Below are 144,179 nucleotides of genomic sequence, written 5' to 3'. Positions count from 1 at the left end.
TGCAAGGGACTCGAACGCTTAAGTTAGCAAGGGTATTAAGCAGGTATTGAGTAGAATTAGAGTATGAGTTATACCTGGGTGCTCCAGTGTATTTATAGTGGTGAAATGTGGCCTTCTGTGGATAAGATAAGTTAGTTATCTTATCTTATCTTTATCTTATCTTTAAGTGAGGTCATCTTTAAGGGAACCGCCTTTATCTCTACGGGCTTGGGCTGCCCTTGGATTTGGGACGTGTTCCTCTATTTGGGCCCTTTGTTTGGGCTTTCCTGTGACTTGTCCGAGCTCTTTTGAGGAGAGGTCGGGTTGTCCTGACCTGAAGAGGTCGGTCGCTTTGTCTGTAGAACATCCTGGATCGGACAGCTCGATCCAGGGTATGAACAATGCCCCAGCTTGAGCTTTGTCTTCATTTTTCGAGGCCGAGTCTTTTGACTTCGGTCCTTTCTTCAGTGAAGTCAAACTCAAGCATTTTGTCGATTCCTTTCTTTGTAGAGTCTTTTTTGAATGTAGAACGTTTCCTCTAAAAGTGCGCGCTTTTTGTATTAGCGCTTTTTTGGGAACGCAAGCGGTTTTAACATCCGCATTTAATTGGCATTAATTGCCCCATTCTCTCTTGGCTTTTATTTTGAATCTCTCAATCAAAAAACGGTTTCTCTTCTTCACTTCTTCTCCGTAACTCCTCCCTTTACTCTCTCATTTTCTGTTTCATGCCCAGAGTTTGTAGTTTCTTCTTTGTGACGTCTGTTCTGCTACTGCGTTTTCAGAAGAGGGCTGATTCCACATTTTCTCCTTCTGTCTTTGCATTCTTCCACTTCGAGGGGGTAGATTTGTTGCTTCTACTCTTCAGTTTTCTTCGAGGTTTTCTTCTATTCTCCAGGTTAGTCCCATTTCGTGTTTCCTCGTTTATTTCTGCTTTTGCGATGGAGTTTTCCTTTTGATCTTCCTTTTGGAGAAAGTTTGGATCTTTCTGCTTTTATCGTGCTTGACTTGTTGCATGCTATGGTTTTTTCTCTTTTTTGGTGCGAATCTTTTGTTTGCTTGAATCTTTTTCTTTTGCATGTTGCCGTTGTTTCTGTTTGTGCCTTGGATAATGATTTTGCTTGATTTTGAGAAGTTTGTGCCTTTGCTATTTTTCCATTGGCCTTTTTGGTGTTCTGATGAACTGTAGCAGTAGTGTTGGTAAAGTGTAGGAGCAATGCTTTTCCTGATAAACTGTAGAAGGGTGGATTTTTTACGTTTTTTGCTTCCTTTGCTTTCTTTTTTGGACTTTATTCTGATGAGTGCCAAGATGTAGATTGTAGGAATGATTTTGAGGACCCTTCTTGTTTACTGCCTCCAAGGGATGCTCCAAGACTTCTTCTCTTGAGTCTTAGGGTTTTTCCCTTTTTTGATTAATCCGTCCGTTTGAGATGTTTTGACCCATGTCTGAGATTTTTTTTAAGTAATCCACTCTTCTTTTCTTTTTGTAGGATTTAGTTGGCCTCATGTCTTCCCGAAATAACGTTGTAGAGATGCCTTCCCAGGTTCCTGCGGGTATGACCGATTGGGTGGACTCCATGGTTCTCCTGTGTGTCTCGCTGGCTGATTCTGAGTTTTGTGCTCAGCTTAGGCAGTTTCATAGTGTCTGTAGCAATTCTGGTGATGAGAAGAACTATGAACTTGTCCCTCCTTCTTCTGACGAGAGAGTCTGTTTTTCAACTCGGGTTGTTGATGGTCGCCCTTTCTTTTATGTTTATGACTTTTTCTTTGGTCCGCTGGGTATTACCCTTCCTTTTACTCAATTTGAAACCGACCTATTATGGTCTTGTAATATTGCCCCCTCTCAACTTCACCCTAATTCCTGGGGTTTTATAAAGATTTTTCAATTGTTGTGCAATGGTTTTGGTATCCCTGCTTCCCAATCTCTTTTTTTCTATCTGTTTGTCTTGACTAAGCCCGGAGTGGTAAAAAAGAAGGCAGCTTGGGTCTCCTTTCGCTCTACCCAGGGAAAGAAGGTCTTTTCCATGTTTGACGAGTCATTCCGTGATTTTAAAAACTACTTTTTCAAGGTCCAAGCTGTTGAAGGAGCTCGGCCCTTTTTTCTTGGACGAAAATGATGAGCCTGCCTTTCCCTTGGAATGGCAAAAAGATGTGAGGGTCTCCAGGTATTCTTGGGACATGTTGGATGAGGCTGAGCGGGCCTTTGTGATTATTTTGGAAGAGCGCTGGGGTCAGCATCCCCATCTTGATACAAAGAAATTTCTAACCAATCGTTCTCTTCTTCAAACTGAACTGGGTATCTTGTGTTTTCTTTGCTATCTGTTTATGTTTACTTGTAGTTGTATTTCCGACTTGTTCGATTTGTAGTTTGACTTTTGTTTTATTTGCAGAGGCAATGAAGAATAACGAATCCATGAAAGCTTTTAAGAGGGTGCAGAAGGCGACTGCTGCCAGGAATATTGCCGCCAAGGCGGCTGGGGAGGGGTCCTCCCAAGTGCGCGAGAAGCCATCAGTGCCGAGTTCCCCCATAGTGAAGAAAGCGATTCCGACACCTTGGGTCCGCTTGGTGGATCCTCATCCTGCTTCTGCCGTTCCATCTGCTGCCCCTCCAAGTAAGAAGCAAAAGACGGTTGAGCCCTTCGACCTTAATGCCCCTGACTTCAATGCCATCGAGTTCATAGATCAACAAATTGGGCCCTATGGTACCCTTTCGATGGACGATGTGTCCATCCTCCATCATTTGGAATTTATGGCCCGGAATCACGTGCAGATGGCATTTATGGCGGCCGCTATACACCGGACTGCTCAAAGTCTCCCTCTTCAAGCCACCAAGGCATTTATGGAGGAGGCAAAGCAAGAGTTTGACCGGATGAAGGGGCTGAAGGAGGAGCTCGAATTAAAGGTGACCAAGTTAGAGAAGGATCTAGAGAATGAGAAGGCGAGTTCTCTTTCATTGGCGGCTTCTTTGAGGTTGGCCGAGGACGCGGCCCTGATGCATAAAGATAGTTATGTTATAACTTATCGGGAGGTGATGCGTATGAGGGGGGAGTTGGACAGTGCTCGGAAGGATTATTCTGAGCTCCAAGGTCATCTTGTCGGCAGCGTGACTGCTGCTTACGAGAACTTGAAGGAGCAAGTTCGGGTCATTGCTCCCGAGGCCGATCTCACCCTTTTCAGTTTAGACAATGTTGTCAGAGATGGCAAGATTGTCTCTGATGACGAGGGTGATGATGATGCTGATCCTCCTCCTGTGTCCTCTGCCAAAGTGTCGACTACCTCTGCACCTCCGGTTGCACCTGATTCGGATTGCCAAGTTCTGAACCGGGAGGATGGAACTATAGATGCCGTGCCTATTCAGACTCGTCCTCCTTCTCCTTGTCCTGATACTACCAAGGATGCTCCTGATGTTTGCTGATCTTTTTCTGGATTCTCATGTTAGTTGGCCCGGCTTGTGGGCTCTTAAAACTTTTTATTTATTTGCTGATGTTTTCTGGTTGTTTTGTCTGGCAACCTTTTGAAAAACAAAAGTAGCTCGTTATCCTTTTTTGATGGCCTCCGAGGCTTTAAAACTTTGTAGATCATATCAAGGTTTTTTCTTCTGTTTTCTGAGAATGTTGGACCTTGCAGTTTGACCTTTTTGGATTACCTCGTGCTTATCGTTTATAGCATGGATCCTCTGTATTCGTGTGGATCCTACTTGTTTTCTCATTTTTGTAGGTATTTTTGGTGTTTCTCCAACTGATTTCTTTGCGTTGATTCCCTTTATTTCTGTAATCCTCTTTCCTAGACCTTCATTAGGTCTCTTTCAGGGATTACTTTTGTTCGTAGGAGTCCGACTTCGTTTAGGTCGGTCTCTTCTGAGTTATTTCTGTAATCCTCTTTCTTTAGATCTTTATCAGATCTCTTTCAGGGGTTACTTGTATAACTTTTCAGTAGCAGGAGTCCGACTTCGTTATGTCGGTCTCCTTTTAAGTTATTTCTGTAGTCCTCTTTTTTGGACCTTTGTCAGGTCTCTTCCAGGGATTACTTTGATAACTTTTTAATGGTAGGAGTCCGACTTAGTTATATCGGTCTCCTTTAAATTATTCCTGTAATCCTCTTTTTTTTGGACCTTTGTCAGGTCTCTTCCAGGGATTACTTTGATAACTTTTTAATGGTAGGAGTCCGACTTGGTTACGTCGGTCTCCTTTAAGTTATTTTCGTAGTCCTCTTTCTTGGATCTTTGTCAGATCTCTTTCAGGGACTATTCGTATAACTTTTTTTAGTTTTGGGCTGACTTTGTTATGTCAGTCCCTTCTAAGTTAAAGTAATCCTCTTTAATAGGGTTGGCCAGACCTCTTTTCAGGGTTTACTTATAACTTGGGTTGACTTGGTCCGGCTTCTGAACGTCGGTCAGTCTTTTAAGTTATTATATTAGCTATCCGTATGACCTCGTCAGGTTCTTTTTTTTTGGATTGCTTTCGATAACTTCTTACATTACTCTGTGTTCATCTTTGCCGATTTGTAGAAAATGGTTGGCATCTTTAGATCGTCTTTAGGGTGAATCGCGTTTTCACCTTTATCAGACGATTGTCTTTATCGTGGTCGCGTAGTGAATTTGTTTTTCACTTTCTGCCAACCTGTTGCTTTATAATCGAACGATGAATACTTCAGATTAATGTGTCTTGGAATCTTGTAGAATATCTCAATAAACTTTATTCAAAGAAAAAATGCAAATATATACAAGTGGGAATTTCCTTGTCCCTTTAAGTCGGGTATGATCTAGGTCTCGATATGGTGCCTCATTAAAAAACCTTTTCAGGAAAAAGAGCGCATCCATTTAGTGAGATCCTTTACCTTTTCTAACTGTAGTACCTTCTTAGGTTGCAGGCGTGCCATGATCGGGGAAGCTCTCGTCCATCAAGCTTGGACAGTCTGTAGTAGCCCTTCCCCAGTACTTCAATGACTCGGTAGGGTCCTTTCCAGTTTGCTGCCAGCTTTCCTTCTCCGAGTCGAGTTGTTCCAATGTCGTTTCTGATTAGGATGAGATCATTCTCTGCAAAACTTCTCAGCACTACCTTTCGATTGTATTTGGAAGCCATTCGTCGCTTTAAAGCTTCTTCCCTGATCCAAGCTCTTTCTTGGATCTCGGGTAACAAGTCGAGCTCTTCTCTCTGAAGTTTGGAGTTTACTCGTTCATTGTAGTGGACTACTCGGGGAGATCCCTCCTCGATTTCTATTGGAATCATTGCCTCCGCTCCGTATGCTAGTCAGAATGGTTATTCGTTTGTAGTAGAATGGGGAGTTGTTCGATACGCCCATAGGACTTGTGGAAGTTCCTCGGCCCAAGCTCCCTTTGCTTCTTGTAGCCTTCGTTTTAGTCCGGCCAATATGACTTTGTTGGCTGCTTCGGCTTGTCCATTGGCTTGGGAATGTTCGACGGAGGTGAACTGGTGTTTTATGTTCAAGTCGGCCACCAGTTTTCTAAAGCCTGCCTCTGTAAATTGGGTACCGTTGTCCGTGGTGATGGAGTATGGTACCCCGAACCTCGTAATAATGTTCCTATATAGGAATTTTCGACTTCTTTGAGCGGTGGCGTTGGCTAGGGATTCTGCCTCGATCCATTTTGTGAAATAGTCTACTCCTACTATGAGGAATTTTACTTGTCCCGATCCCTGTGGGAAGGGTCCGAGAAGGTTGAGTCCCCATTTCGCAAATGGCCAGGGCGAGGTCACGCTGATGAGCTTTTCTGGTGGGGCAATGTGAAAGTTGGCATGCTTCTGGCATGGTGGGCATGTCCTCACAAATTCTGTAGCCTCCTTTTGTAGAGTTGGCCAATAGAATCCCGCCCGGAGTATGTTTTTGGTGAGGGCTTGCGCTCCGAGATGATTACCACAAATGCCGCTGTGCACTTCCTCCAAGACTTCCTTTGTGTTAGAAGTCGGTACGCATTTTAGTAAAGGTGTTGATATCCCTCTTTTGTATAGTGTGTTGTTTATGATAGTGTAGTACTGTGCCTCCCTTTTTAGCCCTTTTGCCTCCTTTTCATCTGTAGGGAGTGCTTCTGTTTTGAGGTAATTTATTATGGGGGTCATCCATCCTTGATCCTGACCTATTATGGCTAGGACTTCTTCTTCTGATATTGACGAGTTCTGTAGTATCTCCTGGATGAGACTTCTGTTGTTACCCCCTGGTTTGGTGCTGGCTAATTTTGAAAGTGCATCAGCTCAGGCATTTTGCTCACGGGGAATGTGGTAGATCCTGTATTCTCCGAGTTGTCTGAGCTGTTCTTTGGTTCTATCCAAATATTTTTTCATGATCAGGTCTTTAGCTTGGTAGCTTCCTGTTATTTGTGAGGTAACGACTTGTGAGTCGCTATAGATGTTGAGTTTCTGAGCTCCCACTTCCCTAGCCAGCTTCAAACCGGCTAGTAGTGCTTCGTATTCCGCTTGATTGTTCGAGGTCGGGAATCCGAATTTAAGGGAGAGCTCAGGTTGAGTTCCTTGGTTGCTTTCGATTATCACACCCACACCGCTTCCTGTTTTATTTGAGGATCCGTCGACGTATATGTTCCACTCTATGGGGATTTCCGGGATGTCTGTGAATTCTGCGATGAAATCGGCCAGGTGTTGTGATTTGATGGTTGTCCATGCCTCATATTGGAGGTCAAACTCGGACAACTCGATTGCCCATTGTAGAATTCTTCCTGCCAGATCTGTTTTCTGTAATATCCCTTTTATGGGCTGGTGGGTCCGAACTTTGATGGTATGTGCCTGGATGTGAGTATCAGAGCGTATGCAAATTTTTCTATTTTCTGGTAGCTCAGCTCTGACCCCTGTAGTGCTTTACTAATGAAGTAGACGGGTTGTTGTCCTCTTTCGTCTTCTTGAATCAGCGCTGAGGCTATTGCCCGACTTCCTACTGCGAGGTATAGTATGAGCGATTCTCCCTCTTGTGGTCGAGATAGGATAGGTGGTTGCCCCAAGAATTCTTTGAATTCTTTGAAGGTTTGTTCACATTCCGCTGTCCATTCGAAGTTCTTTCCCTTCTTTAAGGTAGCGTAGAAAGGTAGGGATCTTATCGCTGATCCTGCTAAGAATCTGGACAAGGCTGCCAACCTTCCATTGAGCTGTTGTACCTCTTTGACACAGGTTGGGCTCTTCATGTTGAGTATGGCCTGGCATTTATCTGGATTTGCCTCGATTCCCCTTTGTGTGAGCATAAATCCTAAAAATTTACCTGCTTCTACTGTGAAGGTGCATTTAGCCGGGTTGAGTCGCATGCCGTGCTTCCTTATGGTATCGAATACTTGAATCAAATCGGTTAGCAATGTCTCTTCGCTTTGTGTCTTTATCAACATGTCATCTACGTAGACCTCCATGATTTTTTTGATGTGATCTGAGAAGACTTTATTCATTAGCCTTTGATAAGTGGCTCCTGTGTTTTTCAGGCCGAAAGGCATCACGATGTAGCAATAATTTGCCTTAGGTGTAAGAAACGAGGTCTTTTCTTGGTCTGGCGGATACATTGGTATCTGGTTGTACCCTGAGTATGCGTCCATGAATGAGAGATACTTGTATCCTGATGAAGCATCTACTAGAGCATCGATGCTTGGGAGTGGGTAAGGATCTTTTGGGCAGGCTTTGTTGAGGTCGGTGTAGTCGGTGCACATTCGCCACTTCCCATTTGATTTTTCGCCAAAACGACGTTTGCTAGCCATAGTGGGTATTTGACTTCCCTTATGAACCCTGCCTCTAGTAGTGCTTGTACTTGTTCTTCTACAGCCTGAGATCGTTCTGGCCCAAGTTTTCTTTGTCTTTGTTGTATCGGTCAGGATCCCAGGTAGACTGCCAACTTGTGGCTCATTAGTTTGGGATCTATGCCCGGCATGTCGGCAGCTTTCCATGCGAAGAGATCAACATTATCTCGTAGAAACTGTATCAATGATTCTTTTGCATCTCCTTTCAGGATCGTGCCAATATTAGTTGTTTTATTCGAGGTGTCTCCAATCTGGACTCTTTCTTCTTCTCCCTCGGGTTGTGGTCGGAGCTCTTCTCGTCTCTGAGCTCCACCGAGCTCGATTGTGTGGAACTCTCTTGCTTCGCCTCGGAGGTTTAGACTTTCGTTGTAACAGTGACGCGCCATCTTTTTATCTGCTCTTATTGTATAGCTATCCCTTCTGTAGTTGGAAATTTCATACATAGATGCGGAGTCGAAACTATTGCACCGAGCTGATTTAACGTTGTCCGACCTATCAGGGCATTGTAGGCTGAGCTTACGTCGACCACAATGTAGTCTATCTTGAGTGTTTTAGATTGGTTCCCCTTCCCGAAGGTTGTATGCAGCGACACGTATCCCAATGGTTGAACTGGGACATCTCCCAGTCCGAACAGACTGTTTGGGTATGCACTTAGCTCTTTCTCTTCTAGGCCGAGTTTGTCGAAGGCATTTTTGAATAAGATGTCGGCAGAGCTTCCCTGGTCGATTAGTGTGCGGTGGAGGTTGGCGTTTGCCAATATGATCGTGATGACCATGGGGTCGTCGTGTCCCGAGATGATTCCGGATGCATCTTCTTTGGTAAACGTGATTGCCGGGATGTCTGGCGTCTCCTTCTGTCCTTCGATATGGTATACCTCTTTGAGGTGTCGCTTGCGGGATGATTTGGAGATTCCTCCCCCAGCAAATCCGTCGTGAATCATGTGGACATGTCTTTCTGGTGTGCGAGGCGATCGTTCAGATCGTCCGACGTCCTCATCCCTTCTTCTTTTCCTTGGTTCTTCGTCCCGGTTGGCCAAGAACCGATCTAACTTTCCTTCTCGTACTAATTTTTCTATGACATTTTTCAAGTCGAAACATTCGTTGGTGGAATGCCCTCGAAGTCGGTGATATTCACAGTACTCATTCCGATTTCCCCCTCCTCTTTTGCCTTTAAGTGGCCGAGCTGGAGGAATTTTTCCGTATGGCAGACTTCTTTGTAAATGTCTACCAAGGAAACCCTAAGAGGGGTATAGTTGTGATATTTCTTGATTTTCTCTCCGAAGCGATCTTCCTTTTTCTTGGATTCTTTATCTCGGTAGGCAGAACCGGACCTTGAGGCTTCGCCAAGTCAAGAATTTTCCTCCATGTTAATGTACTTCTGCGCTCGTTCTTGTACTTCATCTAGGGATGTCGGGTATCTTTTTGATATAGATTGGCTGAATGGTCCTTCTCGCAGGCCATTTATAGGCCCATGATGGCAGCTTCTGTTGGTAGATTTTGTATGTCCATGCATGTTTTGTTGAATCTCTCCATGTAGTTGCGAAGACTTTCTCGGTCTCCTTGCTGGATCCCGAGTAAGCTGGGAGCGTGTTTGGCTTTGTCCTTTTGTATGGAGAATCGAGCCAGGAACTTTTGGCCAGGTCGCCGAAACTCGAGATGGATTTTGGAGGTAGGTTGTCGAACCATTTAATGGCTGTCTTGTGAGAGTTGTTGGAAAGGCTTTGCAACGAACTGCATCTGAGGCATCGGTGAGGTACATTCTACTTTTGAAGTTGTTGAGATGATGGTTGGGGTCGGAGGTACCGTCATATAGAGTCATATCCGGAAGCTTGAAATCTTTTGGAATTTTGGTTTTCATAATTTCTCTGGTAAATGGATCTTGATCTTTCTGAGAACTATCCTTCGTGGATGGTCGAGTAGCTTTGGTTTTGAGATCAGCTTCGAGTTTTATAAACTTCGAGTTCTTCTTTTTCACGTCGATGTTGGGCTTCTTTCTCAAGTTGCTCCAATCGATTTTGAAGTGTTTCTATTACTCCTGGATTTGATGAATTTTTGTCTCCATGGATTCTGGAGTAGCTTTGAGTATTGTGTCCGCGTTTTTATGCGGCGTTCTATCTTCCAAACCTGAATCGTGGTCGTTGTCATGGTCATCCGCCATGTTAATGGGATGACTTCCAGGTTCCCCGGCAATGGCGCCAATGTTCCGAGGGTTACTTGAAACTGTAGGTCGATCTCGGATGAGATCTTCTGTGTTGGTCGGAGTCGACGTGTCCGGAGGGTGTACGGCGGTCGGAACTGATGTGTCCGATTTGTTCGATTTGTTGGACTTGGCGGTGGTGCTGATCTTGTGTCCCCGGAGGGTGTGGGGTACCTGCAAGGGACTCCGATGCTTAAGTTAGCAACGGTATTAAGCAGGTATTGAGTAGAATCAGAGTATGAGTTATACCTGGGTGCTCTAGTGTATTTATAGTAGTGAAATGTGGCCTCCTGTGGATAAGAAAAGTTAGTTATCTTATCTTATCTTTATCTTATCTTTAAGTGAGGTCATCTTTAAGGGAACCGCCTTTATCTCTACGGGCCTGGGCTGCCCTTGGATTTGGGACGTGTTCCTCTATTTGGGCCCTTTGTTTGGGCTTTCCTGTGACTTGTCCGAGCTCTTTTGAGGAGAGGTCGGGTTGTCCTAACCTGAAGAGGTCGGTCGCTTTGTCTGTAGAACATCCCGGATCGAATAGCTCGATCCAGGGTATGAACACCAATTCTCCCTAGGAACTACCCTTCCTATCCGGAACAAGTCTAGAATCTATCCCAAATCCTGAACTTGACTTGGTCCCCTACCAAGCTTTCAACTGCTAAGTGCTAACCCAACTTGCAAGGGAATTTCCATAGAATCATGAAACACAACACAGATGTACAAAGGACCTCTAGGACATCCATGGCTTTTTCTTTTAATTTTGTACACTCTGCCTTTTTTCGCTCAATGGCTTTTTCATACAAACATCACTGTTTGCCTTTTTTCTATGAGACTTAAGACAGACAAAACCTAAAGAAAATACAAAATAAAACACATTGAAGGAGAAGAACTTTTTTTAGCTTGGGTAGCTATGAGAAATCTGTGCTTTCACTCTTTTCTCCTTGCCTCAAGCCTTGGCTGTTCACCCTTATTATAGAAGGGGAAGCCTCCAAGGTTGAAACCGGTCTAGCCGAGCCAACTTTTCTTCCTCAACAACAAACTGGTTCAGACAGAAAGAGAAGAGAGAGGGAACCGAATGCAAAAACCATTATGCAATTACCTCTTCCTCATCCCATCAGTTCAAACTTCATTAATCTGAGCCTTCTATCTTGACTTGGTCCCTAAGAAGGATTTCTGACCCTTGATGAATCCTTGATCCTTGACAGCACCATCTGCTCTATCTTCTGCTTCTTCTCCCACGTAACTACAGTAGCTACCTCCTGTGATGGATGAACAAAAGTAGAGACGAGCCTGTTCATACCCTGGGTCAAGCTGTCCGATCCGAGATGTTTAGCGACAAGCCGACCGTCCTCTTCAGATCAGACTATCTGACCTCTTCTCAAAGAGCTCAGACAAAACGCCACAAACGCCCAAGTAGGCCCAAACGAAGGAACACAGCCCAATCTAAAGACAGCTAAAGCCCAGAAAAGATAAAGGCGGTTCCCCAGAAGATAAGATGACCTCACTCAAAGATAAGATTGGATAAGATAAGATAATTAACTTATCTTATCTAAAAAGGTCACTCCACACCTTTATAAATACACTGGAGCACCCAGGTATAACTCATACTCTGATCCTACTAAAAACCTGTTTAATACCCTTGCTAACTTAAGCATCGGAGTTCCTTGCAGGTGCCACCACCCTCCGGTGACAAAGGATCAGCAGCATTGACAGCCCAACAAATCGGACGCAGCAGCTCCGGTCACCACCTACATGCCGGACACGTCATCTCCAACCAGCACAGGAGATCTCGACCGAGATCGACCTACAGTTTCAGGTAACCCTCAGAACATTGACGCCATTGCCGGGGACCTATAAGTCATCCCATCACCATGGCAAACGACCATGACAACGACCACGACTTAGATCTAGAGGATAGAACGCTGCACAAAAATGCGGACACTACACCAAAGGATACTCCTCAACTCAACAACGAAAAGAATTCTCAAAACACGAGAGCCATGGAAGCGCTTCAAGACCATTTGAAACAACATGAAAAAGAAGCCCTACATCAACGAGAGGCTGAGAAAGACCTATAAAGGGAAATAAGGCAACGCCGGGAATTGGAGGACAAACTCCTAATACTCGAAGCAGATCTCAATACCAAAGCCAATCAATCCACTCATGAGGATAGCTCCCGCAAGGACCAAGATTCATTCACCAAGGAGATCATGAAGACCAAAATCCCAAAGGACTTTAAACTCCCAGATATGACCTTATATGATGGCACGACAGATCCCAACCATCACCTCAGTAATTTTAGGAGTCGGATGTACCTCAATGACGCCTCAGACACAGTCCACTGCAAAGCCTTCCCGACTACCTTAACAAAAATGGCGATTAAGTTCTTCAACAATCTACCCTCCAGGTTCATCTCAAGCTTCGACGACCTAGCAAAAAAGTTTCTAGCCAGATTCTCTATCCAGAAGGACAAAACCAAACACGCCCCAAGTCTATTAGGAGTCAATCAACGAGATCAAGAAAGTCCCCGCAGCTACATGGAAAGATTCAACAAGGCATGTCTAGACATACAAAGTCTACCCACAGAAGCGGCCATCATGGGCCTCATCAATGGCTTACGAGAAGGACCTTTTAGCCACTCAATATCCAAGAAGTACCCAACATCTCTAAACGAAGTTCAAGAAAAAATGGAAAAATATATCAATATGGAGAAGAACTCCCGATTGGGAGACAGCTCAAAAACTGGATTCTCCTAACCCACCAAGGGACAAGGATAAAGAGTCCAAGAAAAAAGAAGATCAACCCGATGAGAAGCCTAGAAAATACCACAATTACACCCCTCTTAGGATGTCTCTTGTGGATGTCTACCGAGAGATATGCAAAGAGGTCGGACGAGTTGAAGGTCCACCTCACACCAAAGAGGTCAGACGAGTTGAAGGTCCACCTCACACCAAAGAGGTCGGATGAGTTGAAAGTCCACCTCACATCAAAGAGGTCAAACGAGTTGAAGGTCCATGATAAACCACTATTTTATGGTTTATCTTGTGCTCAATTGAGTGGATTTTATCAACTCTTTACCCACTTATTCATACTATTTGCATGGTTTTACATTTGCCTTCCTAATTATGTGCTTTGATTGAAAACATGCTTCTTTGGCCTTAAGTTCCCTATGTTTAATCCTCTCTTATTACCATTAGATGCCTTGATATGTGTGTTAAGTATTTTCAGATATTAGTCCACCTCACACCAAAGAGATCAGACGAGTTGAACGTCCACCTCACACCAAAGAGGGTGGACAAGTTGAACGTCCACCCCACACTGAAGAGGTCAGACGAGTTTCCACCTCACACCCCTGCGAGACATGTTCATATGATAAATGGAGGATTTGCAGGAGGAGGGATCTCTAAATCATCTCGCAAAGGACACCTCAAAGAGGTATATTAAGGAAGGGAGAGAGGTTTGAATAGGACAATGGGGTGCAAACAATCCTTCCGAGATTTCAAAAATTCTTGGGGCAACCACCCATTCTTACCCGACCAAGGGAAAGTGAAAAGCTCATATTATACCTCGTAGTGGGAAGTCGGGCAATAGCCTCATCACTAGTTAGAGAAGACAAAAGTGGGCAACAACCCGTCTACTTCATCATCAAGGCTCTACAAGGGTCCGAACTAAACTATCAAAAGATAGAAAAGTTCGCCTACGCCCTCATACCCTCTTCTCGACAACTCCGCCCATATTTTCAAGCTCACATTATTAGAGTTCAGACCAACCAGCCTATAAAAGGCATCCTACAGAAAATAGACTTAGCTGGAAGAATCCTACAGTGGGCAATGATGTGTGGAAAACAATCCAACACAAAACTCACCGGCAAGTATACCGGGTCGCATCAAGTAATAAAACTCACGGGAGTGAGGTCGATCCCACAGGGATTGAAGGATTGAGCAATTTTAGTTTAGTGGTTGATTTAGTCAAGCGAATCAAATATTGGTTGAGTGATTTTGTATCCAACAGTAAGTAAATAACAGGAAATGTAAAGGGAGAGGGTGATGACAAGTCATCATATACCCATTTTCTATGCTTTTTCATACAAGAAATTGATGATTTGTGTTTAAATATTAAATGCTTTTGTGCTTAAATGATATATTTTCTTGTTCTTTTAATTTTATAAATCTTGTAGAAAAAAAAAAGAAGAAAAAGAAGCAAAGAAGCACAAAAAAGGAGAAAAAAAAGAGCTTTGGGACACACTTTGAAGTTGGAGCACACTTTGGAGCCTTAGGCCACGCTTTTAAAAGCGTGGCCCATGACAAAATCAAAGAGGAAAACACCCAGCACGCACACTGCCCTGCCCTTGCCAAGGGCAGGGCAGAATCATAATGAAGCAAAGTGAGGATGAAGCAAATTTTGGCTAAGTTAAAATCTGGGCGCTCACAGCATGACCATGCCTACTTCAAAGGGCTATAACTTGAGCTACAGACGTCCGATTGATGTGCTTCTAGTTGCGTTGGAAAGCTGACATTCAGAGCTTTCCAACGATATATAGAAATCCAAAATTTGGCGTCCAATTGAGGCAGAAACGAAAGGCATCTTTAAGGGCCAAAAATAAGCAAAAATAAACCAAGGAAAAGGAGTAGCGTGTGCATCCACCATGTTTCGAACTTGGAACTTTATCTTTTGGAAACACTGCCCTACCCTCCGCGAGGGCAGGGCAGCATTTTGTGATGCACACACACGCACCAGATTGGCGCACCAAGGAAGGCTTCGGCAGCACCAGCAGCACGCACAAGCACCAAATTGGTGCACCAGATTTTTCTGCCCTGCCCTCCGCAAGGGCAGGGCAGCATCTTCACACTCCAAGCCCACACTACGCTCGCACCAAGGACGCACGCACCAAATCCTGCCCTGCCCTCCACAAGGGCAGGGCAGCCTCCTGGAAGTGTCATGGGCCAAAAAATCAACCAAAATTCAATTTAATTCAATTCCTCACCAAATTGAATCAAGGCCAACCAAACCCATTTCTCCTCAAATCCAAAGCAAGCAAAGCCCACTCAACATGACTCAAAGGCACATGGATCAATTAAATTAGGATTTTCATTTTTGTAATTTGTTTTAATTTCATTTTCATTTTTCACTTTGAAAAGCCTATATAAAGGCATCACTCTCATTTCAGAGAGGGGGGGAGCTCCATTAGAAGGAGGCGAGACCCACTAGGGAATATTAGGATTTGAGAGCTCTCTCTCTCTTAGGTTTCATTTCTGTTTTGAAATTTTGGATTGAGGTTGGAGGAATTCTGTTTCAATCTTAAATCTGAAATCCATCTTTGTTCATCTTCTGCATAATTTCTAGGAATTGAAAGTTGAATTTGCATTCTCATTTACGGCTTCCATCTTTCTTTCTTCTTCAATCTGCTTTCTACTTTGATCAAGGAAGGGATTGAGATCTAGACTTGTTTTCTAGTCTCATTGATTCCCTGAGATCTTGTCTCTTTAAATTTCACAATTGAGTTTAATTACATTCTGTGTTGCTTCTTCAAGCAATTTTTCATTTCTGTTTAAATCTGCTGCACTTCATCTTTTACTTTTCTACTTGCTGCTTGCTTTAACCTCCTTGTTCCCAATCCCCTTTACATTTAATGCAATTTACATTTCTTGTCATTTAAGATTCTTGCAATTTTACTTTCTTGCTCTTTAAGTTACTTGCAATTTTACTTTCTGCACTTTAATTTTCCTTCAATGTTAGCTTGACTAAACTAATCACCCACTAAAATTGCTTGATCCATCAATCCCTGTGGAATCGACCTCACTCTAAGTGAGTTATTACTACTTGATGCGACCCGGTATACTTGCCGGTTGGATTTGTGTGTTGGAAATTCGTTTTTCCACAAAAACACCATCAAGTTTTTGGCGCCGTTGCCGGGGATTGATTTTGATCAACAATGATTAAGTGGGTGAAAAGTCTAGATCAAGCATTTTCTTTGTTTTTGTTCTCTGTTCTAAGTTGAAACCAAGGTGTTTGTGTTTTTGCCTCACTAAGAAATTCTGTCTCTGTGACATGACTTTCAATTTTCAATGGTGTTGTGTTTTGCAAAATTCAAATGGAGTTCACCTCATCTTTTAGTCAAACAAACTTCATGGGATATTGCTGATGACAAGTCATCATATACCCATTTTCTATGCTTTTTCATACAAGAAATTGATGATTAGTGCTTAAATATTGCATTCTTGTGTACTTAATTGGAAGATTTCCTTGATCTTTTAATTTTATAAATCTTGTAGGAAATAAGAAGAAAAAGAAGCAAAGAAGCACAAAAAAAGGAGAAAAAAAGAGCTTTGGGGTACATTTTGAAGTTGGGTACACTTTGGAGCCTTAGGCCACGCTTTTAAAAGCGTGGCCCATGACCAAATCAAGAAAGGAAGCAGCCAGCACGCACACGATCCTGCCCTTGCCAAGGGCAGGGCAGAATCGTGATGCAAAGTGTGGTTGGAAGCAAGAATTTTCGCTAAGTTAAAATCTGGCCGCACACAGCATGACCATGCCTACTTCAAAGGGCTATAATTTGAGCTACAGACGTCCAATTGATGTGCTTCCAGTTGCGTTGGAAAGCTGAAATTTAGAGCTTTCCAACGATATATAGCAATCCATATTTGGCGCACAATTGAGGCAGAAACGAAAGGCATCTTTAAGGGCCATGAGAAAGCAAGAAACTAGGCCTTACTTTGGTGCCAAGAAAGCCAAGGAAATTAAGTAGCGTGTGTTTCGGCCATGGTTCGAACTTGGGACATCAAAGTGAAAACACTGCCCTGCCCTCCGCGAGGGCAGGGCAGCATTTGGGTTGGTGCACAAATCTGGCGCACCACACACAAATCTGGCGCACCAATTCTCTCCTGGCAGCACCAGCGTGCATCGCAACTCAATCCTGGCAGCACCACATTTTTCTGCCCTGCCCTCCGCGAGGGCAGGGCAGCATCCTATGCACCAAGCTCAATTCTGGCGCACCAATTTTCAATTCTGGCGCACCAATTCCTGATTCTGGCAGCACCAAGGAATTTCTGGCGCACCAACTTTTCCTGCCCTGCCTTGGCGCGGGCAGGGCAGCATCTGGCGCACCAAGGCCGCACCAGCTTGCACCACGGACGCACCACCATGCACCAATTTTCTGCCCTGCCCTCCACAAGGGCAGGGCAGCCTCCTGGGAGTGTTATGGGCCAAAAATCAACCAAAATTCAATTTAATTCAATTCCTCACCAAATTGAAACAAGGCCAACCAAACCCATTTCTCCTCAAATCCAAAGCAAGCAAAGCCCACTCAACATGACTTAAAGGCACATGAATAAATTAAATTAGGATTTTTATTTTTAATTTGTTTTAATTTCATTTTCATTTTTCACTTTGTAAAGCCTATATAAAGGCACCATTTTCATCTTTGTAGAGGAGCTCGATTACAAAAGGAAGGCAGTTCCATTAGAAAGCTCTCTTAGTTTTCATTTTCGTTTTGGATCTTGGGTGGAGAATTGAAGAATTTCTGTTTCAATTCCACCTTGAGATCTCTTGTTAATCTTTCTGCATAATTCAAAATCCATTTGCTGTTTTAAATCTTCTTCTTCTGCAACTTTAGCTTTTCTGTTTTGGATCTTGAATTGAGGTTGAAGAGCTCCATTGATTCAAATTCTGAGAATCATCTTCCACTCTTCCTCTCAATTGATCTAAGGATTGGGTTTTAATCTTCTCTGCTATTTTTAAACATCAGTTTCTTCTGCAATATATTTTCTGACTGAGCAAAGGAGAATTGAGATCCAGATTTGCTTCCTGAGTTCATTGCTCTTCTTGGATCCTCAAATCCTCTTTTAGATTTTACAATTGAGCTAAGTTTCTTTCTGTCTTGTTCTTCAAGCAATTTTCATCTCTGTTTGAATCTGCTGCACTTACTTCATCTTTTATTTCTTTGCTTGATTGCATTTTACATTTTCTTATTGAAGTTTTAATTCCCAGCACCCAATCCCTTTTACTTTTTATGCAATTTAATTATTCTGCGATTATTCTAAGTGTTGCTTATTGCTTTCCTTTAAATTTCCTGCACCCAATTCCCTTTACATTTCCTGCAATTTACATTTCTTGTCATTTAAGTTTCTGCAATTTACATTACTTGTTCTTTAAGCTTCCTGCTTATTTACATTCTGTCATTTACAATTCCTGCAAATTTACATTCTGTTGGCTACAGTTTCACACAATTCACTTCAATGTTAGCTTGACTAAACTAATCACCCACTAAAATTGCTTGATCCATCAATCCCTGTGGGATCGACCTCACTCTTGTGAGTTATTATTACTTGATGCGACCCGGTATACTTGCCGGTTGGATTTGTGTGTTGGAAATTTATTTTTCCACAAAAACACCATCAAGTTTTTGGCGCCGTTGCCGGGGATTGATTTAGATCAACAATGATTAAGTGGGTGAGAAGTCTAGATCAAGCATTTTCTTTGTTTTTGTTCTCTGTTTTAAAGTGAAACCAAGGTGTTTGAGTTTTTGCCTCACTAAGAAATTCTCATCTCTGATATGAGTAATTTAAATTTTTCTTGGTGTTGTGTTTTCCAAAATTTAAATGGAGTTCAACTCATCTTATGATCAAACAAATTTTATGGGATATTACCCACCATCACCAATCTCTAATGGTGGTTGGGAATATCACCAAGAAATCACAGATTCTGAGCACTCCAATCCATGGAGATTTGCTTCACAGACACAAGATGAGCAAGAAAATCATATGGTATACTTTCTTCCACCACAAAATGATGCTAGTCATGATTCTAATGGTGGCTGGGAAGGAAATTCTAATGCTCCATATGATATTCATCCAAAGATATCATCACTTGACCATGCTTCAATAGAAAGCCTCTATCAAAATTCACCACCCACACAAACTTCCATGAACCAAAGCCTCTCAAAGCTTGAGACCATGATTGAAAAATATGCGAGGGAGGCACAGATATCCTGGAACGTGCAAGAGAATTCATTCAAAAACATGGAAATAATGTTAGCTCAAGTGGTGAGTGCAACGAAGAAGGAGGAAAAACAAGAGGAAGAGGCTACTGCATCAAGTGAAATTGCAAAGAAGGAAGAGGTGGTGGAAACATTTGAACCTAAAACTGCACTTGAGATGACAAGAGAACCTGAACACTCACAACCTCCTCAAACTCCACTGGACCAAAGATGCTCAACACTGATCGAAAAATATGAAGAGGAGATGAAGAAAGCTTGGGAAAATCAACAAACCTCCTCCATGAAAGAGCTATTAAAGCAAATGTTGAGTGTAAAAGAGGAAGTGGAGGAACAAGCTAGTGAGGAGGATACTCAAGAGAAGTCAAACTCAAGTGAAGCAGAAAAGTACATAGAAGAAAAGCTCATGGAACCACCAATTCAAAAAGCTCTGGATGAATATGAAACTCCAAAAATCACACAGCAACCATGTCTTGACATCCAAGAAGTGAAGGCAACTAACAAAAGCACCAATTATGTCCCTAATCCAGCAAGCAAGATCAATCAAGCCATTTGCAAAAGGAAGCTTGCTGAGGAAAGGCCAAGACAAGGGACACTAGCTGAATCTTCTCCCCCTTTGAGGTCATTCCTCTTAACAAACTGGAAGAAGAGGAAGAAAGTGAAGAGCAACATGTCAAGCTAATGACACTAAAAGAGCACTTGTTGGGAGGTAACCCAACCGTAGGTATAATTTCTCTTCTCTGCTTTGTTTTCTTTCTTTACTTTGTTTAAATTCAATAAATGGGCATATGGTTACATTCTAAGTTTGGTGTTGCCTTGCAACAAATTATTTTCAATCTTTTTGGATGATTGCATCAAATCAAAAATGAAAGTGACACACCAAGATTCTAAGTTTGGTGTGCCACTTATTTTCTGTGCAAATCATTCAAGCAACATCACTTGTCTGCATAATCATATTGCCTTTTGCAGTGTTATTTTTCTTCTTCTTAGTTGGATAATTTTTGTTTTCTCTTTGTTTCATTTATTTACTTATTTTTAATGCTTTCTTTCATTAACTGTTTTTGTTAATATATCACCAAAACATCCTTATTCATGACAGACTCTTCATTTGGTGATTGTATTTAACATATAACAGTTTCTTTTGTTTAGTTTTAGTTCAAATAAATTGACATATGGTTGCATTCTAAGTTTGGTGTTGCTATGCAACAAAATTTGGTTCCAATGCTTACTAGATACTTGCATTAATTTCAAGTGAAAGTGTCACACTAAGTTTGGTGTGCCACTTAATTTTTTTTATGCAATGTATCATGCACACCTTCTTATGCTTGCAATCAAAATGTCGCTGTCTCTTGTGCCTTGATTGTTATTTTTCATTTTTGCTTGCTTGCAACACATGTAATGCTAACATTTCATTGCATAAGACATTCATGATCCATCTTAGCCCCATAGCCATTGTTCTAATTGTTGCTTGAGGATGAGCAAGCATTCTGAGTTTGGCAAGGGAAAGAGGAAGAATAGAGGAAAAAGGACAACAATAATGAAGATGAACTACAAGGTTGTAGAGTTCCTTTTCTTCTCATTTATTTCCAGCACTTTAAATTGCATGATTGTCTTTATATCTTCTGTATACATGTGTGGTATGACTAAGCATAGCTTGAATTTGATTTACAACATGGTGCTGTACCATTATGACTACCAACTTGAGTTTTGTGAGTTCAAAAGCAGTAAAGCATCATGATCATAAACAAACAAGGAATTAAAGAAGAATTTAGCATGTGCATACAAGTATTGGAAAGCTAGTATGATTGATTGTTGCTCAATTGCATTGGATTTTATTTAATTGAAGTTTTTCATCTAGTACATTTTGTGAAATCTTTTGAAATCATGAAAACCTTGAAGAAGCAAATACAATTAAAGCAAGAAAAGAAAAAGGGAAAGAATGAGAAAGCTGAAGGCTCTGAGTACCAATGGCAATTTATTTGCTAAGTGCTTGTGGTGTTTATGTATCAAGCCAAATGCTTGAAAACAAAACACTTAGAAGTCAAGGTTAGGCTCAAGTGCAAAACCACTCCCTCAAAGCTCAAGGCTCTGAGCATCAATGATTAGAGAGTCAAGAAAAGAAAAGAAAAATGAGCTTAATGAAGTCCTCTAATTAAATGCTTGTGGTGCTTATGTATCAAGTGGTAATACTTGAAAACAAAGCATTTAGAAGTCGTAGCTTTGTTATTAACTCATGGGGCAAAGCACCCAAAAGGAGAAGCTAAAAAAAAAATCAAAAGCTTGTTTCAAGGAAGAATTATAAGAAAAAGATTTCATAAAATAAGCTAGATAGAAGCATCAATCATTTACATCTCTTTTGTAATTGTAGCATGCATAGAAAACTAGCTTGCCATGAACATTAACTTGCTACTCTTCTTACCTTGGATTGTCAATTTCTATTGCATGATTCTTTTCTTGCTTGGGGACAAGCAAGGTTTAAGTTTGGTGTTGTGATGACAAGTCATCATATACCCATTTTCTATGCTTTTTCATACAAGAAATTGATGATTAGTGCTTAAATATTGCATTCTTGTGTACTTAATTGGAAGATTTCCTTGATCTTTTAATTTTATAAATCTTGTAGGAAATAAGAAGAAAAAGAAGCAAAGAAGCACAAAAAAAGGAGAAAAAAAGAGCTTTGGGGTACATTTTGAAGTTGGGTACACTTTGGAGCCTTAGGCCACGCTTTTAAAAGCGTGGCCCATGACCAAATCAAGAAAGGAAGCAGCCAGCACGCACACGATCCTGCCCTTGCCAAGGGCAGGGCAGAATCGTGATGCAAAGTGTGGTTGGAAGCAAGAATTTTCGCTAAGTTAAAATCTGGCCGCACACAGCATGACCATGCCTACTTCAAAGGGCTATAACTTGAGCTACAGACGTCCAATTGATGTGCTTCCAGTTGCGTTGGAAAGCTGACATTCAGAGCTTTCCAACGATATATAGCAATCCATATTTGGCGCACAATTGAGGCAGGAACGAAAGGCATCTTTAAGGGCCATGAGAAAGCAAGAAACTAGGCCTTACTTTGGTGCCAAGAAAGCCAAGGAAATTAAGTAGCGTGTGTTTCGGCCATGGTTCGAACTTGGGACATCAAAGTGAAAACACTGCCCTGCCCTCCGCGAGGGCAGGGCAGCATTTGGGTTGGTGCACAAATCTGGCGCACCACACACAAATCTGGCGCACCAATTCTCTCCTGGCAGCACCAGCGTGCATCGCAACTCAATCCTGGCAGCACCACATTTTTCTGCCCTGCCCTCCGCGAGGGCAGGGCAGCATCCTATGCACCAAGCTCAATTCTGGCGCACCAAATTTCAATTCTGGCGCACCAATTCCTGATTCTGGCAGCACCAAGGAATTTCTGGCGCACCAACTTTTCCTGCCCTGCCCTTGGCGCGGGCAGGGCAGCATCTGGCGCACCAAGGCCGCACCAGCTTGCACCACGGACGCACCACCATGCACCAATTTTCTGCCCTGCCCTCCACAAGGGCAGGGCAGCCTCCTGGGAGTGTTATGGGCCAAAAATCAACCAAAATTCAATTTAATTCAATTCCTCACCAAATTGAAACAAGGCCAACCAAACCCATTTCTCCTCAAATCCAAAGCAAGCAAAGCCCACTCAACATGACTTAAAGGCACATGAATAAATTAAATTAGGATTTTTATTTTTAATTTGTTTTAATTTCATTTTCATTTTTCACTTTGTAAAGCCTATATAAAGGCACCATTTTCATCTTTGTAGAGGAGCTCGATTACAAAAGGAAGGCAGTTCCATTAGAAAGCTCTCTTAGTTTTCATTTTCGTTTTGGATCTTGGGTGGAGAATTGAAGAATTTCTGTTTCAATTCCACCTTGAGATCTCTTGTTAATCTTTCTGCATAATTCAAAATCCATTTGCTGTTTTAAATCTTCTTCTTCTGCAACTTTAGCTTTTCTGTTTTGGATCTTGAATTGAGGTTGAAGAGCTCCATTGATTCAAATTCTGAGAATCATCTTCCACTCTTCCTCTCAATTGATCTAAGGATTGGGTTTTAATCTTCTCTGCTATTTTTAAACATCAATTTCTTCTGCAATATATTTTCTGACTGAGCAAAGGAGAATTGAGATCCAGATTTGCTTCCTGAGTTCATTGCTCTTCTTGGATCCTCAAATCCTCTTTTAGATTTTACAATTGAGCTAAGTTTCTTTCTGTCTTGTTCTTCAAGCAATTTTCATCTCTGTTTGAATCTGCTGCACTTACTTCATCTGTTATTTCTTTGCTTGATTGCATTTTACATTTTCTTATTGAAGTTTTAATTCCCAGCACCCAATCCCTTTTACTTTTTATGCAATTTAATTATTCTGCGATTATTCTAAGTGTTGCTTATTGCTTTCCTTTAAATTTCCTGCACCCAATTCCCTTTACATTTCCTGCAATTTACATTTCTTGTCATTTAAGTTTCTGCAATTTACATTACTTGTTCTTTAAGCTTCCTGCTTATTTACATTCTGTCATTTACAATTCCTGCAAATTTACATTCTGTTGGCTACAGTTTCACACAATTCACTTCAATGTTAGCTTGACTAAACTAATCACCCACTAAAATTGCTTGATCCATCAATCCCTGTGGGATCGACCTCACTCTTGTGAGTTATTATTACTTGATGCGACCCGGTATACTTGCCGGTTGGATTTGTGTGTTGGAAATTTATTTTTCCACAAAAACACCATCAATTGCCCGCCATCACAATATGATTCAAGTCAGTATTCTAATTATGGTTGGGAATATCACCAGGAAGACACAAATTCTGAGCACTCCAATCCATGGAGATTTGCTTCAGAACCCCAAGATGAGCAAGAGAATTATGAGGGATACCAACCACCACCACAAAATGATTCATATCATTATCCTCATGTTGGATGGGAGTATCACCAAGAAACTACAAATTCTGAGCAGTCAAATCACATGAAAAATTATCCACCCTCACTTCCCAGTTTCTCCTTTGAAAATTCTTCATCAATTAACTATGCCTCAACACAAAATCCATCCCATGACTCACAACCAACACAAACTTCCACAAGCCAAGGACTCTCAAGGATTGAGTCCATGCTCAAAAGATGTTGGGAGGAGGAAAAGAAATTCTGGAAAAGAAAAGAGAACTTCTTCACAAACATGGAAGTGCACACAGCTCAATTGTTGAGAGCAACGAAGAAAGTGGAAAGGCAAGATGAGGAAGCCTCTGTGTCAAGCAAAATTTTAATGAAAAATGAGGTGGAGGAGGCATTTGATCCTGAACTTTTACATTCACAAGAGCCACTTGAGGTGACAATGAAACATAAAGATTCCCTCCCAGAGGCATTAATGGAAAATCATGAAGAAGAAAGGGAGGAAGACACTCAAGAGAAGTCAAACTCAAGTGAAGCAGAAAATCACATGAAGGAAGGGGTCATTGAACCATCACTGCAAGGAACTCTTGATGAAGACAAAACTCCAACAATTACACAACCACCAAGACTTGGACTCAAGGAAGTGAAGGCAATTGACAAAAGCACCAAGAAGAGGATTGTGACCAAGCTACCAAGGACAACATTCAAGAGGAGGTCAACCACAAGCAATCCAACCCCTGGACCAATAGCAAGCAAGCTCAATCAAGCCATGTACAAAAGAAAGCTTACTGAGAGGAAGCCAAGACAGGGGACACTAGCTGAAACTTCTCCTTCCTTGAAGTCATTCCTCTTAACAAACTGGAAGAAGAGGAAGAAAGTGAAGAGCAACATGTCAAGCTAATGACATTAAAAGAGCACGTGTTGGGAGGTAACCCAACCGTAGGTACATTTCTTTCCTATGCTTTGTTTAAATTCAATAAATTGGCATATGGTTACATTCTAAGTTTGGCGTTGCCTTGCAACAAATTGTTTTCAATCTTTTTGGATGATTGCATCAAATCAAAAATGAAAGTGACACACCAAGATTTTAAGTTTGGTGTGCCACTTATTTTCTATGCAATTCATTCAAGCAACACTACTTGTCTGCATAATCATAATGCCTCTATAGTGTTATTTTTTTTTTCTCTTTCTTTTAATTTGACACTTTGTCATTCTACTTTCTTTAGTCATTTTTCTGTTTTTATATGCTTTCATTTTAGTTTGCTTATTTACTGTGTTTGTTAATACATTACCAAGAGAGCTTTATTCATGACAGATTATTGGCTTGGTGATTGTCTTTAACATACAACAGTTTCATTTAGTTTTGTTTTAAATGAAATTGACATATGATTGCATTCTAAGTTTGGTGTTGCTATGCAACAAAATTTGGTTCCAATATCTATTAGATACTTGCATCAATTCCAAGTGAGAGTGTCACACTAAGTTTGGTGTGCCACTTATTTTTTTTTATGCAATGTATCATGCACACCATCTTATGTTTGCAATCATAGTGTTTTTGTTTCTCCGTGCCTTGATTGTTATCTTTAATTTTGCTTGCAACACATGTAATGCTAACATTTCATTGTGTAAGACATTCATGATCCATCTTAGCCCCATAGCCATTATTCTAATTGTTGCTTGAGGATGAGCAAGCACTCTAAGTTGGCAAGGGAAAGGGAAGAATTGGAGAAAAAGGACAACAATAATGAAGATGAACTACAAGGTTGTAAAGTTCCGTTTCCTCTCCTTTGTTTCCAGCACTTTAAATTGCATGATTGTCTTATTATCTTTTCTGTTTACATGTGTGTATGAATAAAGCATAGCTTGAATCTTGATTTGTAATATGTTGCTGTGGCATTATAACTACCAACTTGAATTCTGTGAGTTCAAAAGCAATAAAGCATCATGATCATAAACAAACAAGGCATTAAAGAAGATTTTAGCATGTGCATAAAAGTTTTGGAAAGCTAGTGTGATTGATTGTTGCTCAATTGCATTGGATTTTATTTAATTGAAGCTTTTCATCTAGTATATTTTGTGAAATCTTTTGAAATCATGAAAACCTTGAAGAAGCAAATATAATTAAAGCAAGAAAAGAAAAAGGGAAGGAATGAGAAAGTTGAAGGCTCTGAGTACCAATGGCAATTTATTTGCTAACTGCTTGTGGTGTTTACGTATCAAGCCAAATGCTTGAAAACAAAACACTTAGAAGTCAAGGCTAGGCTCAAGTGCAAAAGCACTCCCTCAAAGCTCAAGGCTCTGAGCATCAATGATTAGAGAGTCAAGAAAAGAAAAGAAAAATGAGCTTAATGAAGTCCTCTAATTAAATGCTTGTGGTGCTTATGTATCAAGTGGTAATACTTGAAAACAAAGCATTTAGAAGTCGTAGCTTTGTTATTAACTCATGGGGCAAAGCACCCAAAAGGAGAAGCTAATAAAAAAAATCAAAAGCTTGTTTCAAGGAAGAATTATAAGAAAAAGATTTCATAAAATAAGCTAGATAGAAGCATCAATCATTTACATCTCTTTTGTAATTGTAGCATGCATAGAAAACTAGCTTGCCATGAACATTAACTTGCTACTCTTCTTACCTTGGATTGTCAATTTCTATTGCATGATTCTTTTCTTGCTTGGGGACAAGCAAGGTTTAAGTTTGGTGTTGTGATGACAAGTCATCATATACCCATTTTCTATGCTTTTTCATACAAGAAATTGATGATTAGTGCTTAAATATTGCATTCTTGTGTACTTAATTGGAAGATTTCCTTGATCTTTTAATTTTATAAATCTTGTAGGAAATAAGAAGAAAAAGAAGCAAAGAAGCACAAAAAAAGGAGAAAAAAAGAGCTTTGGGGTACATTTTGAAGTTGGGTACACTTTGGAGCCTTAGGCCACGCTTTTAAAAGCGTGGCCCATGACCAAATCAAGAAAGGAAGCAGCCAGCACGCACACGATCCTGCCCTTGCCAAGGGCAGGGCAGAATCGTGATGCAAAGTGTGGTTGGAAGCAAGAATTTTCGCTAAGTTAAAATCTGGCCGCACACAGCATGACCATGCCTACTTCAAAGGGCTATAACTTGAGCTACAGACGTCCAATTGATGTGCTTCCAGTTGCGTTGGAAAGCTGACATTCAGAGCTTTCCAACGATATATAGCAATCCATATTTGGCGCACAATTGAGGCAGGAACGAAAGGCATCTTTAAGAGCCATGAGAAAGCAAGAAACTAGGCCTTACTTTGGTGCCAAGAAAGCCAAGGAAATTAAGTAGCGTGTGTTTCGGCCATGGTTCGAACTTGGGACATCAAAGTGAAAACACTGCCCTGCCCTCCGCGAGGGCAGGGCAGCATTTGGGTTGGTGCACAAATCTGGCGCACCACACACAAATCTGGCGCACCAATTCTCTCCTGGCAGCACCAGCGTGCATCGCAACTCAATCCTGGCAGCACCACATTTTTCTGCCCTGCCCTCCGCGAGGGCAGGGCAGCATCCTATGCACCAAGCTCAATTCTGGCGCACCAATTTTCAATTCTGGCGCACCAATTCCTGATTCTGGCAGCACCAAGGAATTTCTGGCGCACCAACTTTTCCTGCCCTGCCCTTGGCGCGGGCAGGGCAGCATCTGGCGCACCAAGGCCGCACCAGCTTGCACCACGGACGCACCACCATGCACCAATTTTCTGCCCTGCCCTCCACAAGGGCAGGGCAGCCTCCTGGGAGTGTTATGGGCCAAAAATCAACCAAAATTCAATTTAATTCAATTCCTCACCAAATTGAAACAAGGCCAACCAAACCCATTTCTCCTCAAATCCAAAGCAAGCAAAGCCCACTCAACATGACTTAAAGGCACATGAATAAATTAAATTAGGATTTTTATTTTTAATTTGTTTTAATTTCATTTTCATTTTTCACTTTGTAAAGCCTATATAAAGGCACCATTTTCATCTTTGTAGAGGAGCTCGATTACAAAAGGAAGGCAGTTCCATTAGAAAGCTCTCTTAGTTTTCATTTTCGTTTTGGATCTTGGGTGGAGAATTGAAGAATTTCTGTTTCAATTCCACCTTGAGATCTCTTGTTAATCTTTCTGCATAATTCAAAATCCATTTGCTGTTTTAAATCTTCTTCTTCTGCAACTTTAGCTTTTCTGTTTTGGATCTTGAATTGAGGTTGAAGAGCTCCATTGATTCAAATTCTGAGAATCATCTTCCACTCTTCCTCTCAATTGATCTAAGGATTGGGTTTTAATCTTCTCTGCTATTTTTAAACATCAATTTCTTCTGCAATATATTTTCTGACTGAGCAAAGGAGAATTGAGATCCAGATTTGCTTCCTGAGTTCATTGCTCTTCTTGGATCCTCAAATCCTCTTTTAGATTTTACAATTGAGCTAAGTTTCTTTCTGTCTTGTTCTTCAAGCAATTTTCATCTCTGTTTGAATCTGCTGCACTTACTTCATCTGTTATTTCTTTGCTTGATTGCATTTTACATTTTCTTATTGAAGTTTTAATTCCCAGCACCCAATCCCTTTTACTTTTTATGCAATTTAATTATTCTGCGATTATTCTAAGTGTTGCTTATTGCTTTCCTTTAAATTTCCTGCACCCAATTCCCTTTACATTTCCTGCAATTTACATTTCTTGTCATTTAAGTTTCTGCAATTTACATTACTTGTTCTTTAAGCTTCCTGCTTATTTACATTCTGTCATTTACAATTCCTGCAAATTTACATTCTGTTGGCTACAGTTTCACACAATTCACTTCAATGTTAGCTTGACTAAACTAATCACCCACTAAAATTGCTTGATCCATCAATCCCTGTGGGATCGACCTCACTCTTGTGAGTTATTATTACTTGATGCGACCCGGTATACTTGCCGGTTGGATTTGTGTGTTGGAAATTTATTTTTCCACAAAAACACCATCAATTGCCCGCCATCACAATATGATTCAAGTCAGTATTCTAATTATGGTTGGGAATATCACCAGGAAGACACAAATTCTGAGCACTCCAATCCATGGAGATTTGCTTCAGAACCCCAAGATGAGCAAGAGAATTATGAGGGATACCAACCACCACCACAAAATGATTCATATCATTATCCTCATGTTGGATGGGAGTATCACCAAGAAACTACAAATTCTGAGCAGTCAAATCACATGAAAAATTATCCACCCTCACTTCCCAGTTTCTCCTTTGAAAATTCTTCATCAATTAACTATGCCTCAACACAAAATCCATCCCATGACTCACAACCAACACAAACTTCCACAAGCCAAGGACTCTCAAGGATTGAGTCCATGCTCAAAAGATGTTGGGAGGAGGAAAAGAAATTCTGGAAAAGAAAAGAGAACTTCTTCACAAACATGGAAGTGCACACAGCTCAATTGTTGAGAGCAACGAAGAAAGTGGAAAGGCAAGATGAGGAAGCCTCTGTGTCAAGCAAAATTTTAATGAAAAATGAGGTGGAGGAGGCATTTGATCCTGAACTTTTACATTCACAAGAGCCACTTGAGGTGACAATGAAACATAAAGATTCCCTCCCAGAGGCATTAATGGAAAATCATGAAGAAGAAAGGGAGGAAGACACTCAAGAGAAGTCAAACTCAAGTGAAGCAGAAAATCACATGAAGGAAGGGGTCATTGAACCATCACTGCAAGGAACTCTTGATGAAGACAAAACTCCAACAATTACACAACCACCAAGACTTGGACTCAAGGAAGTGAAGGCAATTGACAAAAGCACCAAGAAGAGGATTGTGACCAAGCTACCAAGGACAACATTCAAGAGGAGGTCAACCACAAGCAATCCAACCCCTGGACCAATAGCAAGCAAGCTCAATCAAGCCATGTACAAAAGAAAGCTTACTGAGAGGAAGCCAAGACAGGGGACACTAGCTGAAACTTCTCCTTCCTTGAAGTCATTCCTCTTAACAAACTGGAAGAAGAGGAAGAAAGTGAAGAGCAACATGTCAAGCTAATGACACTAAAAGAGCACGTGTTGGGAGGTAACCCAACCGTAGGTACATTTCTTTCCTATGCTTTGTTTAAATTCAATAAATTGGCATATGGTTACATTCTAAGTTTGGCGTTGCCTTGCAACAAATTGTTTTCAATCTTTTTGGATGATTGCATCAAATCAAAAATGAAAGTGACACACCAAGATTTTAAGTTTGGTGTGCCACTTATTTTCTATGCAATTCATTCAAGCAACACTACTTGTCTGCATAATCATAATGCCTCTATAGTGTTATTTTTTTTTTCTCTTTCTTTTAATTTGACACTTTGTCATTCTACTTTCTTTAGTCATTTTTCTGTTTTTATATGCTTTCATTTTAGTTTGCTTATTTACTGTGTTTGTTAATACATTACCAAGAGAGCTTTATTCATGACAGATTATTGGCTTGGTGATTGTCTTTAACATACAACAGTTTCATTTAGTTTTGTTTTAAATGAAATTGACATATGATTGCATTCTAAGTTTGGTGTTGCTATGCAACAAAATTTGGTTCCAATATCTATTAGATACTTGCATCAATTCCAAGTGAGAGTGTCACACTAAGTTTGGTGTGCCACTTATTTTTTTTTATGCAATGTATCATGCACACCATCTTATGTTTGCAATCATAGTGTTTTTGTTTCTCCGTGCCTTGATTGTTATCTTTAATTTTGCTTGCAACACATGTAATGCTAACATTTCATTGTGTAAGACATTCATGATCCATCTTAGCCCCATAGCCATTATTCTAATTGTTGCTTGAGGATGAGCAAGCACTCTAAGTTGGCAAGGGAAAGGGAAGAATTGGAGAAAAAGGACAACAATAATGAAGATGAACTACAAGGTTGTAAAGTTCCGTTTCCTCTCCTTTGTTTCCAGCACTTTAAATTGCATGATTGTCTTATTATCTTTTCTGTTTACATGTGTGTATGAATAAAGCATAGCTTGAATCTTGATTTGTAATATGTTGCTGTGGCATTATAACTACCAACTTGAATTCTGTGAGTTCAAAAGCAATAAAGCATCATGATCATAAACAAACAAGGCATTAAAGAAGATTTTAGCATGTGCATAAAAGTTTTGGAAAGCTAGTGTGATTGATTGTTGCTCAATTGCATTGGATTTTATTTAATTGAAGCTTTTCATCTAGTATATTTTGTGAAATCTTTTGAAATCATGAAAACCTTGAAGAAGCAAATATAATTAAAGCAAGAAAAGAAAAAGGGAAGGAATGAGAAAGTTGAAGGCTCTGAGTACCAATGGCAATTTATTTGCTAACTGCTTGTGGTGTTTACGTATCAAGCCAAATGCTTGAAAACAAAACACTTAGAAGTCAAGGCTAGGCTCAAGTGCAAAAGCACTCCCTCAAAGCTCAAGGCTCTGAGCATCAATGATTAGAGAGTCAAGAAAAGAAAAGAAAAATGAGCTTAATGAAGTCCTCTAATTAAATGCTTGTGGTGCTTATGTATCAAGTGGTAATACTTGAAAACAAAGCATTTAGAAGTCGTAGCTTTGTTATTAACTCATGGGGCAAAGCACCCAAAAGGAGAAGCTAATAAAAAAAATCAAAAGCTTGTTTCAAGGAAGAATTATAAGAAAAAGATTTCATAAAATAAGCTAGATAGAAGCATCAATCATTTACATCTCTTTTGTAATTGTAGCATGCATAGAAAACTAGCTTGCCATGAACATTAACTTGCTACTCTTCTTACCTTGGATTGTCAATTTCTATTGCATGATTCTTTTCTTGCTTGGGGACAAGCAAGGATTAAGTTTGGTGTTGTGATGACAAGTCATCATATACCCATTTTCTATACTTTTTCATACAAGAAATTGATGATTTGTGTTTAAATATTAAATGCTTTTGTGCTTAAATGATATATTTTCTTGATCTTTTAATTTTATAAATCTTGTAGAAAAAAAAGAAGAAAAAAAAGCAAAGAAGCACAAAAAAGGAGAAAAAAAAGAGCTTTGGGACACACTTTGAAGTTGGAGCACACTTTGGAGCCTTAGGCCACGCTTTTAAAAGCGTGGCCCATGACAAAATCAAAGAGGAAAACACCCAGCACGCACACTGCCCTGCCCTTGCCAAGGGCAGGGCAGAATCATAATGAAGCAAAGTGAGGATGAAGCAAATTTTGGCTAAGTTAAAATCTGGGCGCTCACAGCATGACCATGCCTACTTCAAAGGGCTATAACTTGAGCTACAGACGTCCGATTGATGTGCTTCCAGTTGCGTTGGAAAGCTGACATTCAGAGCTTTCCAACGATATATAGAAATCCATATTTGGCGTCCAATTGAGGCAGGAACGAAAGGCATCTTTAAGGGCCAAAAATAAGCAAAAATAAACCAAGGAAAAGGAGTAGCGTGTGCATCCACCAAGTTTCGAACTTGGAACTTTATCTTTTGGAAACACTGCCCTGCCCTCCGCGAGGGCAGGGCAGCATTTTGTGATGCACACACACGCACCAGATTGGCGCACCAAGGAAGGCTTCGGCAGCACCAGCAGCACGCACAAGCACCAAATTGGTGCACCAGATTTTTCTGCCCTGCCCTCCGCAAGGGCAGGGCAGCATCTTCACACTCCAAGCCCACACCACGCTCGCACCAAGGACGCACGCACCAAATTCTGCCCTGCCCTCCACAAGGGCAGGGCAGCCTCCTGGAAGTGTCATGGGCCAAAAAATCAACCAAAATTCAATTTAATTCAATTCCTCACCAAATTGAATCAAGGCCAACCAAACCCATTTCTCCTCAAATCCAAAGCAAGCAAAGCCCACTCAACATGACTCAAAGGCACATGGATCAATTAAATTAGGATTTTTATTTTTGTAATTTGTTTTAATTTTATTTTCATTTTTCACTTTGAAAAGCCTATATAAAGGCATCACTCTCATTTCAGAGAGGGGGGGGAGCTCCATTAGAAGGAGGCGAGACCCACTAGGGAATATTAGGATTTGAGAGCTCTCTCTCTCTTAGTTTTCATTTCTGTTTTGAAATTTTGGATTGAGGTTGGAGGAATTCTGTTTCAATCTTAAATCTGAAATCCATCTTTGTTCATCTTCTGCATAATTTCTAGGAATTGAAAGTTGAATCTGCATTCTCATTTACGGCTTCCATCTTTCTTTCTTCTTCAATCTGCTTTCTACTTTGATCAAGGAAGGGATTGAGATCTAGACTTGTTTTCTAGTCTCATTGATTCCCTGAGATATTGTCTCTTTAAATTTCACAATTGAGTTTAATTACATTCTGTGTTGCTTCTTCAAGCAATTTTTCATTTCTGTTTAAATCTGCTGCACTTCATCTTTTACTTTTCTGCTTGCTGCTTGCTTTAATCTCCTTGTTCCCAATCCCCTTTACATTTAATGCAATTTACATTTCTTGTCATTTAAGATTCTTGCAATTTTACTTTCTTGCTCTTTAAGTTACTTGCAATTTTACTTTCTGCACTTTAATTTTCCTTGCTATTTACTTTCTGTTGGCTACACTTCATCCAAATTCACTTCAATGTTAGCTTGACTAAACTAATCACCCACTAAAATTGCTTGATCCATCAATCCCTGTGGGATCGACCTCACTCTAAGTGAGTTATTACTACTTGATGCGACCCGGTATACTTGCCGGTTGGATTTGTGTGTTGGAAATTCGTTTTTCCACAAAAACACCATCAGAGGGGAGAATTGCAGGAAATTAAAGAGCAGGTAAGTAAAAGTGTGAATCTTAAAGAACAAGAAATTAAATGACTGAAACTTAAAGTGCAAGAAATGTAAATGGCAGTAACTTAAAGTGCAAGAAATATAAATTGCTTGAATGGAAAAGGGAATTGAGGACTGGGATTTCAGAATTTAAACAAGGGAAATTAAACTGCAACAATTAACTAAACAAGAGATGAATTGAAATAGATTAGCTCTCAAACAAAAATGGAAATTAACTTGCAGCAGAGGTTCACAGAAGAACCAACAAGGAAAATGGAATCTCAGGACTCAAGAGACTAGATAGCAAAGTCTAGATCTCAATTGCCTTCCCAGATCCAAGTTCACAAAGCAATTAAGCAGAATTTAAAGAAGAAGGAGTAAAGGAAATGAAATTGAACTCAATTGTGTAGAAAAGAAATTAGAGAGATCTTGAATGGAGATTGAGACAGAAATTCCTCAATTCTTCACACCCAAGACACAAACAAGAAAAGTAGAAATGCCCACACAAGAACGAGGAAGAAGAGAGATCAATTCTCCTCCCTAATTCTCTAAAATTTTCTAAAGTTCCAAAAATAAAGATTCAAAGCTCACAAGAAAGATCAAAGTTCAAAAGTAAAGCAAAAGGTCCTAATTACATCAAACTATCTCCTATTTATACACTTTCTATTCTTGGATCTTAGGATTTGGATGGGCTTTTGATTTGGTGAAGAAATGAATTTTATTGGATTTTTAATCCAATTTTAGCCCATGAAGAAAGTAGCTCCCAGGAGGCTGCCCTACCCTTGTGGAGGGCAGGGCAGAAAATTGTGCATTGATGAGCGGATAATTTGTACACTTTTTGGCATTGTTTTTAGTATGCTTTTGATATGATCTAGTTAGTTTTTAGTATATTTTTATTAGTTTTTAGCTAAAATTAACTTTTCTGGACTTTACTATGTGTTTGTGTGTTTTTCTGTGATTTCAGGTATTTTCTGGCTGAAATTGAGGGACCTGAGCAAAAATCTGATTCAGAGACTATAAAGGACTGTAGATGCTGTTGGACTCTGACCTCCCTGCACTCGAAGTGGATTTTCTGGAGCTACAGAAGCCTAATTGGCGCGCTCTCAACGGCGTTGGAAAGTAGACATCCTGGGCTTTCCAGCAATATATGATAGTCCATACTTTGCCCAAGATTTGATGGCCCAAACCGGCGTTCAAAGTCACCCTCAGAAATCCCAGCGTTAAACGCTGGAACTGGAACCCAAATGGGAGTTAAACGCCCAAACTGGCATAAAAGCTGGCGTTTAACTCCAAGAAGAGTCTCTACACGAAAATGCTTCATTGCTCAGCCCAAGCACACACCAAGTGGGCCCGGAAGTGGATTTTTATGTCTTTTACTCATCTCTGTAAACCTTAGGCTACTAGTTTTCTATAAGTAGGACCTTTTACTATTGTATTTAGAGACTTTGGTAGCTATCTTCATTTTTATGCTATCTTAGATCATTGGGAGGCTGGCCATTCGGCCATGCCTAGACCTTGTTCTTATGTATTTTCAACGGTGGAGTTTCTACACACCATAGATTAAGGTGTGGAGCTCTGCTGTACCTCGAGTTTTAATGCAATTACTATTGTTCTTCCATTCAATTCCGCTTGTTCTTGTTCTAAGATATCACTTGTTCTTCAACTTGATGAATGTGATGATCCGTGACACTCATCATCATTCTCACATATGAACGTGTGACTGACAACCACCTCCGTTCTACCTTCGATTTGGTGAATATCTCTTGGGTTCTTTAACCGGAATCTTCGTGGTATAGGCAAGAACTGATGGCAGCATTCAAGAGAATCCGGAAGGTCAAATCTTGTCTGTGGTATTCTGAGTAGAATTCAATGATTGAATGACTGTGATGTGCTTCAAACTCCTAGCAGGCGGGGCGTTAGTGACAGACGCAAAAGAATCGATGGATTCTATTCCGGCCTGACCGAGAACCGACAGCTGAATTCCGCGTGCTGTGACAGAGCATATGCAATTGTTTTCACTGAGAGGATGGGAGGTAGCCATTGACAACGGTGAAACCCTACACAAGCTTACCATGGAAAGGAGTAAGAAGGATTGGATGAAGACAGTAGGAAAGCAGAGAGACGGAAGGGAAGGCATCTTCATGCGCTTATCTGAAGTTCCTACCAATGAATTACATAAGTATCTCTATCTTTATCTCTATGTTATTTTCGTTCATCACCATTATACATTTGAGTTTGCCTGACTAAGATTTATAAGATGACCATAGCCTGCTTCATACTAACAATCTCCGTGGGATCGACCCTTACTCGCGTAAGGTTTATTACTTGGACGACCCAGTGCACTTGCTGGTTAGTTGTGCGAAGTTGTGTAATGCCATGGTATTTAGCACCAAGTTTTTGGGGTTCATGACCGGGGATTATGAGAGTTGTGAAAAGTATTGTTCACAATTTCGCGCACCAAGTTTTTGGCGCCGTTGCCGGGGATTGTTCAGTTTGGACAACTGACGGTTCATCTTGTTGCTTAGATTAGGCATTTATTTTTTTCGAAATTCTTGAAGATGAATTCTAGAGTTTCATGATGATTTGTTGAAGTCTGGCTGGCTGAGAAGCCATGTCTAATCTCATTGGACCGAGGTTTCAACTTATCATCACAAGAGCTTGTTGATCTTTATCAATCTTGCTTTTGGAGCAGTGATCTGCTAAGGCTTGGCTGGCCATTGGCCATGTCTAGTGTTTTGGACCGAAGCTTTCTTTGAAAGCTTGGCTGGCTGTGAAGCCATGTCTAATTCCTGGACCGGAGTCTTAGACTAGCATTGCACTGATTCCTGGAATTCTCATTAAGAATTTTGATATCTTTTTCCACTTAATTTTCTAAAAACACAAAAAAATCAAAAAAAAAATCATAAAATCCAAAAATTTCTTGTTTAAGTCAAATGTCTCATTTTAAGTTTGGTGTCAATTGCATGCATTCATTCATGTGTCTTAAGGATTTTCAAGTAATTCTTGATAATTTTCGTGCTCTGATCTTTGAATTCAATTGACTTGAGTGTTTTGTGTGTCTCATATGCATTCTCATTAGTGTCAGTAGTATACAAACTGCTAAATTTGGTGTCTTGCATGCATTGTTATTTGAATTTAGTTGCATTTTGATTATTAAAAATCCAAAAATATTTTTAATTTGTGTCTTCTCAAGTCAATAATACAGAGAATTGAAGATTCAAAACATACAGCAGAGGAATTATACAGAAAAAGCTGGGCGTTCAAAACGCCCAGTGAAGAAGGACAGACTGGCGTTTAAACGCCAGCCAGGGTACCTGGTTGGGCGTTTAACGCCCAAAAGGGTAGATTTTTGGGCGTTAAACGCCAGAATGTGCACCATTCTGGGCGTTTAACGCCAGGATGGCACAAGAGGGAAGATTCTGTTTTTCAATGCAATTTTTTTTCAGTTTTCAAAGTTTTTCAAAATCAAATCTTTTTCAAATCATATCTTTTCAATCAAATCTCTTTCAAATTCAATTTCTTTCTATTTTCAAAAATACTTACTATCAATTAATGATTTGATTCAACATTTCAGGTATGTTGCCTTTTCTGTTGAGAAAGGTTTAATGTTTGAATCATATCTTTTCTTGTTAGTCAAGTTTGTAATTTTTCAAAATCAAATCTTTTTAAAATGTTTTTCAAATCATATCTTCTCAATCACATCTTTTTAAAAACCAATCATATCTTCTCAACCACAACTTTTTCAAAATAATTTTCAATCAAATCTCTTTGATTTCTAATTTCAAAATTTTTTTCAAAAATCACTTGATCTCTTTCCCACTTTCATTTTCGAAAATTAAGTAATGTTTTTCAAAAAATGTTTTCAAAATTTTTACTTAATTTTCGAAAATCACTTCCCTTCTTCTCACATCCTTCTATTTATGGACTAACACTATTCCTTAATGCAAAATTCGAACTCCATCTTCTTTGATAAGTTCGAATTTTCTACTTCTGTCTTCTACCTTTCTTTTCCTCTGACACTTCAAGGAATCTCTATACTGTGACATAGAGGATTCCACATTTCTTGTTCTCTTCTCTCTCATATGAGCAGGAGCAAAGACAAAGGCATTCTTGTTGAGGCTGATCCTGAACCTGAAAGGACCTTGAAGAGAAAGCTAAGAGAAGCCAAAGCACAACTCTCTTTAGAGGACCTGACCGAATTCTTCAAAGGAGAAGAACACATGGCAGCCGAAAACAACAACAATGCCAACAATGCAAGGAAGGTGCTTGGTGACTTTACTGCACCTACTCCCGACTTCTATGGGAGAAGCATCTCTATCCCTGCCATTGGAGCAAACAACTTTGAGCTTAAGCCTCAATTAGTTTCTCTAATGCAACAGAATTGCAAGTTCCATGGACTTCCACTGGAAGATCCTCATCAGTTTTTAGCTGAGTTCTTGCAAATCTGTGACACTGTCAAGACTAATGGGGTTGACCCTGAGGTCTACAGACTTATGCTATTCCCTTTTGCTGTAAGAGACAGAGCTAGAACATGGTTGGACTCTCAACCTAAAGAAAGCCTGGACTCTTGGGAAAAGCTAGTCAATGCCTTCTTGGCAAAGTTCTTTCCACCTCAAAAATTGAGTAAGCTTAGAGTGGAAGTCCAAACCTTCAGACAGAAGGAAGGAGAATCCCTCTATGAAGCTTGGGAAAGATACAAACAATTGATCAGAAAATGTCCCTCTGACATGCTTTCTGAATGGAGCATCATAGGTATTTTCTATGATGGTCTCTCTGAACTGTCCAAGATGTCTTTGGATAGCTCTGCTGGAGGATCTCTTCATCTGAAGAAGACGCCTACTGAGGCTCAAGAACTGATTGAAATGGTTGCAAATAACCAATTCATGTATACTTCTGAAAGAAATCCTGTGAACAATGGGACTAGTCAGAAGAAAGGAGTTCTTGAGATTGACACTCTGAATGCCATATTGGCTCAGAATAAAATATTGACCCAACAAGTCAATATGATTTCTCAAAGTCTGTCTGGAATGCAAAATGCACCAAGCAGTACTAAGGAAGCTTCATCTGAGGAAGAAGCATATGATCCTGAGAACCCTTCAATAGAAGAGGTGAATTACATGGGAGAACCCTATGGAAACACCTATAATCCTTCATGGAGGAATCATCCAAATCTTTCATGGAAGGATCAACAGAGACCTCAACAAGGTTTCAATAACAGTAATGGTGGAAGAAACAGGTTTAGCAATAGCAAGCCTTTTCCATCATCTTCTCAGCAACAGACAGAGAGTTCTAAGCAGAATACCTCTGACTTAGCAACCATGGTCTCTGATCTAATTAAAACCACTCAAAGTTTCATGACTGAAACAAGGTCCTCCATTAGAAATTTGGAAGGACAAGTGGGTCAGCTGAGCAAGAAAATTACTGAACTCCCACCTAGTACTCTCCCAAGCAATACTGAAGAAAATCCAAAAGGAGAGTGCAAGGCCATCAACATGGCCGAATTCTGGGAGGAAGAAGAGGCAGTGAACGCCACTGAGGAAGACCTCACTGGACGTTCACTGGCCTCCAATGAGTTCCCCTATGAGGAACCATGGGAATCTGAGGCTCAAACTGAGACCATAGAGATTCCATTGGACTTACTTCTGCCATTCATGAGCTCTGATGAGTATTCCTCCTCTGAAGAGGATGAGTATGTCACTGAGGAGCAAGTTGCTAAACACCTAGGAGCAATCATGAAGCTGAATGACAAGTTATTTGGAAATGAGACTTGGGAGGATGAACCTCCTTTGCTCACCAAAGAACTGGATGACTTGTCTAGGCAGAAACTGCCTCAAAAGAGACAGGATCCTGGGAAGTTTTCAATACCTTGTACCATAGGCACCATGACCTTCAAGAAGGCCTTATGTGACTTAGGGTCAAGTGTAAACCTCATGCCCCTCTCTGTAATGGAGAAGTTAGGGATCTCTGAGGTGCAAGCTGCAAAAATCTCACTAGAGATGGCAGACAACTCAAGAAAACAAGCCCATGGACTTGTAGAGGATGTTCTGGTTAAAGTTGAAGACCATTACATCCCTACTGATTTCATAGTCCTAGAGACTGGGAAGTGCATAGATGAGTCCATCATCCTTGGCAGACCCTTCCTAGCCACTGCAAGGGCTGTGATTGATGTTGATAGAAGAGAGTTGATCATTCAAGTGAATGAAGAATCCTTGGTGTTTAAGGCTCAAGGACATCCCTCTGTCATCATGGAGAGGAAGCATGAAGAGCTTCTCTCAAAACAGAGCCAAACAGAGCCCCCACAGTCAAACTCTAAGTTTGGTGTTGGGAGGCCACAACCAAACTCTAAGTTTGGTGTTGAACCCCCACATTCAAACTCTAAGTTTGGTGTTGGGAGGTTCCAACATAGCTCTGAGCATTTCTGAGGCTCCATGAGAGTCCTCTGTCAAGCTATTGACATTAAAGAAGCGCTTATTGGGAGGCAACCCAATGTTTTATAATTAACTATTTTCTTTTGTTATTTTATTTTTTTGTAGGTTGATGATCATAAGAAGTCACAAAATCAATGAAAAAAGCAAAAACAGAATGAAAAACAGGAAGAAAAACAGCACACCCTGGAGGACTCACCCACTGGCGTTTAAACGCCAGTGAGGTTAGCTGTTGGGCGTTTAACACCCAGTCTGGCACCATTCTGGGCGTTTAACGCCAGAAAGGGGCACCAGACTGGCGTTAAACGCCAGAAAGGGGCAAGAAGCTGGCATTAAATGCCAGAAATGGGCACCAGCCCGGCGTTTAACGCCAGAAATGGCTCAAAACTTGATTTTGCTTGCCATTTGGTGCAGGGATGACTTTTCCTTGACACCACAGGATCTGTGGACCCCACAGGATCCCCACCTACCCTACCACTCTCTCTCTTCTTCACCCATTCACCAATCACTTCAACACCTCTTCCCCAAACACCCTTCACCTATCAAATCCCATCTTTCTCTTCACCACTCACATCCATCCTTCATAAAACCCCACCTACCTCACCATTCAAATTCAAACCAATTTCCCACCCAAACCCACCCTCAAATGGCCGAACCCTACCTTCCCCCTCTCCTATATAAAGCCTCCTTCACTCCTTCATTTTCACACAACATACACACCACTTCTCCCCTTCTTGGCCGAAAATTGTAGCCATTCTCTTTCCCCTCATTTCTTCTTCTTCTACTCTCTTCTTTCTTCTTTTGCTCGAGAACGAGCAAACATTTTAAGTTTGGTGTGGAAAAAGCATTGCTTTTTGTTTTTCCATAACCATTTATGGCATCCAAGGCCGGAGAAACCTCTAGAAAGAGGAAAGGGAAGGCAAAAGCTTCCACCTCCGAGTCATGGGAGATGGAGAGATTCATCTCAAGGGTGCATCAAGACCACTTCTATGAAGTTGTGGCCTTGAAGAAGGTGATCCCCGAGGTCCCTTTTTCACTCAAAAAGGGTGAATATCCGGAGATCCGACATGAGATCCGAAGAAGAGGTTGGGAAGTTCTTACCAACCCCATTCAACAAGTCGGAATCTTGATGGTTCAAGAGTTCTATGCCAATGCATGGATCACCAAGAACCATGACCAAAGTGTGAACCCGAATCCAAAGAATTATCTTACTATGGTTCGGGGGAAATACTTGGAATTTAGTCCGGAAAGTGTGAGGGTGGCGTTCAACTTGCCTATGATGCAAGGAGATGAACATCCTTACACTAGAAGGGTCAACTTTGATCAAAGGTTGGACCAAGTCCTCACAGTCATATGTGAAGAGGGCGCCCAATGGAAGAGAGATTCAAGAGGGAAGCCGGTTCAATTAAGAAGGCATGACCTCAAACCCGTGGCTAGAGGATGGTTAGAGTTTATACAACGCTCAATCATTCATACTAGCAACCGGTCCGAAGTTACCATAGACTGGGCTATCATGATTCATAGTATCATGATTGGAGAAGAAATAGAAGTTCATGAGGTTATAGCCCAAGAACTCTATAAGGTGGCGGACAAGTCCTCTACCTTAGCAAGGTTAGCCTTCCCTCATCTCATTTGTCACCTCTGTTATTCAGTTGGAGTTGACATAGAGGGAGACACCCCTATTGATGAGGACAAGCCCATCACTAAGAAGAGGATGGAGCACACAAGAGACCCCACTCATCATGAGATCCCTGAGATTCCTCAAGGGATGCACTTTCCTCCACAAAACTATTGGGAGCAACTAAACACCTCCCTAGGAGAATTGAGTTCCAGCATGGGACAACTAAGGGTGGAGCACCAAGAACACTCCATCATCCTCCATGAAATTAGAGAAGATCAAAGAATCATGAGGGAGGAGCAACAAAGACAAGGAAGAAACATTGAGGAGCTCAAGCACTCCATAGGATCTTCAAGAGGAAGAAAGAGCCGCCATCACTAAGGTGGACCCGTTCCTTGATTTCCTTGTTCTTTATTCTTCTGTTTTTCGAATTTTAGTGCTTATGTTTGTCCATGTTTGTGTCTTGTGATCATTAGTGTCTTAGTGTCTAGGCCTTAAAGTTATGAATGTCCTATGAATCCATCACCTTTCTTGAATAAAAACGTGCTTAATTGAAAAGGAAAGAATTGCATGAATTTTGAATTTTACAACAGTTTAATTATTTTGATGTGGTGGCAATATTTCTTGTTTTCTGAATGTATGCTTAAACAGTGCATATGTATCTTGAATTTGTGGTTCATGAATGTTGGCTCTTGAAAGAATGATGAAAAAGGAGACATGTTACTGAGGATCTGAAAAATCATAAAAATGATTCTTGAAGCAAGAAAAAGCATTTCTATTAAAAAAAAAAAAGGGAAAATTTCGAAAAAAAGAGAGAAGGAAAAAGAAAACGAAAAAAAAAGAGAAAGAAAAAGAAAAGAAATAAAGTTGTGATCCAAGGCAATAAGAGTGTGCTTAAGAACCCTGGACACCTCTAGTTGGGGACTTTAGCAAAGCTGAGTCACAATCTGAAAAGGTTCACCCAATTATGTGTCTGTGGCATGTATGTATCCGGTGGTAATACTGGAAGACAGAGTGCTTTGGGCCACAGCCAAGACTCAATAAGTAGCTATGTTCAAGAATCATCATACTCTACTAGGAGAATCAATAACACTATCTGGATTCTAAGTTCCTAAAGAAGCCAATCATTCTGAATTTCAAAGGATAGAGTGAGATGCCAAAACTGTTCAGAGGCAAAAAGCTAAAAACCCCGCTCATCTGATTAATACTGATCTTCACAGATGTTTTTGGGATTCATTGCATATTCTCTTCTTTTTATCTTATTTGATTTTCAGTTGCTTGAGGACAAGCAACAATTTAAGTTTGGTGTTGTGATGAGCGGATAATTTGTACACTTTTTGGCATTGTTTTTAGTATGCTTTTGATATGATCTAGTTAGTTTTTAGTATATTTTTATTAGTTTTTAGCTAAAATTCACTTTTCTGGACTTTACTATGTGTTTGTGTGTTTCTCTGTGATTTCAGGTATTTTCTGGCTGAAATTGAGGGACCTGAGCAAAAATCTGATTCAGAGACTAAAAAGGACTGTAGATGCTGTTGGACTCTGACCTCCCTGCACTCGAAGTGGATTTTCTGGAGCTACAGAAGCCCAATTGGCGCGCTCTCAACGGCGTTGGAAAGTAGACATCCTGGGCTTTCCAGCAATATATGATAGTCCATACTTTGCCCAAGATATGATGGCCCAAACCGGCGTTCAACGTCACCCTCAGAAATCCCAGCGTTAAACGCTGGAACTGGCACCCAAATGGGAGTTAAACGCCCAAACTGGCATAAAAGCTGGCGTTTAACTCCAAGAAGAGTCTCTACACGAAAATGCTTCATTGCTCAGCCCAAGCACACACCAAGTGGGCCCGGAAGTGGATTTTTATGTCTTTTACTCATCTCTGTAAACCTTAGGCTACTAGTTTTCTATAAGTAGGACCTTTTACTATTGTATTTAGAGACTTTGGTAGCTATCTTCATTTTTATGCTATCTTAGATCATTGGGAGGCTGGCCATTCGGCCATGCCTAGACCTTGTTCTTATGTATTTTCAACGGTGGAGTTTCTACACACCATAGATTAAGGTGTGGAGCTCTGCTGTACCTCGAGTTTTAATGCAATTACTATTGTTCTTCCATTCAATTCCGCTTGTTCTTGTTCTAAGATATCACTTGTTCTTCAACTTGATGAATGTGATGATCCGTGACACTCATCATCATTCTCACATATGAACGTGTGACTGACAACCACCTCCGTTCTACCTTCGATTTGGTGAATATCTCTTGGGTTCTTTAACCGGAATCTTCGTGGTATAGGCAAGAACTGATGGCAGCATTCAAGAGAATCCGGAAGGTCTAACCTTGTCTGTGGTATTCTGAGTAGGATTCAATGATTGAATGACTGTGACGTGCTTCAAACTCCTAGCAGGCGGGGCGTTAGTGACAGACGCAAAAGAATCGATGGATTCTATTCCGGCCTGACCGAGAACCGACAGCTGAATTCCGTGTGCTGTGACAGAGCATATGCAATCGTTTTCACTGAGAGGATGGGAGGTAGCCATTGACAACGGTGAAACCCTACACAAGCTTACCATGGAAAGGAGTAAGAAGGATTGGATGAAGACAGTAGGAAAGCAGAGAGACGGAAGGGAAGGCATCTTCATGCGCTTATCTGAAGTTCCTACCAATGAATTACATAAGTATCTCTATCTTTATCTCTATGTTATTTTCGTTCATCACCATTATACATTTGAGTTTGCCTGACTAAGATTTATAAGATGACCGTAGCCTGCTTTATACTAACAATCTCCGTGGGATCGACACTTACTCGCGTAAGGTTTATTACTTGGACGACCCAGTGCACTTGCTGGTTAGTTGTGCGAAGTTGTGTAATGCCATGGTATTGAGCACCAAGTTTTTGGGGTTCATGACCGGGATTATGAGAGTTGTGAAAAGAATTGTTCACAATTTCGCGCACCAAGTTTTTGGCGCCGTTGCCGGGGATTGTTCAGTTTGGACAACTGACGGTTCATCTTGTTGCTTAGATTAGGCATTTATTTTTTCGAAATTCTTGAAGATGAATTCTAGAGTTTCATGATGATTTGTTGAAGTCTGGCTGGCTGAGAAGCCATGTCTAATCTCATTGGACCGAGGTTTCAACTTATCATCACAAGAGCTTGTTGATCTTTATCAATCTTGCTTTTGGAGCAGTGATCTGCTAAGGCTTGGCTGGCCATTGGCCATGTCTAGTGTTTTGGACCGAAGCTTTCTTTGAAAGCTTGGCTGGCTGTGAAGCCATGTCTAATTCCTGGACTGGAGTCTTAGACTAGCATTGCACTGATTCCTGGAATTCTCATTAAGAATTTTGATATCTTTTTCCACTTAATTTTCGAAAAACACAAAAAAATAAAAAAAATCATAAAATCCAAAAATTTCTTGTTTAAGTCAAATGTCTCATTTTAAGTTTGGTGTCAATTGCATGCATTCATTCATGTGTCTTAAGGATTTTCAAGTAATTCTTGATAATTTTCGTGCTCTAATCTTTGAATTCAATTGACTTGAGTGTTTTGTGTGTCTCATATGCATTCTCATTAGTGTCAGTAGTATACAAACTGCTAAATTTGGTGTCTTGCATGCATTGTTATTTGAATTTAGTTGCATTTTGATTATTAAAAATCCAAAAATATTTTTAATTTGTGTCTTCTCAAGTCAATAATACAGAGAATTGAAGATTCAGAACATACAGCAGAGGAATTATACAGAAAAAGCTGGGCGTTCAAAACGCCCAGTGAAGAAGGACAGACTGGCGTTTAAACGCCAGCCAGGGTACCTGGTTGGGCGTTTAACGCCCAAAAGGGTAGATTTTTGGGCGTTAAACGCCAGAATGTGCACCATTCTGGGCGTTTAACGCCAGGATGGCACAAGAGGGAAGATTCTGTTTTTCAATGCAATTTTTTTTCAGTTTTCAAAGTTTTTCAAAATCAAATCTTTTTCAAATCATATCTTTTCAATCAAATCTCTTTCAAATTCAATTTCTTTCTATTTTCAAAAATACTTACTATCAATTAATGATTTGATTCAACATTTCAGGTATGTTGCCTTTTCTGTTGAGAAAGGTTTAATGTTTGAATCATATCTTTTCTTGTTAGTCAAGTTTGTAATTAAATCATATGCTGCCCTGCCCTCGCGGAGGGCAGGGCAGAACTTTTTGGCGCGCCAGAATGGTGCCCGTGCGTGCTGCTGGTGCTGCCGAGACTTCCCTTGGTGCGCCAGAATGGTGCGCTGGCCGTGCACCACAAGATGCTGCCCTGCCCTCGCGGAGGGCAGGGCAATGTTTCCAAATTGAAGCCCCATGTTCGATCCTTGTGTGACGCGCACGCTACTCCTTTTCTTTGATTTTCTTGGCACCAAAGTAAGGCTTAGTTTCTTGTTTCCTCATGGTTCTGTGTTCGATCCTTGTGGCAAGCATTAGTGAGCTTTTTCGTTGAATTTCTTCCTTTGGTGAGCCCGATATTGCCCTTGTGGAGGGCAGGGCAGTGTTTTTGTCTCCCTTGTTCGATGGCACCAATTTGTGCTCTGCCCTTGTCGTGGGCAGGGCAGGGTTGCCTCTCAAGGCTTGCTTGCTCATGTTGCCCTCCTAGAGGGCAGTGTGCCCTTGTGGAGGGCAATGCCTGCTCCCTCCTCTTATGCGCCACACTTCTTCCCTCTTAGGCCACGCTTTCTTAAGCCACGCTTTCTCTTTTCTTCTTTTCTTCACCTACAATAAACCAAAACTACCACTCAAAGTATCACTAAATTCACAAGGCTTATAAATCAATTAAAATTCAATTAAAATTAGCTTAAACCTCATGAATTAGCATCAATTTAATGGTAGTTGCTTGATTTAAAGAAGTTGTGCATTTTCATTCCAAATCACTTACTTAGGATGTAAGAAAGTGCATAAAGACTAATAAAACAAGTGAAATTAGCTTGAAAAATGGGTATATGATGACTTGTCATCACAACACCAAACTTAAATCTTGCTTGTCCCCAAGCAAGCGTCAAAACTAAGAGAAAATGATATGAACAAGAAAAGAATACATATCCTTATTAAGCAAATAGTAGAACTTGATTTATGGAGTCTTTATGCAGACAATGATAACTCAATTATTGTTGCTGTTACATAATATACATCTTTCCTCAAAGGCTTGCTAAACTTGCTGTTATAAGACTTACTTTTTAATTACTCCCTTGCTAACTTTTCTTTCTTATAATGCTTAACAAGCTTATTATTTTGGAGGTTTGGTGTCTAATGTTGCAGTAGTAGCCTTTGGCTTTATTTTTTTTCTTTTACTCAACATCTTTCCACCACAGACACATGGCTCACTATTTCTTCCTAGGATCATTGATGCCCAGCATCTCTTTGGATAACTAAATGTTCTGTATCTAAGTTGCTCTTTATTGTGGACTTTCAATTGGCCATCCCAAATCAGTTGATCTAAGTGACCGGGTTTTAAAATACCCCTTAGAATTTACTTATCCAAGCATATCTTAGTACAAGAACACCACAGGCATATGTCCTAGGGTCCAAGCTATTGGTGTCCAACCTTTATTCTTTGTTTTTCTTGCCACTTTGGCTTTTTCTTCTTCCTTTTCTTTCTGTTTTTGTTCTCAAGGACTTTTTCTTTTATTGATAAGAATCTTTATAACAGCAAGCTAACTCACACCTTAATGAAAATGATATTATGTAGCAATTATTTCATGAGTTATGCATTTAATCAAACACATATACCACCATTAACTTCCATTCTACTTATGCAACATTGGATATTTTACTTTCCAATTCAAACAATTCTCTTTTATTCAAGCATGTGGGAAACAAAACAAAATTTAACTAAGTGATGGATAACAAACAACATGCAGATTTAGCATTCTTAACAAACAATTTCACTTGCAACTAGATAAACACTTTAGCAAGACATACAATGGTTTCCAGATTCAAAACATTTCACAGCAGCAAGGATTATGTTTAGATACAACCTTCGAAGTTGCAGCCCTTTGATCCTTCCTTCTGTTGTGTTCTCTTTGAGTTAAGATGCATAATATCTTCATTTGTTGACTTATGTCCTACATAATTCTCAAAGTTGCTTGCTTCTCAAGCCCTTAATTGTATGGTTAGTATGCATAAACTGCGTGTGGTTCCTGGATTTATTTTGGTGTGGGAACACCAAACTTAATTGTTTGCCACTGCCTCTTATGCAATAATTTAACCATAAGTGAAACCTTGTGTCCTTGCTAAAGGTTAATGAAATTAAAGCTAGAAAGAAGTTAAACAGTTGAATAATGTGTTTGGTTGCTTGGAGCTAGCATCATGCAAGAGGTGAGAATGTTCTTTTAAGTGAGATTTTGGTGGAACACTAAACTTAGAATCTTTCATTCTCCTTTAAATTGTTTTGGTGTGCATCACCAAACTTAGCTCCTTGCAATACATACTTAATTATTCAACATTTTATTGAAAAAGCTATGAAAAGAAAACTACCTCAGGTTGGGTTGCCTCCCAACAAGCGCTTCTTTATTGTCACTAGCTTGACATCTTATCCTTTGATCATGGGGGTTGAAAATCATAGTGCCTCAGCTTTTCTCCTTTTACTGTGAACTTCCTTCCAGTCTCCTCTTTGATGATCTCTAGGTGTTCAAGTGAAAGGATCCGGTTCACAGTATAGCACTCAGATGATTATGGAGACACCTTCATTGGTTGGGTGTTTAACATCACTTTATCCCCTGGTGAGAAGCCTTCAGTGGGGATTTTCTTATTTCTCCACCCTTTTGGCCTCTTCTTCTTTTCTTCTTTCTCAGGAGATAATTCATGCCTTGGTGGTTCTTTATCTGGAGTGTTGAGGCTCCCATCTGGGGTTTTGGATCTAGTTCCTCCTTGATTTCTTTGGTCTGTTGCACCATCTCTACTTCTTTGAAGCATGGATTTGGAAGTCTTTGAGTTAACTCATTGAATGCCTCTTTCAAGCTTTGATCCCTGGCTTTATCCTCTGTACAATCTTCTTCTTGAGTGGGTTCATGCAGGGTTTTAAAAACATGGAATGCTAGGTGCTCATCATGCACTCTCAACAACAATTCCCCTTTTTCAACATCTATCAATGCTCTGCTTGTAGCCAGGAAAGACCTCCCCAGAATGATGGGAGTGTTAGGGTCCTCCTCCATATCCAAGATGATAAAATCAGCTGGGAGACGGAATTTCCCCACCTTTACCAGTACATTCTCCACAACTCCCAGTGCTTGCTTAGTGGATTTGTCAGCCAATTGGAGAACTATTTGTGTGGAATTCAGCTCAGAAATTTGAAGTTTCCTCATTAGAGACAAAGGCATCAAGTTTATGCTTGCACCGAGGTCACAGAATGACTTCTCAATTGTTATGTTTCCTATAGTGCAATGTATGTAAAAAGTCCCAGGATCATCTTTCTTCTCTGGCAACTCTCTTTGGAGGATAACACTACATTCCTTTGTCATCTCAACAATCTGTCCTTCCTTCAGGGATCTTTTCTTTGTCAGCACTTCCTTCATGAATTTGGCATATAGTGGCATCTGTTCAAGTGCTTCCAAGAAAGGAATATTGATGCTGAGTGTTTTGAATATGTCCAGGAATTTTGAGTATTGCTTATTCTCATTTTCTTTTCTAAACCTCTGAGGGTATGGAAGTTTGGGGACACAAGGATTCACTCCTTCCCTCTTCTCTTGTAGTTGTGATTCAAGTGTGTTCTTGTATCCCTTTGAAATTTGTACATTTTTGGTTTCTTGATCCTCTTTACTTTTCCCCTCTATCTCTTCTTGTGGAACTTCTCTGTTGTGTTTGTCCTGATTGATGGCTTCCTTCTTCATAGTCTTCTCACTTTCCACTGTGATTGCTTTGCACTCCTCCCATTTTGTGGCTTTTCCTTTGTCCCTTGGGTGTTCTTCAGTGACATTGGGGAAGGCATTTGCTCTCTTCTCATCCATTTCTGAAATTTGCTTAGCCAATTGCCCCATGTGTCTCTCAAGATTTCTGATTGAGGTCTCTTGGTTTTTGAATGCTAGGGTCTGATCTTTCCTTGCAGCTTCCTGATCTTGTCTTGCCATCTCTTGATTTTTCATGAGTTTTTCCATCATTTTCTCTAGACTTGAGATTCTTTGAGAGTCTGGATTTGGTTGTGGTTGTGTGAAATGAGATGGTTGTTGTTGGAAGTTGTTTGAATTAATTGTGGGGGTACTTTGTGGGTGGGATGTGGATGTGGAAAAGTTATTCTGGTGGTTTTGTGAGTTATTATGGGGTTGGTGATATGTGTTTTGTGAATTTTTGAATTGGTTAGTATTATTGGATGAATGGTTATGGTTGCTTGTGTTGCTGAGGCTACCAGAGTTGAAGTCCCTTTGTCCTTGATTCTGATGCTCACCCCACCTTGAATTAGAATGAGTCTTCCAGGGTGTCTTGTGTGCATCACCATGAAAATTGTGTTGAAATGAACTTGAAGTGTTGTTCATGCATTGCACCTGCTCAGGGCTTTGTTGCCCAAAATTGAATGTCCCAAAACTTTCTTCAGATTGATTCCACCCATGTGAGGTTTGAGATTGGCGTTGTGTGTTTACTGCAACACCTTGCAGTCCATCAATTTTCTTGGCCATCATTTCTATTTGTTGCTGAAGTTGTTGATGCATCTGTTTGTTTTGTGCCAAGAGAACGTCAACACCTTCAAGCTCCAGCACATCCCTTCTCTGGGCTGGTTGGCGTTGTCTTTGATGAGCAAAGAAATATTGATTGTTTGCCACCATCTCTATGAGGTTTTGGGCTTCCTCTGCTGTCTTCATTAGCTGCAATGAGCCTCCTGCTGAATGATCTAATGCTTCTTGAGCTTTCTGGGTCAATCCTTCATAGAAGTTTTGGAGTCTATCCCACTCACTAAACATTTCTGGGGGACATTTCCTGATTAAGGCCTTGTATCTCTCCCAAGCATCGTACAGTGACTCTCCATCCATTTGAATGAATGTTTGCACCTCTGTTTTCAGCTTGATAATCTTTTTGGGAGGATAGAACTTGCCTAGGAATTTGCTCACTAAGTCTTCCCAATTATTGATGCTTTCTTTGGGAAATCTCTCTAGCCATTGAGTGGCCTTACCCTTCAGAGAGAATGGAAACAGCAGTAGCTTGTAGATGTCTGGATGCACACCACTTGTTTTGACAGTTTCATAAATCCTGAGGAAGATAGATAAGTGTTGGTTTGGATCTTCAAGTGGACTTCCTCCATAGGAGCAATTGTTCTGCACCAGAGTGATAAGTTGAGGCTTCAACTCAAAATTATTTGCATGAACATTGGGAGTGAGTATGCTACTCCCGCAGTTTCTTGCATTGGGGATAGTGTAAGAGGCCAACACCCTTCTTGCAGGCTGGGTATTGTTGCTCACTCCCTCTTCACGCACCTCAGCCTCCATGACTTGCAAGAATCACAAACAAACCAAATGAAACATGGACATTCTAATGCTAGAATGTGGTTAGAGGGTTAGGTGACACAATCTGTCAAAGAGTTAATGTGCTTAGTTAAAAGAAAAAAATGCTTAATCTAGACCACCACCTTACTTAATCATTGTCAATCTAATTCAATCCCCGGCAACGGCGCCAAAAACTTGATGTGTGGAAAATGATCCAACACAAAACTCACCGGCAAGTATACCGGGTCGCATCAAGTAATAAAACTCAAGGGAGTGAGGTCGATCCCACAGGGATTGAAGGATTGAGCAATTTTAGTTTAGTGGTTGATTTAGTCAAGTGAATCAAATATTGGTTGAGTGATTTTGTATCCAACAGTAAGTAAATAACAGGAAATGTAAAGGGAGAGGGGAGAATTGCAGGAAATTAAAGAGCAGGTAAGTAAAAGTGTGAATCTTAAAGAACAAGAAATTAAATGACTGAAACTTAAAGTGCAAGAAATGTAAATGGCAGTAACTTAAAGTGCAAGAAATATAAATTGCTTGAATGGAAAAGGGAATTGAGGACTGGGATTTCAGAATTTAAACAAGGGAAATTAAACTGCAACAATTAACTAAACAAGAGATGAATTGAAATAGATTAGCTCTCAAACAGAAATGGAAATTAACTTGCAGCAGAGGTTCACAGAAGAACCAACAAGGAAAATGGAATCTCAGGACTCAAGAGACTAGATAGCAAAGTCTAGATCTCAATTGCCTTCCCAGATCCAAGTTCACAAAGCAATTAAGCAGAATTTAAAGAAGAAGCAGTAAAGGAAATGAAATTGAACTCAATTGTGTAGAAAAGAAATTAGAGAGATCTTGAATGGAGATTGAGACAGAAATTCCTCAATTCTTCACACCCAAGACTCAAACAAGAAAAGTAGAAATGCCCACACAAGAACGAGGAAGAAGAGAGATCAATTCTCCTCCCTAATTCTCTGAAATTTTCTAAAGTTCCAAAAATAAAGATTCAAAGCTCACAAGAAAGATCAAAGTTCAAAAGTAAAGCAAAAGGTCCTAATTACATCAAACTATCTCCTATTTATACACTTTCTATTCTTGGATCTTAGGATTTGGATGGGCTTTTGATTTGGTGAAAAAATGATTTTTATTGGATTTTTAATCCAATTTTAGCCCATGAAGAAAGTAGCTCCCAGGAGGCTGCCCTGCCCTTGTGGAGGGCAGGGCAGAAAATTGTGCATCTGGCCCATGGTGCGTACGGATGGTGCGTTGGTGCGTGCAGGATGCTGCCCTGCCCTCGCGGAGGGCAGGGCAGAACTTTTTGGCGCGCCAAAATAGTGCCCGTGCGTGCTGCTGGTGCTGCCGAGACTTCCCTTGGTGCGCCAGAATGGTGCGCTGGCCGTGCACCACAAGATGCTGCCCTGCCCTCGCGGAGGGTAGGGCAATGTTTCCAAATTGAAGCCCCGTGTTCGATCCTTGTGTGACGCGCACGCTACTCCTTTTCTTTGATTTTCTTGGCACCAAAGTAAGGCTTAGTTTCTTGTTTCCTCATGGTTCCGTGTTCGATCCTTGTGGCAAGCATTAGTGAGCTTTTTCGTTGAATTTCTTCCTTTGGTGAGCCCGATATTGCCCTTGTGGAGGGCAGGGCAGTGTTTTTGTCTCCCTTGTTCCATGGCACCAATTTGTGCTCTGCCCTTGTCGTGGGCAGGGCAGGGTTGCCTCTCAAGGCTTGCTTGCTCATGTTGCCCTCCTAGAGGGCAGTGTGCCCTTGTGGAGGGCAATGCTTGCTCCCTCCTCTTATGCGCCACACTTCTTCCCTCTTAGGCCACGCTTTCTTAAACCACGCTTTCTCTTTTCTTCTTTTCTTCACCTACAATAAACCAAAACAACCACTCAAAGTATCACTAAATTCACAAGGCTTATAAATCAATTAAAATTCAATTAAAATTAGCTTAAACCTCATGAATTAGCATCAATTTAATGGTAATTGCTTGATTTAAAGAAGTTGTGCATTTTCATTCCAAATCACTTACTTAGGATGCAAGAAAGTGCATAAAGACTAATAAAACAAGTGAAATTAGCTTGAAAAATGGGTATATGATGACTTGTCATCAGGCAATCGAGTTATCCAAATTTGATCTTCGACATGAAGCTCGGACAGCCATCAAATCACAGTATCTGGCCAACTTCATTACAGAGTACACTGACACCCCAGGAACTCCTACAAAATGGAATCTCTACATGGACGACTCTTCAAAAAAAATCGGTAGTGGTGCAGGTGTAATTATAGAAAGTGATCAGGGAAGCCAAATCAACCTAAATAACCAAGCTGAATACGAGGCACTACCGGCTGGTTTAAAGCTAGCTAAGAAGGTAGGAGCTTACTGTGTCCAGTGATTTACAAGTAGTCACATCACAAATAGAATGGAGCAACCAAGCTGAGGATCCCACCATAAAAAAATACCTCGGGTAATTCGGGGGACCCTTGACAAAACCAGAGAACAGCTCGGACAATTCAGGGGACCCTAGACAAAAACAGAAAATAGCTCGGACATTTCGGGGAATATAAAGTCCGGAACATACCTTGGAAGTAGAAAACCCGAGCTGATGCATTTTCAAAATTAGCCAACACCAAATCAGGGGGCAATAACAGAAGCCTCATCCAGGCTACATTACAAGACCACAACAAGGAAGGAAAACAATCCTTCTCCTCAGGGTCCGGCGACACCAACTCATAATTCTTCTCCTTATCCCTATCCCTACAAATTCTACGAAACCTCCTAAGTCGCACACAGTACTCAGGGTCAGCCACAGTAACACGCATTAAAACTATGGAATCCAGTCAATCAGACTTGCCGTCTGGGATCTTAGTAGACATCTCAGCAATATTTTTTCAAGAAGAAATAGGTCAACCATGGGGTTATTACCAAATAATTCGGATAAATAAAGAAACAACTCGGACAACAATAGCAAAACATCAGATATCAGATACAGCAGTAAAAGAAAAACCCCAGGACTCACACGAAAGTCCAGGGGCACCCTTTGGAGGCAACAACAGGGCAAGAACACAGAGAAGAGAAACCGACAATCTATACCCAAACAGTCTGAACACCTCTCAAACAAAAGGTCAAAACAGAAGCTAGAACTTTTGTACAAAAGGAGTCAGGCAACGATGAAAAGAAACAGGAACAGCAACCAAATCCTAAGCAAAGCACACATTCTCCTCAAAGGCGAACGACAAAAGAAAAGTCACAACAAATGATCAAAGATGCAAACTTTTTGCAAAAAGAACCAAAGTTCTTCATATAAAAGGGAGCTTGGGTTGAAGAGCTCCCACAAGTCCTATGGGCATATTGGACAACTCCAGACTTCACCACGGGGAAATCACCCTTTCGATTCACTCGCGGAGTGAAGACAATAATCCCAGTAGAGATCGAAGAAGGATCCCCGAGAATGATCCACTACAATAAAGAGGTCAACTCCCAAATCCAAAGGGAAGAACTTGACCTACTCGGATTAGGAAGGAAGTGTTAAATTGTCAAATGGCCTCAAGATATCATCAGAAAGTAATCCAGTGAAGTTTCACCAACAACTATCTCATCCTATTCCGAAATGACATTAGAATAGGTCGGTCAGGGAAAGGGAAACTAGCAGCCAATTGGAAAGAACCATACCAAGTGTTCAGAGGTACTGGGGAAAGGCTACGACAGAGTATCCAACCTCAAGGGGCAAGAGCTACCAAGGTCATGGCATGCCTGCAATCTAAAAAGGGTGCCAGGCCGAGATCCAAAAAGATTGCTCGACCTAGAAAGGTAAGTACTAACATGTACACACTCTTATCTTTATTTTATTGTTTAAAAGATTGCAGATTTCCTAAAAAGTTTTCTACCAAGATGCCCGATTACGGCAGGTCGGCAAGGTGAAAACCAAATTCACCGCCCGATCATGACAAAGTTGGCAAGATGAAAACCAAATTCATCGTCCGATTTCAAAGCCACAAGTCGGCAAGGTGAAAACCAACTTCACTGCCCAACCACGATGAAAACCGAATTCATCGTTTGATTCCAACAAAGGTCGACAAAGTGAAAATTAAATTCACTCCTCAATCAAGCCGCATTAATCTGAAGCTTTCATCGTTTGATTATAAAGCTACAGATCGGCAGAAAGTGAAAATCAAATTCACTACACGATCACGATAAAGACCAACGGAGATGAAAACCAAATTCATCAAAAGGTCGACCAAATAGGGATTAAACCCAATTTCTACAAAATCGGCAAAGATGAAAACAGAATAATGCAAGAAGTTATCGAAAGTGATCTATAGAAAGGACCTGACGAGGTCTTAATAAAATGGATTGCTAAATAATAACTTAAAGACCGGTCGACACCAAGAAGTCGGACCAGTCAATAACCAAAGTTATAGGTAAATCCCTGGAAAGAGGTCTGGCCAGCCCTATAAAAGAGGATTACTATAACTTAGAAGGGCCCAACATGATGAGGTCAGCCCATAACAAAAAGTTATAAAAAGTAATCCCTGAAAGAGACTTGACAAAGGTCCAAAAAAGAGGATTGCTAGAAATAACTTAGAATGGCCCGACATAATGAGGTCGGCCCATAACAAAAAGTTATAAAAAGTAATCCCTGAAAGAGACCTGACAAAGGTCCAAAAAAGAGGATTACTAGAAATAACTTAGAAGGGACCGACATGATAAAGTCGGCCCGACAAAACTACAAGGTTATAAAAAGTGATCCATAAAAAGAGACCTGGCAAGTTCCAACTAAAAATGGATTACTAAAAAATAACTTAGAAGAGACCGACAAGAAGAAGTCAGACCAACGAAAGCTATAGCTTAGACCGACGAAAAGAAGTCGGACCAACGAAAGCTAAAGAAGGATCGACCAAGAGAAGTCAGACCAACAAAAAACGTGCGCTAAAAGGGACATAGCTCCGCCCAAAAAGCCACGGCTTCACGACAAGGCTATCAAAATTGTTCAAACCAACTAAAAAGGTTCTACCAAGAACACTAAAAAGTTGTCGGACAAGTTAGCCCCGAAGGTCATGCCGCCTAAACAGAAGATGGACTAAAAAAGATCTAAAAGAGGTTGGACAGCAAAGTACCAACACTCTATAAACATCTTACAAAGGCCAAGGAAAGGTCAAAAGACCAAAGAAAGAAGTGCTTCACTGAAAAGTACAAAGTCTTGAAAAAAGACACTACTTAAAAAAGCGAAAATCACGGTCTCAAAGACGGAGCTAAAAAGTCATCCAAACAAACTATAAAAAGGTTCCCCACCGGAATACTACCTAAAAAGTTGTTGGATTATGACTAAAAGGCCCGAGCAGTGAAGACAAACAAGTCGGAAGAAAGGCTGAAAAGCCCTCTCAACAAACTAAAATGGGCAATACCAGACTCGCACAAGGAGAAACTACTCAAGATCGACCAAAGTCAGGATGCTTGAGCACGACTTCCCCAAAAGAGATCGAAACTCTGAAAGCACGATCTCACGGAAAAGTCCGAACTCAAGCAGAGGCAAAGTCATATAGGTCGACGTCAGCTAAAGAAGAGGCGCAAGTACGACTTCGAAAAAGAACAAGCCAAAAGGTTGGAAAACAACTTAAGGCTCAAATGTGCTTAGCCAAAAGGGATACAACTCCAGTCAAAGAAGGCACAATCTCAAACAGGACTACGAACGTCATCTGAGACTAAAAAAGGTTCTATATAAAGAACACTAAAAAGTCATTAGACAAGTCACTAAAAGCCCGGATATCAAGCCACAAGGATAACTTCGCCAAAGCAGAGGGTTGTCAACACAAACTTAAACAAGGCGTGATCCAGAAGGCAAGGGTAGAAAATCTACACTACCACTCAAAAGAGGTTGAACTGTGAAGTACCAAACCTCTTGAAAATCTGCAAAGATTGCAAAGAAATGAAGAAACAAGCCAGACAGGTGCTTGAGCACGACTTCCAAAGAGATCGAAGCTCTGAAAAGCACGATCTCACGGAAAGATCGAACTCAAGCAGGGGCACTGTTCATACCCTGGGTCAAGCTGTCCGACCCGGGATGTTTAGTGACAAGCCGACCGACCTCTTCAGGTCAAACAATTCGACCTCTTCTCAAAGAGCTCAGCCAATGTCCAATCTCTTCACAAAGAGCTCAGACAAAACGCCATAGAGGCCCAAGTAGGCCCAAACAAAGGAACACAGCCCAATCTAAAGGCAGCTAAAGCCTATAAAAGATAAAGGCGGTTCCCTAGAAGATAAGATGACCTCACTCAAAGATAAGATAGGATAAGATAAGATAACTAACTTATCTTATCTAAAATGGTCACTCCACACCATTATAAATATACTGGAGCACCCAAGTATAACTCATACTCTGATCCTACTAAACACCTGTTTAATACCCTTGCTAACTTAAGCATCGGAGTGCCTTGCAAGTACCACCACCCTCCGGTGACAAAGGATCAGCAGCATTGACAGTCCAACAAATCAGACGAGGTAGCTCCGATCACCACCTACATGCCGAACACGTCATCTCCAACCAGCAAAGGAGATCTCGACTGAGATCGACCTACAGTTTCAGGTAACCCTCGGAACAGAGCCATATCCCAGGGATCTTTTTCTCTGACCGAAATGGATTTCTTCCATTTTTGGGTATGGAGAGCTTAAGAGTTCTTCACCACATCTTACCATTAGTGGAAAAGATCTCAGCCACACCATACTGTAGATCTCCTTTTTGCAAGAGCCATCATCACCTTGGCCTCTTGCTTGTGCCTAGCTTCTTCTTCCTTCTTCTGATAGCTTGTTCTTTCTTCTATCTTCTTTCCTGATGGATGTGACTGAAAGGTAGAGACAGAAGAGAGAGAAGAGTGAAAAGGTTTTACTAGAAGTAAAGAAGGAAATTAAAATGAGGTAATTATCTACTTCCATCATTTTCCATGCCTTGTAATGTGTGAAAATTAAATGCCATCAAATCAATTGTATTTTCTCTTTCCTGTTACCAATGCATGCATTAAATCCATTTAATCAAATTTGAATTCCATCACCCATAAAGAATGGTATCCATGGAAAGCATGCTTTTAATTAAAATTTGGATTCCAATAACCAAGGTATGGGGCAACGAAGCATGCTTAAGATCCTTGGGCTCCGTTCTTTGATTTATCAACTTTGGTTTATGGGCTTCTGATTTGGGCTTAACTCAATCTCAAAATTCAGCCACTTTATGTTTGAATTAATTTTGAACAAAGCTAAGATAATTCTTTGACCAAAGTGGGCTGCTCTATCCTTTTGGCCCAATAGGAAATTAATTTCTTCCTCCTGCACACTATCAAACAAACCATTGGAAGCATTAAATAATACACTTAATTTTATGAATTTCCTAATTTATATTTTAATAGTGTTTGATCATCATTTAATTAAATATAAGTTTTCCACGTTCAACAGCTTCAGAGACAAGATCCTATTCACTGTATGAGGTAAGTCTGGACTTCTAGTGAATACAACTTTCATCCCAAGTGAGAAGTCTTTAGTAGTAATCTTCTTGTTCTTCCATCCCTTGGGTACTCTCTTCTTGGGACCTCCTCCCTCCTTGGTGGGTGGTGAATGCCCAACACCAAACTTAGGTTTGATGTTAGGGGAAACTGTATGGATTTCCACCAAGGGGGAAGGCTTAAGCAATGAGCTCTACATGCAAGTACCTCATTCTCTTAAGAGTGGTAAAGGTTTGAAAACCTTGAATAGTAAGTGGTCTTCATGCATCTTCAAAACTAGCTCACCTTTCTCACCATTTATCGGAGCTTTCCTCATAGCTAGGAATGGTCTTCCTAGGATGAGGGAGTCATTGACATCCTCTCCCATATGAAGTATCACAAAATCTACAGGGAGGAAGAGCTCTACAACCTTAACCAATATATTTTCCACTAGCCCGTGCACCTGCTTCAGAGATTTATCAGCCATCTGCAATGCTATCCTTATAGGTTATGCTTCTTGAATTTGTAGCTTCTGCATCACAGACAATGGCATCAGATTGATACTTGAGCCAAGATCATAAAGAGCTTTGTTGAAAGTGATATTCCCAATAGTACAGGGAATTTGAAAGCTCCTTGGATTTGGCACCTTCTTAGACAGCTTGCTTTGAATGAGTGTACTATACTCCTTGGTCAGTACCATTGTTTCATCTCCCTTTAAGGCCTTCTTCTCAGAGAGTAAGTCCTTCATGAGTGCAGCAAAGATAAGCATTTTTTCAAGAGTCTCAGCAAAAGAAATGTTGATTTGTAGCTTTTAAAGACTTTCAAGAACTAAGAGATCTTCTCGTCCTTGGTCCTCTTTTGGCGTTCTTAAGGGTGTGATACTTCAGGCTCTTGGATAGGTGCCCTAGGTCGGGCGTGTAATATTGTAACCTCAGCCTGTATTGAAGCTTCCTTCTCCTCTGACCCTGTTAGCAACTTGCACCTCCTTCTATAGTATGGATTTATCATCCATTGTGAGGGGCCTTACACTTTTCTCTTGATTTTTCTCTGTGTCACTAGGAAGAGTCTTAGGAGGTCTCTCAAGTATTCTCTTGCTCAATTGACCCACTTAAATACTTCCAAATTCCTAATGGAAGCTTGGTGCGAGAATCAGAGATTCCTACAGCCTAACTGGCAAGTGTACGGGGGTGGGTCATCCAAGTAATACCTCAGGTGAGTGAGGGTCGATCTCTCGAGGATTGTCAGACTAAGAAACAATTGGTCTCCAATTAGACTTAGTTAGGCAAATAGAAAGGGGTTTTGATGGTTAAAGCGCATAAAACAATAAACAAGTAAATAAAGAAAGCGAATAAGGGTTTGGTGTGAAAACAGTATAAGAAAACAGTTAAGTCTTCGGAGATGTTCACTTTTTCAGATTAAAAGTTCTTACCAACTATTTAAAGAATGCATGATTCATTCGTTGGCAAACTTTAAATGTATAAACCCTAATCTCTTAGTGATTTAGCTTTCTTTAACCTTCATTAACCGCCACTCTCGTGGTCACTTAATTCCGATTCGAGGGTTAAGTTCAAAAACTAGTTTATGGGGACAAAAACCCGAATTGCCCAAAGCTAACATGATTCTATGTCACATATCCCAATTAGTTCAAGTAATTAGCATTTTATGAGGAGTTTGTTTTCAAACTGTAGTTCAAGCGAGATAACTCTCTCTCGAAACACAAGAACTCATGTAGAATAAGGGTCATACTCTCAGTCCACCCGAATTCATAAGATAAAGAATGAAAACAATCCTTAGAATTGAAACAAGAAAATAATTAAAATAGAAGAATAAAAGTTCTAATGCATGGAAATAAATAGAGCTCCTAACCACAACCGAGAGGTTTAGTTGCTCATGCCTTACAGAGAAACTAGGATTCTGAAAATATGTAGAAGAGAATAATGTTTGAACCCCTTGTAAGAGGAGTATCTTTTTCCTTTTAGACTAACCTAATTTGATAGGAAAATAAATAAAATAATAAATCCTAAGACTAAAAGATATTGTTTGTAAATACAAATTACAAAAAGAAAATAAAATAAAACTAATAAATGCTAAATCCACTTGAGAAGCCCAAAGAGTGGAAATTTGGACTACTGCTGGCGTTAAACGCCATATTGGGCATTTAACGCCCTAAGGGGAGCAACCACGTTTTGGCTTGAGGTCCCTTGCTAGCGCTAGCACCCGGGGAGGGTGTTGTCAGCTTTGTTCCTTTTTGCTCCAAACTCTACCAAATTGCTCTAAATTTCACTTGAAATCACAAAAATACCAAAGCAACTCAATGTAGTGTCCAAATGGGATTTTTGTACTAAAATAAAGGAAAACTAAATAAAATCTAACTGAAAACCACTATAAAATGCTAAGAAAAAAGATATAAGATGCTCATGCATCAAAGCTCTAGTCTCTTGCATAAAGCTATGAGTGGTCTTAGAGAGTTCTACAACTAGAGTGTCCTAGTCAGGGGTATTCTGAGGCTGGGTGCATGCCTGTTGTTGTTGAGAAGCTTGAAATTGGCAGTTGTTGAAATTATTCAACTTGTTCTAATTCAACCCACCTTGAGAGTTGTTGTTGAAATTCTGCTGAGGCTTTTGGGGTTGATCTCTCTACCCAAAGTTAGGATGATTCTTCCATCCTTGATTGAATATATTCGAATAAGTATCATTATTAGGAATTCTAGAGGAATTTTCCATATAATTAACTTACTCAGGAATGGATTGAGCATCGCCATAATTCTCCCCTTGGTTGAAGCCTTCATTCATGTCATAAGGTGCATCTTGAGTACAAACAGCTGAGACTTGCATTCCACTCAAGTGCTGAGATATTATACTAATCTGCTATGACATGATCTTGTTTTGAGCTAGAATTGCATCCAGGGTGTCCACCTCTATGACTTCTTTCTTCACAGGATTCACATGGTTCTTTTCAGAAGAGTACAGATATTGGTTATTGGCAACCATCTCTATAAGCTCATTAGCCTCTTCAGGCATCTTCTTCATGTGTAAAGAACCTCTTGCAGAATTATCCAGAGACATTTTTTCTATCTCAGAGTAGCCATCATAGAAAATCTGCAGCTTGGTCCAGTCTGAGAACATATTTGGGGGGCATCTCGTGATCATCTGCTTGTATCTTTTTCAGGCTTAATAGAGGGACTCACCATCTAGCTGCCTGAAAGTCTGGACACCCACCCTCAGCTTAGTCAACTTCTGAGGTGGGAAGAATTTGGTTAGAAATCCATTGACTACCTTGTCCCAAGAATCCAATCTCTCTTTGGGCTAAGTGTCTAGCCACTGCTTTGCTCTGTCTCTCACAGCAAATGGAAAGAGCATGAGCCTATATACTTCAAGATTCACTTCATTAGTCTTTACAGTGTCACAGATCTACAGGAAGTTGAAGATGAATAGATTTGGATCTTGCTGCAGGAGTCCGTGAAACTAACAGTTTTGATGCACCAGAGTGATCAACTATGGCTTCAGCTCAAATTTGTTTGCACTAATAGGAGGTACAAAAATGTTGCACCCTTAAAAGTCAGGAGTATGGGTAGTGTAGGAGCTCAGCGTCCTCCTATCTTGTTCATTACCATTTGGATTCCCCCCATTATTGACTTCAGCTTCGCAAGAAAGAGCTTAAGCCTTGAATTGAACAACAAGACTTTTTGGCCTGGATCAAATGCTCTGGTGGCTATTTTCTTGTCATGCCACACCTTGGTCTTCTCTTTATAGATCTTGGCATTCTCATAAGCCAAAATTTTGAATTCATCAAGCTCATTTAGTTGAAGGTGCATTTTTTCTCCTACAGCTTTGGCATCAAAGTTCTGAAACTTTGTTGCCCAATATGCTCTGTGCTCCAACTCGACTGGTAGTTGACAGTCTTTACCATAGACCAATTGATAAGGAAACATGCCAATAGGAGTCTTGAATGCTGTTCGGTATGCCCAAAGAGCATCATCAAGCTTTCTAGCCCAATCCTTCCTTGAGGTACTAACAGTCTTTTCCAAAATTCTCTTGAGTTCTCTGTTAGAGACCTCAACCTGTCCACTTGTCTGAGGGTGATAAAGGGTTGTCACTTTATGATGGACACCATATCTCTAAAGAAGTGACTTTAGCTATTTGTTACAGAAGTAGCTTCCTCCATCACTAATTAGTGTCGTTGGGACACCAAACCGGATGAAAATATATCTTTAAAGAAATCTCAACACCACTTTGGCATCATTATTGGGTAAAGCCATTGCTTTTACCCATTTGGACACATAGTCAATCGTCACCAGAATGTAAGTGTTTGGGTATGAGGGTGGAAAAGGCACCATGAAGTCAATACCCAATCCATCAAACAACTTAATCTCCAATATTCCTTGCTGTGGCATCTCATGATTGTTGGAAAGATTCCTAGCTCTTTGGCACTTGTTACAGTTCCTCAAAATCTCAAGTGTCTCTAAAGAGAGTCAGCCAATAAAAATCGCTTTGGAGGACTTTAGTTGCTGTCCTCTCACCACCGAAGTGGCCACCATACTCGGACCATGACAATGCCCTAGAATCTACTGTGTTTCCTCATCTGAGACACAAATTCCAGATAATACTATTTGAGTGTCTCTTGAAAAGGTAAGGTTCCTCCCATAAGAAGTACTTGGCATTATTGAGTAATTTCTTAACTTGTTGTTTTGTGTTCTCCCTGGGGATGAACCTCATGGCTTTGTAATTAGTAATATCTGCAAACCATGGAGCCTTCTGAATTACAATGAGTTTCTCATCCGAAAAGGTCTTAGTCATAAGAGTGGGTTGTTGCTTCCCCTCTTCAGGCTTAATCCTGGAAAGATGGTTAGCCACTTAGTTCTCTGACCCTTTTCTGTTTCTAATATCAATATCAAAACTCCTAAAAAAGGAGCACCCACCTAATCAACCTTGGCTTAGCATCCTATTTGATTAGAAGGTACTTAAGCACAACATGGTTAGTAAAAACAATAACTTTAGAACTAATCAAATAGGACCTAAACTTATCAAAAGTATAAACTATAGCTAGTAACTCTTTTTCTGTAGTTGTTTAATTCTTTTGTGCATCATTTAGCACACGGATAGCATAGTAAATGACGTGCACAAGCTTGTTATTTGGACCTCTATAGATCAAGTTATGCTAGTTGGTGTGTAAAGAGGTCAGAGTTGACAACATCCTCGAATTCTCTTTGTACTTGTCTTCAATTCTTGGTTCCCCCTTGTTTTTTTCTGTAAGTTTTCAACATTTTCCTACATGAATCAAGGCTCAAAGCAACTCAAAGAAATATCGAATAAAAGCATAATAATCTTAATAAAAATAAGAAAATCACTAACTTTATTCAAAGAAATAATAACTAAAAATAGCTAAAGATGATCATGCATTACAACACCAAACTTAACATCTTACTTGTCCCCAACAAAAGAAAAAAGAACTATGCACAAAGAATTCCTTATTGAAGTGGGTTGAAGAATTGCTTTTGATTTCTCATTGAGTGAAGTGGTCAATTGACAATGGGGTGAACTCCGAATTATGTGCTTATGTATGGATTCCAGTACTTGTTAGTCCTTACATTTGGAAGCCTTGGAAATTAGGAATTCTATTCGGATGATATTATGGAAGTCTCTTTATAAATTTTCACCTTGAAGACAACTTTCTCTTTTCTTTTCTTGGGTTATTTGCACCTTGAACCTAGCCGTGACTATAAATGTTTTGTCTCAAGCTTTGCTTGACACAGAAACACCACAAGCACTTAACTGGGAAACTCTGAGTCCGTGCTTCTTTTTATTCTTCCCAGTCAGTAGTACTCAGAGCCTTTGGATTTCCTTTCATTTGCACTTGGCTTTGACTTTAAATGTTCTGTCTTAGGATTTTCTTGACACAATCACACCACAAGTACATAACTAGGAGAATAACTCTTTGAGCCTTGGTTCGTTTTAGCCTTTCTAGCCATTGGTGCATAGAGCCTTGGGCCTTGCTCTTTACTTTTATTTTTCTTTTCTTTTCTTGTTGTTTCTTGGTTTTATTGATTTTTGAAATCCTCTATAATACTTCTCCAAACTTCATTCCATGTCTTAGAGCTCCTATGCAAGTTTTCACAAACATGTAACCTCATGACATAATCATACTATCAGAACCTCCACTTCTCTTAATCTATACTTGCCCTAAATTAAAAAAAAAATCCAACTTTTTCTATTAAAAAACTCTTTGTTACATGCTTTAAAGATATTGGGTGCAAGCAATTTTAAAAGTGGAGTGAAGTGAGAAACATTGAATCATGATTATCAAAACAGATGTAAGATATAAGAATTAAAAGCTCAATGATAGAGTTACCTCTTTTTTCATCATCTTTCAGGCTATGTAGAGCATAGCCTCCAACACTAAACTTAAAGTAGTTGCTTATCCTCAAGTAACAAAGAAAAATAGTGATGATGAAATTATGGATAATCATTATTAGCAAGTAAAAATAAATAAGTGAGGGTAAGGGAAACGCCCACCACCGTCGTGTTTCTCTCTCTTCGTGAGCTCCTTCTCTCTCCTTGACCAGGTTCGATGGAATCCCTCACTCTCTCTCTCTCTCTCTCTCTCTCTCTCTCTCTCTCTCTCATGCGGTGGTGACTTCGTTTGACAGCAACGACGGCGATGAACGCTTCGACAATGACGGCGATGCCTCCTGTTCCCTTTCTCGTTCGCTAGCTCACGTCTCTCTCTCCTTCCTCTCCTATTCAGCGGCAATGGCGATGGTAGCTCCTCCTGCAGTGTCACCTTCTCTTCTATCCCCGTGTGTGTTTTGTCAAGGTGAAAGGGGGTGGCGGCTGGGACTAAGGGTGAGTGTGGTTGTGTATCAAAATTAGGGTTAAGATGGGAGTGTGTGAGTTTAGAGTTTGGGTTTCTAGAATTAGGTAAAAAGAGTAGTTTAGAGTAGTAATTGAAAATCAAATATAGCTCGATATAATTACTTTTGAGAATACCATTTATTTATCAACCTACAAATTATTTTCAAATAAGTATGTACTCAAATTTAAAATTAGAGATAAATCAATTAATTTTCTGTTAGTTTATAAAATTGAATTAAATTCTAGTTATTCAAATTAAATAAATAAATCTTCATTATTTTTCAATTACTAAAGCTTTAAATTTTAAATAAGAAGATATCCAATTATTATAGAATTTATATAAATTCTAATTAATTTTAAACTCAAAGTCTCATAACTTTTATTTAATTACTTTTAGTAAAAAAAATTAACTTCTTGAAAATAAAACCATAAATAAACATAATAAATTACAAATAATTCATTATTTAATTTTTAAAAGTCTGGAACCTTACATATTTAGTGCAATAATGTCTGTGGTTTCTGTCATGAAAATTTGACTACGTTTTCATGCTGATTGTGGAGGACTTAATGCGATTTTCCCCCTTTATATGGACTTGGGTCAACTATGTAACATAGGCGGAGTTCTATACTATCCTAAGAATATTAAATATTATTTTCTCAAGCCTTTTAAAGGCTATGAAGTGAGTTAGACTAGCTCCAAATCAATTTAAGAACCTTAAATATTTTTGCTCCAAATTTTCTCAAGCTAAGAAGTGACTTAGATTGGCTTCTCACCAATCTAACCTTAAATATTCTCTTAACCTTCTCATGCATGACTCAGAATAGACAACTATATAATCTAAGGATTTTAGGTATTCTTGTCTTATGGCTTTTTAGGACTGTAAATCACTACTAGATCAAGTTACACTAAAAACCTATTAAGTTTAAGAAGTCACGATAATAATATGGATTGATAAAGACTTCACGAACTTTACGACTTAGTTGAAAGTACTTTAATTTTCTAGTGTTCTGAGACTATTCAAAATGTTATTTTGGTGAACACAGACTAGTGTCATATTTATAAGAATATAATTGGTCAAAGATATAAACTTATAAAATTGCCTAAATACAACTTAAAGAAAAAATTTCTTCTAAAATAGAAGAATGAAGAAGAAAAGAATACAAAAATTAGAGAAAAGAAAATATAGCACTTGTTCATTCTAGTAGCAATTCTTTCTTCTTCTATCCTTGTCACATTATTTCTAAAAAGGATGATGAGTGTTAAAATATTTTTTGTACGTGCCACTGTTGCTATTTTTGGTAGCTTGGCAGCGTGATTTTTGTAAATAAAAGAGGATGCATCTCTAAATGATTTGGCTTGTTGAGCATCCTCAAATTCAAACAATGAAACCAAAATGAATCATTTTATTAATGATACTGAGGTAAATAATTTTGCGCCTTCAACAGTTTTGTAACTGGAAATGAGACTCTCGTGTTTCTAAAGTGTGCTACAATGCTTGTCATGTTGCTTGAGTATTTCTAAGGTGTGTGGTTTACTTAGTATAATTTTTGAAGTTATATTCTACAAAATGTAAACATTTTCAGGATTAGAAAATGCCTAATTTGCTTATATTATTTAAGAAAAATTGTCTTAGTACGTATCACATTTGACCAATTATTAGATAACACTTCTAGTAAAATTATTAAATTATATTTAACATTGTTATTAATCATGAAAATTTATTTTGAAATATCGTGGAGCTAACATGCTATACAAAACAACGAGTCAGCATTTGAAACAATCTTCAATAAGAAGCCTGATTACAATCTCCTCAAGATACTTGGGTGCTCATGATATACAAAAAGCATAAGGTTGACTTTAAGTCTTAAGAATTTATTTTCTTGGGATATACAAGTAAGAACCAAGACTAAAAGTGTGTATAACCATATGGAAAGATGGTTACCTCGCGACATGTGAAGTTTGAAGAGTTTGGATTCTCTTATGCCGAACTGTTTGTAAAGAATATTGTACCAATAACAATACAAAAGTTACTTTTGCTAATAACATAGCACCCTCAACTAACACACAACCATATGTGCATGCAGTAAATCAAAATATGTGTAAATCGGAGTTTGTTGCCAACAGTATGTCATATTCTGCCAATATTTTTGCTAATGATTATAATTATGGTGAGGAGTCACACTTACATTCTCTATCAAGTAACGATAGTGCAATAAGTACCTTAGCACTTAATGAAATTCAAGAGTTTATAGTACATGAAACTGAAATTGCTTTTATTTAAGTACCAACGGTTCAACCAGAACCTTTGCAGAATTGTCACCTACTGCATAGTAGAGCAAAGTATGGCATCTTCAAGCCAATGATGTATGAAACTGTGGTCATTGACCTCTCCCAATGTGAGCCAGAAACAGTGTCTCAAGTCATGTCCAATCCTTAGTGGAAAGTTACAATGGTGGAAGAATATTAGCTCTCACAAAGAAAAAACCTAGAAATTATTTGATACACCTAAATCTACTTCTCCAATAGGTTCCAAATGAGTGTATCGAATCAAAAGGAGCCCAAAAGGATCAATTGAAAATCACAAAGCCAGATTGGTGCCAAAAGAGTGTTTCCCTAAAATCCTAAGATAGACGGTGACCATTGTTGAGGGCAGTAGTAAAGTCATCCATAGTAACTAGTAAGGGTGATGTTGTCCACTACTCTACCTAAAGAATGAAAATTTTGGTTGTTTGACTTTAACAATGTCTTCTTAAATTGAGACATAAATAGAGAGTTAGTTGAACCAATTCTATAAGCCGCACTGCTATCTTTTTTGCTTAAAGTAAGTACCCTGATCATGAGCATGATTTATCAAACTAAGTCCCACCCATTAAGCCATTGGTTTCAAAATTTAATTCTCATTTAGCCACCTATTTGCATGTATACGTTGCAACATATTGATAATTGAAAATAATTTAGTATAAATTGATTTGACTATATCTCATCAGCTAGTTGTTGTTGTCTTCTTCAAGAATGTTGGTGAGATGAACGAATTACCTCGCTGGTTTGGAAGTAAGCAAACTTCAAGAATGTGTTATACAACTAAGCAGGCGAAGTGCGTTAAGCAGCTCCTACTGAAAGTAAATGTAAGATTTCGAACTTTTGAAAATTTTAGTATGAACTAATTTTGATTTATTGTATTTGTTTAAGTTTTTATTTTAAAAATTATTTTATTAAAAATAACTAAATCAAGTTTTGATAAATTGAGTGTAAATTAAATAGGATTCTTATATTTTTTTATAATAATTAAACATTTAACATGTTTGAAATTTAAAAGTTTTAGTAATTAAAAAGTGATGTGAATTTTATATGGTCAATTTAAGAGAAATGCTACTCATACAAGTTATTTTGATTTACAGGTCATACAAGTTGGGCCAAACCCAATAAAAAGAACGCTCACTCATACGAACGTATCTACACACGCGCTACTCAATGGTTTCCAAAGCGTGCTTCGCGTTCCTCCTCCTCCTCATCTTTACATTCCTCCTCCTTTTTCTTTATGTGTTTCATCTTCATCGTCGTTTTTACTATTGTCACTACTAAGGAAACGGGAAATTGCGGTGGTTCTTGGAGTGATTTACGGCGGTTTTTAGTCGCCGCGAAATAGGATTTCAGCGGTTCGTTAAGCGTCACCTATTAGGGGGTGGTTATATGATTTTGCAGCGGTTCTCAGGAACCACCGGCACAACTGCCGCAAAACCCAAAAATAGGTCGCAATTATTAGAGTCAGTTTAAAACCGCCGCGATCTACCCAGCAGTGATCCACACGAATTGACCGGTGGTTTTGAAACTGCTGCTGTTTAACGGCCACGGTTTTTTCAAATGTAATGACTGGCGGTTTGAAACCGCAGCTGTTTAACGGCCACTGTTTTTTCAAATGTAATTGGCAGTGGTTTAAAACCACGCCTGTTTTTTCAAATTTCTTACAGCTATTTCGCAACAGCCTCTATTTTCCGGCTAAATAGCCGCAAAAATACTATATTGTGTACACTGGCAATCAATGCTCTTTTTATTTTAATGTACAACTTTTTTTTCTGAATCCTTCTTATTATTAGTAAGTTAAATTATTTTATATCTCGAAAAATAAATTGCAAGGTAAACGACAATAGCAAAACCATTAATTAATTGATATAATTATCCAAATATCAATAAAGTGTACTCCTTACTAAGAGTTTCATAATCAACACCAAAAGAGAGTGTATATCTAAAAGAAAAAAAGGTTCCACAATCCTAAGATCTACTTTCTAATCTGTCCCTCCAACGCACTCATCCATGTGGCGACGTCTGATTGCAGCTTCCCACCTTGTCCTTGAAGTAGACATATTAAAGCACTCTCCATTGCCTGCATCCATACCTTCCCAGCTGCTACTTCATCCTCCACTACCTGTCTTTTTGTCTTTTTGGCTACTACTTCATCCTCTACTGCCTGTCTTTTTGTCTTCTCAGCTGCTACTTCATCCTCCACTACCTTCCTTTTTAATTTCTCGGTTGCCAACTTTGCTTGTAGTTCAAGCAGCACCCTTTAGGTTTTCTTCCTTTTAAAACCATTGCTCGGCTGATGGGAATTTATACCGAATACTTGACTAAAAGTCGGCCCCAGACCCATGCCATGCACCCTACCCGAGTGCTCCTTTCTGAGAACTTAAGCAAGCGAATCATTCTGAGACAACAGTCTAGAGGATTCATCACGTTGCTCAATAGCCTCAATTCTTTCTTATACACATACATAAGCAATTATAAGCATTTATTAGATAGTCGCTAACCGCACAAACTTCCAATAAAATTTTAAAAACTAAAATATATGAGAAACTACTTCCCGATTCTCAACACATTACTTACTCCACTAGCTCGAGCTGCATCATAGACATAGGAGCCATTATCTCTTTTGTGCGTTAAGAGATACAACTCTCCTTTACTAACTCTCCTCCCTTGTCGTTCCGACTGTACCAATAATGATGACAAAGTGAATAAGTAGATGAAAAGATAGTTCAAAAACATTCTTAAAAATAGATTACCTCTTCTTCTCCGAGCCTTGCCAAGCTTTTCGATTCACCAGTGTGGGTGTAAAGCTACTTTGATCGATTCTCAGCATTTTTCTTATACTTCTCCTGTCATGCCATCAAATTAAGAGTTACTAGACACTAGTTCTGACTAACTCAATGTAACATAAATAGACTTTTTCTGTTATGAAATAAAACTATATTACCTATGTCTCTTCACTATTGCGATAATCGAGAAACCATCTCCAATGGTCCGCAGTAATTCCCGATGGGCGGTTTTTAATATTTTCTTCAAGAGAAAGTCCTGAGTCATAGCAGTGATGGTATAATCTATTCCTTGTTTCCTTCCAAGCCCTTCCTAGCATTTTGAATATTATACGCTTGATCATTCCTCTACTATCTTCTTCAAAATAGAACATTTCCTGCAAAAGTAAAATTAAATTGTCAGTAGGGTTCAAATTATGAGTCCGGAATGGTACGAAAAAATAACATTTTACCTTTACGCATTCATTATAGACCTTGTCCCTGGTGCGAACCTTTCTCCAGTCCTTCTCGTAGATTGGGAATTTGGTGTAGTTAGATCCTAGTAGTCCCATAACGCCGCTCAGTAGACCTGCTTCATTCCCAACTAGTTGCAGTGCACTATTAAACTTGAGTACGATCTTTCTTTTGTTAGGTGGATTCATAGCTTCCTTCACACTCAGTTTTACCTGTTTGATTGTGCCATTGGATTCTGTAAAACATAGTTATTCTGTGCGAGTTACCATTGGAGCCAAGCTACGATGACATCATAGGAAAATAGCTGAATGAAAAATAAAATTAAATAAATTCTTTTATACCAATTGTTTTAACATCCCAAAATTAAGTGGTCTTGTGTTCCTTGCGCTTTTGAGCATCTGATGCAGCAAACAGGTTCTCAACATGTTGCTCAAAAGAATTTACCTCACTGCCTCTGGGTCATACTCTTCGGCAGACGGCTCCGAGTTTTGAACATCATTTGTACAAACCTGTGGAGCAGGTGGTGGTTCGCTACGGGGCGGACGAAAGGGGCGTGCAGACGAGGATGCCGGGGCACCATTGCCACTAGGCGGCGGAAATAGGCAGTCCGCTTGATGCGAAGTTGAAGCCGCATCAAATTCTACTTGAGGCTGCTGACATGCTGTGTCCATACGGGTTTTCTTCGTGAAACGACCTATCCTGGCATCTTTTCTAATTGCATTCGAATCAAAATAAAGTGATAATAATTAATACATAGATAATAATATTTATTAACATGCAAAAAGGACACTGACATACCCTAGTTAATATATATTAAACTCCGGTATTTATGACGTATTGATAATAGACAATTTATTGTATGAGACCAAAGACCGTAGTTAAGGGTGATAATAGATAATTTAATCAGAATTATGAAATACACTAACAATTAAAGGTATTAATAAGTAATGATAGTTATAGTAAATCAATATCATGTGCTACTAAGCTTACTTGGTATATAGGAATTATGCTCAAATTTGTAGTTTGGAATACACTGACAACTCGTTCCTATTGCAATTGTATATATCATCATATATGCATTATAGTAATGGTAGGACATAGCGTGTCATCACCAAACAACACACATACATATAAATTCCAATGAGAATAATATATAGCGTGTGCAATTCACAATTCAATAATACATTCGATGCTCATATATAGATGAATTATAACAAAGTAACAATCTTATATGAAAAAATTATAGGAAGTCGTCTTTATTCAGCTTGGTTAAGTTAAAAATCAGTCAATAATTGAAATGAAAGGAACAGTAAATACAATGATCTAAAACTCAAAATAATAAATAAAAATAAAAAGAAAGTAAAGATATCATCGAAAAGTAAAACAAAATAAAACCTGTGACAATTCTCAGTAGGCATTTTACTGTCCTTCAATGATCAATGATAGGAGAGTACATGAATTGTTTAACTCAATTAACAAAGAAATCAAAGTTGGGTCTAAAAAAATTAACCATTGAAGTACTCATAATTTCTCTATAATGCCTAGAATCATGAAAATATTCTGTACTATTGGAGGTTAATTTTAGGCTTGAGATTTAGGAGTAGCATGTTTAACAATTAGAAAAATATCATGCTTAGTTATAATAAAATTAAATTCGATAATAGTTGCAATCAATGTGTTAAACTAAGTTCTTGGAGCTTGTTACCTTTGTAGGCTTCAGAACTAAACTATAAATTTGGTCATAGTCAACCTCTTCAATCTGTAAAGAAGCCTTTGACAATAAGTTTGGCTCTGTATCTAATAATCTTGCCTAAACGGTCCCTTTTGATAGCAGAATCCACTTAGAACCTATAACAATCTTATTGCTTGAAATTAGCCAATATGTAACATAAATAGTAGTAGGGGACAAATTCATATCTGGTGTGGTGTTTTCAGTTGAAGTAGTACTTGTGAATATAAAATTCTGCAGTTTACTTGAAACAGTATTAGTTGATGGAATCTAATTAGAGCTAAACATAGATTTTTATGGATAATCAATTTAATCATAGATTGCTAAGAATCCTAAGGGGTTCCATCAAGTTTAATTAATGTCCCTGTACCCTTCAATTTACATTGCAAGGCAATTAACGTGTAATATGATTAGTGTAATTTTTTTTTCAACTAGCCTTTGCTTGTTCTCTATTTAGTGAAACTAATGAATAACTTATTAGGAATTAATTCTACATGAATTGAGACATACATCCCAGTCATTCACAGGCAACCATTATTAGCAACAAGATTCGAATATACCATTAAGATTATTAAAAACGCAGTCAAATAGAGAATTAAACCCCAACTCAGAATCTACCATTAATGGAATCATGCTCTTCATCAACAAATCCCACTCCCTATTAACAAATTAACTCAGCTAACAGCATTAGGAAAAACTTGCATGTCAACTTTAAACTCATTATTGGCCTCTTTTTCAAATACTAAATAAGCAATTGAGCAAAGGGGTCCAGTTGTGCTTACCCACAGTGGGATGAATAGATTGAGGGTGAGAGAGGAACTACCGGGCTTCGGGCAGAGAGAGAAAGGGCTCTAGGACACGGGTTCGCCGCAGAGACAAACGTGGAGGAGAAGAACCAAGACGAAGCAAGCTTTCGAGGGGTTCGACAATATGAATGGTTTAGTAGTAGGGGAAGAATAAGGATTATGGTAGTGGCGGTGGTTTCTCTGATTTGAAAAACGAAGTAGCTGAGTAATAGGGAATATATATTTAAGCCAATATTATAAATAAGTTAAACCGGTCCAATATTAAGGTATCATCATAAAAATATAAGAAACGTCTCTGAATTATTCAAACGCTGACAAAAATGTACTTGAAGTTTACTATCGACAAAAATACCTTTAAATAATTTAAAAATACAATAAATATACCTAATAATAAATATATATTTTCAAAAAACATCTTAGATATTGAATTTTATTGTGATTTTTTACAAGCATAATTAAAAATATAAGATATTATTATTCTTAAAATTTGGTAATTTTTGTTGAAGTATATTTTTTTTTGTAATTTTTTAAAAGTTATGTTAGTTGTTAATAAAAAAATTACAAAAAAATATATACTCAACGAATAATCATCAAATTTTTCTGGATAATAATATCTTATTTTTTTAATTATGTTTGCAAAAAATTGTATCAAAATTCATTCTCTAATGTATTATTTGAGAAATGCATATTTAATGTTAGATAATCTTGCAAAAAAACTAACATAAAATTTGTATTTCTCAAAAAATACATCAGAGATTGAATTTTTAAGCAATTTTTTTGTAAGTATGATTAGAAAAGTGAAATGTTATTATTCTTAAAATTTGGTTATTTTTTGCTAAGTATATATTATTTTGTGATTTTTTAAAAATATTATTGTTTTTTAACACACAAAAAATTATAAAAAAATATATACTTAACGAAAAATCACCAATTTTTATGTATAATAATATCTTATTTTTATAATAATGATTGCTAAAAATTGTATCAAAATTCAATCTCTAAGATTCATTTTAAAAATATATATTACTGTTGGGTATTATTGTTGTATTTTTAAATTACTTGAAGATAAATTAAAAAAAAAACAAATATTTTTGATTAATATCATAATGTTATTACTAATATAATAATAATAATAATAATAATAATAATTATTGTAACGGTGATACTAATATTTTTTACAGTTATAATATAATAATATTTACTAATTATATATTAATATGAGTGCATTAATTTGGGTTAAAATAAATTGGTAAATCAATTGTATAAATTAAACTATTTCAAAATTTTAGGTTATGAATACAGTGTGTAATTATAGATCTTAATTAATCAATTCATGCCTATTAATTAATTCATGTTATTTTGCCATTATGATAGTCATGATTATAGAATGTAGTTCATTAACCAGTTTCACCACTTGGGTTTATACATTTATATTTGTTATACTTTAAATACGTATATATATGGCAAAACAGTAATGTAAAAGCCTTGAATTCGCACGAACCATTAATCCAACAAGTCACAGTATAAACTAATTCAAGAGATATATACTAATTTGAGATTAATCTCCTCCAAATTCATTGCTACTTCATCAATTCAACACCCAAAGAAAAAAACACAAACAGTCACTTTGTTTAATTCAGTTCCAATATTTCATAAGACAAGTCAGACTAATGATAAAAACTTGAGTCAACGAATATCATTCTCCTCTGGAGTTTTATTGAGGTCAAAGATTAGAATGGAAGGTTTGTGTCCTTTAGAGACAACCTCATGAGAACTATTTGGCACAACGTCTTCTTCGAGCATTGAATCTTGAACTATCTCACCTGTCTCTTCCAAAATTTCTTGAATCTTTTCTCGAGCTAAACCTGACGGATACACCATAGGCAATCAAGTTCTTAGAATTTACAAATTTTACAAAAAACAAACATGATTAAGCTCCATGTTATAAACTGTTGGTTTGGCTTATGTTCCCAAAATTTTGTAAGACCTCTTTCTATAAGAGTGAATTCCTCCCGAGACGCAATTTCAAGTTCAACATTCAGACTATTCTCATTGCGTGCTTGCATAAATTTAAAGAGGTTCCAACTGAAAAGGTGCAGTAATTGGTGGCTATAAGTCATTAACAACACTAATCAGAAGCACTTTCTAGATACTTCAGCAACATTTCATGCTTCATGTCAACTTAAGAACATGCCAAATGGACACCATGGTAACTAATTAATTAATAAAGTACCAAATAAACCTTAGTATGAATATAGAATCCCACACTAAAAAAGAAATTAAAATTTAAATTTAAAATTAAAAAGTATGCAATACAAATGATGCAATAACAAGTGTCAGCTAGCAAATTAAAATCCATTCCTTAAAAACAAGCTTTTGGGGTTAAAATCAGTAAACAACCATTGTAAAGATCTCATTCCATGGTCAGCTACCAGGCTGTCAGCAACTAGATACAGTCAACAAGAGCTAGAATTCCACATATTTATAATATTCAATCATGTTTACTGCACTAACAAGATGCACTAACAATATTTCAACTGAAACAAGAAAATATGACACTAATTTAGTACTACTACAATTAACAATCTGAAAAATTTATCATCATGTTTCGGTGTACAAATCATGCTTATTGCAAGATTCAATGAAAAAAATTAACTTACTAAATTACATCCACATCCATTTCTTGGTTTTCAACTTTCTTCTTCTAATTCATCTCCTTTGGAAGTTTTAAAAAAAATAACAAACTAGGAAGAAAAGGGAAAGACTTGAGGTATACTAACTTAAATTGCTATGATCCTGTTCGACTAAATAAGAATTTACTATAACATGCTCTCGTGCCTGTTCAAATTTGAGAGTCAATTATTCAACATTTACTGCAGGAACATACATATATTTATTTACTTACCCATTTGGTACCTCATTTCACAAAAGAAAGGTTTGCAACCGGCCATATCACCATTGAGTTAAACAATTGTACCCAACTAGATGGCTAAACAAATCACAAAAAATCCAAACTTTACCTGCACCTCCTCTTGTATTTGTTGCGAAAGAAATAGGTTTGTGCTAGTTACGAACCCAAAGTCAAATTTCTTGCGGTACTTTGTTTCGAATTGAAGCAATCCTTGCAATGTTCAGGGTTTCAATTATGTAAGGACTTCCGAAAGTGCCTTTTAATTACAGAAAATAAAACATCTGGATTGACTATGGCAGGTTGAAATATAGTAAAACACCCTTTTTACAAGCAGACATATGACAACGTACCGTCCTAATATCTCTATGCACAATAGTAATAGCATCACCTATGTGCCTGTGTGCTGAGAATGTATTCAGCCATGACTGCATTGGCAATATGTTGAACCACAGGTCTCTTGCGAATGATGTTGCGTGCTCCAGGGAAGAGAACGGGAAGGCCTCTTCCATCGCCTTGCAAAACAAGATGCTAGAGGCACAAAGAAAGAGGTCCCTCTCTTCCAATTTCCATGGTAACTCTGATCATGTCAGTCAATATATAACGTCAATTACAATATACTAACATGTTACTAAATTAAATAACTTGAAGACAAAATATGTTAATAAAATCACATTCTCCAGGTGGATTAATTGTAACTGATGAGCAATATACATCAAGTGTTTCTATGTTCTAATTTCTATTATATGCTAGTTGCTAATTAATAATTATGCAAGTTTATAACCCTCAACAGGACTATACATAGAATAATATTGTACTAAATTAGTATCTAAATATATCTATACATAGGCAGCCTCTTCGCAATCATCGATGGCATCAGTGGTTGGTTCCTCTAAATCGTCGTCCCGTCTCAATGACAAACCTTCGACGTCAAACTCAGCCAACCCAGTCAGAATCAATTGGGGAGAAAGTTTGAACTGACATTGTCCTATGTCTTCACCCATTTCAAACATGTCCCTTGGGTTTACATGGACTACCACACTCCACTCTTTATTAGCGTCATCATCCACATAGTATACAAGGCGATCCTCGGATGCAAGAATGTACAGCTCGTCATCTTCTCGATCACCGATATGAATTGGATGAGAGAATTTAACCATTGTGTGCCCCCAAAGAGTCCTATTTTATGCCTCTGCCAGAGGTGGTTGATAAACCACTATTTTATGATTTATATTATGCTCAATTGAGTGGTTTCTATCAAGTCTTTGCTCACTTATTCATGTAAAATGCATGATTTTACAATTCCTTCCTTACTTCTTAATATATGTGAAAATATGTTTCCTGGACCATAAAATTATTAATTTAAATTACCCTTTATTACCATTCGATGCCGTGATCCGTGTGTTGAGTACTTTCAGGCTTTATAGGGCAGGAATGGCTTAGAGAACAGAAAGGAAACATGCAAAAGTGGAAGGAACGTGCGAAAATAAAGTTTTAAAGGAAATGACAGTGACACGCACGCATGGACGACGTGGACGCGTGACTTGCGCAGAGCCCAAGCGACGCGCACACGTGGACGACGTGGACGCATGCCTAGCGCAAAGCACGAGCGATGCGTACGCATGACAAGGAAAACTTCCAAATGATGCGCACGCGTGACGGATGCCACTTGAAGAAAATTGCAAAAAACGTCCCCAACAATTTCTGGACTCCTTTTCGACCCAAATCCAGGCCCAGAAAACACAGATTAGAGGCTATAAAGTGGGAGATTACATCCGTTCAAAAGGAGATTGACATAGACTGATAATTCATAATTTTAGTTTTAGATGTAGTTTTTCTAGAGAGAGAGGCTCTCTCCTCTCTCTTAGTTTTTAGGATTTATGATTTCTATTAGTTTTAGGCTATTTCTTCTTCATTCCAGGTTCAATGTTCCTTTACTTTGGTTTCACTTCTATTTTTATTTATTCTATTACTATGATTTATGGATTCTCATGTTAGATTTGATTTTCTTATTTAATACACATTGAGGTATTTCAGATTTATGATTGCTTTCTTTTATTTATTATATAAATAATTTGGATTTTTTCCCTTTTGGCTTTGGTTGAGTAATTGGTGACACTTGATTTATCAAACTCAGCTGTTGACTGAAAATTGGAATTTGCTAATTGGTTTGGATCCTTCTAAAGCTAGTCTTTCCTTAGGAGTTGACTAGGACTCGAGGAATCAAATTAATTAGTCCACTTAACTTTCCTTTATTTAGTAAGGGTTAACTAAGTAGGAGCAATAAACAATTCTCATCACACCTGATAAGGATAACTAGGATGGGATTTCCAATTCTTATACCTTGCAATGGTTTTTATAATGATTAATTTACTTTATTGCTAATTTATTTCCTTGTTCCCTATTTCAAAACCCGAAAAATATACTTTTTTCCATAACCAATAATAAATCACACTCCCTGCAATTCCTTGAGAGACGACACAAGGTTTAAATACTTAGGTTATAAATTTTATTGGGTTTTGTTACTTGTGACAACCAAACTTTTGTACAAAAGGATTTTTGTTGGTTTAGAAACTATACTTACAACGCGATTATTTTGTGAAATTCTTTGCCGACAGAAATCCGTTTGTCAGTGGTGTTTGCCCATATACATCTAAATAAGACGACTGTGAATTAACTAATGTAATTTAACTCAATGATGTCCACTAGTTTTCCGTAATACGAGACGTTACCAACAGGAATATTACTGTCGTGCTTGCTTGCATAACTCCTAATGTCAGAAGTGACATACACCCACTATTTTGGGTTTTCAACCCTTCCTCTCTCGAGAGGATTCTGAGCTTAAATCCATTTACGTTGTAAGATGTATAGCGGCTAACTTGAACATTGAGCCCATATGCAAGCCACTGCAATTCGTTCGGGTGCATAATGCTTCCCAATGGAACCTGGCAGTGAACAAATTACATGTTTCATCAGCTTGGGATACGAACAACATGACACCATTTGAATATGTGAATGGATTAATGATACCAGGATTCACCTGACGCTTGAACCAATCAGAAAATTCTTTGTGCACAACACTGTTTATGTGAGACTGGGACCTTGTCCTAATTCGTAACTTTCTCTTTGTGATCACCCTATAATCATTGGAAACATCACAATAATTTCATGTCAGGTTCTCCAACTATAGTAGATCATACGAAGTCGATACTTTCAAATGCACTTACTCTATAAATTTTTTCCACGGCTAGGCAATTGACCAATACGTGACAGTGAGCTTGGAATTTTTCAGTTGGTGTGAGGGTGTAAAAATAAGTAGCCCCGACAGCCTTTCCAACCTTGAGGAACATGGTTGTTCTTTCATCAGGCATAAGTTCACGCGGTCGATCGTCAACACGCATTGGTCAATTAGTCCTACCCTCGATATTATCTAGGTAACTTGAACAGAAAACGAGAATCTCCTCAGATAAGTATCCCTCTGCAATTGAGCCCTCAGGTTGTGATCTATTACGCACGTACTGCTTGAGACGACATAGGTATCTTTGTGAATATAACACGTGTCATAAGCACTGATTAAAAGCATAATAAAAATTTTGTTTGATAATTACCATTCAATTGGGTACATCCACCGATAATGCACTGGGCCACCCAGACGCACCTCCTCGACCAGATGCATTGTCAAGTGAACCATGACTGTGAAGAAAGAAGGAGGGAAAATCATCTCCATGCAACACAGAGTATGAACCATGTGATCCTGAAGGAGAGGAAGTTGTTGAGGGTCTATGGATTTGCTGCATAATCGGCAAAAAAAGGCTGACAAACCTGCCAGGACAGAAGACACTGAGGCAGGCAATGCATTTCTTAACGCGATTGGAAGTAGATGTTCTATTAGAATGTGACAGTCGTGGCTTTTCAAGCCTGACAACTTGCACTGTCGTAAGTCAACACAGCAGGAAATGTTGCTAGAGTATCCATCTGGAAAGACCACGTTCTTGATAGTCCTTAGAAAGAGCTCCTTTTGTGGATTGGTCATAGTAAATATGGTGGATGGGTACGTTCCATCTTCTCGTGGCCACAAATCATGCTTGATTCCCATCGACTGGAGGTCTCTTCGAGCTTTAATATGATATTTAGACTTACCTTTCTCGTTCAGTATGGTGAAAACTATGTTGTCACACACATTCTTCTCTATGTGCATGACATCAAGATTGTGACGCAATCCATTGTTCTCCCAATATGGTAGCTCAAAGAATATACTTCTCTTCTTCCAAGGAGTCTCGTCTTGCATGGCAGTTTGTTGTCTGCATGTCCTTTTCCCCGTAACGATTGCACCTTGCCAAGTTAGACATGCACACCCTCTAACTATTGGACAATGTTTCCACCAGAGACTTTGATAGGTGGACCTTTATCCTTTATCTTTCCATCGAAGGAGTACTGATCTTTTCTATATTTGTGGTCATAATTCAGAAAGCGACGATGACCCATGAAACACCATTTCTGACTGTATGTTAGCCGGTTAGTTTCAGCATCCAAATTGCATGTAGGACAGTCTCTCCCACCGTATGTGTTTCACCCAGATAAGTTGCCCAAGCCTGAAAAATCACTGATTGTCCACATCAACGCAGCATACATCTTGAAGGTTTTTTTCTTGACTGCATCATAAGTTTCAACAACAACCCATAAATGCTTCAACTTAGTGATCAATGGCTCTAGGTACACATCTATGTAATTTCCAGGGATTTTAGGACCAGCAATAATCATAGAGAGGATAAACGAAGTGGGTTTCATGCAAATCCAGGGGGGCATGTTATACGGGATAAGAACCACGGGCCAAATTGAGTACTTCGAGCACATGTTCCCAAAAGGGTTAAAGCCATCGCTAGCTAAGGCTAGGCAAACACTGCGCAAATCACCAGAGAAGTCGGGATATCATATGTCAAATGACTTCCATGCCTCGGCGTCCCTTAGATGCCTATACATACCATCAGAGTTAGGACCTCTATTATGCCACAGCATGTCAACGGCTGTCTTACTAAACATATATAACCGCTGGAATCGTGGAATAAGGGGGAACTAACGAAGAATCTTTGCCGCTTGTGGTTTTTCATTTTTCTTAACAACCGTCTTGATCCTCACCCTAGAGTTCTTCTTAGTCTTATGCTTCCATCTCGATGTCCCACACCACTTGCATTTGGTCAGCTCTTGGTCGTTGCCCTAGTATAGCATGCAGTCATTTGGACATGCATCTATCTTCTTGTACGTGAGACCGAGTTTTCTTAGGACTTTCTTGGCATCGTGCACAGTGGATGGAATTTGGTCATGCTCAAAGGCGTCTGCGAGCAGCTCCAATATCATTCCGAAGGCCTTATGGCTCACTCCGCACATGGACTATATGTGATAGAGCCTCACCAAGAAAGACAACTTAGAGAACTTTGAACATCCTGGGTATAACTTATGCTCCCCATCTTCGAGTAGGTCATGAAAGTTGCGGGTCTCTCGACTAGGTTAATTGTATAAGTAAGACAACTCATCCATAGCACCGCCATCATGTTCATTCTCTGAGTCTTCTTCATGACCGAGAAGTCCTGAGAAGTTAAATGTCTCGTGGACCATATCAAGCATTGGGGCGTTAGAAATTTTGTTCAGATTGATCTTCTTGTTCGTCACCAGAGCTCTCAACCCCGCGTCTCTCACCATGATGGATCCAAAATGTGTAACTAGACGGGAAAGGGTTTATCACCAAATGATCGAACGCATCCTCTCTATTTTGTAAGAGGCGGAACCCACACTTCGGACATGGACAACGTATCATCCCATCAGATGATGCATTGGCAAATGAAAAATCTAAGAATCTGGTCAAACCATTCCTATATTCTGCACCAACTCGAGCCTTTGAAATCCAACTCTTATCAATATCTAATTTAATGAAAAAATAGAATGATGACAAATCATAAAACAAAGTCAGACCACGAGAAAAAAGTAAATAATTGGCACTTGATATAGAATGGGAGAATAACTCTTAAACTGAATAGTAAAACACACATTTACTAGCATCCAGGCTAATACACAGCTCATAGAATTATTTGAGAAAGTTGCCTACTCATTGAAAAATTCTGCATTTTCAAAACAAATTATTGGAAGAAAGAAACTCTGGTTCTAATGCCAAATATTTGAAATGGAAAATAAAATTCCTTCCTTAAAAAAGAAAAAGAAAAAGAGGAATATTATATTAATCTGAGAAATAATAAAATGAGAAATTAATATAGTATTACAATATAATGTATGAGTTGGCGAACTAAATAATATAGAAATGGAAATGGGTAAATCAAAATGGTAAAACTGATAACATGGAGGATAGTTTTATGCTTGGAAACACCCAAAATAAAAGTATCAAAATCTATAGTAGAAATATGACCAATATAAAGGAGAAGCTGGACAACACATCTTGTATTTATCTATAGTTATATGCGTATAGGTGGATTCTTCTTACTTTTCTTCTTTCACATTAATAATTTGATGATACGTGGTTTAATTAGTAATTATCCACTGGTTCCTAACCCAAATGTCTTCGTGTTTCACATTTGAGGAAATATAGCCGTGTCAAAGCACGTAGATAACTTGATAACTAATTGGAACATGATGATCGAGTTTAAGGGGTGTTCAAGTTCAATTGACCTTTTTATGTTTAATATTTCATTCTTGAAGAATCAGTTTGAAGTTTTTATATATTAAAATTGCGGAACTGAAATTATATGAAATCTAATTGACCCATTAATTATATCACATAAGAACACAAGATATATAATAAAATAAATGAAGACTTCATTTGAGTATGGAATACATAGAATTGACTCATTATTTTGTACATCTTGTGAGATTGTGATTATTTTCATCTAACTTCTAAGCTGTTAATTGTATCTTATTCAAGAATTTCATAACCAATAATTGCTTTTTTTCTTTCATTCTTTCAAGCATTTGCTGGTATAGTTCTTCAAAAATTCATATTAAAAGTAGTTAGCAAAGCATAACTAAAAGCCATCTTTGTTAACAGGACAAGATTAATTATTTGGATTCAATGTACCTCCAGAACCAAATAGCAAAATAGCTCACCTTGCTAGAGAAAAGTTCCTGGTGTGCTTGGAAAATCAATATGCTTCAAATGAACATGTGCAGCACTTGACAACAACGTTTGAGTTTTTTCGCTGCGATTGTCAACATAAAATGGAAACATGAGTGTTATTTGTTCATTATAACTTATACATGATTCTAAATAATCATTAACAATATAAAATTGTTACACACTTAGGCCAAACAGTAGATGATTAAACCATATTTGAGGAAACATAGCTGTTTCAGAGTATGTTTATAACTTGATAACTAATTGGAACATGATGATTGAGTTTAACTATATTCTAATTATTGAAGTATGAATCAAGAAGAAAAAGAAGCAAGAAGCTCTAGTTCAACTTCAGGGTCAATTGACCTTTCCAATGTTAATATTTCAGTCTTAGAAACAACATACCATATTCTTCTCTTCCAAGTTCAATTACTAAACTTACCTTTATAATAATAATGCAAAATTTTTTTTATGTACTAGTTGTAAATAATAGTTACTGCTTTTTAGCCCATAGACAAGATTTACATATATACACCTACTCCTATCCCAAAACACAAAGCTGGGTGCAGAAATTTTATCAAAGGAAAAGATAATTGACTTTCAAATCAGTAATTTCATTTGTACATAACAATCCTAAATTTTATTGATTCAAGTTGGTAGAACATCTTGAGTAATAGAACAAATGGATATGTGGAGTGGTTTGCCATTAATTTATAAGTCTTTAAATAAAAAATGAATACTAAGTAAATTCTCGAAAAGACTTTGTACAAGACTTATTGGTTCTTGACCATTGATAATACCTGTCACAGTTGCAGGTACAGGAAGACACCCAAGTAATTTATTTCAGATCTCGGAGATATCCACTCATCAGAGAACCTACTTCAAGGCAAACAAATTAAGTTAAGACAAATTCAGAATATAACTTCGAGAATTAGAGGAAACATTGAATAATGGTAACCAAGATATTGATAAGTTGATGAGAGATCTTGAGATTAAAACCATGGAAATTTCAGCATTAAAACAAGAAATAGAAATATTCAAAACAAATTCTCGAAAATATGTTACTAAGCTAGTGAATGATCTAGAAAAGAAAAATGCAGAACTCTTAACAAAGAAGCAAGAATTCGAAGAGGCATTGAGGTAGAAATCAATGGTTCTAAAGGAGAACTGAAAGAGAAGCCACAATAACTTGAGCATCAGTTGCTATCTTCAGGGGAAACTGTTAAGCAGCATGTGCTAAATGAGCCGAAGCAGTAAACACAAACATATGAAGAGTGGGGTTCAGAAATTAGGGACAAATTGAATCTGAATGTTAAATTGGGGAAGAAAAATTTGGCTAACAGCCACAAAAATTAAATTGCAAGTATAGGAACACACCCCAAATAATTTATTTCAGATCTCCGAGATAGCCGCTCATCAGAAAACCTGCTTCAAGGCAAACAAAAGGAATACATAATAAACTTAAGTTAAGACAAATTTAGAATGTTTCTCTGAGAATTAGAAGAAACATTGAGGAATGGTAACCAAGATATTGGTAAGCTGATGAAAGATCTTGAGAATAAAACCATGGAAATTTCAGCATTGAAACAATAAATAGAAATATTCAAAAAAAGATAATCAAGATGTCACTAAGCTGGTGAATGATCTAGAAAAGAAAAATGCAGAACTTTTAATGAAAATTATAGAGAATGAAACCTTTTTTATAAATAGAAACTTTACATAATCTCATCATTCAAATTGGGTTCCACCCGGTCAACCAAAATAACTAACCCTCACTCCCTCTCTCTATCTTACACTTATTTTTTTAATTAAAAAAATGACGTATTAAAATTATGTTTATGCAAGAATAATTTAATAAGTTGGTACTCCCTTAGATAGACATTGACCCATAGAGCGAGGATCATATCTAAAACGTGGACAAGGGGGGATCGGAATATAATTCCATACTCAATAACACATGAGGCATTGATTCATCAACTAAAAAATGTGGTTGTGTTCAACATGTAAACCTTAAATTTAGCACAGAATATATTTCATTTTAATTCCATAATCAAATTTATCTTGACAAATAAAAATGTTAACAATAATCACAAAGATTTGACCAACCTTTTTATTATGATTCATTCTCCACTAATTTAACTAATCCAATAAAATTTGTTCTCACTCACAAGTTGGGAATGAAGCTGCAGTGTCCAATGTGTGGCCCTATAATAATACATAGCCCTTTCCCTTAGAGTTTGTACACACAAAGAACAATTTAAAAAAAATGATGAAGACTATTCAGAGTCTTATTACCAAGACTACTAGTACGAGACAAGAAGAGTTTCATGTCTCTCAAATGAGTTCTACTAGGAGCACTTCAAAGTATAAAAATCTCTGCCGATACAAATTCAATCCAACTAATTTGGATGCTAAGATTATCCAGATAAAAGTAGAAGATATACATCAAGTGAAATGAAGCTGCTTCAAGATTTATAGCAGCAAATAATAGAACAGAGCTCCGCCAGAGTGGCTTACTTGGGTAAACATTATAATCATAAAAGGAGTATCAGAGAGCTACAACTTTTCAGCTTAGTTAGATGAAGCTAAAACGACAAATGTGTTAATGTCCGTTTATTTATTTACATTATTTCAAATATTACAACTTAGAAAATTTTCAAAAATCCAGGTCTTGAAACTGTCTTAGGAAACTATTGAGCAGCACATGCTAAATGAGCCGAAGCAATAAATATAAACACATCAAGACTCAGGGGTTGAGATATCAGGGAAAAATTACATCTGAGTGTTAAATTGGAGAAGAAAAATTTGGGCAAAATTAATCAAAGAACGTTGTTCAAACCAAAATATAGAAAACACAAATATTAAATTGATGCAAGATTAAATTTTCAACAGCCACCAAAATTAAATTGGGACAAGGGAGAGGAACATACGAATGAGAGGGGAGTCTCTTGCAATCGGCAATGCACAGCAGGGCCAAAGGAGAGAAGGCTGCCAACGATGACACAGGGACAGATGGCTTGGGACGACGCCGACGACTTCACAGACATGCACGGCAGAAGGAGAAGACTCGGACGACCCCTTCTACTTTACCTTCATGCACGGGAGCTACACGGCTGAGGGAAGAGATTGGTGACCGGGATGAACGATGAAGCGGATGCAGTTGGATTGACTGACCTTGGCTCTGACGAAGGGATTTCACGCCAAAAACTGAAGGTTTATGGGGCAAATTAATTTTTGTTTGGGCATTTTAGTGAAACAAAATCCCCCTTCCCCAAGGTTATTTGCTGCAGTGAGAGCCCAACACCACCTCAGGTCAAATTATTTGGAGTGAGGGTTAAATACGCAACAGGAACCGCCTCAATTCAACCAAATTGGGGCGATTTGGGACAACGGCCAGAAAATTTTAGCTGCTAAGTCCCGCGTCTCTTATAGTATGTTGTTGTTGCTGCATTTTTTTTCTCCTTCTCTTTCTATCGATTTTGGAACATTATGTATTTTTCTTTATTATTTGATTATTTTCTCTCAAGAAGAATTATGAGAATATGAAATAAAAAGATAAAGAAGAAGAAGCAGTAGAAGATGAGTAGGAGGAAGAGGAAGAGTTTTGAATTACATAGAACTTATCAGAATAAAAATACACCCAAATATCTTCGTGTTACACCCAAATTTGCTGCAAATACAGAAAATCGTTTCCTCTAATGCTGCATTTTTCTCTTTTTTTTTCTTATTTCTCTCTTTCTTTTAGTTAAATGAATGTAAGTTCATCATCTTCCAAGTAATTTTGCAGCATTACGTGTTTCTTCTTCTTCTTTGTTTGATTTTTTTGTTTTTATTCTCGTTAAGAGAGTAAAACAAGAAGAACTTGAGAAGGTAAAATAAAAAGGAAAAGATAAATAAGAAAAAAGAAGAAGAAGATGGTGATGATGATGAAAAAAAGAAGCATCATCAAAAGATGAGGAGAAAGAAGAGGAAGAGTTTTGAATTATGCAGAACTTATTAGAATAAAAATACACCCAAATATCTTCGTGTTACATCTAAATTTGTTGCAAATACAAAAAAGGTTTCCTCTAAAGCTACATTTTTTTCTTCTTCTTTTTTTCCTTATTTTTTCTTTCTTTTAATTAAATGAATGTAAGTTCATCTTCTTCCAAGTAATTTTACAACATTATTATGTGTTTCTTCTTCTTTTTTGTTTGATTTTTTTATTTTTATTCTTGTTAAGAGAGTAAAATAAGAAGAAACTTAAGAAGGTAAAACAAAAAGGAAAAGATGAATAAGAAAAAAAACAGCAGAAGATGAGAAGGTGGAAGAGAAAGAATTTTGAATTATGTAGAACTTATCAAAATAAAAAAACACCCAAATATCTTCGTGTTACGGCCAAAATTACTACAAATACAGAAAAATATTTCCTCTAATGCTATATTTTTTCTTCTAAATTGAACCACACCTCAGCTACTTGATTGGATTCAAAACAATAATCAATTTCGTTCTGGTTCAATTAACAATCTGAACCTGAATTATTCATTATCTTCAACAACGAGGTAACTCATAATGGAGGAGAATGAGAAAAAGAAAGGAGGAGAAGAAATTTCAATGATAAGAGAAGGAGGAAGAGGAGGAAGAGGAAGAAGAAGAAGAAACGCTCCTATGTGGAGAAAACGCATGAATATAAATGACTTGTAAAAACTTTTATAGAAAAAACCGCTTATATGTGAAAAATAATTCTTAATTTAAATAATTTAGATTTGGAATTTAATACTAAAATTTATGAACTAAAAGAATTATTAAATTATTTCTATTTTAAATTAGAGTACTTATTTAAAACCAATTAGTAAGTTTATAAATAAATAATGTACCTGAAATAATTATATTAGAATACATATAGTTTTCAATTACTATCCTACCTTCTAATTTTATCAAAATACTTATTCTACCCTTACTCTTGTAACCAAACACTAATCCTAATTTTATTATACACTCCCTCCTCATTATCTCCCAGCTACACACCATACACTTTACCCACACTAACACACACATGGTACAAGAATTAGAGAGAGAGAGAGGGGGGTGCCACAAAGAAGAGGAAGGAGAGAGATGTCCCGCCGTCATCGTCATGTGTTGTCGTCGCCCTGAAGCTAATTGGAGGTGCCGCTATCGACAAAACAAACAAAATGCGAGGAAAAAGGGGGGGAGAGAGAGAGAAAGAGAGAGAGAGAGAGAGAGAGAGAGAGAAGAAGGGGAAGGACGCAATGATAGTGAAAGATGCAACCGCTGCTGCCGCTAAGCTCGTCGGAAGCCGCCCCCGTCACCATTTTTGGGTCTGAACAGTTTTGGCATCTCACTTTATCCTTTGAAATTCAGAATGATTGGTATCTATAGGAACTCAGAATTTTAAATAGTGTTATTGATTCTCCTAGTTCAGCATGTTGATTCTTGAACACAGCTACTTTATGAGTCTTGGTCGTGGCCCTAAGCACTTTGTTTTCCAGTATTACCGCCGGATACATAAATACCACAAACACATAACTGGGTGAACCTTTTCAGATTGTGACTCAGCTTTGCTAATGTCCCCAATTAGAGGTATCCAGAGTTCTTGAGCACACTCTTTTTGCTTTGGATCACGACTTTAACCACTCAGTTTCAAGCTTTTCACTTGGACCTTCATGCCAAAAGCACATGGTTAGGGACTACTTGATTTAGCCGCTTAGGCCAGGATTTTATTCCTTTGGGCCCTCCTATCTATTGATGCTCAAAGCCTTGGATCCTTTTTACCCTGGCCTTTTGGTTTAAAGGGCTATTGGCTTTTTCTGCTTGCTTTTTCTTTTTCTTTCTCTTTTTTTCGCCATTTTTCTCACTGCTTTTTCTTGCTTCAAGAATCAATTTCATGATTTTTTAGATTATCAATAACATTTCTCTTTGTTCATCATTCTTTCAATAGCCAACAATTTTAACATTCATAAACTTCACTATAAAAAATATGCACTGTTCAAGCATTCATTCAGAAAATAAAAAGTATTGCCACCACATCAAAATAATTAAACTAATTTCAAGATAAAATTTGAAATCCAAGTACTTCTTGTTTTTTGTAATTAAGCATATTTTTTATTTAAGAGAGGTGAAGGATTCATGGAATTATTCATAGCTTTAAGACATAGACACTAGACATTAATGATCATGTAGTGAAGATACAAACATGGATAAACAAATAAAGCATAAAATTCGAAAAACAGAAGAATAAGAACAAGGAAATCAAAGAACGGGTCCACCTTAGTGATGGCGGCTAGTTCTTCCTCTTGAAGATCCAATGGAATGCCTAAGCTCCTCTATGTCTCTTCCTTGCCTTTGTTTCTCCTCCCTCATAGCTCTTTGATCTTCTCTAATCTCATGGAGAATGATGGAGTGCTCTTGGTGTTCCACCCTTAGTTGGTCCATGTTGTAACTCAAGCCTTCCAAAGAGGTGTTGAGTTGCTCCCAATAATTGTGTGGAGGAAAATGCATCCCTTGAGACATCTCAGGGATTTCATGAGGAATTTTCTCATGCTCTTATTGAGGTCCATGAGTGGGCTCTCTTGTTTGCTCCATCCTCTTTTTAGTGATGGGTTTGTCCTCTTCAATGAGGATGTCTCCTTCTATGTCAATTCTAGCCAAATTGCATAGGTGACAAATGAGATGAGGAAGGGGTAACCTTGCCAAAGTGGAGGACTTGTCAGCCACCTTGTAGAGTTCTAGAGGTATGATCTCATGAACTTCCACTTCCTCCCTAATCATGATACTATGGATCATGATGGCCCGATCCATAGTCACGTCAGATCGGTTGCTAGTAGGAATGATGGAGCGTTGGATGAACTCCAACCATCCTCTAGCCACAAGCTTAAGGTCCGGTCTTCTTAATTGAACTGGATTGCCTCTTGAGTCTCTTTTCTATTGAGCTCCTTCCACACATATATCCATGAGGACTTGGTCCAACCTTTGATCAAAGTTGACCCTTCAAGTGTAGGGGCGTGCGTTTTCTTTCATCATTGGCAAGTGGAACGCCAACCTTACATTTTTTGAACTGAAATCTAAGTATTTCCCCCGAACCATTGTAAGCCAATTCTTTGGATTCGGGTTCATACTTTGATCATAGTTCCTAGTGATCCATACATTGGCATAGAACTCTTGAACCATTAAGATCCCGACTTGTTGAATGGGGTTGGTGAGAACTTCCCAATCTCTTCTTCAGATTTCATGTCAGATCTCCGGATACTCATTCTTTTTTAGCATGAAAGGGACCTCAAGGATTACCTTCTTCTTGGCCACAACTTCATAGAAGTGGTCTTGATGCACCTTTGCGATGAATCTCTCCATCTTCCATGACTCGGAAGTGGAAGCAATTGCCTTCTTTTTCCTCTTTCTAGAGGTTTCTCTGACCTTAGGTGCCATAAATGGTTATGGAAAAACAAAAAAGCAATGCTTTTACCACACCAAACTTAAAAGGTTTTCTCGTCCTCGAGCAAAAGAAGAAATAAAGAAGGGGAAGAAGAAGAAAATAAAGGAGATGAAGGGAGAGATAGGTTCGGCCAAGGGGGTAGGAGAGTGTTTGTGATGTGTGAAAATGAAGGAGTGAAGAGGGGTATTTATAGGGAAAGAGAGGTAGAGTGGCAAAATGGAATTGGGTGGGTTTGGGAGGGAAAAGTGAGTTAGGTGGGATTTTTGGGAAAGAGGGATGGAGGTGATTGGTGAAGGGAATATAGGGAAGAGAATAGGATTTGATAGGTGAGTGGTGTTTTGGGTAGAGTGTTATAGAGATGTGTGAGGAGGAAAGAGAGAGGTGGGGATCCTGTGGGGTCCATAGATCCTGAGGGGTCAAGGACTTCTTATCCCTGCCCCATTTAGGCGTGCAAAAACACCCTTAGATTGCAATTCTGGCGTTTAATGCCAGACTGCTGCCTGTTTCTAGCGTTAAACGCCAGCTTTTATGCCTTTCCTGGCGTTTAACGCCAAGCTGTTGCTTGTTTCTGGTGTTTATCGCAAGGTTGAAGCTCTGTTTTGGCGTTAAACGCCAGTCTGGTGCCCATTTCTGGCGTTAAATGCCCAGAATGGTGCCAGACTGGGCGTTTAACACCTATTCTGCTACTCTTACTGGCGTTTAAACGCCAGTAAGCTTATCCTCCAGGGGGTGCTATTTTTAATACTGTTTTTGAATTTGCTTTGATTTTTGCAGTTGTTTTTGGGACTCCACATGATCATCAACCTAAAGAAAACATGAAATAACATAGATAAATAAAAAATTGGATTGCCTCCTAATAAGCGCTTCTTTAATGTCAATAGCTTGATAGTGGGCTCTCATAGAGCCTCACAGATAATCAGAGCATGGTTGTGGCCTCTCAACACCAAACTTAGAGTTTAGTTGTGGCCTCTCAATACCAAACTTAGAGTTTGGTTGTGGCCTCCCAACACCAAACTTAGAGTTTGAATGTAGATGCTTTGTTTGACTCTGTATTGAGAGAAGCTTTTTATGCTTCCTTTCCATGTGTACAAAAGGAGAACCTTGAGTCTTGAATACAAGGTAGTCCTCATTCAATTGAAGGACCAACTCTCCTCTGTCAACATCAATCACAGCTTTTGCTGTGGCTAGGAAGGGTCTGCCAAGGATGATGGATTCATCCTCATCCTTCTCAGTGTCTAGGATTATGAAATCAGCAGGGATGTAAAGGCCTTCAACCTTTACTAGCACGTCCTCTATTCATCCATAAGCCTGCTTCATTGATTTATCTTCCATCTCTAGTGAGATTCTTGCAGCTTGAACCTCAAAGATTCCTAATTTCTCCATGACAGATAGTGGCATGAGATTTATACCTGACCCTAGGTCACACAGAGCCTTCTCAAAGGTCATGGTGCCTATGGTACAAGGTATTAAGAACCTTTTGGGATCCTCTTTCTTTTGAGGTAATGTCTGCCTAATCAAGTTATTCAGTTCATTGGTGAGCAAGGGGGGTTCATCCTCCCAAGTTTGATTACCAAATAACTTGGCATTCAGCTTCATAATTGCTCCAAGGTACTTGGCAACTTGCTCTTCAGTAATATCTTCATCCTCTTTAGAGGAGGAATAGTCATCAGAGCTCATGAATGGCAGAAGTAGGTTCAATGGAATCTCTATGGTCTCTAGATGAGCCTCAGATTCCTTAGGTTCCTCAATTGGAAACTCCTTTTTGTCTAGAGGACGTCCCATGAGATCTTCCTCACCGGGATTCACATCCTCCTCCTCCTCTCTATGTTCGGCCACACCAAGTAAGGTTATGGCCTTGCACTCTCTTTTTGGATTCTCTTCTGTATTACTTGGGAGAGTACTAGGAGGAGTTTCAGTGACTTTTTTACCCAGCTAGCCCACTTGTGCCTCCAAATTTCTAATGGAGGACCTTGTTTCATTCATGAAACTTAGGGTGGCCTTAGATAGATTAGAGACTATGTTTGCTAAGCTAGAGGGGCTCTGCTAAGAATTCTCTGTCTATTGCTAAGAGGATGATTGAAAAGGCTTGCTATTGCTAAATCTATTTCTTCCACCATTATTAAAGCCTTGTTGAGGCTTTTGTTGATCCTTTCATGAGAAATTTGGATGATTTCTCCATGAGGGATTATAGGTGTTTCCATAGGCTTCACCCATGTAATTCACCTCTGCCATTGCAGGGTTCTCAGGATTATAAGCTTCTTCTTCAGAAGATGCTTCTTTAGTACTGTTGGATACATTTTGCAATCCATTCAGACTCTGAGAAATCATATTCACTTGCTGAGTCAACATTTTGTTTTGAGCCAATATGGCATTCAGAGAATTAATTTTAAGAACTCCCTTCCTCTGAGGCGTCCCATTATTCACAGGATTCCTTCCAGAGGTGTACATGAACTGGTTATTCACAACCATTTCAATGAGTTCCTGAGCTTCTGTAGGCATTTTCTTCAGGTAAATAGATCCACCTGCAGAATGGTCCAATGACATCTTAAACAATTCAGATAGACCATCATAGAATATATCTAGGATGGTCCATTCTGAGAGCATACCAGAAGGACACTTTTTGGTCAGTTGCTTGTATCTTTCCCAAGCTTCATAGAGGGATTCACTTTTTTTCTATCTGAAGGTTTGAACATCCACTCTAAGTTTGCTCAGCTTTTGAGGAGGAAAGAACTTGGCTAAGAAAGCCGTGACCAGCTTATCCCAAGAGTTCAGGCTATCACTAGGTTGAGAGTCCAACCATGTTCTAGCTCTGTCTCGTATAGCAAAAGGGAAAAGCATAAGCTTATAGACCTCAGGATTAACTCCATTGGTCTTAACAGTATCAGAAATATGCAAGAATTCAATTAAGAACTGAAAAGGATCTTCTGATGGAAGTCGATAAGACTTTTAATTCTGTTGCATAAGAGAAACTAATTGAGACTTTAGCTCAAATTTGTTTGCTCCAATGACAGGGATTGAGATGCTTCTTCCATGGAAGTTGGAATTTGGTGCAGTAAAGTTACCAAGCATCTTCCTTGAATTGTTGTTGGGTTCGGCCATTACTTCTTTTTCGAGATTCTTTGTAAGGTTTTCTCTGGTTTGTTCTGCTTTAGCTTCTCTTAGCTTCTTCTTCAGAGTCCTTTCAGGTTCAGGATCTGCTTCAACAAGAATGTCCTTGTCCTTGCTCTTGCTCATATGAAAAAGAAGAGGGCAGAAAAGGAAGAGGAATCCTCTATGTCATAGTATAGAGATTCCTTTATGTGAGTAGAAAAAGAAAAGAATAGAAGAATGACGAAGATAGAAGAGATGAAGAATTCGAACACAGAGAGGGAGAGAGGGTTCGAATTATAAGAAGAAGAGAAGAGTGTTAGTGATTAAATAAATAAATAGAAGAAGGTATGAGAGAGAGTTTTCGAAAATAATTAAAAAGAAAAGGAAAATATTTTTTATTTTAAAATTTAGTTACAATTCGAAAATTAAGAAAGGGAATAAAATTAAAAGTTAAAACAATTTGTTAAATAACGAGATTTTTGAAAAAGAGGAAGGTGGTTTTCGAAAATTTGAGAGAGAAAATTAGTTAGGTAGTTTTGAAAAAGATAAGAATTTTAAAAATCAAACAAAAAGTTAAGTGGTTAATTGAAAAAAAAAGATTTGAAAATCAATTTTGAAAAGATTAGAAGTTAGAAAAGATTTTGAAATTAATTTTGAAAAAGATATGATTTGGAAAAGATTTGTTTGAAAAGATATGATTGAAAAGATATAATTGAAATTTATTTTGAAAAAGATTTTAAAAAGGAATTTAGAAAGATTTGACTTTGAAAATTAAAGTTAATGACTTGACTAACAATAAACTAAAAGATATGATTCTAGAACTTAAAGGTTGAACATTTCTTAACAAGCAAGTAACAAACTTGAAATTTTTGAATCAATCACATTAATTGTTAGTAAAGTTTTTGAAAATTTGAAATGAAATTAAGAAAAAGATTTTAAAAAACAATTTTTAAAATTTTCGAAAAACAAAGGAAAAAAATGAAAAAAGATTTGATTTTGAAAAAGATTTTGAAAAGATAAATTTTTGAAATTGAAATCTTGACTTGACTAACAAGAAACAACATATTTTAAAATTTTTGACTAAGTCAACCCAAAGATTTCGAAAATTATGAGTAAAATAAGGAAAATATATTTTTTTTTATTTTTTGAATTTAATGAGGAAAGAGAAAAACCACAAAATGACTCAACACATAAAAATTTTGGATTAAAGCAAATGATGCATGCAAGAACACTATAAATGTCAAGATGAATACCAAGAACACTTTGAAGATCATGATGAACATCAAGAACTTATTTTTGAAAAATTTTCAAGAAAGGAAAAATATGAAAAACACCAAACTTTGAAATTTTTAATGTTTAGACTCTAAGGATTCAAAAATGCATATGAAAAACAAGAAAAGACACAAAACAAGAAAATTTTAAGATCAAACAAGGAGACTTATCAAGAACAATTTGAAGATCATGAAAAATACAATGCATGAATTTTCGAAATTTTTTTTGAAAAATTAAAACATGCAATTGACACCAAACTTAAAAATTGACACTAGACTCAAACAAGAAACACAAAATAATTTTGATTTTATGATTTCATAAATTTTTTTTGGATTTTTCAAAAATTATTTTGGAAAAACAAAAAAGAAGAAAAAAATTTGGAAGATTTTTGAAAACTTTTTGAAAATAAAATAGGGGTTGAAACAAAAAGAAAATTACCTAAACTGAGAAACAAGATGAACCGTCAGTTGTCAAAACTCGAACAATCCCCGGCAATGGCATCAAAAACTTGGTGCACGAAATTGTGATCTCAATGGCGCCAACAACTTGGTACGCACAATTATAATCTCAACTCTTTTTCACAACTTCGCACAATTGACCAGCAAGTGCACTGGGTCGTCCAAGTAATAAACCTTATGTGAGTAAGGGTCGATCCCACGGAGATTGTCGGCTTGAAGCAAGCTATGGTCAACTTGTAAATCTCAGTCAGGCGGATTCAAATGGTTATGGATTTTGATAATTAAAAGATAAATAAACATAAAATAAAGATAGAGATTCTTATGCAATTCATTGGTGGGAATTTCAGATAAGCGTATGGAGATGCGTTATTCCTTCTGAATCTCTGCTTTCCTACTGTCTTCATTCAATCCTTCGTACTCCTTTCTATGGCAAGATGTAGGTTAGGCGATCACCGTTGTCAATGGCTACCGTTAGTCCTCTCAGTGTGCCGTCACCGCACGGCTAATCATCTGTCGGTTCTCACTCATGTTGGAATAGGATCCATTGATCCTTTTGTGTCTGTCACCACGCCCAACACTTGCGAGTTTAAAGCTCGTCATAGTCATCCCATCCCAGGTCCTACTCGGAATACCACAGACAAGATTTAAAATTTTTGGATCTCAAGAATGCTACCAATTGATTCTAGCTTATACCACAAAGACTCTGATCGTGAACCAGAAGGCTAAGAGATATGCATTCAAGCTTGTTTGCATGTAGAACGGGTGTGTTTGTCAGGAACACGTTCATAAGTGAGAATGGTGATGAGCGTCACATAATCATCACATTCATCATGTTCTTGTGTGCGAATGGATATCGTAGAATAAGAATAATCTTGAATTGAATAGAAAAACAATAGTACTTTGCATTAATACTCGAGGAACAACAAAGCTCCACACCTTAATCTATGGTGTGTAGAAACTCCACCGTTGAAAATACATAAGTGATAATGGTGTTCATTGGCTTTGGCCCCAGAGAGGGAATCAGAATAACCAAGACGTAGGTCTAAGGACTAAATGTCCAAAGATGTGAGTACAATAGTAAAAAGTTCTATTTATACTAAATTAGTTACTAGGGTTACAGAAATAAGTAAATGATGCAAAAATCCACTTCTGGGCCAACTTGGTGTGTGCTTAGGCTGAGCATTAAAGCTTTCGTGTGTAGAGGCTTTTCTTGGAGTTAAACGCCAGTTTGTAGCCTGGTTTGGGCGTTTAACTCTAGCTTGTAACCTGTTTCTGGCGTTTAACGCCAAAATAGGGCAGGGAGTTGGCGTTTGAACGCCCGTTTGCATCATCAAAACTCGAGCAAAGTATAAACTATTATATATTGCTAGAAAGCCCTGGATGTCTACTTTCCAACGCAATTTAAAGCGCGCCCTTTGGATTTCTGTAGCTCCAAAAAATTTATTTTGAGTGCAGGGTGGTCAGAATCCAACAACATCAACAGTCCTTTTTCAGCCTCTGAATCAGATTTTTGCTCAGGTCCCTCAATTTCAGCCAGAAAATACCTGAAATCATAGAAAAACACACAAACTCATAGTAAATTCCAGAAATATGATTTTTGTATAAAAACTAATAAAAATATACTAAAAAGTGACTAAATCATCCTAAAAACTATCTAAAAACAATGCCAAAAAGCGTATAAATTATTTGCTCATCATCCCTTCTCGTCTCCCCGTCAGTCTTGTCGTTGCCGCTTTTCTGCTCTGCACTGTGTCTCACCGTCATTGCTTCTCTGTTTCACGTTACCGAAATTCCCAATTTGAATTTCTCTGTCTCGCTTGCTCTATGCTATATTTTCCTCTCCTTCAGTGGCAATCCAGATAACGTAAAACCTCCCCTTAATCCTCTTCAATAATGTTCAATTTGTTGTAATTGTATTACATTGTTTTCTTCTTTATTTTGTTCAGAATATACATATGATATATTATTGATGATTCTGTTGAGTTTTGAGATATTCATTTGCTAAAGTTTTATTTGAATTCAGTAAGTTTATGTTGAATTAATTCTGCTAAGATTGAGTTATAAATTTGTTTTTTTAAGTTTAATATATTAATTATGCTGAGATTGATATTGAATTAATTCTACTGAGATTGAGTTATAAATCTAATTTGTTTTACTTGTTATTTTGGTAAATTGTTATTTTGCTGTCACTTATTCAAAAGAGAAATATTGCTACAATTCTGCATTGGATTTACTATATGGCTTTAAAATAAAGGTTGGATGAAGATCGGACAAGGAGATAGTTTAATCATAGGAAAAAAGAATGAAGTTAAGAAGTAAAGAACAAAAAGATTACCTAATTTATGAAAATGGAAAATTCAGGAATGGAAACCTAATTTATAAAGGTTATTCATGCTTTTATATTGTGTTTTTTTTAGTTAATTTAATTGTTCATTTTTTGTGTATTCTGAGCTTTTTACTGTGATGTGGAATTGCTTCTTCTTGTTCAAATTGAAGACTATATTGATTTCTTTTTCTCCCTGTATCATACTAAAATTTGTGGCCTTAAATTTAGGTAGCCTATAATGGATGAATATCTTCTGTTATATCTGGAACTGATATTGTTTGACCAAGCTTAGAAGTTGCTAATGTGTTATATATACATGAAGATTGAGAATCTTAAATGAAAGAACCAAGCTTCGACTAATTTTAGTTCAAACAATGCTTTAATTGCTCTGCACCTTATCTCGCAATATATGCCACTTTGAATTTTTAATAATTTTATGTTATATTTAATTGAACCGGTTTAACCACGGTTCGACCTCGATTGAACCATTGAACTATTAAACCAGTTACTAGACTGGTTTATTGACCGGTCCGGTTCTCACAACCTTGGTTTTTAGAATCAAAAGTTTTGTTTATTGTGTTTTTGAGTTAATGATTTGCTAGTGGTAGAAGACTTGATATGAGGATTTGGACACCGTAATGAATATTTGTTCTTTGTTCTAATCAAAACATTGATTTTTTTTTCGGGATTCTGCTAGTGCTACTATTGAAATTTGAATCATTGAATGATTACTGATTAGTTGATTCATTTTAGTCTTGTTTTTGTTCTTTGTATTGTTCTGTGTTCTTGCTTTGAATGATTAGCTCTGCTCATTACTGTTGTACTGTGTTGTGCTAAAAAATTTGAGACTGAAATTGTCCTCAAAGCCTAAAATTTTGATAATCCTTGTTAATCTTTGAGAAGTTTGTTGTTGCTGCTGCGTAATTTTTTTATTGTGTTTTAATTGTTTGTGTTGTGGCTCTGCTTTGTTTTATTGTGTTATCCTAGTAAATGTTTGCACAAAAGGTGAAACAAAGAACAAAAAGCTTCACATATTTTGCATTTGCTTGCAGTTTAATTTCAAGGATAGCTCTGTGAAATTGGTGTATGTACCCCAGCCACATCCTCGGGCAATTGCTTCTCTATCTTGGAAAACAATTGTCAAAGTGGCCTTTGGGAAAAATCACACAGGTGCTTCTATTTTTCATTCTTGATCTCAATTATTTAATCTTTTCTTTCATCTACTCATTATTTCTTTTTGAATGTTTAGTGGCGGTGGATAAGAATGGCTTTGTCTACTTGTGTGTAATTCTTTATTTTCTTAGTTCAATATCTTAGCTCTGGAAAATAAGTTATAACTTAAGATTATCCATTTTACAGCTAGGGATTTGGCAGTTATGGAAGGTTTGTGCATAATTTTCTGATTGGTTATCAATGTTCTATAAAATACAAAGAAATCACAACAATCAGATGATTCAATTCAAATTGGTTTTGTTTATTTATTTGGCTGGTTTTGTGAATTCTGTGTGTACTGCATGTATGCTTGACATAAACTCAATTCCCTTCATTGTCTTATATATATATATATATATATATATATATATATACACTCAAAGATATGTCTAAAGTCTAAACAAATTTGTTGCATAAAGATTTTGATCTTTGCATAAAAATACTTGAGATCTCTGTATTTTAGAGTCTGAGTAGTGAGAGCGTAAAAGGAAAGGGGATCTTGACCAGTGTGAACGCTTGGATGGCGATAGAAATATAACCAGCAGACTTCTTGCAGTTAAGGTGATTGTCATATTACTAATAGTAAACTATACTTTTTTTCATAAATACTATTATCACTTCTCATTAGTAACACTTTTCATGTTTCATGGCAATATACTAGGACAACAGAGGGAAGCAAGCTTGATTCTACCAATGCCCATAATGCAGAAGACAATCAATTATCTACTTTTTCTGCTAGATCAGCCCTTTGTTGAGAGGTTTCTTAGTGCATATAAATTCTTGTTGAATAGTATGAGAGCAATTAGAATGGACCTGAGAATGCAGCACATCTTCTATCAAGGGGCTATTCTATGCTTGAACAGATGGTAATTTTTTATTTTTAACAAAAGTATAATAAAACCTTATTTTTCTCTTATTGAAGTGGAAATAATATCTATTTTTTTTGCAAGTTCCTTATATGCTATATTGATTAAGGCTCAATACAAATATATATTGTGGCTATTTACAGATACAGTAGTTTCATATTTATTTGTTAGTAAAATAATTTTCTAAAGGTTTTGATACCTTTTATCAAGAACCCACATCTGCTTGTTGATGTTTGTAAAAATAATATCTAGTGATGGTTAAAAGTTTAAAACTTACGAGGCTGTTGCTTTTTGTGGTTTCAAATCCAATTACACATCATTGCAATGCATGAATTATATGAATACATAAAGAGAAGGATTTTCTATGGGCTTTGATGCTCACTTCAATATTGAACATATGAACATAACTTCGGTTGAATTGTTTCAGATATATGATGATCACAGAAAGAAAGGAATAATTGTGCCTACCAAAAAATTGTTTGGAGGATATTATGCTCTCCTTAAATTGGATAAGCATCTTGGTTATAAAGTAAGTTGTCCTTGTTGTGCTCTTATCTTAAATGTTTCATTGGCAATAGAAAAATCTAATAAAATAAGTAAGTTATCCTAGGTTAAACGTGCAAAGCTATTCCTTAATCTCGCTAAGATGAATCTAGAGACAAGGCAGACTCCAAAAGTTCTACTTGCCTGCGATGTAGCAAGGTTTGTAATTTCAAATGAAAATTAAATTAGCTACTTTTTTTACCTTAGCTTGATTATTATTAGGGGTATAGTGATTTCATTTGATTTTTACTTTAGCTTGATTATTGGGTCTTTATTGATTAATCAATTAGTTAATTAATTAATTCAAGACAATTGTTTTTGTTCTATTCTTGATTTTCTTTGTTCTTGCTATAGTTTGTGTTCTTTACTGCTATTTATTTGTTGTTCTTGGCTTCTTGCTATTGTTTGTTTATTCTTGATTTTCTGTTCTTAATTTTGTTGTTCTTCACTTTTGCTAAATTTTTATGTTAATTTTTAATTTGTTATTCTTCACTATTGGTTGATTTTAGTGTTATTTTGTTTGAATTTGTTAGTTTTTATTTTAATTTATTGGTTCTATTATTTTTTGTTCTTGATTTTATTTTTTTTATCTTCATTGCTATTCTGATAGCTACTATTTTTTGCGTTTAATTTATTATTATTCTATTTTTGATTTTGATTAACTGGTGTGCTATTATTTACCGATGTTATTTTTTTGATATTTTGCAATTTGATTCCAGTATAAATGACAATAATGGTGAAACTGAAGCTGAAATTGGTGGACATGTTCTTTGTGCAATTGATATGCCAAGTCTTAGGTGTTGTTTGTATTTTTCATTGTTTTTTAATTTTCAATGTGCAATGAGGAACTGAGATGTAATGTATAATGAATTTTATAGAAGTAGGAACACATTTGTGTAGCCAGATTGAAACATCTCTAAAAAAGTAAGTGAATACTTACTTTTCCATTATATTATAAATGAGCTTTTTTCTATTATTTTATTAATTAAGTCATATTATTGAGAGCTATTAAAAAGATAGAGTAGGCATTTGATCAAGCCCAAAGGCTTGGTTATTATCAGGTTACGCTTTAATACATAATTTCTTAAAACATGGTTTGAACTTTTTTAAACATGTATAATTTTGATAAACTCATTTGTTCTGTATGTGATATAATTTTTTTTAGTTCAATGACTAAAATAAAAAATGAGGTTTATTTTAGTATAGCGACATACTATTGATGATGGTGGCAAATTAAAGATTCTATTGCGACTGAAACATTCGTGAGATACCTATCGATTTGTTACTATTTATAAAGGAATTTGCGATGACATTTTGTGATAGTATTGCAACTAATTGACTATATATTATTTCCTAGCAAATTAGTGACTATTTCATAACTCTACTTTATTATTTCGAATAGCTTTGGTTTAGCGACAAAATTCCTACAAATTTGATTAAGGATTTTCAAAGATTAGCTATAGATTTGCTATAAAATGTGACAGATTTACAACCATATTAGCAAACAACTTACGACGAGCTAGGTTCGGAAAAATTCCTCGCTAATTAGCATAAACTAATCTTTCTATTTTGTCTACGAAGTTAGCTTCTATTTAGCAATGAGTCTGCTATAGTAGAGTTTGTCGCTAATTAACGACTATCGTTTAGTCCATTTCTTCTATGGAATTAGCTTTTACTTTTAATGTTTGATTTGCGACTATCTAATTGGTAGCTAAAAAACTTTTCGATGAATTAGTGACTATTGTGTTTGCCTCACTGCTCTGCGACTTAAAATTAGCGAGGAAAGCATTAGTTGCTAGGCGGTAGCTAATCCGTCACAAATCATATTTTGTGTTAGATTAGCGATGATTTTACGACTCTTTTTGTAAAAGCTAATCAGCCATATTCTTGTAGTGGAGAAGAAAAGGAGGGGAGAATGTGGTTGGAGAAAGAGGAGGTCATCTCTCCCGCCACTATAGTCATCGACACCACCACTGCTTCCAGAGGAGGCGGCTAGAACTGGAGGTGTTTGCCCCTGCTACTTCATTATGCTTTACTCTGTCATGGCTCTATTCTCCACCATACTAAAGTTGTTGCAAGATGGTGTTATTCTTACTATTTTAAATGCTTGGATCCGCTACTGTCTAAGCTGCTAGTGTTGGTCTGTTTTGCCTTATTTTTCTTAGTACGATTGATTTTTTGTTTCATTACCATTGTTGTTATTGTTGTGAGTATTATAATTATTATGGTTGCTGTTGACATTGTAACTACTGCTCTAATTACTGGCATTGTTGGTGCCCTGAGGGAGTTAGTGATGCTGCCACCACGGGATTAGAATAGAGAGTTGTCGTATTAGTAATTTCTACAAGTTTCGGCTAATTGAGATAAGGGATGTTTGTTTTACAAATTTAAAATGCTTTGAAAGTTTAGCAAAAAGGTGCATTTAAGTTGATTAATATTTTATGGCTGAATATCTTTATTAAAGTTTAATTAATTAAAATTTGATCATTCATTATTGTTTTTAGTAATTAAATATGATTGAGAATGGGTTGAAAATGAATAAATAACCCTGATAATAAAATTTAGTAGTAACAATGCTTGAAGCCTCTTGGTAGGTGGATTAGAATTTGAACCTTTATTTGTTGTCTTAATGATTAAAAAATTAATAACATAAAGACAATTAAAGATAACAAATCGAAAATATTTATGTTAATACATTATGTGTTATTTGAACATTTGAAAAGGATTGAAAAATATTTAGTTTGAATGGAACCTTTAAAGAGTGGAGAAATTCGAGCTTTAGAAAAAATTTTGCCAAAATTTGTATAAAACTTTAAATGAAATTGAAATAAAACTGATGAGAATTATTGTTGCATTCATAAAGGTTAGAGACTTTGTCTTGGAGTTTAATTTGATTAATTCTAATTAGAGAATTATATTTTGGGAGAGTTTTAAACTTAAAATAGAGTTGAAGTTAGTTTGAAAACTTGGTTAAACAAAATAAGTGTTTTGGGCTTTGTTAATTTGTGAAGTTGATTAATGATATGTGTTCAGGAAGGCATTTTCATCATGTTAGAGACAAGGGATAGAATGGTAATTTTTTCATATTCAAGGATATGAATACTAGAAGAACTATACCATACCGATCATGGACATCAAGGAGACCAATAGTTCATCTCAAAAATAGTGGTGCTAAAATGGCGGCAGCTCACAAGGCCCATTGGGCTAAGTCAAGACAGCAAGAAGTCAAATAATGCTTTCTAAATTCAGTGGGAGGCATAATTTATCATTGAAATTTGAATTTTTAGGCCTTTGTTTTAGTTTGTTTTACAGTTAAAGTTTGTTAGAAGGTTTGTTTTAGTTTTGATTTGCTTAATAATATTTTTAGAAATTTTAAATTTAAATCAAATCTGATCTAATCCATTAAGATCAAATATGAATTAAATTTTAAAATCTTATCTTTTAGTTAGTTTGTTAGGGGACCTATTTAAACACCTTTGGAGAGACCATTTACACAAATTTTTTATGAATAAAATTTTCTTAGTGCTTTTTGCACATTTGTTTTAGTGTAATTAAGTGAGGTGAGTGATTTGCTTTGCTTGTTGCATGAAAAAGATTGATGTATCCAACACTATGGTGATATGCGTAGTGGTTTCTTTCAGTTTTCATCCATCTGATCTAGGTTGTCAATGACAAGTTCTTTGAAGGTCTAATAGGGAATTCCTTCCGGTGATCTAGGTTGCTAAGAACAGGCTTTTTAGAGGTCTAGTATGAAACCCTTCCAATGACCTAGGTTGCTAAGAACAGGTTTCTTAGAGATCTAGTAGAAAAACCCCTTATCTATCCTTTATGTTTCTATTACTTTTGTGGCATTCCCTTATTTTACTGAGGATCGTGTGGTTCTCACCACCCTATATCCTAATATTTTTCAAAGGATGGAGAGGAAGATCCTTTGAGCTTTGATAAGCAGATACCTTGCGAATTCGGATTTATTTTTCTTATATGTTTCCTCTCTATTATTGCTATAAATTTTTGTAAGAATGACAGAAATTGTAGCTATATAATATATGTTTGTATATTACTATTATAAATTGTTCTTGTAAATATAGAATATTATGTTCAAGTGATTGTATTTATTTATATTTATATGATCTTAAAAAAATGTCTTTTATTTTTAGCTTCGTTTTTGAAGGTTATCAATGGCCTAGAGAAGAAAGGTTAAATATATGGCTTCCTTTAAACTTGTACACTTTTTAACCTCAAACTGAGCTTAGATCAGAGTTTCTGTTGAGTTTGCAAAGTGATGATAAAGGAGACAATTTAGTTTTGTCTCTTCACAATTGATCAGCAATAGAGTAAGCAAGTTACTTTAGAATTCTCTAAGCTATTATGACTTCTAAGAGATAAATTAATTAGGAGATAAATTCATTTTGTTTATTATCGAATGAAAAAATAGAAAATAGAACAGAGAAGAGAAAATGACACAGCTATGTATCATGGTTCAACCACCTTGTGCAATGTGGCCTACATTCAATCTTTATCACAACTGTGGTGAAATTTCCACTATCTTTATCAAAGATTACAAACACCAATTCTCAAGGATTCAACCCAACCCATCATGGAAAAACCAAACTTCGACTCAAGCTTGATTTGCCTAGGTTCACTACATAGACTTTCAACCACTAAGTGCTCACCCAACTTAGCAAGAAAATTCTCTCACGATCATGAATACCAAACAGAAATACATACAAAAGAGATTGAAATAATTTTGACTTTTCTCCATGATAACTCTTTTTTCTTTTTCTCTTAATGACTTTTACTGATACCTCACATAATGCCTTTTTCTATTGATAAGAAACAAAGAAAGATAAAACTGAAGAATAGAAAATTCAATGTTTAACCATAAAGGAAGAGAGGTGGTGCACAAAATTGTGATCATCAACAATGGCTCCAAAGGCTTGGTGCTCTCAAACATGAATCACACTTTGTCACAACTCTGCACAACTAACCAGCAAGTGTACTGGGTCGTCCAAGTAATACCTTACGTGAGTAAGGGTCGATCCCACAGAGATTGTTGGTATGAAGCAAGCTATGGTCGTCATGTAAATCCCAGTCAGGCGGATTTAAATGGATTAAGAGATTATTAGTTTAAATAAAGATAATAAAATAAACAAAAAATAAAGATAAAGTTACTCATGTAATTCAATGGTGGGAATTTCAGATAGGTGTATGGAGGTGCTGTGTTCCTTCTGAATCTCTGCTTTCCTACTTCTTCTTTCTAATTTTTCATCACTCCTTTCTATGGCAAGCTGTATGTAGGGCATCACTGTTGTCAATGGCTACATCCCATCCTCTCAGTGAAAATGGTCCAAATGCTCTGTCACAGCACGGCTAATCATCTGTCGATTCTCAATCAGGTTGGAATAGAATCCAGTGATTCTTTTGCGTCTGTCACTAACGCCCAGTCTTCAGGAGTTTGAAGCTCGTCACAGTCATTCAATCCTGGAATCCTACTCGGAATACCACAAACAAGGTTAGACTTTCCGGATTCCCATGAATGCCGCCATCAATTCTAGCTTATACCACGAAGATTCTGATCAAGGAATCCAAGAGATATGTGCCCGGTCTAAGGTAGAACAGAAGTGGTTGTCAGTCACGCGTGTTCATAGGTGAGAATGATGATGAGTGTCACAGATCATCACATTCATCAAGTTGAAGTGCAACGAATATCTTAGAACAAGAATAAATCGAATTGGATAGAAGATAGTAGTAATTGCATTAAAACTTGAGGTACAGCAGAGCTCCACACCCTTAATCTATGGTGTGTAGAAATTCTACCGTTGAAAATACATAAATGAAAGGTCCAGGCATGGCCGAATGGCCAGCCCCCAGATCTAAGAACTAAACGTCCAAAGATTGAATAATACAATCAAAGATATCTAATAAACTAGTAAAAAGTTCTATTTATACTAAACTAGCTACTAGGGTTTACAGAGGTAAGTAATTGATGCATAAATTCACTTCCGGGGCCCACTTGGTGTGTGCTTGGGCTGAGCTTGATCTATCCATGAGCTGAGGCTTCTCTTGGAGTTGAACACCAAGTTGTAATGTGTTTTGGGCGTTCAACTCTGGTTCGTGACGTGTTTCTGGCGTTTGACTCCAGAATGCATCATGGAACTGGCGTTGAGCGCCAGTTTACGTCATCAAATCTCGAATAAAATATGGACTATTATATATTGCTGGAAAGCTATGGATGTCGACTTTCCAACGCCGTTGAGAGCGCGCCATTTGAAGTTCTATAGCTTCAGAAAATCCATTTCGAGTGCAGGGAGGTTAGATTCCAACAGCATCAGTAGTCCTTTGTCAGCCTCTTATCAGAGTTTGGCTCAGGTCCCTCAATTTCAGCCAGAAAATACCTGAAATCATAGAAAAATACACAAACTCATAGTAAAGTCCAGAAATGTGAATTTATCATAAAAACTAATGAAAACATCCCTAAAAGTAACTAGATCATACTAAAAACTACCTAAAAACAATGCCAAAAAGCGTATAACTTATCCGCTCATCAAGAAGATTAAGCCCGAAAGCTTTGAAGACCCAAATAGTATGCTCACTCTCCTTGTTTCAATTTCTATTCGTCTACCCTTTTAAATAAGAGTAAAGTTTCCAAAACTTAAGCTTAGTTGAACATCTTTAACTTTGTTCTTCTTCCCCAAAATTTAGATTAGAGACGTAGAGGAGAGATGGGACAACAACGGTGATTGGAGTTGGCTTGAATCCTTACCTAGCTGCTTCTCATTCTTTCTTTTTTTTTTTACTTCAAAAAACTTAACCATTGATCAATTTTTTAGTCCTAAGTTTCAATTATGACCTTTAATTTATAGCAGAGATACATAAGCTCTATTTTTTTTCTTCTTATTCGAATGGTGTATGCAGGAAAAAGGCAGCTTCAATAAGCTACAATGGTAGCATGAAGATGAAATTTGCTATGGTGATTCTTCTTCTGATTCAACCTTTGATTTAATCTTTGCTTTTGGCTTCAACTCTTTACTCTTCTCTCTCTTTCCTTTTCACAGTCAAGACTTGGTGATTTGCCTTTTTCTTAATGCTTGAACCTATTTTGAACATTCCTTTTTTGCTTCTGAAAGTTCTCTTTCTTCGTTAATTTATGGTAGGTCACGTGGATTACAATCAGAAGAGAGAAGAGATTTTTGGTTTTAGAGTGTTGGGCACATTGGACATGGGCCAGCAATGAAGATGAGTGCTGTGTATGGACATTTGGGCTTGTTATTGAATATATTATTTTTTTTGCACAATAAACACATAAATCAGCAACACTTTTGGATTTTTAACTCAGAATTATAATATTTGTTATCATCAAATTATTATTTTTGTTAATTTTCTAAAACTTAACCGTTTTTAAAGGCTCCTACATATTATATTTATATATAAATAAGTCACCTTAACGTCCTCGCTACTAGAATAGTGCAACCAGCAACATGACATTCTAGTGGTGAGGGTGTTATAGCAAACATGGCAAACACAAAGGCAATACCAAACCTCATTATTTCTTCACTAAAGCACTAAGCTCCAGGTGAATTAAGTTGAAAATCTCCAATAATATGCTATAATCACCAGGCCAAATATATCATATGTCATGAACAAGGTCTCAGAATATTGATACGGAATTTTACAATTTTACATAACTACCGACAAGTGCACCAAGTCGTACCAAGTAATAAATACACAATGAGTGAGTGTCGATCCCACGAGGATTAAGGAATTAAGCAAGCAATGATTGATTGTGTATTCTAGTCAGGCAATTCATAGTTTGATTAGGAACAATTGATAATAGAGATATGAAATGTAAATGATTTAAGCAATAAACAAATGGAAGCAATAAATGACTTGAAAATAAAGAACATAAATATAAATTACTGAGAATTTAAATTGATAGAATGTAAATATTGGAAAGATAAATTGCAAGAATGAAAAAAAAAGCAATGTAAATGAGCATTAATTGAAAGCAATTAAAAAAGAAAGGGAATAAGAGAATAAGGAAATATCACTGGGGTATAGAGATATTGAATTCTCTGGATTAAATAGTTTTTCATCTCAACTTCAATTATACAATCAATGATCTCTTGGCAAATTATAAGTGATTGAATTCTAATGTCTTGGTAATTCAAGCTCTCTTAATGTGATTAATTGCTAATTCCTTTATCTAATTTCTCATGAGAAGAGATGAAGATTAATCTCTGATTTAGAGCCACACAATTTCAATAATCAATCTATGAGTTGATTATACATCACATATCAATCCCAAAATCCAGAATCACCAAATTGAGAGAAAGATCTTCTAACTCAATTCCTATGATCCCTTTCTCAAGTTCTCATAGGATTTAAATGAGATTCAAACTATCTTTCAATAGATTTGAATTCTTGGAATGAAAAATGAAGATTCTTTATAAAGAAGCAAATGAAAGATGAATTGAAGATGAAGAATAAATCACAATTGATCCATTAAATTCAATAGAGCTCTTTTCCCAATGAAAAGGGAATTAGTCACTCATGGCTTACAAAATGTGAAAGATAAGAATATGAGAAGAGTGGAATCAAAGAAATCAAAGTTAGTCCCCCTTTCCCCAATGAAAAGGGAATTAGCCACTCATGGCTTACAAAATGTGAAAAGTGGAATAGAAGAAGAGGGGAGGAAGAGAGATCTGAGAGCCCCCCTCCTCTCAAATGTCTAATTCATCTTCTATTTATAACCTATCTAAATCACTAATTGATGAGCGGATAATTGATACGCTTTTTGGCATTGTTTTTATGTAGTTTTTAGTATGTTTTAGTCACTTTTTATTATATTTTTATTAGTTTTTATGCAAAAATTACATTTCTAGACTTTAATATGAGTTTGTGTGTTTTTCTGTAATTTCAGGTATTTTTTGGCTGAAATTGAGGGACCTGAGCAAAAGTCTGATTCAAAGGCTGAAAAAGGACTGCAGATGCTGTTGGATTCTGACCCTTCTGCACTCGAAGTGAATTTTCTGGAGCTACAAAAACTCAATTGGCGTGATATCAATTGCTTTCAAAAGTATACATCTTGGACTTTTCAACAATGTATAATAGTCCATACTTTGCCTGAGATTTGATGGCCCAGACTGGCGTTAAAACGCCCACTAGAGACCCTTTTTTGGCGTAAAACGTCAAAACTGGCACCAGAACTGGAGTTAAACGCCCAAACTGGCATCCAAGCTGGCGTTTAACTCCAAGAATGGCCTATGCACGTGAAAGCTTCAAAGCTCAGCCCAAACACATACCAAGTAGGCCCCGTAAGTGGATTTCTGCACTATCTGCACTTAGTTACTTATTTTCTGTAAACCCTAGTAATTAGTTTAGTATAAATAGCACTTTTTACTATTGTATTAGGGGGTTTATGCCATTTTTCACATTTGGGAGGCTGGCCATTTGGCCATGCTTAGACCTTTTTCTCTTATGTATTTTCCAACGGTAGAATTTCTACACCTCATAGATTAAGGTGTGGAGCTCTGCTATTCTTCATGAATTAATGCAAGTACTATTGTTTCTCTTTCAATTCACGCCTACTTCTTCTCCAAGATATACTCTCGTTCTTAATTTAGTTAAGTCAGAATGAAGGGGTGACCCGTGACAATCACCCACTATCTTCATTACTCGCTTAACCAAGAACCGCGTGCCTGACAACCACAAGCGGTCTACATGATGTTCAATGTAGTCATTGGACGACAGTTGGAGTATAATCTCTTGGGTCTCTGATCCACGGATTTGACTCGCCTCTCCTGACAATAGAGCATTCGAATCCGTGAGATTAGAACTTTTGTGGTATAGGCTAGAACCAATTTGCAGCATTCCTGAGATCTGAAAAGTCTAAACCTTGTTTGTGGTATTCCGAGTAGGATCTGGGATGGGATGACTGTAACGAGCATCAAACTCGCGAATGTTGGGCGTAGTGATAGTGCGCAAAAGGATAGAGAGATCCTATTCTGACACAAGTAAGAATCGACAGATGATTAGCCGTGCGAAAACCGTACTTGGACCATTTTCACTGAGAAGATAGATGGTAGCCATTGACAATGGTAATCCACAAACGTACAACTTGCCATGGAAGGGAGCACACATGATTGGATGAAGACAATAGGAAAGCAGAGGTTCAAAAGCAACAAAGCATCTCCAAACGCTTATCTGAAATTCCCACCAATGAATTACATAAGTATCTTTATTTTATTTTATGTTTTATTTATCTTTTAATTATCAAAACCTCATAACCATTTGAATCTGCCTGACTAAGATTTACAGGATGACCATAGCTTGCTTCAAGTCGACAATCTCTGTGGGTGATGATTGGTTTTTTTGATGGTATAGAATTTCACAAATGAATTCTCGTTGCAAGTATAGTTTCTAAACCAATCAATAATCCTTTCATACAAAAAGTTGTTTGTCACTAGTACGAACCCCTATTATAAACCGAAGTATTGAACCTCGGGTCGTTCTCCCTAGGAATTACAATAAAGTGTCTTGTTATTGGTTGTGAGTTATTTTGGGGTTTTTGAGATTTTAGACAAGAAATATAAATGGCAAAGGAAATAAACTAACAACTAACAAAGCTCTTGGCAAGATATGAGTACTAGAAGTCCTATCCTAGTTATCCTCCTCAATTGTGATAACAAATTGTCCATTACTCCCACTTAGTTAAACTCTAACCATGGAGGAAAGTCAAGTGGATGAATCAATTTGATTCCTCAAGTCCTAATCAACTCCAAAAGGAAAGACTAGCTTTAGAGGCATTCAAATCAATTAGCAATTTCTAATTATCAATCAACAAAGGAATTAGATAACTCAAGAGTCACTAATTACTCTACCTAGGCCAAGAGGAACAAAACCTACACTAAAATCCAACCAAGCATTTCATCAAACACTTGGAAGGCACAAAAGAAAAGTATAGTAAATTGACAACAAGAATGAAATCTAACAACAATTATTGAAAGGAATTAACAACAACAATAAAAAAAAACACATTTATTATGAATTACCTTGATTGAATTGAAAGATAGTAGAAGAAACAAAAGTAGATCTACAACAAAACACAAGAACAACATAAAAGAGATTACAAAAAAAGAATAGAAGAAGAATGAATGTAACTACAAGGAATTGAGAAGATAGAAGTAGAAGAAGATGAATCTAAATCTAGATCTAAGAACTAAACCTAATCCTAATCCTAATCCTAGAGAGAAGTGAGAGCTTCTCTCTCTAGAAACTACTTCTAACTACTTCTAAAACTAAACTAAACTAATGGTAACTAACTTGTTCATCCCTCTTCAATCCTTGGCTTAAATAGCATCAGAAATGAGTTAGATTGAGCCCATAAGGCTTTAGAACTCGCTGGCCACGTATTGCTTTAAGTGGATCATATGGCAGCAACGATGCGTGCACGTACAGTGCACATTCGCATCACCATACGTGAAGCAACTATGGAAAATCTTATATCGTTTTGAAGCCCCAGATGTTAGCTTTCCAACCCAACTAAAACCGCATCATTTGGATCTCTATAGCTCAAGTTATGGTCAATTAAGTGCGAAGAGGTCAGGCTTGACAGCTTTTTGGTTTCATCATTTCTTCATGAGTTCTCCAACTTACATGCTTTTTCTTCATTCCCTTGATCCAATCTTTCCCTCCTAAATCTGAAATCACTTAACAAACATATCAAGGCATCTAATGGAATCAAAGGTAAATTAAATTTAGCTATTTTAAGACCTAAAACGTATGTTTTCACTCTTAAGCACAATTAAAGGAGAAGTTATAAAACCATGCTATTTCATTGGATAAATGTAGGTAAAAGGTGATAAAATCCCCTAAATTTAACACAAGATAAACCCTAGAAATGGGATTTATCAACCTCCCCATACTTAAACCAAGCATGTCCTCATGCTTAAGCCAAGAGAGAAACAAAGGGTATCAACATTTATTCAATGTAAATAAACTATATGCAACCTAAACTATATGCAACTATCTATATGAATGCAATTGCTTGGTCAAAATAAATCAATTCCCAAGAAGCATATATGCACAAGGGCTAAAGGTATTAACAACATGTCAAACCATAATTGAATTGAGCTATTAAATATTTTTACAAACTTGCATGAAAAGTGATACTTATAGATGGAAACATGTAATTAAGCAATCGAACCCTCACCGGATGTGTTTGCACTCTATTCGTTCAAGTGTTTAGGGTTGATTCACTCAATTCTCTCTTAATCATGCTTTCCAAGATTTGTTTTTTTCTTCTAACAATCAACATTTATTCCATGCATGTATACAAGTATCACGAGGTCTTTTCTTTAGGTTGTAATGGGGCTAGGGTCAAGGTAGGATCATATTTGGTTAAGTGAGCTTGAAATTTGAATCTTTGATCAGCTTAAACTTCCCACCTAACCTATGACATCCTATACAATTTCAAAGCTAACCTAACTACCCATTCTTCACTTTTTCACATACTCATGCATTTTCTTTTCGCTTTACAACACATATGCATTGATCTTTATTGGACTTTACTTTAGGGCATGTTGTCCCCTTTTTATTTCTTTCTTTTTCTTTGTTTCTTTCTTTTTCTATTTTTTTCTTTTCCATATTGTTTTTCTTTTTCTTTTTGTTTTCTTTTGTTTTTCTCATTTTTTTTCTTTCTATATACAAGAACGTTAATACATAAGGTCTATACATTTAATCAATACCTGAGCATGTACCCAATTCCCAATATTTACAACAAAAGTGCAAAACTACCCTTTTATTCAACCAATGTCCCAAGTTTTCCCACACTTGAATGTTACACACACACTAGCCTAAGCTAATCAAAGATCCAAATAAAGACATTTATTGTTTACCGCTTTAGGCTTGTAATGTGCTAAATTAAGAACAAGTGGGTTACTTTTTGGGTAAGTAAGCTAAATACAATGATGGCCTCAATCATATAAATGTATGAATACACAAAATAATGGAAATAGAGAATCAAACAAATTAAAGATTACAATCATAGAAAGAGAATAATGTACACAAGAATGGAAAATAAGTGGTTATAAGATGTAACCGCACCATTAGGGTCAAAACTCACTTGCTTGTGTTCTTAGCTCAAAATTCATGTTCCACAATATATATAATTCAAGCAAGTTCTATGAAAAGTTTTCACTCAAATCAATTGGTGCCCCATAGATAGCATTCTTGAAAAATTTCATTATTTTGACTAAGCTTATTTTGTATATATATGCAAAATTAAGAAAATGCAAATAAAAATCCGAAAAACCAGAAATGAAATGGAAAAGTGTTGGGATTAGAAATTTGTCACCCAAAATCACCGACTGGTCAGACGACCACCCGACACTTAAAAGTTTGCACCATCCTCGGTGCACTCAAATATGAGCAAGGGGTACGGTGAATCTCTGGATTGCTGCATGTTCTTAGTCTTGCTTTTTTTTTTGCTTGTGGTGCATCATTCATGAAAAACAAAAGTATAACACCATAAGATGAGAAGATATAAAAGCAAGGAAGCATACATTATTGGAATGAGGTAAATCACTAGGAATGAGTGAATGAAAATGTGACATTAAGAAATATTAGGTATGTGAATTCTAAATTGTGCGGTTTAGAACACACATTAGCATAAAAAGTGATGTCACAAAAGAAGCATGCACTTCACTTATCATAGTGTGCTTGAGATGCTTTAAGTAAACTTGTAAGGTAAAACAAGCATTAAAGAAGCGTGAAAGCATTCAAGTCAAACATATATGGATGCATATAATCATGAACATAATGCATTAAGGTAAATGCTCAACATCCATCAAGAAATTGCCCACTCAAAGAGAGAGTTCAAATCACATAGTGGCTAGCTACAACATGCAATTCAAAAGAGTTACAAGCTCGAAGGCAATTCTCATCACTTGGCATTTTTCAAAAGGTAAGCATGAAAAACTCAAAACCAAGTAGCAAAAGATAACCTCAACAATAGAGTCCAACAAAGATTATAAACATAGTGATGTTAAGAAAACATTACTTTTCAATACTTATAAGCAATTAATGGTAAACAAGAATAACAATCCAACACTTATAATGAAAAAGAGACAATGAAATGAAAATTAACTAAAACTAACTAACCAAGCTAACTAACTAACTGATTAGTTAACTAAAGTAAATTGTTGTCAATGGTGTTTGGAAGTGTTGGATGAGGTGTAGAAGAAGGGAAGAAGAAAGGAGAAGGGAAGAAATGGAAGGAGGAGAAGAAAAGAAATGTAGTGAAAGAAGGACATCCGCGCGTACGCACGCATGGCGCGCGCGCGTCGATAGCTTATTTCGAGAGTTGTGCGTACACGTCATATATGCGTACGCGTGAATTGGTTTGTGCCTCAGGCCCAATTTCCACACAGTGCAGGCCTAACTCTCGGGTCAAGGTATGGAAGGTGGAACTTCTCAATCCACGTGGTGGACGAAATTGTGATTAATACTTTTCACAACTCAAATAATCCCCGGTGATGAACCCAAAGACTTGGTGTTCAATATCATGGCATAAACACAACTTCGCACAACTAACCAGCAAGTGTACTGGGTCGTCCAAGTAATAAACCTTACGCGAGTAAGGGTCGATCCCACAGAGATTGTTGGTATGAAGCAAGCTACGGTCACTTTGTAAATCTTAGTCAGGCAAACTCAAATGGTTATGAATGATGAATAAAACATAAAGATAAAGATAGAGATACTTATGCAATTCATTGGTAGGAATTTCAGATAAGCATATGAAGATGCTTAGTCCTTTCCGTCTCTCTACTTTCCTACTGTCTTCATCCAATCGTTCTTACTCCTTTCCATGGCAAGCTGTATGCAAGGGTTTCACCGTTGTCAGTGGCTACCTCCAATCCTCTCAGTGGAAATGTTCAACGCACTCTATCACGGCACGGCTATCCATCTGTCGGTTCTCAATCAAGCCGGAATAGAATCCAGTGATTCTTTTGCGTCTGTCACTAACGCCCCGCCCTCAGGAGTTTGAAGCTTGTCACAGTCATTCAATCATTGAATCCTACTCAGAATACCACAGACAAGGTTTAGACCTTCCGGATTCTCTTGAATGCCGCCATCAATTCTAGCTTATACCACGAAGATTCCGGTTAAAGAATCCAAGAGATATCCACCCAATCTAAGGTAGAACGGAGGTGGTTGTCAGGCACACGTTCATAGGTGAGAATGATGATGAGTGTCACGGATCATCACATTCATCAAGTTGAAGAACAAGTGATATCTTGGAACAAGAACAAGCGGAATTGAATAGAAGAACAATAGTAATTGCATTAATACTCGAGGTACAGCAGAGCTCCACACCTTAATCTATGGTGTGTAGAAACTCCACCGTTGAAAATACATAAGAACAAGGTCTAGGCATGGCCGAATGGCCAGCCCCCAAACGTGATCAAAAGATCTAAAGATCAAAAGATTCCAAAGATCAAAAGATTCCAAAGATGAAAATACAATAGTAAAAGGTTCTATTTATAGAGAACTAGTAGCCTAGGGTTTACAAAGATGAGTAAATGACATAAAAATCCACTTCCGGGCCCACTTGGTGTGTTCTTGGGCTGAGCATTGAAACATTTTCGTGTAGAGACTCTTCTTGGAGTTAAACGTCAGCTTTTATGCCAGTTTGGGCGTTTAACTCCTACTTTGGTGCCAGTTCCGGCGTTTAACGCTGGGAATTCTGAGGGTGACTTTGAACGCCGGTTTGGGCCATCAAATCTTAGGCAAAGTATGAACTATCATATATTGCTGAAAATCCCAGGATGTCTACTTTCCAACGCCGTTGAGAGTGCGCGAATTGGGCTTCTGTAGCTCCAGAAAATCCACTTCGAGTGCAGGGAGGTCAGAATCCAACAGCATCTGCAGTCCTTTTTAGTCTCTGAATCAGATTTTTGCTCAGGTCCCTCAATTTCAGCCAGAAAATACCTGAAATCACAGAAAAATACACAAACTCATAGTAAAGCCCAGAAAAGTGAATTTTAACTAAAAGCTAATAAAAATATACTAAAAACTAACTAGATCATACCAAAAACATACTAAAAACAATACCAAAAAGCGTATAAATTATCTGCTCATCACAACACCAAACTTAAATTGTTGCTTGTCCTCAAGCAACTGAAAATCAAATAAGATAAAAAGAAGAGAATATGCAATGAATTCCAAAAACATCTATGAAGATCAGTATTAATTAGATGAGCGAGGCTTTTAGCTTTTTGCCTCTGAACAGGTTTGGCATCTCACTCTATCCTTTGAAATTCAGAATGATTGGCTTCTTTAGGAACTCAGAATCCAGATAGTGTCATTGATTCTCCTAGTTAAGTATGATGATTCTTGAACACAGCTACTTATTGAGTCTTGGCCGTGGCCCAAAGCACTCTGTCTTCCAATATTACCACCGGATACATACATGCCACAGACACATAATTGGGTGAACCTTTTTCAGATTGTGACTCAGCTTTGCTAGAGTCCCCAATTAGAGGTGTCCAGGGTTCTTAAGCACACTCTTTTTGCCTTGGATCACAACTTTATTTCTTTCTTTTTCTCTTTCTTTTTCCTTTCTTTTTTTCTTCCTTTTCTTTTTTCGAAATTTTTTTTTCGTTTTTCTCCTTCTCTTTTTTTTGTATTCACTGCTTTTTCTTGCTTCAAGAATCATTTTTATGATTTTTCAGATCCTCACTAACATGTCTCCTTTTTCATCATTCTTTCAAGAGCCAACATTCATGAACCACAAATTCAAAAGACATATGCACTGTTTAAGCATACATTTAGAAAACAAAAGTATTGCCACCACATCAAAATAATTAAACTGTTATAAAATTCAAAATTCATGCAATTCTTCTCTTTTTTCAAATAAGAACATTTTTCATTCAAGAAAGGTGATGGATTCATAGGACATTCATAACTTTAAGGCATAGACACTAAGACACTATTGATCACAAGACACAAACATAGATAAACATAAGCATGATTTTTTCGAAAAACAGAAAAATAAAGAACAAGGAAATTAAAGAACGGGTCCACCTTAGTGATGGCGGCTTGTTCTTCCTCTTGAAGATCCTATGGAGTGCTTGAGCTCCTCAATGTCTCTTCCTTGTCATTGTTGCTCCTCTCTCATGATTCTTTGATCTTCTCTAATTTCATGGAGGAGAATGGAATGTTCTTGGTGTTCCACCCTTAGTTGTCCCATGTTGGAACTCAATTCTCCTAGGGAGGTGTTTAATTGCTCCCAATAGTTTCGTGGAGGAAAGTGCATCCCTTGAGGCATCTCAGGGATCTGATGATGAGAGGGATCTCTTGTTTGCTCCATCCTCTTCTTAGTGATGGGCTTGTCCTCATCAATGGGGATGTCTCCCTCTATGTCAACTCCAACTGAATAACAGAGGTGACAAATGAGATGAGGAAAGGCTAACCTTGCCAAGGTAGAAGACTTGTCCGGCACCTCTTAAAGTTCTTGGGATATCACCTCATGAACTTCTATTTCTTATCCAATCATGATGCTATGAATCATGATAGCCCGGTCTATGGTAACTTTGGACCGGTTGCTAGTGGGAATGATTGAGCGTTGGATAAACTCCAATCATCCTCTAGCCACGGGCTTGAGGTCATGCCTTCTCAATTGAACCGGCTTTCCTCTTGAATCTCTCTTCCATTGGGGGCCCTCTTCACAAATGACTGTGAGGACTTGGTCCAACCTTTGATCAAAGTTGACCCTTCTAGTGTAAGGATGCTCATCTCCTTGCATCATGGGCAAGTTGAATGCCAACCTTACATTTTCCGGACTAAAATCCAAGTATTTCCCCCGAACCATAGTAAGCCAATTCTTTGGGTCCGGGTTCACACTTTGATCATGGTTCTTGGTGATCCATGCATTGGCATAGAACTCTTGAACCATTAAGATTCCGACTTGTTGAATGGGGTCGGTAAGAACTTCCCAACCTCTTCTTCGGATCTCCTGTCAGATCTCCGGATATTCACTCTTTTTGAGTTTGAAAGGGACCTCGGGGATCACCTTCTTCAAGGCCACAACTTCATAGAAGTGGTCTTGATGCACCCTTGAGATGAATCTCTTCATCTCCCATGACTCGGCGGTGGAAGCTTTTGCCTTCCCTTTCCTCTTTCTAGAGGTTTCTCCGGCCTTGGATGCCATAAATGGTTATGGAAAAACAAAAAGTAATGCTTTTACCACACCAAACTTAAAAGGGTTGCTCATCCTCGAGCAAAAGAAGAAAGAAGAGAGTAGAAGAAGAAGAAATGAAGGAGTTGGAGGGGGCTTTGTGGATCGGCCAAAGAGGGAGAAGTAGTGTTTAGGTTGTGTGAAAATGAAAGAGTGAAGATGGGTTTATATAGGGGTTGGGGGGGGTTAAGGTTCGGTTATGGGAGGGTGGGTTTGGGAGGGAATGTGGTTTAAATTTGAATGGTGGGGTAGGTGGGGTTTTATGAAGGATGGATGTGAGTGGTGAAGAGAAAGATGGGATTTGATAGGTGAAGGGTTTTTGGGGAAGAGCTGTTGAGGTGATTGGTGAATGGGTGAAGAAGAAGAGAGAGAGTGGTGGGGTAGGTGGGGATCCTGTGGGGTCCACAGATCCTGAGGTGTCAAGGAAAAGTCATCCCTGCACCAAGTGGCGAGCAAAATTGCTCTTTGTGCCAATTCTGGCGTTAAACGCCGGGCTGGTGCCCCTTTCTGGCGTTTAACGCCAAGTTCTTGCCCTTTACTGGCGTTTAACGCCAGTCTGGTGCCCCTTTTTGGCGTTAAACGCCCAGAATGGTGCCAGACTGGGCGTTAAACGCCCATCTGCTAGCCTTACTGGCGTTTAAACGCCAGCAGGTTCTTCCTCCAGGGTGTGCTATTTTTCTTTCTGTTTTTCATTCTGTTTTTGTTTTTTCAATTGATTTTGTGACTTCTCATGATCATCAACCTACAGAAAACATAAAATAATAAAGGAAAATATAACATTGGGTTGCCTCCCAACAAGCACTTCTTTAATGTCAGTAGCTTGACAGAGAGCTCTCATGGAGCCTCACAGATGCTTAGAGCAATGTTGGAACCTCCCAACACCAAACTTAGAGTTTGAATGTGGGGGTTCAACACCAAACTTAGAAGTTTGTTGTGGCCTCCCAACACCAAACTTAGAGTTTGACTGTGGGGGCTCTGTTTGACTCTGTTTTGAGAGAAGCTCTTCATGCTTCCTCTCCATGGTGACAGAGGGATATCCTTAAGCCTCAAACACAAAGGATTCTTCATTCACTTGAATGATCAATTCTCCTCTATCAACATCAATCACAGCCTTTGCTGTGGCTAGGAAGGGTCTGCCAAGGATGATGGATTCATCCATGCACTTCCCAGTCTCTAGGACTATGAAATCAGCAGGGATGTAATGGTCTTCAACTTTTACCAGAACATCCTCTACAAGTCCATAAGCTTGTTTTCTTGAATTGTCTGCCATCTCTAGTGAGATTTTTGCAGCTTGTACCTCAAAGATCCCTAGCTTCTCCATTACAGAGAGAGGCATGAGGTTTACACTTGACCCTGGATCACACAAGGCCTTCTTAAAGGTCATGGTGCCTATGGTACAAGGTATTGAGAACTTCCCAGGATCTTGTCTCTTTTGAGGTAATTTCTGCCTAGACAAGTCATCCAGTTCTTTGGTGAGCAAAGGGGGTTCATCCTCCCAAGTCTCATTTCCAAATAACTTGTCATTTAGCTTCATGATTTCTCCAAGGTATTTAGCAACTTGCTCTTCATTGACATACTCATCCTCTTCGGAGGAAGAATACTCATCAGAGCTCATGAATGGCAGAGGTAAGTCCAATGGAATCTCTATGGTCTCATTTTGAGCCTCAGATTCCCATGGTTCCTCATTGAGGAACTCATTGGAAGCTAGTGGACGCCCATTGAGGTCTTCCTCAGTGGCGTTCACTGCCTCTTCCTCCTCTCCTATTTCGGCCATGTTGATGGCTTTGCAATCTCCTTTTGGATTTTCTTCTGTATTGCTTGGAAGAGTACTAGGAGGGAGTTCAGTAATTTTCTTGCTCAGCTGACCAACTTGTGCCTCCAAATTTCTAATGGAGGACCTTGTTTCAGTCATGAAACTTTGAGTGGTTTTGATTAGATCAGAAACCATGGTTGCTAAGTCAGAGGTGTTCTGCTTAGTGATGACAAGTCATCATATACCCATTTTCAAGCTAATTTCACTTGTTTTATTAGTCTTTATGCACTTTCTTGCATCCTAAGTAAGTGATTTGGAGTGAAAATGTATAGCTTTTTTAAATCAAACAATCACCATGAAATTAATGATAACTCATGAGGTTTAAGCTAATTTTAATTGAATTTTAATTGATTTATAAGCCTTGTGAATTTAGTGATACTTGGAGTGGTTGTTTTGGTTTATTGTAGGTGAAGAAAAGAATAAAAGAGAAAAGCATGGCCTAAGAAAGCGTGACCAAAGGAGAAGAAAGCGTGGTCAAAGGAAGGAGAAGTGTGCCACATGTAAAGAGGGGAGGCAAGCATTGCCCTCCACAAGGGCACACTGCCCTCTAGGAGGGCAACATAAGGGAACAAAGCATAAAAGGCAACTCTGCCCTGCACACTACAAGGGCAGAGCACAAATTTGTGCCTTGGAATCAAGAAGAAGAAAATGTTGCCCTGCCCTCCACAAGGGCAGTATTAGGCTCATAAGGGAAGAAAATCAAAGGAAAAATGTCCACCAATGCTTGCCATAAGAGTTGAACATGGGACCATGAGGAAGCAAGGAACTAAGTTCCATTACGGTGCCAAGAAAGCCAAGGAAATTGAATAAGCGTGTGTTCCTGCCAGGATTCGAACGCGGGACTTCAGTTTGGAAACACTGCCCTGCCCTCCGCGAGGGCAGGGCAGCATTTTGTTGTGGCATGAATCTGGCGCACCAAGGCACGATTCTGGCAGCACCAGCGCGCACCACAGCACGATTCTGGCAGCACCAGCGCGCACCACATCACAATTCTGGCGCACCAACTTTTTCTTCCCTGCCCTCCGCGAGGGCAGGGCAGCATCCTGCGCACCAAGGCACCATTCTGGCGCACCACAGCATCATCTGGCAACACCAGCACCGCACCACGCACGCACCAAGCACCAAATCCTGCCCTGCCCTCCACAAGGGCAGGGCAGCCTCCTGGAAGCTATTATTTTTGGGCCGAAAATTGAATTAAAAATCCAATTTAATTCATTTCTTCACCAAATCAAAAGCCCATCCAAATCCCAAAATCCAAGAATAGAAAGTGTATAAATAGGAGCTAGTTTGATGTAATTAAAAACTTTTACTTGACTTTTGAATTTTGCATTTTTCATTTTTGAGCTCTTGAACTTTCCCTTGGGAACTTGACTGAGATTTCAGAGAATTGGGGAGGAGAATTGATCTCTCTTCTTCCTCATTCTTGCTTGGGCATTTTTATTTTTCTTGTTTGAGTTTTGGGTGTGAAGAATTGAGGAAATTCTGTCTCAATCTCCGTTCAAAATCTCTTTAATTCCTATTCTGCATAATTGAGTTTAATTACAATTCCTTTACTGCTTCTTCTTCAATTTCTTGTTAATTGCTTTGAGAACTTGGGTCTAGGAAGGCAATTGAGGTCTAGGCTCTGCTACCTAGTCTCTGGAGTCCTGAGATCCCAATTTCCTCGTTGGTTCTTCTGTGAACCCTGCTGCACTTTAATTTCAATTTCTGTTTGAACTTTAGTTTATTCCAATTCATCTTCTACTTTATTAATTGTTGCAATCTACTTTCTCTTGCTGGAATTCTGAATTCCCAATCCTTAATTCCCCTTTTATATTCAAGCAATTTATATTTCTTGCCATTTAAGTTACTGCAATTTACATTTCTTGCACTTTAAGTTTCAGTCATTTACTTTCTTGTTCTTTAAGATTCAGCAAGTTTACTTTCCTGCTCTTTAATTTACTGCAATTTCCCTCTCTCCCTTTACATTCCAAGCAATTTATATTCTGTTAAATACAACCCACTCAACCAAAACTTAATTCGCTTGACTAAATCAACCACTAAACTAAAATTGCTCAATCCTTCAATCCCTGTGGGATCGACCTCACTCATGTGAGTTATTATTACTTGATGCGACCCGGTACACTTGCCGGTGAGTTTTGTGTTGGATCGTTTTCCACACATCAAGTTTTTGGCGCCGTTGCCGGGGATTGAAATAGATTGACAATGATTAAGTGAAGTGGCGGTCTAGATCAAGCACTTTTTCTTTATTTTTTTTTACTAACACACTAACTGTTTGAATTTTTGCTTAAACTAACTAAAACTTCATTCTAGCTATAGATTGAAGTTTCATTGATTTTCTGGATCTGTGTGTTTATTGTTGTGTGTTTGTATGTCAGGTACAGGAAGATCTTCCCCTGTCCTCTCTGAAATTGACCAAAGAACTCTTCGGAGAATAAGAAGAGCTGAAAGAGGAAAGAACGTTATTGGAGAGGAAGAATCTGAGGAGGAATTCCAAGAAATGGAAGGAGATCTCAATCAACCAGGAGGAGGGGCCAACAATAACCAACAACAACGAAGAGTCCTGGCTTCATATACATTTGCAAATGCTAGACACTGTGGAAGTAGCATTCTTCCTCCTAACGTCAATGCAAACAATTTTGAACTAAAGCCACAACTCATCACTTTGGTTCAAAACAACTGTTCTTTTGGAGGAGGGCCTTTGGAAGACCCAAATCAACATTTATCTACCTTCTTGAGAATCTGTGACACTGTGAAAACTAATGGTGTACCTCCTGATAGCTACAAGTTGTTGCTCTTTCCATTTTCTCTAAGAGATAAAGCCACTCAATGGCTAGAGACCTTTCCAAAAGAAAGCATCAACACTTGGGATGACTTGGTAAGAAAGTTTCTTGCCAAATTTTATCCCCCTCAAAGAATCCTAAGATTGAAGACTGAGGTGCAGACATTCACTCAAATGGAGGCTGAAAACTTATATGAAGCATGGGAAAGATATAAGGCTCTATTGAGGAAATGTCCACCAGAGATGTTCACTGAGTGGGACAAGTTATAGAACTTCTATGAGGGACTCACTCTTAAGGCTCAAGAAGCACTTGATCATTCAGCTGGAGGCTCTTTGCAACTCATGAAAACTACAGAGGAAGCTCAAAACCTCATTGATATGGTGGCCAATAACCAATATTTCTTTGCTCATCAAAGACAACGCCAACCATCACAAAGAAGAGGAGTAATGGAGTTCGAAGGAGTGGATTCAATTCTAGCTCAGAACAAGATAATGCAACAGCAGATTCAACAACAGTTTGAGCAAATGGCCAAAAGGATTGATGGCTTGCAAGTTGCATCAGTGAGTGCCATAAGCCAACCACCAACTACTTGGGTGCAAAGTGAAGAAACTCAAGAGGAGCAACAGCAAGAGCAAGTCCAGTACATGCACAACCAAAATCCTGGAGCAAATGAAGTTTATGGTGATACTTACAATCCATCTTGGAAGAACCATCCCAACCTCAGATGGGGAGACAACCATAATCAAAACCAACAGTCATGGCAAAGAAACTCAACACAAAACAAGTGGAAAAACACAAACAACAACCAGCCAAACACTAACCAAAATACATACAGAAAACCACAAAATAATTACCCCAACTCTAACCATTATCCACCCAATAACCACCCAACAAATCAAAACACCTATCATCATCCATCAACACCCCGAAACCAACCAATTTCACAAGAATCCCAGAGGATCACTAATCTAGAGCTGCTCATGGAAAAGATGATGAAGAACCAAGAATTGACAACAAAGAACCAAGAAGCTTCCATGAAGAACTTAGAAAGGCAAATTGGGCAAATCTCCAAACAGATTTCTGTTGAAAAAACATCAAGCTCACTACCAAGTGACACCATTCCTAACCCAAAAGAAGAATGCAAGGTCGTGCAACTAAGAAGTGGAAAAGTGTTAGTGGATGGTAACCAAGGAGCAACCAAGAACAATGACAATGAGTCAACAAAGAATGATGAATCCATCAACAAGGATATGTTAAGCAAGGATGTCCCAGAAAAACTCACAGAGGAAAACAACGAACCACAGAATCTGAAGAAAGGAAAGCAGATCAAGGAAGAATCAAATCCAAGACAATATCAAGTGGAGAAGAACTTAACACCACCACTGCCTTATCCACAGAGATTTCACAAAGAGACAAAGGATCAGCATTTTCACAAATTTCTTGAGACTTTCAAGAAGCTGGAAATCAAACATACCCTTAGCTGAGGCATTGGAGCAAATGCCTCTGTATGCCAAGTTTTTGAAAGAGCTTATCAACAAGAAGAGAAGTTGGAGTGAAAAGGAGACTGTAATGTTTAGTGAAGAATGCAGTGCAATCATTAAAAAGGGACTCCCTCCCAAGCTTGAAGATCCTGGAGGTTTCTTCCTACCCTGCACTATTGGAAACCTATTCATCAACAAGGGAATGTGTGATTTAAAAGCAAGCATAAATCTAATCCCATCTTCTTTAGTGAAAAAGCTTGGCATAGAGGAGGTGAAGCCAATACAGATGTCCTTGGAGTTGGTGGACCAATCAGTAGTATATCCTAAAGGGCTGATTGAGAACCTGTTAGTTAAGGTTGACAAGTTCATATATCCTGCGGATTTCGTGGTCCTAGATTCTTCAGAAAATGGAAATGACTCCATAATACTTGGTCGACCATTTTTGGCCACTGCTAGAGCCATTGTGGATATAGAGCAGGGAGAGTTAACCCTCAGGATGCATGAGGAGAGCATCATCTTGAGAGTCTTTCCAGAATTACAAAGGAATGAAGAAACAAGCAAAACAAGTGGTGATCTCCTTCCAAAGCAAGCAACCGACAAGGTAGTAGAACAGAAAAACAAGCTTGTACAAGGAGAAAAAGGAATTCAAAAGGAAGCAGGGGTGATAAACAAGAAGGAAGGTATCACAACCCAAGTCACTGACAAGAAAGAAAGATCAACAAGAAAGAAAAAGATGAAGAGCAAGAACAAGGCTCACAAAGGGTGGAAGAACAAAAAAATTCCAACTGAGGGATTTTCCAAAGGTGACAAAGTACAATTAGTATATCAACAGCTAGGAACAGAAGATTATTACACTGTCAACCAAGTACTTTCTCTGGAGCATATGGAAATTGAGCATCAAGGCACACAGAGAAAGTTTACAGTGAGAGGTGACAAGTTGAGACATCACCAACATCAACCACCCTAAAGGGAGTTCGATGTCAAGCTAGTGACAATAAAAGAGCGCTTCATAGGAGGCAACCCATGATTTAAGATTTCTGTCTTCTCTTTCATTTAATAAGCTATGATTCCTCTGAGTATGATTTTGAATTTTCATGCCTGATAAATACATACATTGTTTTAAAGAACATGTCAAACTTCTAAGTTTGGTGTACCTTAAGGCACACCCAAGTTCATTTTTCAAAAAAAGGGGATTAGTCTTAGAACATATGCATAATTCTTTTGATGAAGCATATGACCAAACACTAAGTTTGGTGTCTGCATGTGTAACAATGTTCAGAAGATCATTTCCCAATCATGGACTCAAAACCATACAGAAAGGGATCATGCATCAATTTTTTATATAAAATGCATCAATTGTGAAGAATGGTTTGCATTGTTAAGCCATTCCCTCAATAAAAGATAAGTTTGGTGTTCACCAACTTTTAGCATCTTTAATTAAGGGACACAATTGACCACGAAAAAAAATACATAGAATAAATAACAATTAAACAAACCAAAACAAATTTTTTTATTATTGCAAATAAATTGCCAACGACTATATTAATGTTCTAAGGCTAGCTGTTTTGGTTCAGGTAGGAGAAAAAGATTAAGACAAAAGCAAGGAGAGGCCACGGCTAGGATAAGCTATGTGAGGATGGTCACATGTGCCTAGAAGAATGCGCTCATGGGGAAGCAGAATTTGCATGCATGCATGCATCATTGAACGCCTAAATGCATGCAGCCAATGGGAGGAGGATCCTCGTCAAAGCCTCAACAATGCATGCAGACCGTCCATCCCATGAACCCCTTAGATGAACAACTCAATCTCAACCCTTCATGAGCACCAACGAGCTCTTTCTTCATTCATTGTGGTTTTGTTGGAAAGCTTGAAGAATCTGCCTATTAATAGCCGTAGCACTAAACGGTTTACACACTCATTCAAGCTACCTTCATATGAAAATCATAATCCTCTTTACTCCTAAAACCAATATAATTCCCTTGTCTCCCAACAGAACCGAACCAAAACTCTTCCCAAACACAACATATACTTCTTCTTTTCTCACTTTTCCTTTCTTTTCACCTCAAATCCAATGGCCTCTTCAAGTTCAAAAAGGAGGCCGGGAAAGGAACCTATGGTAGCCGAACCTCCATCATTTGATGTAACCAAATTTAGATCCCAATTCCATGAAGGGAGATATCATATGTTCATGAAGACAAAGAATGTCATCTATGAGAAAGGTCTTGATTTGAAGGAAGGAGAATATCCCATCATGAGGCAAATCACTAAAGAAAGAAGGTGGGAACTCTTATGTACTCCTCTTGTTGACATCAGTGCAGTCATGATCAGGGAGTTCTATGCAAATGCTGTAAAAGAAAACAAAGATAGTGCCCCTTACACAAGTTATGTCAGAGGAGTTGAAGTGAGTTTTAGCCCAGCTACCATCACAAGGGCCCTCAAGTTGAGAACCATAACTTATGCAGAGCCCAGTTATGAAACCAGATTGCAGATGGAAAACAATCCTGATGAGATCTTGCAAGGGTTATGTGTAGAGAATATAGATTGGGAAAGAGATTCAAAGAGAGTTCCAAGTCACTTGAGAAGGATAAATCTTACTCCTGTGGCCAAGGGATGGTATGAAATAGTGAGAAGATCTATCCTTCCTACTGGAAACGCCTCTTGGGTCACAATCAAACGGGCACTCTTGACGTACTGCATCTTACATGGAGGTGAAATCAACCTCGCACAACTCATAGCCGACAGTATTCAAGAGATGGCCAATAGCACAAGCAAATCAAGTAGTCTTGGACATCCAAGTACCATCCTCAGGCTATGTGACAAAGCTAGAGTAATCTTTGAAGATGAGGACACAGAAAAAGTGAAAAAGGGAAAAGGAATCACCAAGAAGAGTATGGAGGGAATGAATGAAGAAGAAGATCAAGAAGGGGTGGTAGCCCCTAGACAAAGGAGATCACAAAGAGAGGAAGGACGAAATCAAGCTCATGATGCCATAGACATGAGCCAGTTACAAAGATCAATTGAAGAACTATCTCAGCAACTCATGCAGGCTCAACAAGGTCAGAATCAGGGGGGCCAAGAGAAATATCTAGAGCCCCAGCCAGAATTCATAGAGCAATATTTGAAAGATAAAGAGGAACGAGAAGCTTGGCAGCATCAAATGGAGGAGAAACAAGAGAGATGGCAACAACAAATGATGACTCAGCAGCAAGAATTTCAAGCACAGATTCTTGAAGGACAAAAAGAGCAATACAAAGAATTCAAAGAATCATATGAGAAGCTGTATTTTAGTCAAGCTAAAGCAGGGGAATATAGTCACAACCTGTATCAATGGAAGAATGTTCATCACACCATGGGAGAAGTTAGATATGCACAAAGAATGGAGAATGATGAAAACATGCAAGCAAGGTTGGAGTACTTGACCCACAATTTGCCAACACTCAATCCTGAGATCAAGCCATTTGAGCAATGCCCTGAATTTTTAGCCAAGCAACAGGCAAGATCTCATCAATATACCGAGGCAACTTTTAAAAGATTGGAAGACGTTGGGCTCTCAGGACTCTTAGATTCCGTTTGGGGTAGAAGATGTCCTGGTGAAGAGATCCGAGATTATTCCAAGACAGGGAAGAGAAAGAAGAAAAAGGGAGAATCAAGCAGCAGCCACGACCATTAGAAGGTGGCAAAGTTCTTTCATGTTTCCTTTTTCATGTCTTTAATAAGGAGATGCATGTCTGAAACATGATATGCCTCCATCATCTATTTTCTTTTTACTTCATGCAATTTTTGTTTTTTGTTTTCATTTTAGTTATTTAATAAATAGCTAGAGAAATGCTAAATATGCATAATGCTTGTTATCCATCACTTAGCTTGAAATTTGTTTTGTTTCCCACATGCTTAAATAAAAGAGACTTGTTTGAATTGAGAAGTGAAATATCTAATGTTGCATAAGTAAGAATGGAAGTTAATGGTGGTATATGTGTTTGATTAAATGCATAACTCATGTAATAATTGTTGCATAATATCATTCTCATTCAAGTGTGAGTTAGCTTGCTGTTACAAAGACTCTTATCAATAATGAAAAAGCCCTTGGTAACAAAAACAGAAAGAAAAGGAAGAAGAAAAAGCCAAAATGGCAAGAAAAACAAAGAATAAAGGTTGGACACCAATAGCTTGGACCCTAGGACATATGCCTGTGATGTTCTTGTACTAAGATATGCTTGGATGAGTAAATTCTAAGGGGTATTTTAAAACCCGGTCACTTAGATCAACTGATTTGGGATGGCTGATAGCGCGAAATTGTGATCAATACTTTTCACAAATCAAATAATCCCCGGTAATGAATCCAAAAACTTGGTGTTCAATACCATGGCATAAACACAACTTCGCACAACTAACCAGCAAGTGTACTGGGTCGTCCAAGTAATAAACCTTACGCGAGTAAGGGTCGATCCCACAGAGATTGTTGGTATGAAGCAAGCTATGGTCACCTTGTAAATCTTAGTCAGGCAAACTCAAATGGGTATGGTGATAAACGCATATAACATATAAAGATAAAGATAGAGATACTTATGTAATTCATTGGTAGGAATTTCAGATAAGCGTATGAAGATGCTTGTCCCTTCCGTCTCTTTGCTTTCCTACTGTCTTCATCCAATTCTTCCTACTCCTTTCCATGGCAAGCTTAAGCAAGGGTTTCACCATTGTCAGTGGCTACCTCCCATCCTCTCAGTGGAAATGTTCAACGCACCCTGTCACGACACGGCTATCCATCTGTTGGTTCTCGATCAGGTCGGAATAGAATCCAGTGATTCTTTTGCGTCTGTCACTAACGCCCCGCCCTCAGGAGTTTGAAGCACGTCACAGTCATTCAATCATTGAATCCTACTCAGAATACCACAAACAAGGTTAGACCTTCCGGATTCTCTTGAATGCCGCCATCAGTACTAGCCTATACCACGAAGATTCCGGTTGAAGAATCCAAGAGATATTCACCCAGTCTAAGGTAGAACGGAGGTGGTTGTCAGTCACACGTTCATAGGTGAGAATGATGATGAGTGTCACGGATCATCACATTCATCAAGTTGAAGAACAAGTGATATCTTAGAACAAGAACAAGCGGAATTGAATAGAAGAACAATAGTAATTGCATTAATACTCGAGGTACAGCAGAGCTCCACACCTTAATCTATGGTGTGTAGAAACTCCACCGTTGAAAATACATAAGAATAAGGTCTAGGCATGGCTGAATGGCCAGCCTCCCAATGATCTAAGATAGCATCCGAACAAGGATAACTACCCCGATATCTCAATACAATAGTAAAAGGTCCTACTTATAGAAAACTAGTAGCCTAAGGTTTACAGAGATGAGTAAATGACATAAAAATCCACTTCCGGGCCCACTTGGTGTGTGCTTGGGCTGAGCAATGAAGCATTTTCGTGTAGAGACTCCTCTTGGAGTTAAACGCCAGCTTTGGTGCCAGTTTTGGCGTTTAACTCCCATTCTTGTGCCAGTTCCGGCGTTTAACGCTAGGAATTCTGAGGGTGACTTTGAACGCCGGTTTGGGCCATCAAATCTTGGGCAAAGTATGGACTATTATATATTGCTGAAAAGCCCAGGATGTCTACTTTTTAGTCTCTGAATCAGATTTTTGCTCAGGTCCCTCAATTTCAGCCAGAAAATACCTGAAATCACAGAAAAACACACAAACTCATAGTAAAGTCCAGAAAAGTGAATTTTAACTAAAAACTAATAAAAATATACTAAAAACTAACTAGATCATACTAAAAACATACTAAAAACAATGCCAAAAAGCGTACAAATTATCCGCTCATCACAACACCAAACTTAAATTGTTGCTTGTCCTCAAGCAACTGAAAATCAATCAAGATAAAAAAGAAGAGAATATGCAATGAATTCCAAAAACATCTATGAAGATCAGTATTAATTAGATGAGCGGGGCTTTTAGCTTTTTGCCTCTGAACAGTTTTGGCATCTCACTCTATCCTTTGAAATTCAGAATGATTGGCTTCTTTAGGAACTCAGAATCCAGATAGTGTCATTGATTCTCCTAGTTAAGTATGATGATTCTTGAACATAGCTACTTATTGAGTCTTGGTCGTGGCCCAAAGCACTCTGTCTTCCAGTATTACCACCGGATACATACATGCCACAGACACATAATTGGGTGAACCTTTTCAGATTGTGACTCAGCTTTGCTAGAGTCCCCAATTAGAGGTGTCCAAGGTTCTTAAGCACACTCTTTTTGCCTTGGATCACAACTTTATTTCTTTCTTTTTCTTTCTTTTTCTTTTTTTTTTGAAATTTTTTTTTGTATTCACTGCTTTTTTCTTGCTTCAAGAATCATTTTTATGATTTTTCAGATCCTCAGTAACATGTCTTCTTTTTCATTATTCTTTCAAGAGCCAACATTCATGAACCACAAATTCAAAAGACATATGCACTGTTTAAGCATACATTCAGAAAACAAAAGTATTGCCACCACATCAAGATAATTAAACTGTTATAAAATTCAAAATTCATGCAATTCTTTTCTTTTTCAATTAAGAACATTTTTCATTCAAGAAAGGTGATGGATTCATAGGACATTCATAACTTTAAGGCATAGACACTAAGACACTAATGATCACAAGACACAAACATAGACAAACATAAGCACTAAAATTCGAAAAACAGGAAAATAAAGAACAAGGAAATTAAAGAATGGGTCCACCTTAGTGATGGCGGCTCTTTCTTCCTCTTGAAGATCCTATGGAGTGCTTGAGCTCCTCAATGTCTCTTCCTTGTCATTGTTGCTCCTCTCTCATGATTCTTTGATCTTCTCTAATTTCATGGAGGATGATGGAGTGTTCTTGATGCTCCACCCTTAGTTGTCCCATGTTGGAACTCAATTCTCCTAGGGAGGTGTTTAGTTGCTCCCAATAATTTTGTGGAGGAAAGTGCATCCCTTGAGGTATCTCAGGGATCTCATGATGAGTGGGGTCTCTTGTGTGCTCCATCCTCTTCTTAGTGATGGGCTTGTCCTCATCAATAGGGATGTCTCCCTCTATGTCAACTCCAACTGAATAACAGAGGTGACAAATGAGATGAGGGAAGGCTAACCTTGCCAAGGTAGAAGACTTGTCCGCCACCTTATAAAGTTCTTGAGATATAACCTCATGAACTTCTATTTCTTCTCCAATCATGATGCTATGAATCATGATAGCCCGGTCTATGGTAACTTCGGACCGGTTGCTAGTGGGAATGATTGAGCGTTGGATAAACTCCAACCATCCTCTAGCCATGGGTTTGAGGTCATGCCTTCTCAATTGAACCGGCTTCCCTCTTGAATCTCTCTTCCATTGGGCACCCTCCTCACATATGACTGTGAGGACTTGGTCCAACCTTTGATCAAAGTTGACCCTTCTAGTGTAAGGATGTTCATCTCCTTGCATCATGGGCAAGTTGAATGCGAACCTTACATTTTCCGGACTAAAATCCAAGTATTTCCCCCGAACCATAGTAAGATAATTCTTTGGATCCGGGTTCACACTTTGATCATGGTTCTTGGTGATCCATGCATTGGCATAGAACTCTTGAACCATTAAGATTCCGACTTGTTGAATGGGGTTGGTAAGAACTTCCCAACCTCTTCTTCGGATCTCATGTCGGATCTCCAGATATTCACTCTTTTTGAGTGAGAAAGGGACCTCGGGGATCACCTTCTTCAAGGACACAACTTCATAGAAGTGGTCTTGATGCACCCTTGAGATGAATCTCTCCATTTCCCATGACTCGGAGATAGAAGCTTTTGCCTTCCCTTTCCTCTTTTTAGAGGTTTCTCCGGCCTTGGATGCCATAAATGGTTATGGAAAAACAAAAAGCAATGCTTTTACCACACCAAACTTAAAGGGTTTGCTCGTCCTCGAGCAAAATAAGAAAGAAGAGAGTAGAAGAAGAAGAAATGAGAAAGAAGGGAATGGCTTTGTGTTCGGCCAAAAAGGGGGAGAAGTAGTGTTTAGGTTGTGTGAAAATGAAAGAGTGAAGATGGGTTTATATAGGAGAGGGGGAGGGTTGATGTTCGGCTATGTATGGGTGGGTTGGGTGGGAAAGTGGTTTGAATTTGAATGGTGAGGTAGGTGAGGTTTTAAGAAGGATGAATGTGAGTGGTGAAGAGAAAGATGGGATTTGATAGGTGAAGGGTTTTTTTGGGGAAGAGGTGTTGAGGTGATTGGTGAATGGGTGAAGAAGAGAGAGAGTGGTAGGGTATGTGGGGATCCTGTGGGGTCCACAGATCCTGAGGTGTCAAGGAAAAGTCATCCCTGCACCAAATGGCATGCAAAAATGCGTTTCTGGCCAATTCTGGCGTTAAACGCCGGGCTGGTGCCCATTTCTGGCGTTTAACGCCAACTTCTTGCCCTTTTCTGGCGTTTAACGCCAGTCTGGTGCCCCTTCTGGCGTTAAACGCCCAGAATGGTGCCAGACTGGGCGTTAAACGCCCAACAGCTAGCCTCACTGGCGTTTAAACGCCAGCACGCTCTCCTCCAGGGTGTGCTGTTTTTCTTTCTGTTTTTCATTCTGTTTTTGCTTTTTCAATTGATTTTGCGACTTCTCATGATCATCAACCTACAAAAGAACATAAAATAACAAAGGAAAATAGATAAAGTATAACATTGGGTTGCCTCCCAACAAGCGCTTCTTTAATGTCAGTAGCTTGACAGAGGGCTCTCATGGAGCCTCAGAAATACTCAGAGCAATGTTGGAACCTCCCAACACCAAACTTAGAGTTTGAATGTGGGGGTTCAACACCAAACTTAGAAGTTGGTTGTGGACTCCCAACACCAAACTTAGAGTTTGACTGTGGGGGCTCTGTTTGGCTCTGTTTTGAGAGAAGCTCTTCATGCTTCCTCTCCATAGTGACAGAGGGATATCCTTGAGCCTTAAACATCAAGGATTCTTCATTCACTTGAATGGTCAATTCTCCTCTATCAACATCAATCACAGCCTTTGCTATGGCTAGGAAGGGTCTGCCAAGGATGATGGATTCATCCATGCACTTCCCAGTCTCTAGGACTATAAAATCAGCAGAGATGTAATGGTCTTCAACTTTTACCAGAACATCCTCTACAAGTCCATAAGCTTGTTTTCTTGAGTTGTCTGCCATCTCTAGTGAGATTTTTGCAGCTTGCACCTCAAAGATCCCTAGCTTCTCCATTACAGAGAGAGGCATGAGGTTTACACTTGACCCTAAGTCACACAAGGCCTTTTTGAAGGTCATGGTGCCTATGGTACAAGGTATTGAAAACTTCCCAGGATCCTGTCTCTTTTAAGGTAGTTTCTGCCTAGACAAGTCATCCAGTTCTTTGGTGAGCAAAGGGGGTTCATCCTCCCAAGTCTCATTTCCAAATAACTTGTCATTTAGCTTCATGATTGCTCCAAGGTATTTAGCAACTTGCTCTTCAGTGACATACTCATCCTCTTCAGAGGAAGAATACTCATCAGAGCTCATGAATGGCAGAAGTAAGTCCAATGGAATCTCTATGGTTTCATTTTGAGCCTCAGATTCCCATGGTTCCTCATTGGGGAACTCATTGGAGGCCAGTGGACGTCCATTAAGGTTTTCCTCAGTGGCGTTCACTGCCTCTCCTTCCTATCCAAATTCGGCCATGTTGATGGCCTTGCACTCTCCTTTTGGATTTTCTTCTGTATTGCTTGGAAGAGTACTAGGAGGGAGTTCAGTAATTTTCTTGCTCAGCTGACCCACTTGTGCCTCCAAGTTTCTAATGGAGGACCTTGTTTCAGTCATGAAACTTTGAGTGGTTTTGATTAGATCAGAGACCATGGTTGCTAAGTCAGAGGTATTCTGCTTAGAACTCTCTGTCTGTTGCTGAGAAGATGATGGAAAAGGCTTGCTATTGCTAAACCTGTTTCTTCCACCATTATTGTTGTTGAAACCTTGTTGAGGTCTCTGTTGATCCTTCCATGAGAGATTTGGATGATTTCTCCATGAAGGATTATAGGTGTTTCCATAGGGTTCTCCCATGTAATTCACCTCTTCCATTGAAGGGTTCTCAGGATCATAAGCTTCTTCTTCAGATGAAGCTTCTTTAGTACTGCTTGGTGCATTTTGCATCCCAGACAGACTTTGAGAAATCATATTGACTTGTTGAGTCAATATTTTATTCTGAGCCAGTATGGCATTCAGAGTGTCAATCTCAAGAACTCCTTTCTTCCGATTGGTCCCATTGTTCACAGAATTCCTTTCAGAAGTGTACATGAATTGGTTATTTGCAACCATTTCAATCAGCTCTTGAGCTTCTGTAGGCGTCTTCTTCAGATGAAGAGATCCTCCAGCAAAGCTATCCAAAGACATCTTGGATAGTTCAGAGAGACCATCATAGAAAATTCCAATGATGCTCCATTCAGAAAGCATATCAGTGGGACACTTTCTGAATAATTGTTTGTATCTTTCCCGAGCTTCATAGAGGGATTCTCCTTCCTTCTGTCTGAAGGTTTGGACTTCCACTCTAAGCTTACTCAATTTTTGAGGTGGAAAGAACTTTGCCAAGAAGGCATTCACTAGCTTTTCCCAAGAGTTCAGGCTTTCTTTAGGTTGTGAGTCCAACCATATTCTAGCTCTGTCTCTTACAGCAAAAGGGAATAGCATAAGTCTGTAGACCTCAGGGTCAACCCCATTAGTCTTGACAGTGTCACAGATTTGCAAGAACTCAGCTAAAAACTGATGAGGATCTTCCAATGGAAGTCCATGGAACTTGCAATTCTGTTGCATTAGAGAAACTAATTGAGGCTTAAGCTCAAAGTTGTTTGCTCCAATGGCAGGGATAGAGATGCTTCTCCCATAGAAGTCGGGAGTAGGTGCAGTAAAGTCACCCAGCACCTTCCTTGCATTGTTGGCATTGTTGTTGTTTTCGGCTGCCATGGGTTCTTCTTCTTTGAAGATTTCTGTTAGGTCCTCTACAGAGAGTTGTGCCTTGGCTTCTCTTAGCTTTTGCTTCAAGGTCCTTTCAGGTTCAGGATCAGCCTCAACAAGAATGCTTTTGTCCTTGCTCCTGCTCATAAGAAAGAGAAGAGAACAAGAAAATGTGGAATCCTCTATGTCACAGTATAGAGATTCCTTGAGGTGTCAGAGGAAAAGAAAAATAGAAGGCAGAAGTAGAAAATTCGAACTTATCAAAGAAGATGGAGTTCGAATTTTGCATTAAGGAATAGTGTTAGTCCATAAATAGAAGGATGTGAGAAGAGGGGAAAGTAATTTTTGAAAATCAAGTAAAAGATTTTGAAAACATTTTGAAAAACACTAATTGATTTTCGAAAATAAAAGTGGGAAAGAAATCAAGTGATTTTTGAAAAAGAATTTGAAATTAGAAATAAAAAAGGTTTGATTGAAAGTTATTTTGAAAAAGATGTGGTTAAGAAGATATGATTGGTTTTAAAAAGATGTGATTGAAAATATATGATTTGAAAAACATTTTTTAAAAAAAATTTGATTTTGAATATTAATGACTTGGCTATCAAGAAAAGATATGATTCAAACATTAAACCTTTCTCAACAGAAAAGGCAATATACTTGAAATGTTGAATCAAATCATTAATTGATAGCAAGTATCTTTGAAAATAGAAAGAAATTGAATTTGAAAAAGGTTTGATTGAAAAGATTAATTTGAAAAAGATTTGATTTTGAAAAGATTTTGAAAACTTGAAAAAAATTTGCATTGAAAACAAAATCTTCCCCCTTGTGCCATCCTGGCGTTAAACGCCCAGAATGGTGCACATTCTGGCGTTTAACGCCCAAAATGCTACCCTTTTGGGCGTTAAACGCCCAACCAGGTACCCTGGCTGGCGTTTAAACGCCAGTCTGTCCTTCTTCACTGGGCGTTTTGAATGCCCAGCTTTTTCTGTGTAATTCCTCTGCTGTATATTCTGAATCTTCAATTCTCTGTATTATTGACTTGAAAAGACACAAATTAAAAATATTTTTGAATTTTTAATAATGAGGAATAATCAAAATGCAACTAAAATCAAATAATAATGCATGCAAGACACCAAACTTAGCAGTTGTATACTACTGACACTAATGAGAATGCATATGAGACACATAAACACTCAAGTCAAGAGAATTCAAAAATCAGAGTAAGAAACCATCAAGAACAACCTAAAGATTACTAAGACACATGCATGAATGCAAGAAGAACAGAAACATGCAATTGACACCAAACTTAATATGAGACACTAGACTTAAACAAGAAATTTTTGGATTTTATGATTTTGTAATTTTTTTTGTGCTTTTTTTTCGAAAATTAAGTGGAAAAAGAAAATAAAGGTATCAAAATTCTTAATGAGAATTCCAGGAATCATGCAATGTTTAGTCTAAGACTCCGGTCCAGGAATTAGACATGGCTTCACAGCCAGCCAAGCTTTCAAAGAAAGCTTCGGTCCAAAACACTAGACATGGCCAATGGCCAGCCAAGCCTTAGCAGATCATTGCTCCAACAGCAAGATTGATAGAAATCAACAAGCTCTTGTGATGATAAGTTGAAACCTCGGTCCAATGAAATTAGACATGGCTTCACAGCCAGCCAGATTTCAACAAATCATCATGAAACTCTAGAATTCATCTTTAAGAACTCCGAAAAAAAAAATACCTAATCTAAGCAACAAGATGAACCGTCAGTTGTCCATACTCGAACAATCCCCGGCAACGGCGCCAAAAACTTGATAGCGCGAAATTGTGATCAATACTTTTCACAAATCAAATAATCCCCGGTAATGAATCCAAAAACTTGGTGTTCAATACCATGGCATAAACACAACTTCGCACAACTAACCAGCAAGTGTACTGGGTTGTCCAAGTAATAAACCTTACGCGAGTAAGGGTCGATCCCACAGAGATTGTTGGTATGAAGCAAGCTATGGTCACCTTGTAAATCTTAGTCAGGCAAACTCAAATGGGTATGGTGATAAACGCATATAACATATAAAGATAAAGATAGAGATACTTATGTAATTCATTGGTAGGAATTTCAGATAAGCGTATGAAGATGCTTGTCCCTTCCGTCTCTTTGCTTTCCTACTGTCTTCATCCAATTCTTCCTACTCCTTTCCATGGCAAGCTTAAGCAAGGGTTTCACCGTTGTCAGTGGCTACCTCCCATCCTCTCAGTGGAAATGTTCAACGCACCCTGTCACGGCACGGCTATCCATCTGTCGGTTCTCGATCAGGCCGGAATAGAATCCAGTGATTCTTTTGCGTCTGTCACTAACGCCCCGCCCTCAGGAGTTTGAAGCACGTCACAGTCATTCAATCATTGAATCCTACTCAGAATACCACAGACAAGGTTAGACCTTCCGGATTCTCTTGAATGCCGCCATCAGTTCTAGCCTATACCACGAAGATTCCGGTTAAAGAATCCAAGAGATATTCACCCAGTCTAAGGTAGAACGGAGGTGGTTGTCAGTCACACGTTCATAGGTGAGAATGATGATGAGTGTCACGGATCATCACATTCATCATGTTGAAGAACAAGTGATATCTTAGAACAAGAACAAGCGGAATTGAATAGAAGAACAATAGTAATTGCATTAATACTCGAGGTACAGCAGAGCTCCACACCTTAATCTATGGTGTGTAGAAACTCCACCGTTGAAAATACATAAGAATAAGGTCTAGGCATGGCCGAATGGCCAGCCTCCCAATGATCTAAGATAGCATCCGAACAAGGATAACTACCCCGATATCTCAATACAATAGTAAAAGGTCCTACTTATAGAAAACTAGTAGCCTAAGGTTTACAGAGATGAGTAAATGACATAAAAATCCACTTCCGGGCCCACTTGGTGTGTGCTTGGGCTGAGCAATGAAGCATTTTCGTGTAGAGACTCCTCTTGGAGTTAAACGCCAGCTTTGGTGCCAGTTTGGGCGTTTAACTCCCATTCTTGTGCCTGTTCCGGCGTTTAACGCTGGGAATTCTGAGGGTGACTTTGAACGCCGGTTTGGGCCATCAAATCTTGGGAAAAGTATGGACTATTATATATTGCTGGAAAGCCCAGGATGTCTACTTTCCAACGCCGTTAAGAGCGCGCCAATTGGGCTTCTGTAGCTCCAGAAAATCCACTTCGAGTGCAGGGAGGTCAGAATCCAACAGCATCTACAGTCCTTTTTAGTCTCTGAATCAGATTTTTGCTCAGGTCCCTCAATTTCAGCCAGAAAATACCTGAAATCACAGAAAAACACACAAACTCATAGTAAAGTTCAGAAAAGTGAATTTTAACTAAAAACTAATAAAAATATACTAAAAACTAACTAGATCATACTAAAAACATACTAAAAACAATGCCAAAAAGCGTACAAATTATCCGCTCATCAATGGCCAATTGAAAGTCCACAATAAAGAGCAACTTGGATACAGAACATTTAGTTATCCAAAGAGATGCTGGGCATCAATGATCCTAGGAAGAAATAGTGAGCCATGTGTCTGTGGTGGAAAGATGTTGAGTAAAAGAAAAAAAAATAAAGCCAAAGGCTACTACTGCAACATTTGACACCAAACCTCCAAAAGAATAATAAGCTTGTTAAGCATTATAAGCCAAGAGAAGTTAGCAAGGGAGTAATTAAAAAGTGAGTCTTCTAACAGCAAGTTTAGCAAGCCTTTGAGGAAAGATGTATATTATGTAACAGCAACAGTAATTGAGTTATCATTGTCTGCATAAAGACTCCATAAATCAAGTTCTGCTATATGCCTAATAAGGATATGTGTTCTTTTCTTGTTCATATCATTTACTCTTAGTTTTGATGCTTGCTTGGGGACAAGCAAGATTTAAGTTTGGTGTTGTGATGACAAGTCATCATATACCCATTTTTCAAGCTAATTTCACTTGTTTTATTAGTCTTTATGCACTTTCTTGCATCCTAAGTAAGTGATTTGGAGTGAAAATGCATAACTTCTTTAAATCAAACAATCACCATGAAATTAATGATAACTCATGAGGTTTAAGCTAATTTTAATTGAATTTTAATTGATTTATAAGCCTTGTGAATTTAGTGATACTTGGAGTGGTTGTTTTGGTTTATTGTAGGTGAAGAAAAGAATAAAAGAGAAAAGCGTGGCCTAAGAAAGCGTGACCAAAGGAGAAGAAAGCGTGGTCAAAGGAAGGATAAGTGTGCCGCATGTAAAGAGGGGAGGCAAGCATTGCCCTCCACAAGGGCACACTGCCCTCTAGGAGGGCAACATAAGGGACAAAGCATAAAAGGCAACTCTGCCCTGCCCACTACAAGGGCAGAGCACAAATTTGTGCCTTGGAATCAAGAAGAAGAAAATGTTGCCCTGCCCTCCACAAGGGCAGTATCGGGCTCATAAGGGAAGAAAATCAAAGGAAAAATGTCCACCAATGCTTGCCACAAGAGTTGAACACGGGACCATGAGGAAGCAAGGAACTAAGTTCCATTACGGTGCCAAGAAAGCCAAGGAAATTGAATAAGCGTGTGTTTCTGCCAGGATTCGAACGTGGGACTTCAGTTTGGAAACACTGCCCTGCCCTCCGCGAGTGCAGGGCAGCATTTTGTTGTGGCATGAATCTAGCGCACCAAGGCACGATTTTGGCAGCACCAGCGCGCACCACAGCACGATTCTGGCAGCACCAGCGCGCACCACATCACAATTCTGGCGCACCAACTTTTTCTGCCCTGCCCTCCGCGAGGGCAGGGCAGCATCCTGCACACCAAGGCACCATTCTGGCGCACCACAGCATCATCTGGCAGCACCAGCACTGCACCACGCACACACCAAGCACCAAATCCTGCCCTGCCCTCCACAAGGGCAGGGCAGCCTCCTGGAAGCTATTATTTTTTGGCCGAAAATTGAATTAAAAATCCAATTTAATTCATTTCTTCACCAAATCAAAAGCCCATCCAAATCCCAAAATCCAAGAATAGAAAGTGTATAAATAGGAGCTAGTTTGATGTAATTAAAAACTTTTACTTGACTTTTGAATTTTGCATTTTTCATTTTTGAGCTCTTGAACTTTCCCTTGGGAACTTGACTGAGATTTCAGAGAATTGGGGAGGAGAATTGATCTCTCTTCTTCCTCATTCTTGCTTGGGCATTTTTATTTTTCTTGTTTGAGTTTTGGGTGTGAAGAATTGAGGAAATTCTGTCTCAATCTCCATTCAAAATCTCTTTAATTCCTCTTCTGCATAATTGAGTTTAATTGCAATTCCTTTACTGCTTCTTCTTCAATTTCTTGTTAATTGCTTTGAGAACTTGGGTCTAGGAAGGCAATTGAGGTCTAGGCTCTGCTACCTAGTCTCTGGAGTCCTGAGATCCCAATTTCCTCGTTGGTTCTTCTGTGAACCCTGCTGCACTTTAATTTCAATTTCTGTTTGAACTTTAGTTTATTCCAATTCATCTTCTACTTTATTAATTGTTGCAATCTACTTTCTCTTGTTGGAATTCTGAATTCCCAATCCTTAATTCCCCTTTTCTATTCAAGCAATTTATATTTCTTGCCATTTAAGTTACTGCAATTTACATTTCTTGCACTTTAAGTTTCAATCATTTACTTTCTTGTTCTTTAAGATTCAGCAAGTTTACTTTCCTGCTCTTTATTTTACTACAATTTCCCTCTCTCCCTTTACATTCCAATCAATTTATATTCTGTTAAATACAACCCACTCAATCAAAACTTAATTCGCTTGACTAAATCAACCACTAAACTAAAATTGCTCAATCCTTCAATCCCTGTGGGATCGACCTCACTCATGTGAGTTATTATTACTTGATGCGACCCGGTACACTTGCCGGTGAGTTTTGTGTTGGATCGTTTTCCACACATCACTTAGAACTCTCTGCCTGTTGCTGAGAAGATGATGGAAAAGGCTTGCCATTGCTAAACCTGTTTCTCCCACCATTATTATTGTTGAAACCTTGTTGAGGTCTCTGTTGATCCTTCCATGAAAGATTTGGATGATTTCTCCATGAAGGATTATAGGTGTTTCCATAGGGGTCTCCCATGTAATTCACCTCTTCCATTGAAGGGTTCTCAGGATCATAAGCTTCTTCTTCAGATGAAGCTTCGTTAGTACTGCTTGGTGCATTTTGCATTCCAGACAGACTTTGAGAAATCATATTGACTTGTTGAGTCAATATTTTGTTCTGAGCCAATATGGCATTCAGAGTATCAATCTCAAGAACTCCTTTCTTCTGATTTGTCCCATTGTTCACAGGATTTCTTTCAGAAGTGTACATGTATTGGTTATTTGCAACCATTTCAATTAGTTCTTGAGCTTCTGTAGGCATCTTCTTCAGATGAAGGGATCCTCCAGCAGAGCTATCCAAAGACATCTTGGATAGTTCAGAGAGACCATCATAGAAAATACCTATGATGCTCCATTCAGAAAGTATATCAGAGGGACACTTTCTGATTAATTGTTTGTATCTTTCCCAAGCTTCATAGAGGGATTCTCCTTCCTTCTGTCTGAAGGTTTGGACTTCCACTCTAAGCTTACTCAATTTTTGAGGTGGAAAGAACTTTGCCAAGAAGGCATTGACTAGCTTTTCCCAAGAGTTCAGGCTTTCTTTAGGTTGTGAGTCCAACCATGTTCTAGCTCTGTCTCTTACAGCAAAAGGGAATAGCATAAGTCTATAGACCTCAGGGTCAACCCCATTAGTCTTGACAGTGTCACAGATTTGCAAGAACTCAGCTAAGAACTGATGAGGATCTTCCAATGGAAGTCCATGGAACTTGCAATTCTGTTGCATTAGAGAAACTAATTGAGGCTTAAGCTCAAAGTTGTTTGCTCCAATGGCAAGGATAGAGATGCTTCTCCCATAGAAGTCGGGAGTAGGTGCAGTAAAGTCACCCAGCACCTTCCTTGCATTGTTGGCATTGTTGTTGTTTTCGGCTGCCATGGGTTCTTCTTCTTTGAAGATTTCTGTTAGGTCCTCTACAGAGAATTGTGCCTTAGCTTCTCTTAGCTTTCGCTTTAAGGTCCTTTCAGGTTCCGGGTCAGCCTCAACAAGAATGCTTTTGTCTTTACTTCTGCTCATATGAAAGAGAAGAAAACAAGAAAATGTGGAATCCTCTATGTCACAGTATAGAGATTCCTTGAGGTGTCAGAGGAAGAATAGAAGGCAGAAGTAGAAAATTCGAACTTATCATGAAAGATGGAGTTCAAATTGTGCATTAAGGAATAGTGTTAGTCCATAAATAGAAGGAGGTGAGAAGAGGGGAAGAAATTTTTGAAAATTAAGTAAAAGATTTTGAAAACATTTTGAAAAACTTTACTTGATTTTCAAAAACCAAGATTGGGAAAGGAATCAAGTGATTTTTTAAAAAAAGATTTTGAAATTAGAAATCAAAAAGATTTGATTGAAAACTATTTTGAAATAGATGTGATTAAGAAGATATGATTGGTTTTAAAAAATGTGATTGAGAAGATATGATTTGAAAAACATTTTAAAAAAGATTTGATTTAAAAGAATAATAACTAGGCTAACAAGAAAAGATATGATTCAGACATTAAACCTTTCTCAGCAGAAAAGGCAACATACTTGAAATGTTGAATCAAATCATTAATTGATAGCAATCATTTTTGAAAATAGAAAGAAATTGATTTTGAAAAGGATTTGATTGAAAAGATTTGATTTGAAAAAGATTTGATTTTGAAAAGATTTTGAAAACTAAAAAAAATTTGCATTGAAAATAGAATCTTCCCTCTTGTGCCATCCTGGCGTTAAACGCCCAGAATGGTGCACATTCTGGCATTTAACGCCCAAACTACTACCCTTTTGGGCGTTAAACGCCCAGCCAGGCACCCTGGCTGGCGTTTAAACGCCAGTCTGTCTTCCTCACTGGGCGTTTTGAACGCCCAGCTTTTTCTGTGTAATTCCTCTGCAGTATGTTCTGAATCTTCAATTCTCTGTATTATTGACTTGAAAAGACACAAATTAAAAATATTTTTGGGTTTTTAACAATAAGGAATAATCAAAATGCAACTAAAATCAAATAACAATGCATGCAAGACACCAAACTTAGCAATTTGTATACTATTGACACTAACAAAATGAGTATGCATATGAGAAACAACAAAACACTCAAGCCAAGAGAATTTAAATATTAGAGCAATGAAATCATCAAGAACAACTTGAAGATCCTTAAGACACATGAATGAATGCAAGAAGAATAGAAACATGCAATTGACACCAAACTTAACATGAGACTCTAGACTTAACAAGAAACAT

Source organism: Arachis hypogaea, chromosome 6, assembly GCF_003086295.3.
Source record: "Arachis hypogaea cultivar Tifrunner chromosome 6, arahy.Tifrunner.gnm2.J5K5, whole genome shotgun sequence".
NCBI lineage: Eukaryota > Viridiplantae > Streptophyta > Magnoliopsida > Fabales > Fabaceae > Arachis > Arachis hypogaea.
This window is presented reverse-complemented; position numbering follows the sequence as displayed.